Here is a 144,179-nt window from a genome sequence, read left to right on the forward strand (position 1 = left end):
TGCAAAGGGAGGAGAAGAAGAGTTGGTTTTTATACTTTGCTTTCCTTTACTGTAAGGAGTCTCAAAGCAACTTATAATTGACTGCCTTCCCCACTCCCTCAACAACAGGCACCTTGTGAGGTAGTTGGGGCTGAGAGAATTTGGAGAGAACAGTGACTGGCCCAAGGTCACCTAGCAAGCTTCATGTGGAGGAGCAGGGAATCAAACCTGGTTCTTCAGACTAGAGTCTGCCACTCTTAACCGCTACTATACCATGCTAGTTCTCAGTAACGACACAAGAAGGATTCCTCTTTCATGCACAAGATACCTTTTAGAAGAAGACACCTTCTTTGACATACAAGGACATTCCATAAAAACAAAGAAAGTGTTTTTATTGTTTATTATATTTTATATGGATTAATTCATCAAATTACTTGATTTAAATTCATATGGTTAGCTAATAATGGTTTATCTGATTAGATGTCAGCCCAGTTTAAAAATGTTCCAGTCTAGTGAAATTGACTACAGTAATGGGTAACTCTTCACAAAGGGTCTGAGTTTCCCTGTTTAAGGCCCTATAAAATTATTGCTAGGGTTTTATTAAAGGAATCACCTCGATCTTCATTTTTAGGTTCACCATAAACCTGTGATTTTTGTATCCTGTTTTAATTGGTGCCCATCAGCAACATAATTTTATGCCATATCTGAAATGTTCAAAAGCACACAAATTATCTTACAACAGTCCTATAATGCAAGCCAGTAAAAATATCCCAACATTGTATGTGTGCACGCGTGTGTGTGTGTGTGACTCCAGTGAAATTGGTTTGACTTTCCATCTGACAACTCATATTTTAGTGGTTACAGAATACAACCTCTACTCAGCTTGTTGCCTTTCCTAACTTTGCCAGCCCAAGCAGCTGGTGTGGTTAAGAGCAGCAGACATCTGGCAAACTAGATTTGCTTTCCCCACTCTTCCACATGAAGCCAGTTGGGCTAAGCACAGGTCTCTTCAAACTCTCAGCTTCACCTACCTCACAAGGTGTCTGTTGTGGGGAGGGGAAGGGAAGGTGAATGTGAGTTGCATTGAGACTCCTTCATGGTAGAGAAAAAGTGGGGTACGAAAACCAACTATTCTTCCTTTTCTTCAAATCTATTCATATGCAAATCTATTCAGTGGGGCTTACTCCCAGCATGGTGTAGTAGTTAAGAGCAGTGGACTCTAATCTGGAGAACTGGGTTTGATTCCCCATTCCTCCACATGAGCAATGGATTCTTATCTGGTGAAGGGGATTGTTTTCCCATTCCTACACATGAAGCGTGCTGGGTGACCTTGGGCTAGTCATAGTTCTCCCAGAACTCTCTGAGCCCCACCTACTTCACAAGGTGTCTGTTGTGGGGAGAGGAAGGGAAAGGAGTTTGTATGCTGCTTTGAGACTCCTTACAGGAGAGAAAGGTGGGGTATAAATCCAAACTCTTCTTGCTGATTGAAGTGGGGGCAGGGTGGGGTGGGAGCTACTTGCCTGTGACTAAGAACCCATTGACACATGCTTTATTTGTGGTACAAAATTTGACCACAGCCCTACTTTATTGATTATTGGCATAAGAAGCAAAGCCACAGCATAGGCGGCCTATACTCAGAATAAAGTTTTGCCTAATTCAACAGGCTGTACTCCCATCAGATTTACAGATTCAATTGCACTTCAGTCCTCTGGAAATCAGTGAGACAAGTTGGCAACAATGTATTTTCGAAAGCTTTCATGGCCAGAATCACTGGAGTCATGAAGAGGCCGAGCTGAGCCGGGCACCGGCTTATATAGCCTGCCCGGCTCCCTTGTCACATGATGGTTCCAACCATCACATGACCACCCTCTTAGGCATAAGGGGAAGGAGAGCAGCTACTCCATCCTCCCCTGCCGCAATGGCGCCCCGGGTGAGTCTGGGTGCGCTTTTTGTGGGGTTTCAAGGCTGTATGGCCATGTTCCAGTAGCATTTTCTCCTGACATTTTGCCTGCATCTGTGGCTGGCATTTTCAGATGATCCTCAAGAGAAAATGCTACTGGAACATGGCCATACAGCCCAGAAACCCCACAACACTCCAAGTTAGTAACAATGAGCATTCCCTGGACTGGGATAAGTGTGTTGAGCAGTGCAATCAGTGGTGGGATTTAGCAGGTTCGCACCACTTCGGCAGAACTGGTTGTTAAAATGTTGCTTGTAAACAACCAGTTAAATTATTTGAATCCCACCACTGGAACCGGTTGTTAAATTATTTGAATCCCACCACTGAGTGCAATGCATGCATGGCCTTTAGTATCTACATCTTAGTTCACACATGCCTTGCCATTATTGTAGTTCTGCGATATTGTTCATGTGGTCTCTTTCTTTTCCAAATACAAGGCCCAGACCTGATTACATTAGTGTAAGAATACTTAAATTCTATGAGTACACTTTAAAAAAATACTATTTTGGGGCCCATCAACAATATAAAAACTGAAAGTGCAAATCAGGACTTTTTAGATTGTTAGTCTATTTTGTCCAGTTGGATAGAAGCTGATAATAATCTCAGGCATGCCCTGGGAAATCTACGGTGAGGTGTAGCCAGTAGGAGCTATTTTCATAATGAGCTGGATACTGTGAGCAGAATTTCTATTTTGGAAATAGATGGATAGCACAATCCTGTTTAATTTTCTTTGCTAAATGGATATCATGATCCAGAAGCAATGTATGCCAGATCTTTAACAAAACTATTTTCAAAAACTATTAATGGAATGAATCCATAGTATGGGATAATGCTATGTGTCAACCCACTCTGACAATTATTTCTAATTTCATATACCGCTGAGCGTTTTTTTTACTAGTAAGGAACTGACAAGGTCTGCAGTTTTTGTTACTTTATCTCAAAAACGATGACATAAATAGCTCCCTGAACACAAAAACTTTGAAAAACTTACTTTTATTTTGGCCAAAAAAGTTATATGTTTTATTTCAACCTGGACTGCTGTTTATGCAGTTTTGCTGGTGAAGTGGAATGGTGTATTTGGTGGCTCTGGTGAGGAGAGGTGTTTCTTTCCCCCTTACTATTGTTAAGCTTTACTAGGAAGCAGCAGTGGCATAGTGGTTAAGAGCAGGTATAGTCTAATCTGGAGGAACCGGGTTTGATTCCCCACTCTGCCGCTTGAGCTGTGGAGGCTTATCTGGGGCATTCAGGTTACCCTGTGCACTCCCACACACATCATCTGGGTGACCTTGGGCTAGTCACAGCTTCTGAGCTCTCTCAGCCTCACCTACCTCACAGGTTGTGAGGGAAAGGAGATTGTAAGCCCCTTTGTGTCTCCTTACAGGAGAGAAAGGGGGGATATGAATCCAACTCCTCCTCCTCCTTCTTTCCCATCTCCAAACTGCAACCATTCTCTTTGATCCAGCTCTATCTTCTGTACTGAATCCTGTACTGATGTATGATTGCCTCCTCCCAATTGCTGTCCCAGATAGCTTTCTTTGCCAGCCCAACAACTGACTTACCAGCCTGATCAACTGCCTTGCCTCCCTGGAGGTGAGGGGCAATTGGTTCTCCTCGTTCCTTTAGGGAAGCTCTCAGACAATTGCTACCAGGAGGAGGGGTCTTCCTGACAAGACCTGAATTGTCCTACAGAGTTTGATCCTCTCTCCAGTATTATTTAACATAGATATGGGCCCTCTTGCTGAGGGGTTTGGTGTTGGGTGACATCAATGCACTGCTGACACTCAGTTCTTCCTCATGCTGGATAAACAGTGGGCAGCTGGCTGAAGGGAGAGCTGGCTGAAGTTGAATCTTCCCAAGACAGAGGAAAAGACTGAGATGCTAGCTGGAGAGTCACTTCCAAGACTTGAGGGTATCTAGCTGACAATTGTAGAATCTGTGGTCCATTACTCACAAGGCGTCTGCTGCATGGCAGGAGTGAATGTCCATTGCAGCAAGATTTCTTGTACGGATGTATTTCCCCAAGCCCTGTTTTCAATTTCCATTCTCCCTGCCCAAGTGACACCACTGAGTGCAACTTTAATTTTCTTCACCACCAGAGTGGAAGAGATTTGCGTTTGCCAATGAGCATAGCTTTTACCCTGGACATCCTCCCTCTGCCCCCCACCAGCCCCTTCCATTCCTGGGCATTCCTCCCCCCTTCCCCCTTTTCAGATTTGTTATTACCTTAATTTTTGTTATTTATTAGTGGTGCAAGCTATATATTTTAATAGTGTTACTTTAATGTTAATATTTTATATTAGTTAGCAGATTTTATATTTTTCAACATATTTGTATTATTGTAATGTTGTAAGTCACCATAATTCAACCACCATGATGTCACAAAGTCTGTCTGAAACTAGGGCTCTTTCTGCACAAATTGTTTATAATGTTTCCAGAACATTAATTAAATGTTTTGTCCTTAAACTTCTGTACTTTATTTCCCCCCAGTGGTGTCTGAATTGTTTCATGTACCTTTTAATCCATCATTTCTGAAAACCTTTTTAGCACAATGTTTTCCGCTGAAAAGTTTCCAAGCCAGCTTCCCTTGCAATGTTGTCATCTTTGAAATGTTTTATCCTTCCCGCCATTTTCAAAGTCCTGGTGTCATTACCCAACTCCTCCCCCTTAAGCATTGGGTCCGCCATTTTTTTACATCCCTCACCTTTCCCCTTTACCTTTGCATTTTCATCATTTCGTGTGTATGTGTTTTCCTTTTTGGGGTTAATCAATGATGTATCTATTAAACAGATCTACAACACATTGAATCAATGGATCAAGAAAGCATTGTTTCAATGAATAAGCAAAAAAAATTATGGCGCTCATGAAATGTTTGGAGGAGGTGAGTGTGGACAAACATTATGGTAATGGGGTGTGTGTGTGGGAGGGAATCAATAATGTTCTGGAAATGTTCTACATGACTTGTGTGGAAAAGGCCTATCTTATATTGAGTCAGGGTATTGTCCCATCTAATTCACTATTGCCTACTTTCACTGAGAGCAGCTTCAAGTAAGGGAAAATCTTTGCCAACATTTCTAACCAAGATTGTTTAACTGGAAATATGATGGATTGAACTTGAGACTTTCTGCATGTTTCTGTTGCACATGGTCTGGTCCCACGCAGACCCTTGTAGAAGCTGGGGTGTGTGTGTGTACTATTTCTATCTTTTGAGGCTCCTAGCTACTGTATATTAAAAATATGATGTATAAAATATATGAAAACAATCTGCCAAACTTATAAAATGGCAAAAATTTAATATGTTTCTAAATTTGAGGCCTCCTTTCAGCTTCAAGGCCAAGCCAAATAACCCACCTAATCCATGCTCCCTCAGCCCTGGTCCTATATTTTTTTAGTCAGTATGAACATGTGGAGGTGCCTTACTCGAAGCCAAGGTATTTGTTCATGTCGCTCAGTGTTGTTTGGGATGCAACTGGCAATCCCCAAGGACCTTTTGGCAGTGGAGACTAAAGATTTTTGCAACTCTTAGAGAGTCCCTGAACACTGTCATGACATCATTTCAAATTTTTGATGGAAGGGCACACTGCCATGATTCTGGCATGTACCAGTTTCCTCGTGCTGGTGCTTCAGTTGGCAATGGGCAACAGAATGCAGTGGTGTGAGATTTCCTGCTAATTGGGTTGCCAATTAAGGGGAGGAAATATCTAGAGATTTGGGGGTGGAACCTGGGCAGGGGGGAAGAACCTCAGCGGGGTATATTTGCCACAGAATCTACCCTCCAAAGCAATTATGTTCTCAGGAGAACTGATATCTACTGTCTGGAAATCAGTCGTAATACCAGGAGATCTCCAGTCCCACCTGGAAGTTGGCAACCCTACCTACTACCAGTTGGAAGCCAGAAAGCACAGTCTGACTAACAGGCACTAAACCTGTGTCTTCCTGCAAGCCAAACGTGTGTTCTAACAATGAGTTAACACCATTTGATACGTTCAGAACTCTTTCACCCCACGTTTAGATTTTCCCAGGAAAACTCCACTGGTTGGCTCGGAAATGGTCCTAGGGAACTGGAGCTTTCTTCCATAATTGTCATTGCCTTTGAGTTAGTCATTGACAGAGTTCTGATATGTGTCCACTCTGATTCACCTTCATTTCTTTCTTATACCAACATCATTTCCACCAACTGGGCTATCCAGTTACATGGGAGGAAACCAGTAAGGTCTTGAGGAGTACACCTCACTTCCCTCTGCATGGCATGACTCACTTCCCCTTACTCATGCTATTTCCTTGTTCCTGACAACTCCCATATCCTAATTTCTCTCCTTCCCACCCACCAACAAACCTACCTTTTATCTGTCACCCATCTTCAGTTAAATTATTTGGTTACGTCATTTATATCCCACCTTTCTCCATGATGGAGACCAAAAGGCGTGGCCTGCGGCTTGACCAGGCCTGCCTATTGTAGGCGGGTGGGCATGAACCATGCTGCTGCTGGAGGAAGGGCAGCTGTGTGGTTTCAGACATGCATGGGGGCTGAGCCCTGATTGGCCCTGCGTTTCCACGAGGCTGAGGAAGCCCCGTCTCATATGAGGGCACCAGCTGGCACCCGCATACAAAAGGGACCAGCCATGAGGGCGAGGCCATTTTCACCCGGACAACCGAAGACGGACCCCCCATCCCCCCTTTGCATGCTTTATGTGTTTGATGTGTTTGATTTATGTTATGTCATAGCCAGCTGGTGGGTTGCGCATGGGCAAAAGGGGAACTGTGGGAGCTCTCCAATTGGAATGCCCACTTAAGGGGCAGGGGTGGAGCGAGCCAGAGGTCAGGACGCCCAGCAGGGGCTGCCAGACTTGCACCCTAGTGCCAGATTGGAACAGGTGCCAGGAAGGGGTCCATCACTCACCTGGCGCTTCTGGTTCCAATCTGGCCCGTCATGGTAAATTCCTCCAGCAGACGGGTGGAGGAATTCGCTTACCTCTGGGATATAGCACTCGTGCTGCCTGGAGGGTTGGATGCTGCGCCATCTTGCTTCCTCATAACTCCTTGTCAATAAATACATCTGGCTATGGCCAAATATTTACCCACAAAAAGGAATGTGTAGTGTCATTATTCAACCAAGGAAGGGTGGCATAGAGGGCTTGGGCCAGCAGAGTCCCGCCTCAGTGCACAAGCAGCTCATATCATTCTTGTCTCTTTCATTTTAACCTCACAACAATGCTGTAAATTAGCCTGAGAATGTGTAACAACCCTAAGGTCGCCTGGTTAGCTTCCATGGCAGAGTGGTGATTTGAACGAGGCTCTCCCAGATCCTAGTCTGAAACTGCAACCTCTACACCACACTTGCTTTCATGTTGTATAGTAGCAAAAAGCCAATCCTGAGTGAGCTATGCAAATTGCATAGCAGCAAGTGGCCTGACAACCTGAGCAAGTGGTGCTGATGAGTCCTGCCTTAAAAATCATAACCCTGAACCTACCCCCTTGCCCATTTATTGATAGAAACCAATACTTTTCAGATTTTCCTACAAACAAGCATTTTTAAGGCTTTGGCCCTGTCGAGAAGTAGATATATTGATTTTGAAATCTTTGAATACGAATGTTTGCTGGAATAGAGTGGCATTTTTTCAATTGGTAAGCCACCTATGAATGATTTCTTACAAAAGATTATCTGATTTCTTATATAATGTTTTTTTGGGAACAGTTCATGCTTGACAGAGGCTCAGATATACCTTTTCTTCAAATAGGTGGGTTTTTTTTGTCAATTGATGACTATTTTAAGAGGTGTGATGGATTTGTTGTTGTGTCTGTATTCTACATTATATGACTTTACAACGTGGCTTGATTTCTAGTAATTTGATAAAGTATTTTAACCTGGTCCATACTTTGCCAGCAAGGATATTCATTTGTTCAATGAAGAAACTGAGAATATTATTTAGAGACGCAAAGAAGAGAAGAGTTTGGATTTATATCCCACTTTTCTCAGCCCTAAGGAATTTCAACACAGCTTACAAACTCCTTCCCTTCCTTGTATTGTCGAAGGCTTTCACGGCCTGATTCAACTGGTTGTGGTGGGTTTTGCGGGCTGTGTTCCACCAGGCAACGGCCACACAGGCCAGAAAACCTATCCTTCCCTTCCTCTCTGCATAACAGAAACCTTGTGAATTAGGTGGGGCTGAGAAAGTTCTGAATAACTGTGACTAGCCCAAGGTCACTCTGCAGGCTTCATACATGCAGGCTTCAAGAGAAGGAGCAGAGAAAAAAATCCAGTTCATTAGAAAAGAGTCCACCCGCTCATGTGGAGGAGTGGGGACTCAAACCCGGTTTTCCAGATTAGAGTCTGCTGCTCTTATCCACACTGGGTCACTTGGTTGAGAGAATGCTGAGTTGGAGTTAGATTCAGATTTTTGCCCAGTGATTAAGCTCCCTGGGATTATTTGTGAAAGTCACTGTCTCAACCTAAACATTCTAGCTGGGTAATCATGAGCATAAGTGGAGATACTGTAGCTGGGTGATCTTGAGCTAGTCACAGTTCTTTGGAACTCTCTCAGCCCCACCTACCTCACCAGGGCCGTTTCTGCACGGCCATGCTCAGGGAGTGCGTCGACATATACGAACAGTCCCAGTAGGGGCGGGGAAGATGGCGCAGCGCTGCGTCGTCATCCGAACGCCTTCCCTTCCCTCCGACCTTCCGGTGTGTCATCCAGGCCAGGGGACATGCCCCCTGCCCTGCGCGACAGCTCTGGAGTCGCAGGGCAAAGGAGGAGTTTCTCCAGGCCTGGACGACGCGTTGGAAGGTCGGAGGGAAGGGAAGGCATTTGGGAAAGGGGAGGATGGCGCCTTCCATCTGCTGACGTTTGCACGGCAGCGGCTGGAAGCCGCTGTTTTCGGAAAACCTCGCTCGGGGAGCGAGGTTGGGAAACAGCGACTTCGTGCTGCTGGGGGGGAGCAATGGCGGCCCTGCTGATTTGCAGCAGAGCCCCCCATGCAAACAGCTCCCTAGTGATGGCGTTTTGGCTATCCCTGGGGCGCTGTTTTTGCGGAAAGGGCCCAGGTGGCTGTTGTGGGGAGAGGAAAGGAAAGGACCTTGTAGTCTCCTTACAGGAGGGAAAGGTGGGGTATAAATCAAAACTCCTCCTCCTCCTCTTCTTCTTCTTGTTGTTTTGTTGTTATTTTGACCATGTGGTAGACACCCTAATAAATATCTATGAGATGTATTAATCAGCTTTGATCCAACAAGGTTAGACCTTTGCTCAGTTACCTCCACCACATGAAAAGTTTTCTGACAGGAACATCCATAAGCATAGCTGGGCAGGAGTGTGCCCAGGCTGCACTCCATGTTTTCTGCCCCCCTGTGGCCCCTCCTCTCCCCTCCCCCTTACCTTTTCCAGCCGGCAGAAAATGGACCAAGCTGGTGAGTGGGGCCCAGGTCAGGTGGGGCCAGGGGGGGAAAGGGGGCGGGGTGAATTTTGTGCCCCCAGGTGCACATCTGGTACAACGTGCACCCCCCGCCCCCTTGTAACTTTGCCACTGGGAACATCCCCCATGTACAGCAGACTTGCATGGATGCTGCCCAATCAAGACACCCCAAAACAACAGAACAATCAACATGCCAGCTATTGTATTTATATAATTCCATATGTGGTAGCAGGAATACAGCCAGATCACTCCTAGCCACCTTCTGCCAATTATGTCTTCAGAGGAAAAAATAGATAAGCATGTAACAGATGTATATCGTCTTATACAACACCTCACAGCCCATATGTATAGGATGTCCTGCTCCTACTTAGCCCAGGCTACTGCCACTGCAGATGGGATCAGTTCAGCAGCCTGCATGTTGCAGTGCACGGCACCGGCAATGACTACCTTCTCAGAATTCACCCTTATGTAGCACAGAATTGGGAAATCAGCTCCCTTGCAGAAGGAATCTTAGGTGACCATTTCTAGAGGAAGGGGTATAACAACTTAGTTTTCTCTTCACATCTTGCTTGAAGAGCTATTCATAGGAGGTGAAGAATAGGTCCTGTCCTTACTCCTGTCCTTGGGGACACATTAAAATGTTCCCAGAGTGCTCTTTCCCTGAGGTCACAATTGTAAACATACTTTCCTGGGACTTACTTCCAAGTAAGTATTGATAGCGTCATGCTGTGCTCCATGCTGTGCTCCAGTCCAGAAAAACAGAGCAGAAAGGAGGAGAAATCTTGCCTTGGAAGGTCATTCACTTGATATTTTTGTGCCTCCAAAGGGAAAGCCGTTCAAAATAACAAATTGAGGAGACACTGATGAAGGAAACAAATGTAACCAGTCCCTTGGCATCAGTGTTTAAAATAGCTTGTATGTTTTTGATATTTGGGAGCAACCAGTTTGTTGGTTTGCTGAATATCTTTCTTACCCACCTCTTGTCAGAAGAGGAGGATAAATAAAGAGCAGGGGGAGAGCAAGAGAGAGAGAAAGAGGGGCCTTTGCATAGCTTGTGCCTTTGTGCAGTGCATTCAGACTGATTTGTACCCTTTGTAGTCTTAATTATTTGTGAGAGTGGGATAACAGGAGTACGGAGCTCACCCATTATTTCCTGCATAAAAAAAGGCACACAGAAGCCGCTGATCATTTTTGAATTAGCAAACATGATACTAAAAAAGGGGGAGGGGGTTGTGTGTGTGAGAGAGAGAGAGCATAAAAAAATTCATTAATACCATCAGGGATTAGGAGGCTGATTAAAGTGTAGCTGTTAGCGTATGCAAATGAGCGATAGGCATTTATCGGCGCCTGTGCAAGCTGTCTTGGAGCTGTAAAGCCCACGTATGTTTTTCAGCTGATTAAAACAGTTTTAACTTCTAGAGGATTTTTGAGGGAATAAAAAAAAATTAAAAAGCCACCACCATCTATCCTTTTCCTTTTGGCTAAATTCCTCTAAGTGCACTCCAACCATTTCCACTTGAATGCGTTCTCTTTCGCTCTCTCTTCCCTTCTGAGAGTGAAAGCAAAAAAGAAAAGAATGCAAACCAAGTGTATGTGTGTGTTGTGGGGAGGGGGGTTAGCCTCTTCAAGAACTTGCTGCGGATGAGCCAGTCGGGTGGCTGGGTGGCTGCTTACTTAATACACCAGTAAAATAATACCCAGGCAGATGATGAGTACTAGGCTTTGAGCCATCGGGAGGAACATTGAAGAGGCTGAAGGCCAAGAGTGGCAGTCCTGCTCGGTCAGCAATCAAAAGACCTGAAACAAGTGCAGTGCATAGAAGCAGTGCTTGCAGTGGGCTCGCATGCAACTGTCTCATAAGCAAAACTGTTTCATGATTGTTGCCCACAGTAAACATGTTGGCCACAATTCAACATATTTAAGCATTCTAGGTTCGACCAGGGACTGTGGCTCAGTGATACAGGCCCATGATGCATTACCCACTTACCCCGCGGCTGTTGGCATTGGAGTGGGGTTTCCTTGTGGCTTTTTGTGTGAAGAATGCAGAGCAAAGCTGATCCACTATTTTGGCTGCCCCCTACTGCCTTGCTTTTCGTGAGCATGCCCCTTGCAAACCTGTCTGCTGAGAATCAGTCCCCCCTAGGATCCCATTTAAAGTCTTGTTTCACCCCTCCTTCCTTCCGGTGACGTTAGCTCTCGCCAGGCATGGCTCCCCTTCCCCTCTCACTTGGGCGGCATCTGCTGGTTTCACCTTCCCCCGCCCCAAGCAGCAACCACGGCCCGGAGTAATTCCCAGCCGTCTTTATTTGCAAGATATGTTGTTGAATCGATAGAACGCCAGTGTTAAAAGAAAGCCCTTTGATTGCTTTGAAGCATGTGGAACTCCAGGCAGGTGAAGATAGGGAGGAGTGAGAAAATCTGAATAGAGGATAATGCACCACCGCCTCTCCTTTCCCTTCAAAAATTCAAGGTTTGCCTGCTGTTCAGAACTGTGAGGCTTTTGGGATCTGCAGTGCTGTGACTGTAGGAGCAGGTAAACCTGCGCACAACTGGAAATCTGCCCTGAAGGAAATGTATGCTCACCGTGGAGTAGACCACATGGGCATAATAGGCCACAGAGTCTGATTCACATGGGGAAAGTCCCAAGAACAATTTCTGGCACCTCTAGTTAAACAGGTCAGGTAGTAGGAGATGACAAAAGACCTCTGTCTGAGACACAGGAGAGCTGCTGCCATTTAGAGTAGATAGTTCTGACCTTGACAGACCAATGGTTTGACTCAGCCTCGTGGGTTTGTGTGTTCTGCATTGGATCAGAATTGCAATGTGTAAAGGGGTTAACATAAAGTTCAGTGGTGTTAGAATACAGCTGAGTAGATTTCAGATCCTCACTCAGTCATGAAACCTTCTGGGTGACTTTGGACCAGTCACTCTTTTTCAAACTAAATTAAAAGTCCAATGGTGCCTTAAAGACTAACAACATTTATTTCGTGAGCCAGTCTGAATCAGCAGGGAAATAGGGGAAATCAGCTTATAGACTTGTGCTGGTGTGAACACAGCCATAAGGTCCTTGGAGAGCACAGCATAGGACTAGGGCTGTGATCCAGCGGTAATGGTCCACAAGACACTAAGCTGTTTCAGCACAAGTACCAAAGTCAGCTGTGAGGAAATAAGCCTTTACAGCTACACATTGTGTTGGACAATTGGGGAACAAAATATTAAACCCCTGAGAACTAAAATTGCTAAAATTAAACAAAGAAATTCCAAGAGTAGATATAGTCACTCAACCCAAGACTTATAGCAGAAATAGAAGATATAGTCACTTAACCCAAGATTTATATCAGAAATAGAAATATATCAGCTTTCAAACCCCAACTCTTAAAGCATGCGAGTATGTGAGTTTTGCAAATAATCATGAACTGCAATGTGAAAGCTGGCACATTATCAAGTTGAAAGTGACTTTTGGTCATGCAATTGATATATCTAGCTCAACATAGTTTACTTTGACAGACAGTGGTTCTCTGAGGCTTCAGATGTTAACTAGAAATACCAGGAACTGAATTTGGGACCTTCTGAATACACAACATGTTTCCTGCAAGTGATCCACAGTCCCTTCCAGGCAAATTTTAAGATGAAGCCTTCTTCCGCCATGACGCTCCACAGCTGTATGTAGGATAGGTTCTGGTACATCTGCAACACTGAATCTTACTATTGCATGAAGTTGTGTGTCATTTAATTCTTTTCAACTCTTCATAAAATTTCATTTCAATGCTTGTTTTATTATTTATGGTGTTCACCACTTTGCACCTCCTGGGCATATAGCCTATGAATGTAAAAGTCCAAAATGGGACTTGCCTTCTGTAAACAGTGGAAATGTATGCAGTGATCCCTGTAGTGGAAAGAATCATTCTTTGCTCCTCCACAAGTGAATCTGCCAAGAGCAATAATCTGCAGTTAATGAGACCAGTTCTTTTAGGAAAACATCCAATCAAATTTGAAATATTCAAGCAATAAGGAACTTATCTCTTCCTATGGGAAATTTCCCAATGGTTAATTACTCCCATTGTGCATTCTTTCTAATTTGGCATTCTGACTTCTAACTTCCAGCCATTAGACCTTGTGATGCTCTTGCAAAGATCTCCATAATATCAGAAGGCTTCTTCCAGTTCAGATCCTTGTATCAACCTACTTTTCATTTGACATGAAAGCTAGTAGCATCTGAATGAAATCTAAAGGTCTAGTAGAGGAGCTAGAGTAAATTAATCAATGAAAAGAGTAGAAAAGGCAGCGATAAGAGAGAGCTAATTATAGCCTTACAGATTTGAGAAGTTCCGATTCAGAGAAGGAGCCTGAAGGAGCATATGGCCCAAGACTCACAGAGGCATTACTGATGGATTATTTGGAGAAAGGGGTCACTTTTATGGATTTCTTCACTGAAGAAAAGGCTGAATCAACTTCATAGATTTTCCTTTATTCATCACCAACCAGTGGGTTTGCTTCTCTTTCAATATTTCTAGATACCAAAATGCAGAATTCCTCCTTCATGCTCAAAATTGGCTAAAGATGCAGGAAAAAAACCAATTACTAATATTGTCAAAGTGCACAAATCCAGGCCAGAATAGGGCTAATTAAAAGAGAGCTAAGTTTTGTTCAGAAGGTGGGACTTGGGTCACAACATTATTAGTAGGCTGCTGATTCAGACTGAAACCTTTTAAAGGCTGTTTGTTGCTACAAGTTGTTGGCCATTTAAGCCAAGGACTTGTAGCGTCCCCCATGGCTGTTTGCTTCACAGTGGGAGTTTTCCATGGTGTTTTGTGTTCACAGGGATTCTCCCTCTACAAAGTGTCCCTAGCCTAGTTGATCTGCCATTTTGCCCATCCACTGCTTCCTTGTTCTTTCTGTGCAACATCCATTTGGGGGGACTGCCAGCCCCCCTTTTTGGTTGCTGTCTTTGGTGTAGTGTTACTTAACTAGTCAATTTCATGTCAGTTTAACCGGGTCTATCACTGCAACAGAACTTCATAATTTTTTTTAAAACCTGTCTGATTTTTTGGAAATGGTGGCCCAAAGGGTGGGTGGAACTGGTGTTGTGTGGGTGGGAGAAGGTGGGAAGGAGCAAGACCCCACCCCCCAAGCCTAACACATATGGATCTCCTTTAGTTTCCCTGGGAAGGGAGAGAAAATGTCACACTTCGAGCTTTTTGGAAACTGGGGGGATTCTCTGATATGAGAGCGTGGTGAGTTCCAAAGAGGCAAAAATGCATGCATACCTGAGAATCCAACCTGAAGGGAATGTACGCTCAATGTGAAGAGACCGCAAGTGCATAAATGACCTTCCATTCAGTACCTATGGTCCTGACACACTGCTGTCACCCAGATTCCTGTTTGCTAACAGCTGGCCTGCTAATACTTGCATCTCTCTTGGTTGTCCTAGCCAAGGGCTCCCGATATTGAAGATGAACTAAGGAGAAAAGCTGCAGGGAAGTAAATAGTGAATGGATAGAAGGTTCTGTACTTCATAACGTTTTTCATTATATATTAAATATGTATGCCAATGAAAATATATGGAAGGTGGTTGGGCTGGGTTTGGGGAGAAAACAAGGGGAAAGAAACAAACTGGGGGAAAGCCATATTCTCTTGATGCAGCATGGATACTTACAGGAGAAACTACACACGCATCATCTCTTTTGGGTTTTAAAGGTCAGAACCAATGCCTTAATTGTGCTTGGAGGACAGGTGGAAGTCTACTGTATGTTAGAGTATTAATGAAAAGCCAGCAGGTATGATAGAGACCTGAAAAGTAGCAAATGCCGGTATTGAGGACAAGTAACACCAAGAAGGATTATTTTAGTATCAGTTAATTGAGGTGAAACAATAACTAAAAAGATTTTCAAATCATTTAGATAAACATAGTACCACAGGGACAAATCAAGACATCTTCCCTTCAAGATAATGATTCCACGGCAGCCTAGAAGACTTATTTAAGAGTGCAAAAATAATAAGCAAAGGAGAATGTGTTGATATAATTTATCTATGCTTTTCTTCAAGACTCCTTTGACAGATTCCCTCCCAAGAGGCTATTAAAGGAAACTAAGTAGTCATGGTGTGAGAAGCAAAGTGCTGCCATGGATTAAAAACTAGCTCAGAGTAAGAATAAATGGTTGATTTTCAGCATGCCAAATATTTAACAGTAGGGTGTCCCTAAGATTTAGAGTTGGGCCAATGCTCTTCAGCATATTTTTTTAATGAACTAGAGAAGGATATGAGCAGGCAAAAGTATTCTTATATGACACATTGGTTTACTTATTGGGGGGGTGGGGTTGTATCATTGGTCTTTAAGCTGAAACATGGCTATTAGTTTAAAATGTAAGAAGTCCATGCTTTTGGTATCAAAGTGGAGGGTGTCACGAAATGGATGTGTCTGTGGGTCAATCTTCAGTTTGATCTGCAAAAAAAGGAAAGAGAAGGTGGGGCTTAACAGGGGTTAACAGAGGTTACTCTTTGTCCTGGGCTGCTAAAGGTGGGGCTCCTGAGGTGAGTCATTCAGTCTTTAGTTCAGTCTCTGGAGTAGCAGTAGCATAGCGTGGCACTGTTCTTCTTTTAAAAAATAAATACAGTGGCTAATTAATAGGACATTTTTGAGGATAGTAGGTACAGATAGCTCAAAGGGGCACTGACTAAAGTTTAATATCTAAATATATAAACAAAGCAGATATGAAGGCAGAGCCAGCAGGGATGGGGGGCTTCCCAGTGTTTTGCACTGAGTGTCACATGCATGACTATCTGCCACTAGGCCAGAAGTCGTGGGTGTGCCCTTTCAGCTGCAATGAGCTCCTGGCATACAAGGAACGTGTCCGTTCTCTTGAAGCCAAGGTGAGACTCCTGAGAAGCTAGGGAGAGGCAGAGAGGGCAACAAACAAGGCTTTCAGGGACCCAGCAGCGGGTCCCCACCAAGGTGACATCTCTTCCAGATGTCATGGAGAATGAGAGTCTGGGTGACAGAGGGTGCCAGTCTGCGGTGGGGGAAAGATGTTCCCCTTAGATGGGACCCCTTCCTTAGTTGGTGGTCAGATATCCTCTGCACTGAGGATACCCCTCCCGGGGAGGTGGGGGGCCTTGTAGTGGGTGATTCGATCATCAGGAATATAGAGAGTTGGGTTTGTGACAGTGATGACCGCGATGGTGACTTACCTGCACCTGGTCGCGAAGGTTCGCGGATGTCCTTCGTCTAGATAGGACTGTTAGACAGTGCTACAGGGGTGGAGTCAGCAGTTGTGGTCCACATTGGTACCAATGACATTGGGAAATGTAGCCCGGGAGGTTCTGGAAGCCTAAATTTAGGCTGCTAGGAAAAGGTTAAAATCCAGGACCCCCAAGGTGGCATTCTCTGAAATGCTACCTGTTCCACGCATAGGCCGAGCTAGGCAAGCCGAGGAGATACAGGGTCTCAATGCGTGGATGAGAAGGTGGTGCAAGGCAGAGGGTTTCCAGATTTGTCAGGAACTGGGAACCTTTTGGGATAAGGCAGGCCTGGCAAAAGGGCCAGGCTGTCTTAACCAAAGAGGAACCAAGGCTGCTGGCTCAACATTAAAAGGTGGCAGAACAGCTTTTAAGCCTTTGATCCCTGGGGAGAAGCAGGCAGAACTGAGGTGACTTGGTTGAATACAGAAGTCCATGGGGATGCAGACAGAGAAGGAGGTTTTTTAAATCAACCACATACAAGTAGAAGAGCACAGCAATGTGATAAGTGATAGTGTCTACAAAGGCTAGGGGCAAAACACATAAATCCCAGGTTAGGGACAGAGACAGAGTATACAAGTGTCTCTATGCTAATAGTAAAGCATTAGAGCCTAAAAGATGGGGAGCTGGGTACAGAGTTTTGAAAGGAGGGACATTGATATAGTGGGCATCACAGAGACATGGTGGAATGAGGAGAGAACCAGTGGGATACTGTTATCCCAGGTTACAGGCTCTACAGGAAGGATAAGACCAGGCGTGGGGGTGGAGTGGCCCTCTACATCAAAGAGAGCATAGTGTCACATAAAATAGACAATGCAGGGAGCTGATTCCCCTACAGAAGCACTGTTGGATATCAATACCAGGGTGAAGCATAGTTTAACATTAGGAATATATTGAGTCCCCTGACCAAAGCTGAAGGATTCTGAGATGGAAAAAGAGAAATTAGAGAGGCCAACGAAAGCAAAAAAAATGTGGTAATGGGCGATTTTAACTATCCCCACATAACCTGGAACAATGCATGTTCACGTCACAGTCAGGAGAGAACATTCCTGGATATGCTAAATGACCGTGGCTTAGAGCAGATGGTTGTAGAACCAACCAGGGGAGATGTGATCCTAGATCTAATTCTATGGGGGACCCAGGACCTGGTGCGGGAAGTCAGTGTTGTTGAGCCGATAGGGAACAGCGACCACAATGCTGTCAGATTCAGTATCTCTGCATGCGAACAAGTGACAACTACTAAATGGTTACATTTTGCCTTCAGAAGGGAAATTTCAAAGATGAGGGGATAGTGCAGGAAGCTGAAAGGGAAAATCAAGAGAGTCAAAAATGTCCAAGATGCTTGGAGGGTTATTTAAAATCACAGTTACAAAAGCTCAGCTGGAATGTGTTCCATGAGTTAGAAGGCAGCCCAGTCCAAAAGAAAGCCACCATGGTTAACAAGGGGCGTTGAGGAAATTATTAGGAAAAAAAGATGTCTTTTAGAAAATGGAAGTCCAACTTAACTGATAAAAGAATACAGAGAGAACACAAATGGTGGCAAAGAGAAGCAAGTTAGCTGTAAGGGGAGGCAAAAAGGATTATGAGGAACACATGGCTGTGAACATCAAAACCAGCAACAAAACAGTTCTTCAAAGTACATCCCAAAGCAGGAAGCCAGCAAGAGGCGGTAGGCCAGTTAGACAAAGGAACAAAGGGGTGTGCTAAAGATGACAGGGAGATTGCAGAAAAGCTGAATGAATTCATCTGTCTTCACCCAAGGAGGTGAGGAGAAATTCCTGCACCTGAACCAAGCTTCTTAGGAAGATGAATCGAGGAACTAACAAAGATAGTGGTAGACAAGGAAGAAGTTCTGGCAGCCATTGATAAACTAAATGTTACCAAATCCCCTGGCCCAGATTGCATTCACCCAAGAGTTCTTAAAGAGCTCAAGCATGAAATTGCTGATCTTCTCACTTTAATATGCAACTTATCCTTGAAATCAGGCTCCATCCCTGAGACTGGAGAAGATGGCCAATGTCACACCAATCTTTAAGAAAGGATCTAGGGGGGACCAGGAAATTACAGAGCCAGTCAGTTTTGACATCTGTTCCTGGTAAATTAGTAGAATCTGTCATTAAAGATAAAATTATAAAACATGTAGAAAAGCAAGACCTGCTGAGAAAGAGTCAGCATGGCTTTGCAGAGAGCAAATCCTGTCTTACAAACTTACTAGAGGTTCTTTGAGGATGTAAACAGGCATGTGGATAAGGGAACCAGTGGACATTGTCTACTTGGATTTCAAAGGCTTTTGACAAAGTTCCCTCACCAGAGACTATTGAAAGAAAACTCAGCAATGAAGGAATAAGAGGGAAGTCCTCCTATGGATTAAAAAACTGGTTGTGAGAAACAGGAAGCAAAGAGTGGGTGTAAATGGGAAATTCTCACAATGGAGAGATGTAGGGAGTGTGGTGTCCCCCAAGGATCCGTGTGTGGGACTATTATACTTTTAACCTATTCATAAATGACCTGGAAGTAGGGGTGGGTAGCGTGGTGGCCAAGTTTGCAGATGATACCAAATTATGTAGGGTGGTGAGAACCACAGAAAGGTTACTTGAGGAGCTCAAAGCCGGACCTTGATAAATTAGGTGAGTGGAGCTAAGAAATGGCAAATGCAGTTCAATGTAGCAAAATGCAAAAGTGATGCACATAGGGGGCAAAAAAATCAAACTTCACATACATGCTACAGGGTCAGTGCTATCAGTCACAGACCAGGAAAGGGATTTAAGCCTTAGTTGAAGTAGTTCCATGGGAATGTCAACTCAATGTATGGCAGCTGTGAAAAGGCAAACTCTATGCTGGGGATAATTAGGAAAGGAATTGAGAATAAAACTGCAAGATTGTACCCTTATAAAGCTGTGGTGCGACCCCATACTTGGAGTGCTGTGTTCAGTTCTGGGTAAAAGCCACATCTCAAAAAGGATATTGAAGGAGATAGAAAAAGTGCAGAGAGTGACGAGGATGATTGAGGGACTGCAGCACCTTCCCTTATGAGGAGAGGCTGCAGCGCTTGGGACTCTTTAGTTTGGAGAGGAAGGCGCCTGAGGGGGATATGATTGAAGTCTATAGAGTATGCATGGGAGTAGAAAATGTTGACAGAGAAATTTTTCTCTCTTTTCTCCTAATACTAGAACAGGGGCATTCATTGAAAATGCTGGGGGAAGAATTAGAACTAATAAAACACTTCTTCACTTAACGTGTGATTGGTGTTTAGATATGCTGCCACAGGAGGTGGTGATGGCCACTAACCTGGATAGCTTTAAAGGGGCTTGGACAGATTTATGGAGGAGAAGTCGATTTGTGGCTACCAATCTTGAGTCCCTCTTTGATCTGAGATTACAGAATGCCTGTAACAGTCCAGGTGCTCGGGAGCAACAGCCACAGAAGGCCATTGCTTTCACATCCTACATGTGAACTCCCAAAGGCACCTGGTGGGCCACTGCGAGTAGCAGAGAGCTGGACTAGATGGACTCTGGTCTGATCCAGCTGGCTTGTTCTTATGTTCTTAGAAGCTATATTAGAATTTACAGATTTGTGCCCTCTTAGTTTTTCAGCGGTGACTGATGTAACTTTCTTCCTTTTCCACTGAAACTTCAGAGTAGCGGGCAGTTTGAGTACAAAGGCTGCACCGAAGCATCACAAGGAACAATTTAAATGACTGCTAAAATGTTTCCATGCAGTGGTGCTTCAATGGGTCATCCTCTGATTATGTGGATGGATCCCATTCCATGGAGAGACTCCTATGGTGTAGTGGTTGAGAGCGGTAGACTCAAATCTGAAGAACCAAGTTTTATTCCCCAGTCCTCAACATGAAGCCTGATGGGTGATCTTGGGCCAGTCACTGTTCTCACAGAACTCTCTCAGCCCCACCTACCTCACATGGTGTCAGTTATGGGGAGAGGAAGGGAAAGAGTTTGTAAGCCACTTTGAGACCCCTTAAGGTTGAGAAAAGCAGGGTATAAATCAAATTCCTCCTCTTCATGCTAGAAATTGACAGAAGAGCTATTTATATCTAGTTATATCACTATCCAAACTGAATTATGGAATTTGTTTACTGGTTTATGTATTGATTAAGCATATTTCTTTTATGCCTCTATAGGCATATGGATAGAAGCAGTTGGTGGATCTTAGAAAGGCATGTTGAAAATCTGAGACTGCCATCACAGTTTTAGCATATTAACACCAGTGATGTCATTGATTATTGTTGATTGATGCCACACTAAAGGCATCTCTGAACTGTGCTGGCAACTGATGGGGATGTCCCTAAGTAGTCCATGGCTTTGCTACATATTCATGAAGAACTCTTGTGTGCCATATCATGTTTGGGGGCTCCAGTCTCAAAAAGACAGCTCAGAGCCTTTCATTAATTGTGATCTACTGCACCAGAGGCAGTGTTAAATGCTCAGCAAGGTCTGTCCTGAGTTCTAGGGCCATAGGGAGTGATATTTAACCACAGATAAATCTTTTCCCCCCAGCAGTAATGGATGGTCCAAGTTTGATAGCAGTCTGGACCAAACTTTGGAGAACCATAGACCTGAAGCTGGAGGTAACAAGGGTTCTTCTTAATTTCTGTAATAAGATACTGACAGTGAAAAATATGATGGAATCAGCCTCAAGAAAGTCTATTTAGTGAAAGCCTTCTAAAGTGATATCCATTTAGTATGCCTTTTGTGTAGAGCTACGTCTCCAATATATTGGTCCTTTACCATCAGTCTTGTGAAATAAATGCCACTTGATCACTTGTTATGTTAGCTGAATTCAATGCTACTTCTGGTTCTTTGGAAGAAAGTATTTATATGCTTTAATGTGATAGAGATGGTTTGAAAGTATAGTGCTTTGTTCTAGTTTTACTCAAAGCTGAATAGCATGCAATGACAATAACCAGATGAGCCAGCAAAACTCTGGCTTGAAAATCCAGTAGGGTGGCCAAAAATATTCTGTAACAGCAAAGAAAATTTTTTTTTACCTATAAAAATCTCAAGCGCAGGCATTTAAAGTGGTGTTACCAACTGCTTCTCTTACTCAGCACCTTAAGATATCCAGGTCTATTCAAAGCTGAAGTGAAGTGGACTGAAGTGAATCAGTTTATCTAAAAAGATTTAAATGATGCTCAAAGCTGATACATTAAGGAAGGGAAATAAAAGGCCACAGCAGGAGGCAGGAGAGAGAGGAGAGACAGCTGGGAGAAAAAAGGCACAAGGACAGATAGCTGTTAAGGCCTGGAGTATCAGAGAGGACCAGGGAGGTGGTGTTCCTGGATAGAAGAGCATCAAGTTATTAGGCTAGCCTAATTCTGAGGTAAGGGTACACTGACTAGAGACCCTAATAAAGCAATCTTGGGCAGGAACCAGGCCAGGAAACAGGACCAGAGCCTTGATGAAGACAGGTAGACAAAATAAGGAGTAAGCAGGCATTCAGGCCATGAACAGGCATTTAAACATTGGACTCTGTTATTGTGGAATATATACTACCACCTCACCTGTTCCCCTGATGCCTGCCTATTATTGAAAAGACAGGATATGGACGGAATGTCCAGGCGGTGAAATAGCCCCTGGCTCTGGGATCTTTCCAAAATCACAAAAGGTCATCCAAGCTATAAATTGCATGAGGATTCTCAGTGATTCAATGTGCTTGTTTTCTGAGATCAAAGTTTATGAGGATTCAGCTCATTGTTTACGGAGCAGCAGTGCTGAAACGGGAGAGTATTTAGCAAAAGCAGTACACTTTCTAAAAAATAAAGAGGAAAATGACCCAAGCACACATCATTACCACACTGTATCACACTACTAACTCGATAGCTTCCTCTTTTGATGACTCTGGCATGGCTTGCTGGCACGGCTTCAGTGGGTTAGTGAGAAAGCCATCATTGCATTTCCACCCCCACCTCCTGCCTTCTCACCCATAATTATGTAGCAAGCTAGAGCCAGAGTGGGTGGAAGCCATATTCTTGGTTCAGCAAACAACTACAAACTGAACAGTCTCATTTTCCCCTAATGAGCACAATTGGGATGAGAGCTGGTGATCCTGCAGAAATCTGGAGTTTTTGAAACTGGATTCTGCTTCACTGTAATCTTGTTTGCTCTGTATTGGGGTGAGGTTTTTTGTCACATCTCACCACCGCCTCTTTGAATCTCTTGTATTCTATCAATTTTCTTGGGCATTTAATTAAAAAAATACAATTCAGATTGCATCAGTTCATTAAACCAAGACAAACCCCTCCCCCTTGATAAACATCAAGTAACAATTTAAGATTAGGCCCATGAAAATGTCCAGTATCAAGAAAATGGAAAGGTAATAAATTCTTGGAGGACAGCAGATTTCATATGAAAATGTGAGCATGTTCCTATTCAAACTAAACACATATTTGTCTGTTCTTACTGGCAGCAGATGTCCAAGAATTTAGGGAATTTCTTAGGCTCATTCCGCACATGCAGAATAATGCATTTTCAAACTGCTTTCAGTGCTCTTTGAAGCTGTGCGGAATGGCAAAATCCACTTGCAAACAGTTGTGAAAGTGGTTTGAAAACGCATTATTTTGCGTGTGCAGAAGGGGCCTTAGCTTTTTAAAAATCTGAGACATTTTTAACTGGAGATGCTGGGGACTGAACCTGGAAACATCTGCAGGCAAAGCATGGGATCACCACTGATATATATTCCTATAGGGAACATGTGGAAGGCAAGAAACACTGTTTCACAGAACAGAACACAGACAGGGCCTGAAAACTGTTACATAAGATAGGTACATCATTCATATCTCCTTCCTTTTCCAATGACTAGTGCTCAAGGAACAAAAACTTAAACAGCAACAATGCCCCATTAAAGATCGTTTAACAAGTTGAGTAATATTTCACCTCTTACTATATAATTGAGCAGTGTGTTCCCAACTACGAACCAAAAAAAGTGAAGGACCCTGGCAGATGTAGTCCAGAGAGTGCCATTTCTCATGAACAGAGGGGCCAACAGGACTGCAACTCCCAGACTCCTCCTCACTCAGCCGATAACACTTCTTAGAGCTCTGGGTCCTCATAGGAGTGTCCTGTTCCTTGTCTGAACCAATTTTTGAGTGAGCCTGGCATCAGTGGCCAGGACTGAACAAGTCACCCTGCCCCAGGCTGTTTGGGGGGAGGGGAGGGGAAGGTCTTGTGGCACCCAGAGCACCTCTGACTGAGGTGGTGAGAGAGGAGCTGTGGGGGAAAAGGCCTTACCACACCCACCCAGAGTACTCCAGGCAAGTTACCAAGAATTGGGCTGGTGGGAGAGAGAATTTGAGGAATTGAGTAGGGGTAGAAAGAGAGTTTGGGAGAGACAGAAAAAGAAAGAGAGAGCCATGGCAGGTGGCCAGAAAGAGAGAACAAAAGCTGGGTAAGGTGACAGAAACATAGAGAATAGAGAGTTGGGGTAGGAAGAGAAAAAGAGAGAGCTGGAATAAGGACGCAGATAGAGACAGATGGAATAAGTGAGCAGTCAGAGAGAGCTGGGTTGGAGGGCAGAACAGAGTTGGAAGCGGGGCAAAAATAGGGAAGATTAAGAGAGGGGTGGTAGAGAAGAAGTGAGAGAACAGAAGAAAAAAGGTGTGTGTGGGGGTTAATGTCCTTTCCAGTCCCCACCTGCTAGAGCTTGTTGTATTTTTTTCTCACAACCGGCTCATCATCTTTACAGCACCCTGCCAGCTCCTCCCCCTTTGCAAAACCACAATCCAGTTTTGCAAATGGGGTGGAGGAGGGTGGTGGCCTATGGAGATGGGGAGAACTCTCCCTATCTTCACAGGAACCCTGCTGGCTTCCCCCGCCCCTCCTCTGCAAAGCCGGCAGCCAGCTTTGCATATGGGGGGACCTCTTATGAAGATGGGAAGAACTCTCCTCATCTTCACAGGCACCCTGCTGCCCCTTCTTGGCAAAGCTGGGATTTTTTGGGGGTGGGGGAGCAATTTCAGTGTTTGCACTGGGTTCCATGTTCTGTAGATATGCTCTATCCATGTCCAAGGGGCTTATCCACAGAAAATAGCGCCGGGGCAGGCAGTGAAATTGTGCCCAGCGATTCCAAGACAAGGGAGTATTAACCAGATCTTCTTTTGCATCATGAAAGAGGTTTGGATTTGCTTCTGTAATCCAAATTTGCTCAACTCCTAACCCATGAAGAAAATAATATTACTTTTTCCACTGCATTTGAAAAGTGAGCTCTGACTTACAAAAGCTCATACTGGAATAAAATTTGCTAGTCTTTTGGGTGCCACTGGACTTCTGTTTTGCTTTGTTACTGTAGACTAAAATGACTATCCCTCTGGAATTCAATCTGTAAACTGACAATGAAAAAGCGAGTATGTCTGCACAAGTGCACTTCTATCAGTGGTGATTTCAACTTCCTGATGGTTAAAATTTTTTTATTTGTGAACCTGCTTCCATGTCCCATCAATCTCTGTGTGTGCTCCCCCAATATAATGTAATAATCTAAATGTCAACTTGCAAAATCATTCTCCCCCCCTACAAATATCACCCCCATCCCAATGAATACAATGACAAGGCAGTATTAACCAGATCTTCTTTTGCATGGAAGAGGTTTGGATAAGCTTCTGCAATTCTCATATTTTTAAGTTTGCAAAGCCAACAAAATTACAAAGTTGCAAAGGGCAATATTTCAATAGAACAAAAAGCAACTGTTCACTCTAAAGCTCCTTATCAAGCAGAAAAAGTAAAAACAAATAATCTGCCAAACTCATTCCAATAGTCATCACGACAGTGCAGTCCATATTAGGCCAAATATTTTTCTTGTGCTGGCTAGCACACCCTGCAGCCACCTACGATGGGCTGCCCTCCCTCCTCCATGCAAGCCCATGTGAACCCCTGCCCCCACAGTGCTGGCTCCACTGCTACTCAGTACTCACAGTCACCACAGGATCAAAGCAGTAGCAGAGGGAGCGAAATGCAGGAAGTTTGAAAAAACCACATCACTCAATGGTTGCAACCCAAGCAAGCTAGCCACTTTTCATTGGCTAGAGTCAATTCGTCTCCACAGAACAACATCAAAATGGTGGGAGGTGAATGAAGAGGTTCAAAAATGGTGTAGTGGTTAAGAGCAGGAACTGGGTTTTTATTCCCCGCTCTGCCGCTTGAGCTGTGGAGGCTTATCTGGGGAATTCAGATTAGCCTGTGCACTCCAACACACGCCAGATGGGTGACCTTGGGCTAGTCACAGTTCTTCTGAGCTCTCTCAGCCCCGCCTACCCCACAGGGTGTTTGTTGTGGGGGGGGGGGAAGGGAAAGGAGTTTGTAAGCCCCTTTGAGACTCCTTACAGGAGACTCTTCTTCTTAGTGGAGGCCTGAGGCTCATCTGATTTCGGGTGACAGAGAAGGGAAGAATTGGCTAGCTAGGGTGAGCTGATCCTTCTTTCTTGCCTGAACCAACATGCAGCTGAGGTGATCAGCCTTTGCTTATGCGAGGGGTGGGGGGCGGGGGGAGTGCAGGCTGCAAGCTACACCTCTGCAACTGGAGTAGGCTGCTTTCTGGTTGGGAAGACAGGAAGGAGGTGGAGGTGGGGGTTGGTTGCCTGCCTGCCTCCCTGCCTGTGCTGCCTGCCAACTCCTCTACATGGCCTGCCACTACCATGATTACATGGAGCCCCTCTCTTCACCCCACTCTGGGTGCACCATACTCTGTTCAAACCAGTAAACCCTAGCTGTGCTCCCACACTCTGTTCTGGTGCTGCTATCCCCCCCCCCCAGGCGCATCCTGCTACAGCTACCGTTCTCTGTTCCAAGTAGTGAACCATAGCCTCACTCTCACACTCTGTTCCAGTGCTGGTCTCTCTCCCCAGGCACACCCTGGTGCTACTCACATGCTCTGTTCTGAGTGGTGCACCCTGGGTACACCCTGGCCCGGCACTCTCTGTTCTAGCATGCTTAAAGCCTGGCCCTCCTCCCAAGTTCCAACAATCTGTTCTGGTGATGCTTCTGGGTCTAGGGGGAGGCAGCCAGGGCACCCAATGTCCCCAGTCAACTGGGGCCCAGGGCATGAGCCCTGGCTTGCACTACGTAAGATACACAGGTGTCCATGTCTCTTGCCCTGAGTGGATTAGTTTTCTAGAGCCTATTGTTTTTTTTTCACACAATGGGCTTTATTGCTAGTCCAGAATACCAGTTGGGGGCAGGCTATTCTTTGGGAATTGAGCCAGTGAGAAGAAAGCTTTTTAACATCCCTTCCTGCTGAGTATCCTGCCATATAAACTATAGTAATACCACAATGTTATTTTGTCTTCTGCTCTATAACATTTTAGAAAACATGCTGTCTCTCTTCTTTTCACAGTTAGAATTGTGACAGTTCTGACGATTAAGGCCATGTACATACTATCTGCATTTTTTAAAAATTGCAGCTACATTCTTGTGGAACCTCTGGCACTCAAAAGGTATCCAAAGGTGGTTTTTTTTAATTAAGAGCCAGTCAACTCATTTCTTCAGTCTCAGAGTGCAAACAGTTTCATTTGGATAATGTAGGTAACGGTCTGCATTTTAAATCTATTGATCCAGTTACTTCTTCTAACCCTCTCATTTTCTGCTTGTAATATTTTTCTGTGTTTAAATCAATTTTTTCAGCTCTTGATTGTCATTCCTCATTTGTGAATTTTGCTGCAAAGCATGCATTTGATCATACATTAGTAGTTCAACTTGCATTCTGCTCTTTCTTCAAAGAAAGTGCAAAGTGGTCTCCCATTCTGGAAACACTCAATGCCAGGTTTCATTGATTTTGTAACTGGTACTCCATTATGTCCTTTTGGACTGCTCTAATTATGGGGTCCAATCCAGCAAAAAGCAATTTTGACTGTGTCTCACTGAAACCAGTGGAACAAGTTAGTGACAACTTACTTATGGACCAAACTAGATGTGATAGTGTCCTCATGGCTGGCATGAGGACACTGCCACCATTTTAAAGTACTGTGAGGGGCCAGTCCTGATCAGGCCCACAGTGTGGCAGGCTGAGGCACTCTTGTTCCTCCCCCCACCCCCTCATGTCTTATCAAGTGGTAAAATAGTTCCATGACCCATGGCCATTTTACCACTTGAAAAAGTGTGTAAGGGTGGGGGAGTACAGGGGAACAAGTATGTTATCCAGTGGACCCAATTGGGATTTTAAAATGGCAGCAGCATCCTTGTGGCCTAGTTCTGTTGCATTGTTTATAGTCATATTAAGCTGGATCACAAGTGACAGAATGAAGTTGACTAGGCTTAGCTTTATTCATCATGTGCCCTGCATAATATGCCAAAATCTTGATATTAAAAAGCAAACAGGTATGGATAAGATGGGAAAAGACTGAGCAAATATTATGTGACTTCCTATGCGTGTTTGCATTATATGAAAATGTTTTGTTTATCTTTCATGATGTAGTGCCTTTCCTCCAGTAGTTATATATGAATTTCTCAAAGTTGTATTCAGCATTCACTGAAATCAACAGGAATTATGATCATGGTACAAAGGATCAAAATTCTAAACACTGTTTGTTTTGTGAAATATATCTATTTACTTGTACAATTGATTATGTATGAGAGTGAGTCTTTTCCTCAATGAAAATTCATTATTTGGATAGGTTACTTTCCTTAAAGAAACAATCATACCCACATATGTTAGCCATTTTTGAAAATCATTAATCAATGAGTGCCTAGTTTGTTGTCTTGGCAGGTGTGTTGGTTTCATCCAGGTAAATCAATAGGAGACAGAACCAGGGCTTGAATGTCAGGCTGGGGATGGGGGAGGGCTCTGCAGGCAGATACATTTTGACCTTTGTTGTGGAAACATTTTGATGAGGTTAAGCCTAAAATCTCTCTGATCGAAGAAGCAATGTCTGCTGTGCTCTGACATATCTGATTGGCTCACTGAATACATTATTTCTGCTGTGGAGGTGAGTATCGGAAGACCCTACTCATGGTCAATGGACTGTCAGGGGAAGGAGAAAGCACAGCAAAAGTTGCACAATGGGGGAGAGAAGCCATGAAATATAGGAAACAGTTCACCCCCCCCCACTTGTTCTGAGGTTTCCCTCAGCTTAATCTACACAGCTGCAGCTGGTGCAGGAGTCCAGCACTCTGTTAATTGAAGTGAAGCTGAATCAAGGCTTTGTCCATGTAAAGTACAGCTTTCCTTTATGCTTTTTTCCCCCTACTGAGGGGACTTTAAAAAAACTAGTGAGAAGAAACCTACAACCTTCTAAAGATTTTGGAATTTAGGTTCAGCACTCCTGTGGTTTTGTCTGAGTGCCTGATTTTCCCTTCAGGGGCACGACAGCCTCTTGTCTGTCACATGTTCCCTTTTTGGCACCTCATTGACCCATTATTCATGGAACACCTTCCCCAGGGCTCTTTGCTGCACAGTCAGGTTGTAGTGGGGTCTCCTCACTTTTTTCTGTTTACACACCAGGAGGCACACCACTGTCCGCTGCACGGCTTGACTGCTGAACCCTCCTGGGTCTCAGTTTTAACTGCCTTTCCTGATTCTCGCTCTTAAAGGCACACATCTCATCACAAGATTGAGTAGTCAGTAGTTGCGAGGTTGCTGGCTTTGTTATAGCCCTTTAAATTGCTGTTATATTGATATTGCTAGGTATATCTGTGCATCAGAGCCATACTGACCCAATTGTGCCCCCAGACCCATATTAGAAGCATCTGTAGTTACAATGAATGGTAGAGGAGTGCAATTTTTTTTTTATAAAATTCAGATTTGGGTTTAACTGACCTGAATCTGAATTTTACCCCAGTTCCCTCTCCCCATCTTCCCTCACTTACCTGGACTCCATTCCATTCATTTATTTAATGCTCATAGACCAACAAGTTGTGGACAAAAGAAAAAGGTTACCTTTATAAACAACATATCTAAAAATCCATATGTCCGGGCGCAGCCCTGTCCCCAGCGCCCGGACTCAGCACAGCAGGCAGGGCAAGGGCTGGCAAAGGGAGAGACAGCAGGATAACAGCAGACAGAGTAAAAGCCAGCAGAGTGAGTGTTGGCAGGGCGGGGCCTCTCACAGCTGAACCGGCTGTGAGAGAGAGTGATGAGCTGCAGCTGGGCCAAGAGGAGGAGTAGATAAAAGGAGAAGGGAAATGGGCCTCTGGAGCTGCCGCTGCAGCAGGGACTGGGGAGGGCATTGGCAGGGGAAGGGGAGGGTGGTAGAGAGCACAAGGAGCTTAGAAGGGAGTGGCTGCCCAGTGCTGTGGGGAAACAGGCTGGTGAGCCCCGGGCTTCACACTGGCTGCTCACCCCACCCCTGTGAAGCATAACAGGGTGGGGCAAGGAAGCCACGGAAGGGGAGAAGCAATCAGAGGGCTCTCTTCTGTGCGGCAACAGAGAGAGCGAGAGGGAGAGGGGTCAGGCAAGCCGGTTGCTCTGGCAAACAGCGCCGGGACCCCAGGCCAGGGTACGGGAGGAGGGTACAAAGCGTGGCAGCTCAACGCTAAAGGCACCTTGTGGGCAAGACTGTTCCTTGGCCCTCAGGGCCAGGCTAAGATAACATCGTCTGGGGAGTCCAACCCCCAGGTCAGGGAAGGTGGGTTGGTACAGCCACTTGCGGGGCTGGGGCAACTAGGGGAAACGTCACACCATACATACAACATTCAATAAAATTTACATTCGCAGGTTTGTAAAAACTAACATAAAGTTATAGTATACATATTTATTTAGCTAAAATTTAAGCGCCACTAAGGCCCCTTCCGCACACGCAGAATAGTGCATTTTCAAACCACTTTCACAACTGTTTGCAAGTGGATTTTGCTATTCCGCAAAGCTTCAAAGAGCACTGAAAGCAGTTTGAAAGTGCATTATTCTGCCTATGCAGAAGGAGCCTTAGTGCCATGAAAAGGATTTTTGCAACTGCTAAGGTCACATTAGGATCAATATCTGCTAGTAACTCAGCTGTGAGCTCCTGTTTTGTGACAGAGCTCCATTTCTGGATCTATCTGTTAAACCATCTTTAATGTGGCACATTATATTTCCTGTAGTTGGTTACCTGGACTCCAGTACTGACTCTGAGTGACACAGAGCTGTTTCTGAGTCCCCCTGAAGACAGTGGGCAGCTTGCAGCTCTGTCACCCACTGGAGCCTGGAGCCTGAGGGCAGCCTTCAAAGAACTGCATGTTGTGTCAGGTGGATTGAGCTCAGTTAGCAGCTCTGCACCACCCACCATCTCTGAGCCCCATATAGAGCCTGGACTGGCGGTGGCAGGGGAGTTTTGCACCATCCTTGCTGGCAGGTAAGTGAGTGAGACTGGTGAAGGGAGGGGAGATGGAGACGGAAGCAGGAGGGGGAGAGAGGATTTCTACAGTATTCTTAACTAAAATGGTGGCAGCCAAAGCAGCAGTTCAAATTATGCCAAAAAAATTCCGTGTAATTCAGGGATCTGCTGTTTGGCTCCTGTTACACTGCTGCCATTTTTTTCAGGACGAACCCTCCCTCCCAAATACCCATAAGATATTTTTTGGGGGTGGCTACTTTGACTTTGCACACCCCTAATGGTTTTAAAAAGTCAGGTGCCAATGCTACAGCTCCAGATGTTGTTAGCTCTTTTACCCTTTTGGAAAGCGGGAAACTATGAGGATCATGTGTAACAGTCTCACATTAGCAGCAAAGCAAACAGTAAATCCACATTTCAGTACCTTTTAAAATATTGTACCTGTATTAGCATTCCATTTAGCCCCACCATGCTAATAATTGCTAAAAACCACACATAGAAAAACAGTACATCCTGAGTTTTATTGCATGGAGAACCATAACCACCAATATGCAAGTTTTTAAACAAGCCAACTTGTGTTTCTCTAGTTTTATGACACTTCATTCCAACCACGTGTCTGAGTTTTTTACCTAGCAGCAATGCCACCTGACTTCCTCCCCTTCCCCTCTTTTTTGGTACATGGCAACATCTGGTTCAGGAATATCATCTTTTTTTTATACCTCGCTGATGATGTCAAAGTGTTCTCACATACACTGATCATACAAGAGTTCAAAGTGGCTGAACCCAATGCTCATCCATGGCCCTTCTCTGCATGCAATCAGCAGATATTATAAGTGCTTGTCCCAGTCGCTCGGGTGTGTTGCAATATAAGTTTGGATCATTCTCTCCAGCATCCTGTTGAATCTTTATGGATGACATGGAGTTAATGTAAGATGTTTTATACCACACACGGCCCAAAGCTGTTGCACTAGAGTGGACTTTGGGTAACACTTTCCAGGTAGATACTGTTCAGCTTTCACTAGTTCTGGCTTTATTAGGGTCACTTGAGCTCCCAAGCTTATTTCTTTTGATATCCTGAGGTAAAATACATTTATCAAAATCCTCTTTCAAAGAATCCATAATTTTTGCCACTCTATCTGTGTTCTCTGGCTTTTTGTACTGTGCAATCATCTATGCTCTCTGGGTATGACCCTGTAAAGCTGTTCCAATATAATTAATTAATTACAATTATTAAATTGACTACTGCATCTCTAGTTTTGGCCCCACTGCTAGTCAACACATGGATCAGTTGAAAATAGTTTTCATCTGATTTTTTTCTGAAGTCCCCTAAATTCTTTTCTGTTTTGCTCAGCAGTTAATCCAAATCTCAGCCTCACCCTTTCTTTAAAGGAATCATAGACTAGGGACTCTTCATTTGTCATTTCAGAGTTGATATCATTGATTCCACCCCCACATATTTGTGAATGGATATGAATCATACTTTTGTTTTCAGGCACTTGGACTTCTCTCTCTGTTAATTCTACATCCCTTTGTTTTACTTCTTTGGGCTTCTTTGTCTTCCCTTGTGTCATATCAGTCAACTATAACTCTCTGCTTTTGATTTCTCAAGTTGTATTTCTCACTTTATTGTCTAAATCTCTTCTTGGTCAGTATTCACCATGTCCTCAATTTCTGTGCTAAACCTTGGGTAACAGTTTGTGAAACTTTGTGTCTGAATCCACTGCTATGACTCCACCAATTTGTGACAAGCTTATTTTTTACTACTGAGAACACACACACAACCTCCTAAGATTTTTGGGATGTAGGTTCATTTTGAACTATAAACCCTCCCTCAGTTTCCAGGTTTTCTACAGATAATTAGTATATATAGGCTTTGGGTTCTCTGCTGTGAGGTAAGTTGTGTGGTGCACAAGAAGATTATTGAGATCACTGAGGCTGGATTAAAATACAAACAAATAGGAAGATTTATTTATTTAAAGGGTGGTTTTAAAAGAACAAACCAGAAGAACAGGTCTCCCAAAAAAGTAGAAACCTGGCACAAAAATTTGAACTGGTTGTGACTACAGAGCAGTGGTGTAGCACCAAGGGGATAGGTGTGCACGATGCACTGGGTGTATGTTGTGGCAGGGGCGTCCCAGGACATGGCAGGGGTGGGTGTGGTGTGGCAGAGGCGCACAGCGCACATGTGCCCCGAGTGTCTTTCCCTCTCGCTCTGGTCCTGCTTCAGAGAGTAGTTAGACTTTTCTACAATGCTTTCAGGCACAGCCTCTTATTGAGTAGCCACTAGGTTGGATCCTCTCTCACAAACAGGATCCCACCCACATCAGCCTACTCTTTCACTGAGGTCTGCTCAGAGACAGGCCTAACAATTGAGCACTGTCTTCTCTCCCGGAGATAGAGCTAAATCGCTCTGCCACACTACTGGGCACAACTACCCTTTACTCTGTCAGCTCCTTTTCCTGAGCTAGACCTGAGCTGTCACTGCTCTCTCCCTGAGGCAGAACTCCACTCTTCCTTCATCTATATTTCCCTCAACAGCTCATCCCCCTTCCTGAAGGCGACTGGATGCTGCAGCTGCAATACTATTGGTTCATCTGTGTGGCTGATTTTCCCTTCAGAGGTAGGACAGCCTCCTGTCCATCACAACCCTACTCATGGTCAATGGACTGTCAGGAGCAGCAAAAAGCACAGCAGAAGTTGTGCAATGGAGGCGAGGAGCCATGAAAGATAAGAAACAGCTAAACAACTCTCTTCCCCATCCTCTTACCTTGTTCTGAGGTTTCCCTCAGCTTAATCTACACAGCTGCAGCTGATGCAGGAGTCTTGCACTCTGTTAATTAAAGTGCAGCTGGATTAAGGCTTTGTCAGTGCAAAGTGCAGCTTTCCTTTATGAGGCACCATCTCAAATGCACCTAGTTTTGATGCCAGGGCTTGATAAAGATGCAGTGAAAAGAGAAGAATAGAAATATTATCAAGGTATGGTGCAGGGGTACAACACTCCCTTTAATTGCTTCTGGAACTCTTCACCTGGTCCTTATCAATAGGACTAATTCTTCAAGAAAGGAGAACACAGACAACTCTTGATTGAGCAAATGCATTTGATTCATTTCCCCACAAGAGATAATTAAGCTGTTTTTATTAAGACAGATAATAGAAAACAAGTAAAGCCCAGGCTTCCACTTGGCCATCTCTTCCATCTTTCAGCTAAGAGTAGGCCTGATAACAGTAATGTGCCTGAGGCCATCCTGTACTTGGAAAATGTGGGGCATTTCAGACAATTGCAACAGCTGAGACCCCCCTCTTGTGGATCCCTCTGTTGTTGTACTGCTGCACCCTCCCTGTGAGGATCCATGGTGCTGGATGGTAGAGAAAAATGCATCAAAAACAAATGTGGATTAATGACCTTGTTATATTTCTTGCCTAATTTTGACATACATTGCTAATAACTGAAATGATTAAAGGAACTGCCCTGTTTATAGAAGTGAACCAATGTTTCACCAAATACTGGGGAACATATCAGTTGTTCTAACTTTCACAAACGTCTACATGTAACAGTGTGTAATTTTGATGCTTTGTGTCCTGAAACGTATTTACACAAACAAGAGGTAGAGGTGCCCTATCCCCCAAAGTGGGTGCCCCATCCCCCATTGTTTCCAATGGGAGCTAACAGGAGATGGGGGCTATCCCTTTGAGGGTTCATAACTTTGGCCCTCCTGACCCAAACCTCACCAAACCCGGGTGCTATCATCCAGGCAGGCTCTGAATAAGACCCTGACATTTTGGTACATCTAGCTCTAAAAATATGCCCCTGACAGGCACCCCAAGAAATTGCCCAAGTTTCTCTGCTCTGCAGTGCCTTGGTACCATTGTACCCAATGGGGAATTTCTGTGCAGGCTGCACATTTTTGGATACAGGCACCAGTCTTTTAAGGTGGCTCCAGGAGCCCCTCCTGGTAATAGCCTGCAGGCTTGGTGAACTTTGCTTCTGGAGGTTCAATTTTATGGGCCCCCAAAAGGCTTATTTTGTTTCCCCACTCCAACACATGAAGCCTGCTGGCTGAGTTCTCTCAGAACTCTATCCACCCACTCCTCCCATTGCCCCCAGAAGCAAAGTTCACCAAGACTGGATGCTATTATCAGGAGGGCCTCCTGGACCCACCTTGAAAGTCTGGTGCCTCTATCTTCAAAAATGTGCAGATTGCACAGAAAATCCCCATTGGGTACAATGGAGCCACTGCAGAACACAGAATCTGCCAGGTTTTTCAGCAAGTTCTATGGTGGGAAAAATTAATTATTTTTTTCAACAGAGACTTCAATGGGCCTTGCTATTATGCCCAGCTGGCTCTGTGCTGGAGATTTGGGAAGGGCTCGGGGGGGGGGGGGCTGTTCTGGGTAGGGGCGTCTAATTTCCTGCAGGGCTGTTGGCGTGAGTCTCCTGAAAGGAACCAGCCAACTTTGCTAAAGTTTGCTTGGGAGGGGCAAATGCTGTGGGCACCCAGTTGAAGGTGAATCTGATGCCCAGCCATCCAAACTTTAGCAAAATTGGCTGGTTCCTTTCAGGAGACTCATGCTAACTTTAAAAATGTGCCCCCTGCAGGCCAAAACGCAAAAACCCAACAAAATAAAAAAAATCAGTCGGACCTGAATTTTTCGGGTATACTCGAATATTCGGGTATATCCGATTATGTTACTTGTCTGTTTGGGTATACAGATAGTTTTATGCCTGAATAAATCCGAATATGAATTTTACCATATTTCTAGAGTACGGACCAAGCCTACATGTCACCCCTTCACCTTTTCTTTTCCAGACATTTAACAATTTTGGCTGCCCTCCACTGCACCTGTTCCAACTTGTCAATATCCGTTTTGAATTGTTGTGCCCAGAACTGGACTCAGTATTCCAGGTGAGGTCTGATCAATGCAGAATAGAGTGGTATGATTATGTCTTTCGATCTAGACACTATGCTCCTATTAGTGCATCCCAGAATTGCATTTGCTTCCTTGGTTGCAGCATCACACTTCTGACTCATGTTCAGTTTGTGGTCTACTGCTGGCTGAGTTCTCTCAGATTCCTTTCACATGAACTGCAGTCCAGCCAGGTGTCACCCACCCTGTACCTGTGCATTTCATTTTTTTCTGCCTAAGTGAAGTATCTTACATTTATCCCTGCTGAAATTCATTTTGTTAGTTTTGGTCTAGCTCGCTAATCTTTCTAGGGTATTTTGAATTCTGACCCTGTCCTCTGGGGTATTACCCCTCCTAATTTGGTGTCATTTGCAAATTTGATTAGTATGCCCTGTATTCCATCATTCAGTCATTGATAAAAATATTGAATAGCACTGGACTCAGGACAAAAACCTGTGGCACCCCACTAGTCACTTCTCTCAAGAATGAAGATAAGTCATTGGTGAGCACTGTTTGGATTTGGTCAGTCAACAAATTACAAATCCATCTAACAGTAGCATTATCTAGCCCACCTTTTACTAGCTTACTTGCAAGAATGTCATGGGGTAACTTGTCAAAGGCCTTACTGAAATCAAAGTATGCTATATCCACAGCATTCCCTTCATCTACCAAGCTTGTCATCTATCAAAAAAAAGTGATAAGGTTAGTCTGATATAACTTGTTTGTGAGAAACCCATGTTGACTTTTAGTAATTTCAACAGTGATCTTTGTACAGCGGACAAAAATGATTCTATTCTATTCTTTGATTTATGCATCCTTTCTTGACAAGGACATCCAGGTCTAAAAGAAAAGTGGTTAAAAAATCTCTGGTGTTGCCAAGGTTTATATTTTGGGTACCATTCAAGAGACCTAAATTTCCAGTTATTTGGCTATTATTAGTATAGTATAGAGGGTTGAATTAGGACTGAGGAGACTTAGGTTCAAATCTCCACTTAGCCATGCAGCTCTTTACATCTGTTACACTTCCACACTCTCTCAGGCTAACCTACCTGCCAGGGTTATTGTGAGGATAAAATAGAGAACTACCATATATGTTGCCCTGAGCTCCTTGGATATAATGATTGTTGCATTATACACAAAAGTTTTGTTTGGGCTTAGTTTGTTTAGTTCATTTTTGTTGTTGTTCAGATTACTCAGTATCATTGCACAATGTATTGAGTTGTGTATCTGAGCAATGATGTTCATCTTGATTTTAATGGGGAAACAGTTCCACTTGTAATTTCCCCCTCAAAATGAACAGAATGGACTGTATGCAGGGGATTCCTCTTCCAAAATTTCAGGCAGATAGGAGAAAGTGTCACTCTTTTATAGCACAGTAAAATCCTTCCTTGCTGAACGGACTTTTGGAGAAGCAGTGATAGGGATCTCCCTTCCATTTTGTTTAGCTGCCAGGATCTTGACTTTGAAGGCAGCTACTTTTAAACAAATAGCAAGGGAAACTAAGTCCTGAACATACATGCACAGGTAATTTAGTAGCTCCATTGATTTCAGCATGTTTCTTCAAACCCCTGGCTAAATTAATCTACTTTCCAGTATTCACTGAGGAGCCTACAGGCTAGCTTGGAGAAAGATGCTGTTCTTTGCTTTATATGATTGATGTTTTCTGTGTTGTGATTAGGGTTGCCAGCACAAAGCACAAAGCTGGCAACTTGTGGGAAACTCACCCGGGGGAAGGGGCTTTCTGGCAACATAATGACATCAATGGCAATGCATTGACATTACTTTTAGTATGAATGGAAATGATATAAGCATGGCACCAACAGGACCCTAGCATTTAGCCAAAACTCTATTGTTAACTATGGAGTTATAATGCTAGACTGCTGCTGGTGATATGCTACTGTCACGCCAGAAGTGACATTAACATGTTGAGATGCTGATGATTTTCCCCTTCATTTTTCCTGCTACCCAGCTGAGTGGCTAAGGGCTGCTGAGGACTACTTTTTATCTGCCCTCCCATCTTCAGTTGCATTTGTTATTAACTTCATGTACACCAAACTTTCCCAACAATAGGGACCAAAAGTTGCTCACATCATTCCCGTCCTCCATTTTATCCTCACAGTAACCCTGTGACATATGTTAGGTGAGAGAATGTGACTGGCTTAAAGTCACCCAGTGAATTTCCAAGGTAGAATAAGTACTGGAAACTGGATCTCTCACATCCTAATTTGAACCACTATACCACACCTCTATACCATACTGGCTTTTGCCTGTTGTTAAACAGTAGTGAGCAGACATGCCTATGAGAGTCATGCAAGTTACATGGTAGAAACTTGTCAGTTGTGGAAACTTGCCCCTCAAAGTGTAAAATACACCTGGAAAAGACCTGCCTCCCCCTCTTCCTTTTACTGACAAAAACAAGGGCATGGAGGCTGACAACATTGTTCTGGTTGCCTTGCAACACTTACAATAGCCACTGCAGAGGGCATTCATTTCTTAAAGCTATAAGTGCTGTTTCTATTATTTGTGGGAAGTTAATCATCAATGTATTGTTTTAGCTTTTCCTGAAAATCCAGGGCTTTTCTGAGAATTGTAAAAAGAGCTTTCAATTAGCTACATGGATAAAAACACAGCAAGCTGTCATTCCCATCATGAACAGTGCAGGTTGTGTTATTTTATTTATTAAAATATTTGTTTGCTGCACTCGCCGTAAATTAAGTCTCAAGATGGCTGACCATTTTAAAAAAATAAATAAAACAATCCCAACAATAAATAGCAATGAAAAAAGAAATGAATCTTGAGAAGGATGTTGGTGTGATCCAGCAAGTCAGCTTGTTTGCCTTGGCCTTTGCCTGGCTGGATCAAATCAACACCTGTCTAATGGAGTGCCATGTTTCCGAGGAGGCCGACTAGATACCTAAAGGAAGCTCATTTAGCACTCCCTAGCTGCTAGCCCCTTACCTTCTTGCATAAACCAGAAAATAAGGTGCATGTCACTACAGAAGTGATCAAGTGGCATATAGCAATCATACTTTGATTATGTAATCTATGGTAATACCTCTTAAGCACTAGTTATCGCCTTCTTTTCTTGTTGACCTATCCCCTCCCAGTGCATGTACAATGATATGAGCAAATGTCATGGTGTTAATATACAGAAGTTGACGTGCCTTTTGCTTGCAAAAAGGTTTGAGTGCCAGCAGCTTGAAGTGCACCTGGCACCTACTTTACTGGGGTTTACGTGCTAGGCAAAATATTTCTTTTTCACTCAGATTTTTAGCTTAAAATATTTTCTGTCGTCTTTGTTACTATAATGATGGTACCCGACACTGTCATTTTATGGCATGTCTCTTTTGTGAAATATTTCAGACTGTCGGTTTTTACATGAATTGTTGCTTTACCCCTAGCTTAAGTGCAGAGAATTTTACCACTGAAATTTTGAATAATTTTAGACTGTTATAATAAAATTGGGGCTTAAGTGTGTATTGTTTCTATAATTCATGGAGAATAGGACCATCAATGGCTATTAGTCATGGTGAGCAAAAGAAATCTTCTTATACAGAGGAAGGAAAGCTTTGAAACCCAGGGCTGGGAGGCAACATGGGAGGTTGCCCTCCTTGTCCTATTGTAGGCCCTCCAAGGTGAGGCAAATCAGTGGGACTGCTAGTCTTATCCAGCAGGGCTCTTCTTATGCTATTAAGAACCTTTGTTCTTACTTACTTACTAATTCAAATTTATACCCTGCCCATTCCCAACCGGAGTTGGGCTCAGGGCAGCTTGCAAACAGCTTAAAACATTAGATAATATAATAAAAATTTGTAATAGAACTAAAAACAGCACTAAATCTTAAAAATTCCACAGATGGCAAGCAATAAACAACAATACCCAAGTCTACACTTTATACCTTCTCCCATCTCTTCATAGTCCTTCTACCAAGGCATTGTCAGAGAATGGGAAAAAAGAAAGGGAGAAAAGAAAGGAAGAGGGGAGGGTGCACAATTAAATATATGCTAGTGTTTGGGAGGTTGGCAAGATGGAATAAAGCAGACAGCAGATGGTCTCAACCGAAAGCCCGATGAATCATCTGTCTTGCAGGCCCTATGAAACTGTTAGAGGTCCCCCAGAGGCCTGGTATCAGCATCAAGAGAGTTCCATCAGACTGGAGCTAGGGCCAAAAAAACCCTTGTTCACTCACCTCAGGACTCTTGTTCGCTCACCTCAGGACTCTTCTCTGTGCAGTGGGCTTGCAGAGGGCTCTACTCCCATTTCTCTGTTTACACGCAAGGAGACAGCCCAGTGCGTGCCCTACAACTGCTTGCTGAAGTCTCAACTGGCCTCTACTTTTGCTGGTTCTCTTCATTCCAACCATCAACAGCCTTAAAGGCACAAATCTCACTGATATTCTCTTCTCCTCCTCCCTTCCTCCCCTCATACAAACACACACAGACTTTCTCTTTTCACTGCTGCTGCTGCAAGAGAGAGAGAGGCTTGTTTTTAAAATAGAAGCTTGTCTGAAAGAAAGTTTTAAAAATGCCCCCCCCCAGTCATTGGGGAGGGCAGAAGCAGAGCAGGGGAGGGGAGATGAGGTGGGGTGGGGTGGAGCCAGACAGAGACTCTGCTGTGCTGTTCCTTTGCAAAAGCCAACTCTCTGTTAGTACTATATTGAGGTATTGATACAAGCATTTAGAGGAGTGGAAAGGAGTTGGCAACGGGGGGAGGCAAGGGGGAAGTGTGCAAAGCAGCGGGAGGGAATGGAGTGTGTGTGTGTGAAACTAGGCAGGCTGGCTGTGGGCAGAGGGAACAGGAGAAGACCCAGCAGATTGAAGGAGGACTAGTACTGTTGTCCCCATTTTCAAAAAGGAGGAAAAAAGAGGACTCACACAACAACTGCCCAGTCAGCCTGACATCAATACCAGGAAAGATTCTACAGCAGATCATTAAACAGTCTGTAAGCACTTACAAGGAAATGCCATGATCATTAAAAGCAACATGGGTTTCTCAAAAATAAATCATGCCTGACTAATCTTATGTCTTTTTTGATAGAGTGACAAACTTGGTAGACAAAGGGGATACTATGGATGTAGCATACTTTGATTTAAGTAAGGCTTTTGACAAGAATGGTGAAAATGCCTACCAGAATACAAAATAAAGCATGAGGGATGTGGACGTGTAAATTTGCCCATTGCCTCTTTTCGAAACTCAGAACTAGCAAGCAGGAGTTTTCCCTTGCCACTCATAAGAGATCTTTACATTCCAAGTATGCATCCTTCACACTTGATAGAGCATGCACATTTTGAATTCGATTTCGATTTCGAATACCTTTAATGGCATATAGATTGTTTAAGATTAGCTTAGCAAGATAATAACAGCCTTTACAACTTTACAATTTCTGACGAGTTAAAATAACACCATTTAAAAATTTAGCCACCGCTTCCAACAGCTCGTAGTTGTGGCTGTTTAAAAGATATATAACCTTCTGTTTATCTGTAATGCCTTCACTTCCATGCAGGAAGGGGATTATGTGCTTCTTCCTACCTATCTCATAAAAGGGACAATCCAACAGCATATGAGATACTGTTTCCACAGAACCCATGCCACACGGGCATTTCCTTTCTTTATGTGGGATTCCAAGGTGGCGTCCAAGGCTAAAGGAAGAATTTTGAATTGATGTCTGCATACCTGACTTCCAGCAGCAAACAGGGTTCTGGCCCTGAACCTCTTGAGGGCAAAGTGTAGCAAAGAGACAACTGTGAGGGATTTTTACAGCAGGCATGGCTTTGATCCCAATACTGAGAGGGCTGTAGGCATTCCAGTTGGTATCTTCTCATTGAAAAGCACACATCACCATTTCACTGCTCAATCTAAGATGCTCCTGTGCAGGGCAGAAAGTGAAAACATTTGTAAAACCCAAATGGAACTGTTGCATTATTCCAGTCTTTCTTTCCCCCTCCCCCCTCCTCTGTGCTTGCCTGTGTAATGTTCTCTCCTTACAAATTTCATCTCACTGCACTGTGCATCCAAACGATTCTGTGATGGAGCGCACAGGGAAAAAAATTATAATGCCATTAAAAGTTATCATAAATTTCAGATCAGCATCACTTCTAATCCGATACACAATTTTACTGCCTCTATAAAGCTGGTGATTTGCAGTGGTCTGAGGCGTCTCCAGGAACGTTTTACTTCTTTTTAAATTAAACACACCAACTTTGTGCTGAATTCAGAGTGTGGACATAAAAAAGAGGGTAAAAAGGAGAGGGAAGGGACATCAGATGGGAATTGCAATTGAATCTTTATATATGCCATCTTGGCACTGTGGTACTAAATATAGTGCCAAGAAAATAGATATGCTGAAATATTCAGAATAAAAAAACAAATGTTCAAATAGCAGAAGAACTGAGACATAGAGATGCTTCTCCGTCAGTCGCTGCTTGAAAGAGCAAAATCCAGTTAAATGCAGTGGATGCTAGGGAGGTTGGGGGTGTGCTGGAATGTCTCTCACACATTTAATTACAATGCTGAACATAAGTGTGTCTTTTGGACAATGCGTTGGCTTTTAAAACAAATGCGCTAAACAATCCATTAACACAAAGTATCCTATGTCTAAAAACAATAATCGTTTAATATCTAATGTGGCATTTTTACAGTTGGGAGTATAAAAAAAATGAACCACCATTTATAAAATAAAGCGTGAAATTTACGTGAGTAGGACAGTGATTATGCAAATCATATTATTGCAAATAAATTCCAGTACAGGGTGTAGTTGCTCAGAGAGGTCAAAAAAGGGAAAGGAAAAAAAAAGAAAAGAAAACCTATTAGGAGCCTCTGAGCTAGCCACCTGCTTACCACACAGATTATATTTATATATATATAATTGTTAAGGTGCTCTTCATAAGTGAGACAGATGACAAGTCTTCTGCAATGGTGGTGCCATGCCTTTGAAATGACCTCTTATTGAGGCTTGTCTGGTGCCTGCCTTACTCTCTATTAGGTACCAGGCCAGAACCATTTCTCTTTATCCAACCCTTTAACTGAGGGGCAACATCTTTTAACTGTTTTTATGATCTGCTTCTAGCCTAAGGACAGTTTGATTAATATCATTTTAGGTTGTTGAATGTTGTTTCATGTAGTTTTATGCTTTGGCTTGTTCACAGATTGTCCCAGTCCCACCAATGTGATCCACATGAGGCAATTTGTCTCCCAGCACTCATTGTCTTTATTTACTCCATGTCCACAAAAGAATGTTGTACATGGAGAAAAAACCTGAGTTGCACGTGCGTGGGGCTTCTGTACTGCATGTGTAGTGCTGGTGATTATAAGAAGAAGGAGAGATTCAGTGAAAGCCCTTCAAAAGATCATCACTGTCAAAAGTTTTCTAGGAGACTGAGATCATTGTTTGCCAAAGCTTATACATAAACTGCTGCTGAGCATGGGAATCCCTGCATCGAATAACCTGTCTGGCCAAGCCATTTGCCAGCTAAAACTGTAAAATTTTCCTTGCTCTTAGTAGTTAGTAATCCTCATATATAATAAAACCTCCTCAAGTTTCTGCTCTTATTTCATTTTTTTTTAAAAACTTTCCAGATATTTGTTTTGTGTTATACCTTTGTTAGAGTAAAAGAACCTGACCGTATCAGATAGTTTTCCTGCGCAGATACTGATCAAAAGCAGCTAAGAGTTCTACCAAAGAAGAGATGGAAACAGAGGCCTTCAGATCTTCCTGTTAATGTGATACCACTGAGTTGCCGTAGTTGCTGCCATTAATTTTCATAATTTATTCAATTATAACTGAATTGTGGCTATTTTTGATCAATATAAGAGTATATCAGCCTGGCCTTGACTAGACTTGTTCCTAACAAATGTAATTAAAGGAAGAAACATAGTAATGACCTTTGGGCTGTCAGAATCCCATGGCTTAAATTCAGTATTGCTTGTGGGTGTGTAGCTGAATTGCTTAAGTGACCGTTGTAGCTGACTTAGAGCAACCCCACAGGGATTTCAAGGCAAATTACTAACAGAAGTGGGACAGTGTTATCTTCCTCTGCATATCACCCTGGAATTTCTTGGGGGTCTCCTGTCCAAGTATTAACCAGGATTTGCCCTGCTTTGCTTCTGAGATCTGATGAGGCCTGGGCCATCCAGGTCAGGGCCAGTATTGCTTACTGAAGAGTTTTTTGCTACCCTAATGTTGCTTTCACGCAGAGGCTGCTGCAGTTTGACATCCAGACAGGAGTGAGTTTTCTTTGAAGAAGAAGATGAGTTTGAATTAATACTCCCTTCTGTCCTGCAAAGAGACTCAAAGAGATTTACAATCTCCTTTCCCTTCCCACCCACAACAACCTGTGAGATGGGTGGGGCTGAGAGAGCTCTGAAGACCTGTGACTAGCCCAAGGTCACCCAGCTGGCACATGTTGGAGTGCACAAGCTAATCTGGTTCTCCAGAGAAGCCTCCACAGCTCAAGTGGCAGAGCAGGGAATCAAACCTGGTTCACCAGATTAGACTGCACCTGCTCTTAACCACTATACTGGCTTTTGGGGAATGATTGAGTTTCTGACATCCTAACCACCCACTTTCAGAGGCTTTCCCTTGCTTTGGTGGGATCTTCCCAAAACTTGGTTTTATGGAAAGACCACAGTCAAAGGACCTATGCATGTCACAGGCAAATGCACATTTTAATGTTCTGTCTATATTAGTGACTTGTCTCAGTAGGGCTTTGTGGGGGCTTTTTAGGGGGGGGAAAGGTAATTGATAGATCGTTATAATGATCCTCTACCACAATCTACCAATTCCTTTCAATTTCTAGTTTTCTTTTTTTAAGTAATTCTCCAGCCCCTTATAAGAGGTACACTCCCCTTATATCTCCACAGTGAAAAGGATTAGATCGTTACTTTCAAAAAAATGAAACCTGGGAATTCAGAGGGACTAAAAGATCATGTCAATAGATGTGCTCTATTTCTTGCTGAACTAGTGATATGAAAAAGGAATGCCCCGAGCCCTCACAGGGTACTGGGCTTTTTCCTTTTGGGAGTCTGGAAGTTTCCAGGCTTCTCCAAGTCAATGCTTGGCAATTTACCTATTTCCATCTATTGCTACATTAACCCTTTCTTAGTTCACTGCTTCCACTCACTCGATTTGTACAATATAACTGGTTGCATGTGGGGGTGGAGGGGAAGGGGAGTTCAGCCCTCTAAGCCTCTGTCCCCACCTCCTTACTGAGGCCATCACTTTGCTTGGCCAAGCTCCAATAAAGTCAAAGTCAAATTTATTGTTTCTGGCCATAGATTGTTACAATGACAACAGTATGAAACTGAATTCAAACACAGATGTTACAATCTCACAACATACATGCTACACTCTTTACAACTAATTTGGCCCTTATGTTTTTGGCCAGATCAAAAAGTGAGACACTGTGAGTAATAAAAGGATGATTACATATCAGTTTATCTACAAAACTACTGCCTAAAAACAATTTGTCCAAAACTTTTGCCCTAGGCCAAGCTCCAATAGAAATAACATCTTCAGGATGAAGTAGTCAGCTTGCCCCCTCCCCTTACTTTACCTTTGGTAACATAATTAAGAGTAGGATTTGATATTGGTGGAGTACAGAAGTCAGACTTCTACCATTCAGACCATAAAGGTTTAATAGAACATAACATCAGCAAGATCCTCTGGATCAAAAACCACAGATCAATGACCTATGTCATGTTCTGTAGCATAACCATTAGCTCACCTTATTCACTCCCCAAAGTCCAAACAAGAAGAGGAAAAAATCAGTAGCCTGGGCTGAAGTCAAGGATCTGAATTCAAACTGAAATATTGCCAATGGAGAAGCCCCGTTCTTGGCAAATTCACATCATTTTTTTAAAATAGATTTTTATTGTATAGAATATTTGTACATTTGTTACATTCAATATCTTCGTTTCATCTATACATTTTTCCATTTTCCCCCCTCCCCCTCTTTTCTGTTGATTGTTTTATGCAAGCAGCAGGAGATTCATTCTTCTTATTCTCTTATTCCATAGTTCTTTGTTAAATCCGGCTTCTTCCATCCATGTTTCATACACTGTCCATAATTTCATAATATCTTCCATCTTTTCATTCCATAGTTTATTTTTTGTCAGTCTTTCAAAGATCTCTAGCTGTATTTGTTCCCATATGTATTCCATCCATTTTGACACTGTCCATTTTTTATTATCTTTCCAGCCCAACGCCAACACTGCGTGTGCTGCTCTAATCATTATTTTATACATTGGTTCCAAGCTTCTATTCACTCTTTTATCGTCCATTATCCCCACAATTAATAATTCATTATTTATATCAATTTTTACTTTTACTAATTGTTCTACATATTTCAATATATTTTCCCAAAACTTTTTCACCATTTTACATTCCAGTACATATAGGAACAATATGCTCCCTTTTCTCCACAATGCCAACATTTTGGGCTTAAACCTTTTATCATATAGGCTAGTTGTATTGGGGTTCTGTACCATTTAAGTAAAATCTTTCTTTCTAGTTCCACATATTTTTCAATCTTTATCTTCTTCATACTCTCCATGATTCTTTCTATTTTTTCAGCATCTAAGATATTTTCTTTCTCCCATTTTTGATTTAAAGTTCTTACCAGAAATTCTTTATCCTCTACCATATACTTGTATACTGCTCCTATAATTTTCCCTTGTGATATTTCGTGGAGTTTTAACCATTGAGTTATTATACAATCATCTTTTATTCTAAATTTCCTTAGTTTTTCCCATAAGCCTCTTATCGCCAGCCAATTTTCTCTCCCTCCCAGTTCTATTAAGTTTTGTAATGGTATAATTTCTCCTTCACTAACTAAATCAGATACTTTATGTATTCCTTTTTCTTTCAAATTCTTTATGATTTTCCAAATTCACATCATTTTTCACTTCTCTAACCTTTTGGATTACTTGGATTATTTAGCAGCCTATAAATTTGGGACCCCGAATCTGAATTTGGTTCCCTGCCTGGAACCTGCTTACAGGGAGCTGCATGTATTATTTCCCTCAATAAATCTTGGTTTTTATTTCATTTTATCTGGGTTCTCAGTATTCCTGTATTCCAGTTCTGTGGAGGAGCGGAACCATTTTTTCAGCAAGCCCTTCTTTTGCCGTGTAACTGACCAGATTGGGAGTGCTTCTTTAGCTGGGCATAGAACTCAACATTTTCGTTCTCAGCAGTTATGCCTTCCTGTCAATTGAAATCATTGGCTTAGAAGGATGACACTTTGTTTGGATACTGCTTTGGCATAGGAGCGAGGGATGCTAGATGGTGGGTTCTCCTGCTAATGCCCAGGTTATTCTGTTGTGAAATTGGGTCAAGCTGGAAAGTGGACCACATTCACATTGATACATGCATGGATTAGGATATTTCTCCTATTACATTTGAAACAAATTTGCCATTAGCCTGGTTCTTCTTAAAAGTCCACTGCAAATTGTCATAGACATATGATACATCTGCCAAAATGAATCTTCTTCAAATATTTACTATTCAATATCAGCAGTTGACATCTAAAGACTTTAAAACAGCAGTCAGCATTTGCCAGTTTCTGACAGATGACAGTCAGCGTTTGAGAACATTTATGCAGAAAATGTATGTATTTATTTTTTAAAAATTTAGGCCATCTTTTCACACAATCGGGATCTACAAAATGTATACACTGCCTCACTAGACACCAGCTAAATGCAACTCAAAAAGAAAAATATGATAACAGCATAAAATCATTAAAATAAACATGCCCAGTAATTAAAAATACAGTCATTAAAAAGCACAAACTATTCAGCAGATTAAAATGATCCTCATAGACCAGTCCTTAGGCTGGTGACAGACTGCAAAAACAACTTCCACAAGCCAGCATGGTATAGTGGCTACAAGTGGTGGACTCTAATCTGGAGAACTCGGTTTGATTCCTCACTCTTCCACACGTGTGGCGGACTCTTATCTGGTGAGCCAGATTTGTTTCCCCACTCCTACACATGAAGTCTGCTGGGTAACCTCAGGCTATACACAATCCTCTGAGAACTTTCTCATCCCCAAAAGGTGTCTGTTGGGAGGAGAGGAAGGGAAAGGAGTTTGTAAGCTGCCTTGTGTCTCCTTACAAGAGAGAAAGATGGGGTATACATCCAAATTCTTTTTCTTCTCTTCTTCTTCAAAAGCTCAGGCCCCTTAGTTGAAAAGCTTTGCTTCAACATGACCAAATCTATGCATACTTAAACCCATAGATTGAAGCAATGAACAGATAAGATGGATCTTTTACAAAAACCCTTGGTTTGTAACATTTTTTTATATATACATAAAATAAAGTTTTTAAATGAGCATCCCCCGCCCCAAATAGAAGAAGCACCTGTGCATTTAAGAAATGAATGACCTCAGTTGTTGTTGCTAGGCTGTACTGCCAGCCTTTCAACTGCCAGTCTTTCAACATTTGGGGAGGGAGCTGGGCCCATTTCAGGACAGTTTTGGCCCTTGAGGACTATTGGGGTCAGGCCCAGCAACAATTCCAGCAACTAAAATGAAACTGGCATGGCTTACCTGGCTGCTTAGTAGTGTTCCACAGCAGCCATCCCACCAGATGAGGATCTGGTGAACTTAGATTTGAATCCCCATTCTGACATGGAAACTCCCTGGATGGCTGACCAATTATGGATTTTTAATCTGATCTACTTCACATGATTGTCGTGAGGATAAAGTGGAGGAAAGGAGAATATTTTAAGTGGTTTTGTGTCCCCATTGTGGGGAAGGGTGGGATATAAATGAACTAATTAATAAATATAGCTCATGATTGGAGGCATATAAAAGGTTGGTTGCTGGGTGGCTGGGAAGGAGAAAAGGAAGCATGAAAGTGTGAGAATAGGGGATCGCCAGGAGGAGGAAAAGAAGAAAGAGTGTGAGGAGGACACAGGGCAATGTGAAAGTTCCTGCAGGTTCTCCACTACAGCCCCAAACAACCAGGCTCAACCTGTCACAGCAGCTTATTAAACCATACAGAGTTTCCCCAAGAGAGGCTGCCAGGAGAAGGAAAGGAGAAAAACTGAAGAAGACAGAGTAAGGTAGGTTGGTGGGCAGAGGCGTTCCAGGGGTAAATGGTGCCCGGAGACAAATTGTCTCCAGGATGCCCCCCCAGCCTCTGCCCCCAGGCTCCACCCCCACTGCCCTCGACCCCGCCCACATCACCATGGACATGGGCAAGGTCTAGGGTGCCCACCTCCCCCCCAGACTCGCCCTGCCGGCTGGGCTCCCAGCCGGCAGCCTGCAGTCTCTTCTGACCTCCCCTCCAGGCAGGCCAGAAGAGACTGCAGTCCTGGCCTCGGAGACCTTTTATAAGCACTGAGGCCGGGGGGTGGGGCATGGGGATCAGGAAGGGGTTGGGGCATGCAAAATGGGTTGGGGCACACGAAAACGAGGAGACAGCAGGACTTCCTGGTCACGTGGGGGGCTGATTTTGCGCCCGTCACGTGACCAGAAGAGTGGCGCCCGGGGACAAGGGGTACCCCTTGTCCCTAGGTAGATACGCCACTGTTGGTGGGTAGAAAGGAGAAGGAAGAGTATACAGAGGCTTTCAGAAAAAGCAAAGAGCAAATAGTAGGGAAGGAGAAATTGAGATCCCCCCACAGGTCCTTGTGGGTCCCTGCTTACATTATCTGTTTATGACCTCTAAAATAGTAGAGGAGGCACCAGGTGAGCCTCAAAGAGGGAACATTCCACAACCAACATGCCATCACTGAAAAAGCCCTATCTCTGGTTGCCACCCACCCTACCTCTGCAAGTAGGGGCACAGAGAACAGAGTTTGTGAGAAATATCATAGCTGTGGGCTGCATATGCAGTAGATCTCAGCCAGGTGATGTCTGCCCAGGACCCTCTGAACTTTTCAGAAAGTGAATGGGCCCAATGTAAGGCAGTGCTTGTTCTGATCAAAAGTACTGATATGCGCCAGGACCTTCCTTTGTCAGTGTGTGGTTCCATTCACTCTTCAGGCTTTTCTGCTTTGTATTCCTATATCTTTTTCTCACTCCTTCTATTGGCTTTCCTTCATTTCCTTTTGTTATCTTTGCCTCCTATGCCTGCCAATTTGGGCTTGGCTCTACCTCCTGTGGGCAGCCTGCCAATTTGGGCTTGGCTCTACCTCCTGTTGGCAGCCAAAATGGCAGCCATTTTGGAATGTGCTCATCAGTACTTTACAACATTTCAGAGGTTCCCACAGGTTTAAAAAACTTGGGGATCCCATTCTAAGTATTTGGTAATATGAGACATGTAAGACTGAATAGTTGACAATATCTGACAGCTCGCAATACCAGTCAGATTTGACAGTGATATGTATAGGTGTTTGGCAGTATGTCCCCTGTAATGCAGTATATGTAAATATGTAACAGTGATAGAAATACAGCCACAGATTTGACATGATTTGACAGATAACATGCAGAGGCAAGCAGTATTTGACAATTTCTGATAGTTTTCTTGCAACAGAATTCAGTAAAATATGCATTTCTTTAGACAATCAAAACAAGCAAATTCGGATGATTTTGTATTTGATAGATAATTGTTGGACTTCAGGATCCAGTTTTGATATTGACTTTTTTTCAACTCTGCCCAGACTAGATTACAATAATTGGGTTGGAGATACCTCAATTTTTTTTCTCAACACCTTTTGCCTGTTCCACTTCTGGACTGTGACCCTTCCTCAGAAATTTCCTCTAATTACAGTTAGTTTTTCACACACCCCTCCACTTTGGCTGAAGATAGCGCCTCCCACATCCATTACTTCTCTTTCACCTGTGAACTTTCTCAGGTTTCTTTTAGCTGAAAACAAAAGGTCTTATTACCTATGCTCAGGAGATGCCAGTCAGTTAAGTGCAAGCCCATAGCAGTCAATGGAAATTAAAGTACAGGCCTACAGCAGTTAAGTGAAAGTAAAGTGCTGGTAAAGTGCAAGATCATCACAGAACCAAATATGTATTTAAACTCGAAGCCACTGCCATTTTGTGGCATTCCAGCCTGAATGAAAAATCAGTCCTGTTAAATCTAACTCCCATAGTAATACTAAATTCCTATAAGGTATATTTCTTTAAGGTATATTTTAAGTATGAATGAACTGATAATGTGGTTCCTAACAGTGCCATCTTCCTATTTGAAGTTTGAAATAATGCTTGTTGTTCCTGTCTGAATTAAAAATTAAGAACTTGCCTTTGTATTATAAATATCAGATTTAACATCAAATCCTTGTACAGTCATCAAATCACCAACATTGCATTCTGAATGTCTTTTAAAATCCTTTGTTTATACATAGAAGATATAGATCCCCTGAATCTTTTTTTAAAGCAGATTGAGGCGAGATGGCAATAGCCACTTTGGAACTTAATTGTAGAGATCCTGCATTTGATTCTTTCCTTTGACAACATGCTCTGGTCTGGCCTGTGCTTACTGACTAATATCAATCTTTTTAAAAAGACGATAAATGTCTTTATTGTTTAAAAAAAGTAATAGAAAATTACAGAAAGAAAAAAAAAGAATGAAAGTGTTCAGAGGTGTCATTCTGGTATTATAAATACAATGCAATATTGTTATCAATATCTGGATAGAAAGAGAAAATATCTTAATGTTTCCAAATTTGTAATTCAATATTGTCCAAAAGAAGAAAAAGAAGAAGGATAGGTCTTCTCCTTCAAACTCTAGTCTAAAAAAACACACATACAATATCAATCACTTTTGATTAGTGTGTGAGACAAGACAGCAAATCTGCCCCATTTTTATATCCTTGTTTCTTCCGGTTCTATCAATCCAGTTCATCAAGAGTACAATCATATCTCAGATTTATTTTGTGATTAACTGCAAAAGGCTCATGATGCAATAATTTGTTATATTCAAACAGCCATCAGTTTCGTTCATATCCTGTTTGCCAAGCTCAAGAAGGGAGCTGTTTGGTTGGTGAGCTGTTTAAATGTTTATGAGCAAATTTGCCTTCAGTTTTTAAAGGAACATAGTAAAAAAAACCCCAAATATTTTGGAGATGTTTTAAATTGAGACTTATTACCTAAGTCCTCTGTGGGCCTTTGGCACCTGCCCATGAAACAAGATAATCAGGTGATCAGTTCTTGCAATCACTTTCAACTAGATTTAGCTGACTGTCCAGGTACTAAGAGAGTATGAACTGCAAGTTACTCTGTGTTTTATAAAATAAACTGGGTCAATTGAATACCTAACTATGGTCAATTCCCCACGGTCAATTAATTGTGATACTCACGTGTAATATCAAGGATCCAGGAAGAACTCCCCACTGCCTGATCGACGAACAAGGATTCATCCTGGCTCTGGCGCTCATTCTCCCCCTTATCACATGTTTTTTCAGAACCTGCATGGAAGGGCACCTTTAAAAAAAACACGTATCCAATCCAGATTGGTGGGGAGGATCGGGGTTTGAATGTAGATTTGTTTTTCTTGTTGTAGGGAGTGACAGTGGGAAATCAGAGCGTGGTGGGCTGTGTGCGATGTGCATGCAGCCCCCCCTTTTTTGTTTTGTGCTGGCAGAGGCTATGTGGCATTGTTAGAACATGGGCACGATGAGCAGAAGCTGTTTAAACATAGGCACAAGGAGCAGAAATTGTTGAAACGTGGGCACAAGGAGCTAATCAAAAGAAAGTGGCATAGGCAGAGAGATTGTGCGAATGCACCTACATGCTTACATAACCATGTATTTTTGCGCCAATTTTTTTTAAAAAAGTTCCCGCCCCAACACAGCATGACAGCCAATCAGGATAGACCTGCCGAGCTGATCACGTGTTTGTGGGGAGCGTAACATTGTTTAAATCCGTGATAGATACCGATGTCTTCACTAGAAACATGCTGCAGTGGGGAGGTTAAAACCTTGATGAAAGGATGCCATTTCTTTTGAAACCTGGTTGTATCTAGATTTAATTTCTCAGTGGGGATTCAACCTATGTTCCTGAGTGAACACTGCTTGTCCTTTGGTAAAAAGACACAGCTGCAAAGTTCACTGATCAAGAAATTTTGCAAGAAATACAGACTATAAATGAAGTACATAAATACTGTATAAGAGCAAAGGCACTTAGCACAATGCTGTGCCTGAGATGCACTTTGCTAAGGACTATAGAGGCAATTCAATCAGGAGTGTGTCTCATGTATAATTAGGAGAGTTTAAACAAGGCAAGCTTTCCTGCCATTGTGAAGCTTCTTCGCCTGGAAGAGGACACTGCAAATTCTCCCACAATGCCTCTGGCTTTTATAAAGATATTGTACAAAATGATTTAGTAGTAGGGGCAGTGGACCATTGGTTTGATTGGGGACCTGGCAAATCTCCCTCCTTCTGTTGCACTTTGGAGCACTCACAGAACGTATAATGTACCAACACTACAGCAGTTTCGGAGAGTGAGAACAATGAGGAGAGGAAGAGTGGCCATGGTTCTAAATTGTATTTTTAGGCGGGATGGAAGGTTCAAATGAAATCCTTAAATGTTATTGGAGCACACATTTTAGGGTGGTTTACTTTCTTGCTTAACAGGAAAAATGATCAAAAAATAAGAAAACAATCACTGTTTGAAAGTGAAAGAAGGGCGCTTCCCCCTCCTTCCAGCCCCTTTTCCTACTTTGACATCTTAGTTTTTTTTTCTCTTTTAGCTGCGGTTTCTGGGATAGGTGATAACTGCCAGTAATAGGATTAGCATTGATTTCTTTAGCAAGAACAGAGATGTGGCAGTTCCAGCCATTTACTGAACTGCCAGCTTTGAAATATCAAAAAAAAATAGGAAAGAAAGAAAGAAAAGAATGAAAAAGAAATCTTTCAGGAAAAAAGCTTCTTGCAGTATTTTAAAGAAAGAAAAGCTTGTGTGAATTAAAATACATATCCACCCTCACTCATACAGAGCCTGTATAAATACTCACAAACACACACATATTATATGTATAGATGTATATGTATCTCATTTGGTGCTTTTTTGTTATGGCGAGATAAAGGATCAAAAGGACTGTCTGTGTTCTGAGCTTCAAGAAATCCTTTCTAAAATCATTTGGCTTTCTTTAGCTTTCACTTGCTAACATATTTTAGGAGCTAATCTTACATATTTACTATTGTATCCTGACTTTTTTTAACCTTGAAATGCAAGCAAAGGCAGAATGAGGAAAAGAGAAAAAAAATAAAGAGATTCATGGGAGACAGCACAAGAGGAGATGGTACCCACCAAGGCTGGCTGTATTGATGGCACAGCACACGTTGGCATAGAACACACAGTCCCTCAACTTTGATCTCATTCATTCCCCTGATTTCTTATTGTTTCGCTCCCAGAATACTGTTTTGTTTTCCTCAGAAAAAAAAAAAGCTATGTGAAAAGGTGCTCTGACAGTCACAAAACAACTTGGTGTTTCCTGAGGGGCAAAACCTTGTTCAGCTGCCATCAAAACCACAGTTCCCATTTTTAAAAAATGGAACTGGAATGCACCTTGAATTAACATGAAACCCACAAGGTTGCACATCACTTGTTGACAAACAATGGAACTACTTCAGGGACCTTGTTGTTTACCCTTCACTGCCAACATGGTGATGACTCTGAAGATACTGCTGGTGCTACTGTTATTGTGTCAGTCGTCACTGGATGCCTATGAATTCTTACCCTGGAGGAAATGTAAGAATTTCTTGCAGTTTTTTTTTTCAGAAACAAAGAATTCATACATTTGAGCAATCACACTCTCTGGATCTTGTGTTCTTTGCCTCACCATTCTTTCCTTTATGTGGGAGCTATTTAGTACTAGCTGGGCTTTGTGGAATAGTCAGCACAGAAAAGAAATGGAGACAAAAGTACTAATCTATTGACTATAGTGCAGAGACTCCCACACATTGCAGTGGGGCTCCAGCATTCATCTATGCAGGAATATCTGACAATGTCTAGCTGCTCAGCAGCTGTTGGGAAGGAGAGGAAAAGGAAGAGAAAGTCTGAATTCCTTCTTTACAACCGATCCAGCAGAGTACTGGGGATGTGAGCTGAAATATATACTGTCCAAGTATACCTCTGAAAAATATCTTACCAGTACTTATTGGGTATATTCGTGTACATTCAGGATTCATGTGTATTCAGGATTTATCAGGATACTTATTAGCTATGGTTGTTTCTGCACAGTGGTATAATTAATGCCCCTGGAGCCACAGGACCGTTTGCACGGTCTTGTGTGGGGCCCCCAGAAGCTACTGCAAACCGCAGAGGCAGTTTGCCTCTGGTCTGCATGTTTTGTGTAATTTGTCTTCCCTCTGAAGCTCCAGAGGGAGGAAGTGACAGGCACACGCCGCCCTCTGACCCACGGGGGTCGAAGGACAGCGTGGGCATGTCCCTTCTCCTGCCTCAGAGCAAAGACAAAGTAAACAAAAGATGCAAACAGGCAGTGCCTGAAAACTGTGCCCTCACTCCAGTGCCCTTCGCACGGCGCTGGCGGTAAGATGGCGCTTTAAAAAAAACTCGTTCATGGAGCCTGTTTTGAAAGCAGCATTTTTGCGCCATTTGAAGGGGGTGAGCATGGTGCCGCTGTGCTGCAGCAGCAGCAGCTGTGCAAACAGCTCCCCAGGGATCGTGTTTTTACCATTCCGAGGGTGCCTCAGTCTTGAAAAATCCAGAAATATTTGTGTATATCTGGGAATGTTCGGGGTAGACATTTTATGGTTCTAAGGGCTATTTTTCTGATTTTTTCTTAAGTTTACATGACTTTTTGGCAACCGATAGGGTTTTAAACACCAGCCACAAAGAAGCAGTAGCTGCTGTTTTATGCTTGGGCTTGGTGCTGTCTCTTCCCAGAGCAAACAGTGCAAATCGCCAGCCCAAGCATAAAACAGCAGCAATATGTCAAACCAGAGAATCACAGCCAAATGGTTTTGTTTGCATTTGGATGATTTTGGCCAATGGTTGATTGTGTGTAATAGGCTTCTTTAAATTTTTTTCTCCACAGGCAACAGTGGAGGCAATAGGATGTATGGGGATACCTTGTAAAGGGGCCTGTAGAACTGGACCTCTTGGTCTAACTCAGTGGAAATGTGGAAGGTCTTTATTGGACAGGCAGCACAAGGTCCCCAACAAATTTAGTGTTGTTGATTGAAAAACAGCCAATCCATCTTCACCCTCTGAAAAAGGGCCTCGTAGGGAATAATGGAATCCCAATAATTCTGGAATCCTTAAAAAAAACCCTGAACATGAACTCTAAAACAATGGCGGGGGTTCCAAATGCCCCCAAATTATACCTTTCTCAAAATCCAAATAAAAATAATAAACATTTTCTTTTACTTGCACATCCCAACAGTGATATTTAGGAAATTTCTTTGCCAGGCCTAAATTGTTCCAGGAGAGAATTCTAATCTGGATTTTTGGAGAAGTCTATTTTCAGGATGCAGTCATAACAACATATTCATATGCAGTAAACAATTCAGAGAACTGTGATAAGAACTCCCAATATTTTCTTAAATGTCAACAAGTAGCCTAGTTGGGCTGGGGGGCTGGGATTGGATTGTGTAGTGATACTGCAGGAAGACGGGGAGTGGTGCTTTTCAACTTGTTCATAAATGACCTGGAGTTAGGGGTAAGTAATGAGGTGGCCAAGCTTGTGGATGTCACCAAATTATTGAGAGTGGTCAAAACAACAGATGGCAAAAAGCTCCAAAATGATATTTCCTGACTGGAGGAGTGGGCATTAAAATGGCAAACAAGATCCTATGTGAGCAAAGGGAAAAAAATCGCTACTTCACAAATAACACTGATGGAAGCTGAGCTGGCAGTAACAGACCAAGAATGAGATCTTGGGCTGGCAGTGGATAGTAGTGCTGTTGCAGTAATTCAGCTTGTGGGCTTCATAGAGGCAACAGGTAGCCACTGTGTGAACAGAATGCTGATGGACTGTGGTCCAATCCAGCAAGGGAGTTAAATTCTTTTCCCTTGGTATGGCTGATCTGGCCACAGGGATCCATGCCACAATGACGTCAAACTAGACTACTGTAATGCACTGTACACTGATCTCTTCTCAAAATGAATCCAGAAACTCCAGTTGGTGCAGAATGTCACAACTCAGATATTATCAGAAGCTAGACAGAGCATGCATATTACTCCCATTCTCCTCAGCTTGCCCAGCAATTACAGCACTCAATTTTAAAGTATTGGCTATCACATACAAAGCTCTTCATGGCCTTGGGCCCTCAAATCTGTGAGTCTGTCTTTACCCTTATGCTCCACCTCCTCTCGTCCAACCAAAGCCTTCTGCAGGTGCCATTCAGCAAACCTGCAAAATCAACAATTGCCTGTGTGCATGCCTTCTCCATTGTGGCTCCCACCTTGTGGAATAGCCTGTCTGAGGTCGAGAAGGCTTCCACTCACCTGTTTTTCTGCAAACTATGAAAAACTGGGTACCACTGTACAAAAGGCATCACAAAGTTACTTGGATAAATTATCGGGGAGTGTGGTCTGTAATGCTATAGCTTACTGTGGGTTGGATACTGTTGTGTAATTTTGCATCATTTAGTGTGCCATGTTAACAGTTATGCATTGCTTCAGTTCTGTTTTTTTAGACCTCTGGTTGGTTCTACATCCCAAACCTTATTTTAACACTTATAGAATGTCCCATCATGTTGACTGTATAGACTTGCTCTGTGTAATCCGCCTTGAGTCCCAAAGAGAAAGGCAGACTATCAATAACAACTTTTTGAAAAATTTCTCTCTTGTGCTGTTTTCCCTGTGAAAATCACCACCATTAGCTGTGGCATGGGAAAAGACTGGTGCCGACCCTGGGCTTTGCTCACTTCAACTAATAAGGTATTCAGGGTGTGCTCTTTATCTGGGAAACAGCAAAGGGAAGAAAGGATTAATGCCTCTACCATTAGGGCAACAGACCTGATCTAAATCAGGAACTGTGTTTTGCATTAAACAGATTGTCAGGAAAAGAGAGGGTTTCCCATCACAGGTTTCCATGTTCAGGCCTAAAATTGCAAATTTGGGGGTGGGGCTGTCATTTTGCTTATTTTACTTTATGATGGTTCTTCTGCATTGGTGGTGTTTAATAGATAATAAACAATAATCTATGTTTTCTTCAAAATGACATCATATTAGTATGATTACAGTATGCCAATAATCATTACTATTTTGTTTTAAGCCTATATTAATATTTCCTTGGAATTCTAATCTTATTTGTTTTATGAAGCAAAGATACATTGTTTACATATGTTTGTAGTTGACATAATTGTTGGCATTGTAACTCACAAGATGCATCCGCTGAATATAAGCTTTGGGCATGCCCAGTCATTCAGTTTTTCTGGGAAGAAGTCACTAATATTTTTATTTATTTATTTATTTATTTCTTCGATTTATATACCGCCCGATCCCCGGAGGGGATTTTGTATTAAAATATTTTGTATTAAAATATAAAAAATTGTATCAATTTTGTATTAAAATATTTTTGAGATTGTGTATGTACTTTTAAACTTTTTACCTGTCTCTCAGAGGCTAACTGATGGCCAATTAAAATGGACCCCCTGTAGTCTTACTACAGCTAAAAGACTTGTATTACAATTCTGGAAAGATAAAAGCCCATGTTTAGTAAATCAATGGATCAAGGACCTTAGAACTCTGTTAGTGTTTGAATGCAGGGCATATAGATGGCAATTGCATATGGACTTATTTTTAGATATTTGGAAACTGTTTATGGAAACTTATGTGTAGATTCACCACCACTGTTGTTATACTTTTGTTATACAGCAGTGGTGTAGTGGTTAAGAGCAGGTGTACTCTAATCTGAAGGGATTGGGTTTGATTCCCAGCTCTGCCACTTGAACTGTGGAGGCTAATCTGGGGAATTCAGATTAGCCTGTGCACTCCAACACACGCCAGCTTGGGCTAGTCACAGTTCTTCTGAGCTCTCTCAGCCCCACCTCCTTCGCAGGGTGTTTATTGTGAGGGGGGAAGGGAAAGGAATTTGTAAGCCCCTTTGAGTCTCCTTACAGGAGAGAAAGGGGGGATATGAATCCAACTCTTCTTCTTCTTCTTCTTCTTCTTCTTCTTCTTCTTCTTCTTCTTCTTCTTCTTCTTCTTCTTCTTCTTCTTCTTCTTCTTCTTCTTCTTCTTCTTCTACATCCTTTTAAAAAAAGTTTTTTGACGGAAATAAGAAGTGTAAACAAACCAACAAGTAATGTTCATTTTTGAAACAACCGTGTGAGGGTGTGTGTGAAATCTGTTCACTTTATTTGGGAAACCAGCAATACTCCAATGTATGCTTCAGCACTGTTGCAGCAATATACACCACTGATCGCATGAGTCCTAGCAGACTGGTAGAATTAAAGAAAGGATGAAAGAAAAAAATTCTTAACATAAATATTCTTAATAGCAAAATGAACAAGCAAGGCTGAAGAATTTCTTACCTGGAGATTTTCAAGGAAAGTCTGGATACACATCTGCTAGAAACACCCACCTTTGGCAGCTGTTGTCATTGAAATGCTGTCTCTCCTTTTCAAAATCCATTCTTCTAGAGATGCAGCAAACCCCAAACAGATTATCAGGTATAAGTGGCATGAGGCTTCCTTATCTCTTGATTTGTGTAACACATAAATTTTAGATAATATTAAAAATACTTTTATATTATGATTGTCAATCTTAGTTCATGTTGGAATCAGAAACTTCGGCCCCTTCTGCACACGCAAAATAATGCATTTTCAAACCACTTTCACAACTGTTTGCAAGTGGATTTTGCTATTCCGCACAGCTTCAAAGAGCACTGAAAGCAGTTTGAAAGTGCATTATTCTGCATGTGCGGAATGAGCCTTTATTATTAGGCATGAGGGGCACTAATTTGAATTGGGGCTTCTCCTTCTGATATGAAATATTCTGGAGAGGTCCTGTTTGTCCCACTGGACAAAATTATGTGTAGCCCTACCACTCCTCCTGTGAGTTACATGTTCCTGTGAGTAACAGCTCCTCTGAGGCCTTGTCAATTTTAGAAAATGACATGAGGGAAAAACACTTTGAAAAAACAGCTGAGAGCTGCAGAAACCTTCACATCTGGTTATACCCATAGCCTCCAAATTCCAAGGTTGGGGAGAGATAGACAGTACATTGGAAATACTCCAGGGGATGTATCTCTAATACAAAATAGAATTTCCACCAGCCTCTTCCACTAGTAAAGAATGATTGACTTCCACAAACCCTAGGATGACATGTGTCACCAGAATTGGTATTCCTGCTTCACCACCCCAATGCAAAGCACGGCAGCTCCAAGATGCACACAGAACTTCACCATGTACTTCTTTCTCATTTACACAGTGAAATCTGCCCTGAGGCACAGTGGGCTGTAAATAAAATAAATAAATAGGATAATACAGTGTCAGAGGAACCACTGAGGGAGATATGCCCATGGTGAGATGCCCCACCACTAAAAGGAAATGCTGTGTGTGTTTGTGTGGGGGTGTACTGGGCCCGCATCATTGAAAAAGCGGTGAGAAAAATGTGATGGAAGGTAAGTAGGAAAAATGTATTTTGCAAGGCCAAAGGCCATAACAATATATCAAAAACAACTGTCCAAACAATAATAAGTATAACAATATATAAAAACGCACCAAGATTAAAAACAGTTTAAAAATTGTCAGGCCAGGGTACAACACAGATAGCATCAAGGCAAGAATTTAGCATGGATCTTTTCCGCAGTATGTGCAATGACATCATATAGGTGACATAGTGATCCGCATCAGATAAAACAAACAATTTTGTCTGCCACAGAATGGTGAGTTAGCGTAGCTAAAATGGCTGCCAGAAACTTTGCTCTGAGAATTGAATAATGGTCACAACACAGTGCATAGTAAGGAGCAGAGAGAGCAAGGTGATGTATTGTATTCCTTTCTTTATGAGATGGGAACCAATCAGTGACTTGCACAGATTTTCATTCAAATAGATGTCTATCGACTTTTGTTAATGAGTAAATCTGGATGGGAAAGTGCCAATGGAACTTGAAGTAAAGATAGAAAAGCCAGTTGTTTGAGAACTGAAGAGCAATACCATTGGGAACAAATCTTGCACTTCTTGGAGATGACCATGTAGGGCTGAAATAGAACAAGGAATTAATCTGATAGAATCAGAAGTCCTCCTACCTTTGCAAAGGTCTTTCCATTGGATGCCAAAAAAACAGAATTCCAAAAATCTCCTTACTGTGATTGAGTAATTTTCTAAAGCACACACAGTCTTCTGGAAGGGATTTCTAAATTTCACTGGCAATTTAAAAAACATTCTGCAAAAAGAAATAAAACAGAGGAGATGTGGAATAAGATGATATCGTTTATGTAGGTTTTTTCCTGTCTTGATGTTAATTGTTTTGATACAGCCAGTTTTAAATTGCTTGGTTTTTTTTTTGCAAACACTTTGGGCAATGAGAAGTAGTATAGAAATACAACAAAGAAAGAAAGAATATATTCACTAGATATAACCACAATGTTAGCCATTGTCATTGGGCATTCCAGCATTTGCTAATAATATTGTGTCTGCCTTTTCGCTCTTTCTTGATGCTACTCTTTGTGAATAATAGGCATTCTAAGATTGCTATAGTCAACTTATCTCCAAGGTCTGGGTTGATTATATTTGTACATTCAAGGACAGCAGTTCAATGCAAGAAGTTTTACTGACTGCTAGTAAATGTTGCTGGTGATTGGCAGGTAAAATCTCAGTTTTTTGAAAACAAGGATAGGCAGGATTGTCAGTTGCTACAGAGATGGAGATACTAATAAGAAACTCCCTACACTGAATGCACCAAAGGCTTGTCTGTGTATTGGCTAAGGTTACGCTAAATATTCTCCCATTTTGATAAGAAGTGCTTTCAGTATGCAAGAATATTCCCTTGGGGGGTAATTTCTGCAAAGGTTTTTACTGCTTCGTGCCGTTATTCTTCCTGCTTTTTTTGGCTAGCTAGAATAACACTAGCTGGAATAACGTCATGATACTATGTGGCAACCAGATTTATTTGTGTGACATTTCTAGAGCAAGTGTGATATGGTAGTAAATGTGCTAAACTAGGGTCTGTGAGTCCCAGGTTTGAATTCCCTGCTCTGCCATGGAAGCTTGCTGGGTAACCTTGAGCCAGATACACACTCTCAGCCTAGCCTACCTCACAGAGCTGTTGTGTAGATACAGTAGAGAAGAGTGATCTCAGCCACATTGTATGGAGAGGAGGGGGTATAAATTAAGCATATAAATAAATAAGCAGATTCAGTATTTTCACTTTTCAGAGTGATGACAAGAACCCTGTTCAGATGTAACGTTGTGCTTGCATCCAGCAACTTTCTTTGTGCCTCAGGGATGCTGTGTGGATGATGCAACGGTGCAAGTTTCATTGTACATATCCAGCTGCAATATTTATTTATTTATTTATTTATTTATTTATTTATTTATTGTTTCAGTTTCTATACCTCCCGATCCCCAAAGGGCTCTGGGCGGTGTGACAGGGTGAACCACAAAATTCGGAGACAAGCAGGAGCAAATCACACATACAATATAAATACATAGGCTCCATCTCATGTCAACAATAAAATAACTTGAAACCAGATTAATACATAAAGAAAGAAACAGGCGTCCAGCCCCAAATTTAAAACCTACCCCCAGAAAAGGGGGGGGGACAGTAGGCCCCTCAATATGAGGGGACCCTGATGTAACAGCCCTAAAAACGAGGGGCAATAGAGAGCAATATGCACAGTCTTTTACCCAGAAAATACCTGTGTATTTCCCAGCTTAATTAATTAATTGATTGATCGATCGATCGATTGATGTAATTGGATTTATATACTTAATTGGATGCCACCCTTCCCCTTTGTGGGTTATTCCCACATAAAAAGCATTTGGGTGAAAGAAATTACATGCATAGGCCACTCAGCTGATTAGCTCAATGGTGCTTCGTCCATTGGAGGCAGCAGCAAGACTGGTCACAATAGAAACTTTTCCTGGTTGGGCCTCTTGCTGATTGCCTCAGTCCCTGTGCCCCTATATGTGCACCTCAGTGTTTCCCAACTTTTTAAGAGCAAGTACGTTGTGATCTGGGCAATGGGGATTTTCAAATGTATATTTTACAGCTATTAGATAGAGATTATTCAGCTGTTATTTCATGAGGGAAGGCAGCATGGTATATCCTGATCTTGTCACATTCAGTAGCTAGGCAGGGTAGGTTCTTGGATGCAAAGCCTCCAAGGAAGACTCTACAGAAGAAGGCAATGGTAAACCACTTCTGTTTCTCCCTTGTCTTGAAAGCCCTAGCTGGGGTTGCCATAGGTCAGGTATGACTTGATGGCACTTATGTATGTAATTGCTATTTCAGAGAGATGCATCGCTCTAATCATCAGTCCAATGCAGAATCCAGTTTTCCCTCATGCCCTGGTACAGATTGTGGCTGGATATGGGGCATAGAGAAGATAAAGCTGTTTTCTGATTTGTGGGGGTCTACTGGGGCCCTTCATGCTACCTTCCAGCCTTCACCTAGCAGACAGAGTGGCTAACTGAGCATAGATTCCACTCATAATGTTCAGCTGTGCAGGACCCAGGCTCAGGGTCACGTGCTTATAAGGCTGAACAAGGGAACATCAGAAGCTGCCCATTGCAAAAGGCCCTTTTGAGTAGCTTTGTGATTTTGTGATTGTGAGCCAATTCCTCGGCTCTACTCCCACAACTGCACGATGACCACAGTGAGGCACACAAAGAAGCCAGGCACCTTTAAAAAGTGATAATGGGGTAGTTAAGAATCTGAACAATAAACATGGAGGGCACCTATCACTCCCATGATCTTTAGTAAAATTGCACATTCAAAAGTCATGCAGGACTGCTGATTTTGGTGGCTTTAAAATAATCATTGCCCAAGCAATTTTGCACACCAAAGAGATCCTCTAGCTCTTAGAGATACTGTGCCCTTGAGGACTGACTTTTCAGCCAGGGCACCCTATCAGTTTCGTCAGCATGGCCAATTGGCCATGCTGGTAGGGGCTGATGGGGAATTGTAGTTCCTGAACATCTGAGAGCCGGGCAGAGTTCCCTACCCTGACTGGGTCAGGGTAGGAACCTGCGGCTCTCAGATGTTCCAGGAACTACAATTCCCATCAGCCTCTGTCAGCATGGCCAATTGGCCGTAGCTGGTGAGAACTGATGGGAATTAGTTCCTAATTTGGAAAACGCAGGTGAGACTAGGTTCACATAGTGGATGGGCTTGTTCTGCAAACTGGAATTCTAAACTGTGTCTATGCAGTAGCACCATCAGGCTGTAAGAGACAAATGTGCATGCACAAAACAAATTGTTCTTGCATGCATGTGTGCTGTGCTTAGTGATCCCCTCTCCAACAAACTCCAATGCGTGGTTCGGTAAGATCTCTACATTTGCTGATAAACTGATGGGCAGATTATGAGTAGTGATAGACCCTGTTCAAGGTCACCATAAAATGATGCTTTGGTCTGTAATCACTACATTCTTGGCATTGTGTGTTTACCCACAGATTCCAAGATCAACCTGTTCAACTTCCATATATTACTATAGCAGTTCCTGTATGCAGTGCAGTTTTATCTTTGGCCAGTTCTGTATTCAGACATCATAACTTTCACAGTGCAACCATCCCTGGTTCCTAACATTTATAATATACAAGAGCTGAAAATGAGAAGATATTAGATTATTTGCACAGTCTTTTTTTTTCTGGAGCTGGATGCTTGCAATTTCAAATATTCCTTTTCTTTGTCACCCACCAATATGCAATGATTCTTAGGGGTTGTTTGGAGGTGATATATGCCACTGAATGTTTTGGAAATTACATACTACGAACAAAGGCAACACAACAAAGGGGAAAAAAGAGGCATAAGTTACATTTGGAAAAGTATGCTAATGCCTTTTGTCATGCTTTGTCTGACAAAAAAATAAATCCCAGAAAATTTTAAATGCCTGAAAGTGTTCAGTTTGGATATGATGAGAAGGGTAAAGAGGCAACATTTGTGAGAGCAAAAAATGAAGGCTCTGCAAAGTCAAAGGCTGCAAGCCTATGAGATGGAGAAGAACAACGTTTTTAAGGCTTTGTGCAAGAGGTATTTTGGGAAAGTACACTTGAAGATCCCCAAATCCCCAAGAAGCATTCCAGGCCGATTTGCCCTGACCACAGAGTAATGTGTAATAACTGTTTAAAAGTGTGATTGGGATTTCTTGTTGCAAAAACTACCTCTCTCTCTCTCTCTCTCTCTCTCTCTCTCTGTCTGTCTCTCTTTCCCTATTTTTAAACCTGTTATCTTTTGCAATGTTAGAAAGGTAGAATTAATATATTTAAAAGCAAAATAAAGAGATCTTGAACTGGGAAAGGAGAGATAAGTACAGTTGGGAGAATCCATTGCCTACAAATGCTCTTTGAGTCTGTTCCGCCGTCTTTCAAGTTTTGGAGTTGAAGGAAGGACAAAAATAAAATAAATTAAAAACCACATGGGGAATCTGACAGTAAGAATCAGCTGTTGGAACATGACACTTCCCTCTCCCACCACCTGTCCCCTGCAAATACTCCCTGGAAACAGCATTAAGCAATATGGGAATCCTGTGTGTCTTTCATATTACACTGTTCTTCCCAGAGTCTTACCATAGTTTTGGTGGAGTGCATATTTTTTTAAAAGATAGGTGAGCTCTCTTATATAGAGGAGTGGGAAAGTACTCACTGTTTTAGTGCCCTCTCCCATGGCCTAGGCAATGGTGCAGAAGAGTTGATCTTTCATCATTAATGGAGTTTAATTGGTGTTAGTAACAATTTCACAGGCATCTCTTCATCAACAGCAGCACTGGTTGCTGTAGAAGGAGGAAGGTAGGATTTGAGCTTGACAGCATTAAACCCAGGTCAGCTTGATCAGATATCTCTCACAGTCCCAGGGGTTATGCAGAAATACTACAATCATGCTACTGCCTTAGGAATTTCTTTTCTGCATCCATCCCTTGGTGCTTAGAGAACTGTGCATTCCAATGGTTCTGATGGGAGCCTGCATGGTACACTGGTTAAGAGCAGCGGACTCTAATCTGGAGAACTGGGTTTGATTCCCTGCTCCTCCATATGAAACCTACTGAGCAACCTTGGGCTTGTCACAGTTTTCTGAGAAATCTCTTAGTCCCAAAGGGCCTGTTGTAGGGAGAGCAAGGGAAGGTGGTTGTAAGCTGCTTTGAAACTCTTTGAAGTAGAGAAAAGTGGGGTATAAAAACCTTCTATTTTCTTCTGCTTCAGTTTCATACAAGTCACAAATGCTAAGAGACCCACTTAGCACATAAGCCTGGTCAGGTTATTAGTAAGAGGGAGAAGGAAGCAGAGGGTGTTTAATCCTGCCTGCCACTCACTTTTCTTACTTCCAAACAGTTGCTTGTCAGAACTGCTGATACTCTAATTGGGTCAGTATGTTTACAGCCCCATCTATGGAGCTGTACTTTTCCTCATTAGAAACTACGCATACATGGCAGAGGCCTGTACAATCCCTAACAGTAAGAGAAGTATAGAAGTGGAAAGTCTCATAGAAAGACACTGTATTCAGTCAGTGATATCAATGGAAAATCTTGGTGAAAGTGGAAGCAAATCTAATAGGCTGTTGGGTTAAAGCAGAAAAAATAAACATGGGTGTTGTCAAAATAAAGGGGATAAACAGAAGTAAAAATCAGATTACTTGGTTTGGGAGAAAAGGTTTAGAGCTCAGAGGAAAAAGAGGTGTCAAAAATCATCTTGGCAGGGGCTGTGGGTCAGTGGTTGAGTATTTTCTTTGCATGAAAAAGGTCCTAGTTTCAAACCTTAGTACCTGCAGTTAAAGGATCTCTGTGAAAGACCTCTAAGATCATGGACAATGGGAGCATAACATGTTTCACTGTATACCTTTTTGTTCCTTGTGGGTACTGCCAATTAGAGTAGACAAATCTGACCAATGGTCTGATTCAGTGTAAGGCAGCTTCATGCTTATCAAACAGCTACAGGAAGAAAAGGGGTTATAAAGTGATTGAACAAATGAAGAAGAAAACAGTGTCCTAGAAGCCAAAGCTACAGCCAAGATGGATAAGCAGAGGTAGTGTCAAAAGAAGGAGAAGTATTTGGAACAAGATCTAGAACAGAGATGAAGGCCTCTCAGTTCCAGCACCTCTGCAACCCCACTTCTGCCCTTCACTTCCAAATTCCTTGATCTCATGAAGATCTCATCTGTTTCTCTAAGGAAAACACTCTTACCTGGTAAAACTAAAGACATTGTGGAGGGTGTATGGGAAGGAAATTGAAAAATTGAAAAGAGACATTGGAATTTCTGAACTAAAGAATCCTTGACTGATGAAGCACAGTTACTTCACAAGGAAGATATCAGATCTAAGAACAACTAATTTACAGGGGACAAAGTTGTGGTGTTTCCCCAATGTGTCATTCTAATATAGGGTGTATCAAGGGTTTTCAGTGTTGTTCAGTTGCTTTTTGGCCTGCAGGGATCACTGTAGAACTTTCTACCATCTGTGAACAGGCACATCAAGGGAGAGGAGTGCTTTCAGAGTTCCTCATTTCTGGTAGCACTGAACTGTGGTGGCTTATTGAAAAAAGAGGCAGGACTATTCTTCCAGCTAAAGTCCTCTGTTGAATTCTCTCGCCACCCCATTTAATTCTCCAAAGAAAGCCCTTACTTGAGTAGTGTGTACTGAGGGATGAATTTCAGCCTTTGAGATTACTAGACAGCTCCGGGCTTTTATAGCCTTTGAGAAAGAATAGTCTGTAAGAGCATAATGAGTCGCTATTAAGGGAGGCTGCTATATATCTTATAGCAAGTTCTAATAACCTATTTTTCCAGTCTACTAAAACAGGGTAGCTGTTTCCTTTTTTTACACTGCTATGAAATTTGACACATAATATGATAAACACTAATGATGGGTGCACAGTAATATAGGGGGAACCTTGAATGAAATATCTGTGCCTCTGCTTGCTTGTGTCAATGAAGGGGGGGAGGCACCCTGTATTTCCTCTTTATTTGCTCCATTTGTTTATTTTGCTGGACCACCCTATGAACCTGCAAGAAACATGTGAAAGAAAAAAATTATAGCAACACCAACTATTCTGGGAGATACACGAGCCCCTCCATGTTTATCAGGTTGAGGGCACTGTATTTTGATGTCAATAAGCAATTTTTCCAGCCCGGTCTCCTGCCCGACCCTTTTAATCCATCAATATATTATTAGAGATAAAGTTGGTGGATGCCTGCTGCAGTTAGAAGATAAATGACATCTCTGAAGTCAGGCATTAAAGACTAGATTAAGGCCTTGTGACACCGTTTTCAGTGCTCATCTCTGCACTTCTGTTCAACCTATCACACTGAGTGACAAGAAAGAAAAATAATGAACTGGGCCAAGGAAAGAAGAAGGAAAAAAGGCAGAAAGAGAGAGAGAGAGATTTCACCACCCTCCCCAATAGACAAACTACATCAGTTCACACTCGGGATTAGGCTGTATTTAAAGAAAGAAAAAAGAAAGGGAACGGGAGGGGGCTGGAATGGATGGTGCAGTGAAGATTAAAATAGGGAAAGAAAGAATGAAATGGACAGTTTAGGGCTCATTTTGCTCCAGCTGATTTTATTGTCATGTACTTTATTTAAACTGAAAGACCAATTATGTTTTGGGACACTGATGAGGAATAATTTTTTAAATCAAATTCCATTTATATGTCAGATGGTAGATATAAATCGGTGAGACAAATTGTCCCTTGCAATTCATCTCAGTGAATTGTCCCTAATTCATCTCAGTGAATTAGTACTTCCTTGTCTTCATTCCCTACCTGGGAATGGGATTTGCCTTCCTTGTACCAAGGCACTTCACTTCTTTAAAGGTGTTCTACAGTGAATCAAAAGTCACTGGTTGCAGAAAGTATAAATGGCACACCTTGCCTCTCTTATTAAAAAAGATGTTGTGACCAGTGGTTTAGATCAGGATTTTACAGGACAGAGGTAATAATTCTACTATCCTTACATGTAACTCTGTGTGGCTCTTCAGGTGAAGTCAGTCACTTTAGCTCCTCTGTACAGACAAAGAATTCTCATTGTACACAAACTGGAAATAACTTTGCCATGGAAGACTGATGCTTGGAATGTTTGTTACATGTTTCCAGCCAGGTTCTTCTCAGGGATGCTGAGATGAATTCAATGTTTTTTGTTGCAAGTTCAGATTGAATACTATATTGAACAGCTTTGTTCCTTAGCAACAGACATGTCTATAGGCTTTCCTGCATGAGTTATTTCATATGCTGCATAACTCATGAGCACGTGAAGGCAGCCAATCAGAGCAGATCTTGTCAGGATGCAGGCCAAGAATCATACAACTGCCTAAGGAATCACACACACACACACACACACACACACACACACACACACACACACACACACACACACACACACACACACACACCCAATCCCATGTGAGAATGTGCATACCCAGAATATTCCCAATCTGAACAATTCACTTGCTTTTCATTTTTTAAAAAACAACAACAACAACAACATCGGACTATGCTGCCTGCCCTGATGGGTCAAAAACACAGCCCTGAGATACCCTTTCTGGTTAATGAATCAAAATTTTAAGAATAAAATTTTGGTGTATTGTCAGAAGGGCAGGACTACAGTTCCCATGGGGCAATGCAAGAACATGTATACATGAATTCATCCACATCAGAATAGTTTGCTTGTCTGAGGTATTAATAAATGCTGAGCTAGGCAGCCATAAGGGACGCAGAGAAATCTCACATTTGTTGTGAAAGAGGAGTCAATGGAGATGCAGCGGCTGTTGTGGGAAAACCTGGCAGGAAAGCCATATGTGCAGTTAACTTTTAAGCACTTGAACATGTTCAAATTGTTCAAACAGAGGCCAACAGTTTGTTGAACATTCAGCTGAACAATCACAACTGTCAAGCCAGTAGAATGTGAGCCAAATGGCGGGTGAATGAGTATACGTGCTCATCTTGGGGTGGCTGGCAGCTTGGTTTCTGGTTATCAATAGCGTCAGATACCCAGGACCCGTTAATTGCAAACTCATTGGGCACAAGAAGGTGAAAAAAAGCCAATTTACTTGATTTAGTTTTAAACATAGTCTTGAACCTTGCCTATGGCTGACATTGCATAGAAAAGATTCACAAACCTCCCATCAAAGGAGATTCCACAGAAGCTTCTGATTGGAACTGAAGAAGTTCCTTCTGGCCCACACAAACATGTGCCACCTTTGTCTCGTCTCCCACTCCTTCAGAGACTGGTGCATAGAAAAAGGTCAGTAGACTGGAGATCGATGGCAGAAGGCATAAAAATAATAATAAAGGCACAGAGAAATAACTTCCTAAGCCTACACTGAAGAATCAGGCACTTGAGCTAGGTTTCCTAGCATTCTAACCAACTGGTAAGCAGCCAGGCCAGAGAGCTGGAAGAGACTACAAGGGCCATCAAGTCCAATCCCCTGCCATGCAGGAACAGACAATCAAAGCACCCCTGACAGATGGTCATCCAGCCTCTGTTCGAAAACCTCCAAAGAAGGAGACTCCACTACATACCACTCTGCTTCATACCACCCATTTTATGAAATGTACACTCAACAGAGAGCTGTACCAGATTCTGGTTTTCTTGTAAATATACCTGCAAGAGGCATACATTTACAAGCATTTGTTTGCCTCACTCACATACCACAGTTCCAAATGCACGCTTTAAAATCTTTAGTATTTGCCTAAAATATTTTAGGCCGTGAGTGTGAAGTCTCAAATAGGCAGCAGATTTTCTGAAAAACTGAAGGCCGTGATAAAACACTATTAAGACTTGCTCAGCGCCTCATGTCTTGAACAGAATTCTCTCACTTTGCTTACGTCCTTGCTGTTTGTTCCTTCTGAAGATTTTTAAACTCTTTTTTAAAAAAATTACTTTGTCACAATAATTCAGCAGAGGGGTTCTGTGCCTGTAGAAAATATTAATAGACTATTATGAGATCCTACAACTAATTTTTCCACACATATCATCAGTCTTTGCATGGTTATTAAGTGCCAACAATATTTCATGCAATGCTTCCTTGCTAAATTAACTTGGTTTCTTCTTTTCCTGCTTCATTTTTTTCTCGTTCTGCAACCTTTAAAATTAAATTGAATCTTCATAATTATGGCTTTTTGTTGTTCCTCATATCTTTTGCTTTTCAATTTCCCTATCAAAGTGGCTATAGAGTTTAATAAAGATGTAAAGAAACAGCATTGCTGGGTAGAAGAGGCAGGAATGCTTTGGGGTTCAGAGTGTGCCTAGCATTGTGACTTCAAGGAAAAGGAGCATGCTAACAATCCCCTGCAATATCCACACACAGAGAACACATCTATGCCACAAGGTGTAGAAATTATTAAATAATTGATCCCAGGGGAACAAACAAACAAATTCTCAGGGGCTCTCACAATTTTTGGTAGCCCAGATGCAGAAACTTTCTCCAAATTTCAACTGGATTTAGAATCTAGATTTGAACCCAATGCTTGTTTTGAAAACTCTGAAGTCCTGAGGCTGCTTGGCTGGTACTGTTACAAGATGGACACAGTGATCCTTCAGTGTTCCTTATGCTGCTAACTCCTAGTAAATCTAAAGTATTTAACACTGTGATTCAAATTCTCTGATGCAAAATGTATAGGGCAATGAGGCAACTCTAACCAGAACCTTGAGTCCACAATGGTTGCCAATGCTGATTGCTTGTATCCAAAGGACTGACATCAGATGATCAGTGGCAATGGTGACTGATAGAAGGATGTGAGAGAGAAAGTGTTTGGCTACACCCCACTTTGCTGCAGCTGGTAGAAGCTAGTTTTTCTGCATCAGGGCTGAACAGGTTCTAGAACCACCCCTACCCCAAAGAATCCTGACATCATTGTATGGCAAAACCTTGGTTAGGAGTTGGTCTTTTGGGAGCTGATGAATTTTAGGCTATTCTTCAACACATGCTGGAATAAAAGCTGTTCAACTCCACTGGATGTCTGTTTTATTTTGCTAAAACAGACCAACCTGGCTGCCCCTCTGACATGGCATCCGTGTTCTTTGTATATGCACACATATTGAAGACTGCTGAGCTGCTGGAATCATTCACCTCCTGGATTTTCCTGTCTGTAGAGAAAAATCTAGCAAGTGAATGATTATGATAGCACAATATACACTGATGTGTTGATCCCTTTCTATTTTCAGCATTGTTCTTCCATTTTCAATGAATGAAAATTAAAGAATCACCTCAGTGCAATGGCAGTCCTAGAAAACTATATTGCTGTGGATGCATGATGTCTAGTGCAGAACAGGCAGTCGCGTATGCATTAGAGCATAGCTGCATGCAGTGGACAAGAGACTTCTGTGCAACCAGCATAAAAGACCTGCATGTGGAAATAGATTCAACTAAATGATTGAAAATCAAGTTATTCTCCAGAGAGCTGGATTTACAGTCACTGGCTGCACAGGACAGTCTATCAAGATTTTGGCAGGCTTCATGAAGAAGTCTGCTTTTCTTCCAAGAGAATATACCATGAGTCTGCTATCAACAGACAGATGCATTTCACAGTTCACCACAAAGTAAATGCCATATCATACCAGTTCAGGGGCAGTGTAGTGCAGAAGTTGACCCAGAATGTTGTCAAGTAATTTTAAACCATTTGATCGAGCCAAAGAGGATTGACCATATGTTTATTTTGAGGCTGTCTGTACAGAGGAGACCAACCAGTTATAGCAGACTAGCAGTAAATCCCATTGTGGGAGAAAATGCAATGGGCTGTAGAAAAGTGTGTGTGTGTGTGTGTGTGTGTGTGGGGTGGGTGGGTGGGTGAGTGAGCAAGCATGTTTCCCCAAAATGGACTCTACTGCTGCTTTATCTGCCCCTTGTCCCCACCAGCTCACTTTCCATCTATATGTTGATGATCCCTAGTAGGACACTATGGTAGGACACTACCACTGGCTTGCTGTTTGGGGCAATTTATTGAACAAACAAATAGCTATTATGATGAGAAGCTCATCAGATTGCAAAAAGTCAATGTGGTGTAACTGTGTGAATGTCATACTAAGACTGGGTTTAAATCTGTAGTCGTTAAAGCTCAATTGGTTACTTTGGAACAGTCACTTTGTTTCAGGCGAATCTACTTCAGTGGATTCTTGTGCAAATCCAGTGGGAGAAAGGAAAACTATCTACTCGGAAGGGCTGCATACAGACTGGGCCAGACTGACTTCTGGCTTTGAGCCTCTGGAGATGCACCTGTGGGCTCTGCTTTCTGAAGCTGCTGAGTATGATGACAACCCTAAAGTGCTGGTTATAGTTTAGATCCTAAACTTTGTGAGCGGATTTGCACTAGAGGAAGGCAACTTTACTGCTATGTACTGCCAGGGGACCTGAAGGAACAGAGTGGGGAACAAACTCGGAATCTGTAGCAGGAAGAAGGAATCTGCAAATGTCTTTCCCCCTTCTTCATAGACCAAAAAAGCTGTTCACTTGGAGGAACTGCTGCTGTACTCTAGGGTCCAGCAATAACTCTGAAATTGAGCATAGAGGTCCATTACTATTTGAAAGCCCTTGACCTCTGTTGCCCTTGATTATGGCTTGCTTGCACCACATGGCTCCATTGACAAAGACCATCATCCTAAAGTTACTCACTGCTGATTACAATAGAGTTTTTTTCATGAGTAATGTGTTTAGGATTGAGGGCTTTTATTGATTTGCAGTCTTGTAAATGAATGCTGATCCAGCCCTTCTAGACACTGGTGACTTACACAGTGTTAGCAGTCCTTTAGCTATGTAGTCAACCTGTCTCTCCCCCTCCCCCCCACCCCCCCACCCCCAACCATGGCAACACCACATCAGATATCTCTCCTCAGCTAAATAAATTTGTTTAGTGCATTTTAAAACTGCATCTGATGAAGTAGCTCATGTCAACTCATGCTACAATTAATTGGATTCTTTGTCTTTGTTTAACTTGGTGGCTTTCTTGTAGATGCCATTTGTAGACTTTACAGAACTTGAAATAGCTTTTACCTCTCCATTTAACAACATATGGTACAATTGCTGTGGTGAACTTACAAAAAAACTCAGTGAAGCAATGAGGCAGACAGAATAACAATGAGAACAATTTCAGTACTTACAGGCAAGGAAATGCAATGCATGCCATTCTTCCTTCAGTAACCAGTACTCTAGACTCTCCTGGTACTATCTATCTAGCACATTCTTTTTTAATCCTGCCCTTTGCCCCATGGAGCTCAGGGCACTTTGCTTTCTTCTCATTTTCCCATTTTATCCTCACAGCATACCTGTGAGGAAGGTTAGTTTAAGGAGAATGACTAGCCCAACGATGTCCAGCGAGCTTCATAGCAGAGCTGAGATTTGAACCTGAGTCTGCCAGATCTTAATCCAACTTGATAAACACACAGTGCAGTAGCACAACAACATCCTGGGCCACCTCTCCCATGATGACTGCACGCATCATTTGCTGCTACCACCTTCAAGAAGCTCCACTTAACCCTCAGCTGTGTCAACAAACAGCAGCAGGTTGTGCATTTATCATCTTTAAGGTCAATCATGCTAGGGCATCAAGGCTTGGCAGATGGATTTATGGGGAGTCTCGGATGGAGTTATATTTTATAATGCATGTCAAAGGTGCCTAGAACCATGGATAGGCATCTTTCAGATTTGATTGTATGCACTGGGATAAATAAATAAAGCAGTGGCTTCAGGGAGAATTTTGCAAGTGACAAGGCTGTCAATATGGGATTTGAAAGTCTGCCAGGCAAGACCAAAAGATTAGGTTTACCTTCCTCTGTTAAGCAGTTGCTTGATGCACAATTTCCTGTCCTGCTCTCCCTGCTGTTGAATAGGAGAATAACATGACTCTTTCACTTGATCTTAGCCAAAAGGCAGAGAAATAGCAGGATGGTAACATGGTTCAGGTGACTTTGTGCTTAATTCAGGGGAACGTTTAAAACCGTTAGGAACCTTGTGCCATAATTTCCATACTATATATCACTCTTGTCCCAGAAATCTGTATGATGCGTGTGAATGTCAGAGCACAGACAGCTGCTGTGTAGTGACAAAAAATATCTTTCAGCATCCCATATTCTTGTCAACTTGTGCAGCAGGAATGCATGTGTGGATCAGGGGTTCCTTGAAAGATCTTAAAGGCTGATCCAGTAAAATGACAAAATGAAAGAGATTCAGTGCCTTTTGTAAAAGTATCTACCTATAACTTATATGCTGGCCTTACCCATGGCAGGTCAGAGTGGCTCGCAGAACATCCAGTTAAAACCCAATTACACTGTTAATACTTTATAACCACCTAAAAATTCCACTCTAGCTAAGAAGATGAAGGGAAATGATAAGACAAAAAGGGGAAAGGAAAGAAGAATGGAGACTTGGACAGGAAGGCCAGCTCTGTTGGAAATGCTGTTGTTGTCCTCAACTACAGGCCTGGTGGAATTGCTCCATTTTACAGGCCCTGTTGAATTGCGATAAGTCCCGCAGGGCCCATGTCTCACTTGACAGAGCATTCCACCAAGCCAGCGCCAGAGCCAAGAATGCTCTGGCCCTGGTCAAGGACAGCTGGATATCTTTTGGACCAGGAATCACCAACAAGTTGCTATCCATGGAGCAAAGTGCTATGTATTATTGTGCACTGAAGGGAAAAAAACCCTGTGTGGACTCTCCTCACCCTTCTGCCTCTACTTCCAAAAGAGACATACTGAGTTTCCCACACCAAGCATAATTCATTATCATTCTCCTCCCATCTGGCTTTTTCTCCTCCCCACTATTACTTTTCTAAGTAAGGTAACCACAGCCTAACTGCAACATGATGCACCCTCACCCATTAACAAGCAATGCTGAACACAGTAGGGATGACTTGACAGTATACATTCCTATGATGCAGCAAACAGAGTTAACTTCTGGGTCATAAGGGAAACCCAGCTTCCCTTCTTGGGCGTCCAGTTCATCACATCCAGCTTATAACCAAGGGCAACCTGTAGTAGCCAGGAAAGCTCTTTTCCCTTATCCAATATTTTATTACTATTACATATGCCGACAGTCAATATTTGCAGAATATATATGTATAAATAACTTTAGAGAGAAGGATAAAAACCAAGGAACGTTCAAGCCAGAAAGTCTTTTATTCCAACTGGAAAATTGCCCTGCAAATGTACCCAACACAATGCCTCATATGTCATTTGGAAGTGACAGGTGCGGCTGTTAAAGCCGCTACGTTATCTCATCTTTGAAGACAAATTCCAGGCTGTATTTCACTGCTGCTCAGTAATATGTGCAGGTCTATGGCCTAACGACTGCTTTCCCTTACTATATAGATTTCAGGCATAGTTCTGCACTTTCTGGGGAGAGTAGGCAACTAACAAATACCTGTGTTGTGTGTAAAGTCAAGTCAAACCACAGGGTTGGGTGAAGGGGGGGGGCAGAGCAAGATTATAGTCACACACATTAATTGTTAGCTTTTCAGCAGGCCTGTATGGCTGGGTGATTTTTGCTCTGACATTTGTCTTGATTCAATAGTCTGCTTCAAAGCTATTTTAAGAAGATCATCACAACACCCTCATGCTTCTGTGAGAACTCTATGATACTTGTTCATGTAATATATTAGATATTCCCCTCTTGCAAATTTCCCTTGGTGGCTTGCTAGAAAAGACATTAAAACCAATGATACGATACAATTAATAAGGACTAGCAACAATAGCAAAAAAAAATCTCTTCTAAAAAGAGCAACAATTAAGACATGTCCATAAAAAAATAAAGACAATCTTAATCTACCTTTAACCAGATGCCTGGGAGTATAAAAATGTCTTCAGCTGCCAAATGAACTTCAATAGCGAAGCCACCAGGGGATCTGATGAAGTTAGAGAGTTTCTTACATGTAGCATCACAATTGAGAGAGTCCTGTCCCTGGTAGCAATCAAACTCGCTTCAGAAGGGCACCCAGAGCAGGACCTAGTTCTGAAGATATTTACAGGTTTGTATGGGAGCAGGAAGTCATTCATATAGCTGATTTGGAATATCTAGGCCTTTAAAGGTAAGAATTGGTTCACAGTTCTTCCAGAATTGGTGAAATGTATTCCCACTCATCTGCTTCAGTCAGATGCCTCACCAGGGCATTCTGGATCAATGGAAGGTTCTCAGCAGCCTTCATGGGCTGCCCTACACTGAACACATTGAAGTTCTAATTGAGATGTGATGAGTTCATAATTCTTGCAAATCATGGGTACTTTCAGTTGTAAAAATTGTTCACTGTGATAGTCATGGAGTTGTCCATAGCTATGCTGTGACCAGATAAAGCTTCTTTCTTAATAAAGCTGCAAAGGCAGGCACTTGCTGTGAGGTGATCAAAAACCTGTTGAGGAATGTCTAGTGTACTTCCCTGCAACTTGAGCAATTTGGCAATATAGTGAAAAGAAAAAATGGAACAGCATTCACAGTAATTTAAAATGATTGCCGTATGTACTAAATGATTAGTATGATCTTTGTTTCCAGTTTGCACAAAGAACTTGCATTTATTTATATTATGCTTATACTTAAATACCTGAGATCTAGACTCCCTTTATATGTTAGCCAGGTTCCATTGATACATGGTCTTATACACATTTATAGATGATAGCTATTTACTATGGTAGAGGGGCAACCTACCAGGCTCAGAGGGGGTATAAATCTGAATATTCTCTCTCTCTCTCTCTCTCTCTCTCTCTCTCTCTCTCTCTCTCTCTGTGTGTGTGTGTGTGTGTGTGTGTGAGAGAGAGAGAGAGAGGGAGAGAGAGAGAGAGAGAGAAAGAGAGGACAATTGGAGAGGGTTTTTGTTGTCAGATCCTCAATGCTTTTTTGTAGATACTGTGGAGAAAAGGATGCTCGAATACATGGATCTTGGTTGATCTGATCCTGCAGGACTGTTAGTATGAAGCAGGCCTTGCTGTTAAAATAGAGAAGGTGGAAACAGACAGTGGTTCACAAGCATGCTATCTAGTTGCTATAGCTGCAAGGAGGAGTGAATTCATGGAGCACTGACTCAGCCACCTGGCAAACTCAGCTTCCCCCTCCCTCCCATGATCTATTTATTTATTTATTTCATTTATTCCTTGACTGTCCCTCCAATGGGGACAAAAAGTGGTTTACATAATTCTCAAATTTTCCATTTTACACTCACAACAACCCTGCTTGGAAACTCAAAGAAGTAGACATGGTAATACTGGATTTATATATGGATTACAGATAGCCGTCTCTCCATGCAAATACAGTTGCATGATGTGAAAAGCTATTAAAAGGCTTTTGTGTATTTCCCAGTAGTTTGTTAGCTCCTCTAGGTGGCAATTAAAGTGACAATTCAAATTGGATTATTTGGATATGTGGGTTTAGTTTTGACTTTTTCAGTAATGTGATGGCACATATCTGGGGAAGCGCTTTTGTTGTGCACTGCTTTCAAGTTACATGCCCTCCACTTTTACTGAGGGCAGGAGAGGCTAGAAGAGGTAGGAGACCTGACCTTGGGTTACCACTAGGTGGAGAAGGAGGATTGCCTTGAAGATAACAATGATTGATACTTTTGAAGGCTGGTGGTGCACTGTAGAGATATACATGCTAATAAGTTTGAATTTGTTTAATTATTCTGTAACATTTTATTTATTACATTTACATATTTTGTCTTTCTTCCACCATGCAACTCTATGTGTGGTTCTTAGGAGTCCTCAAATCCAGGCACCTTAATCCAACCTGAAGTCAGTTTGATTGAACTCAGTTGTATCTCTTGGCAATTCTGTCTACGGTTGAGCTGAAAATTAGGTGCAAAGTTTTAATAGATGATGAAATTAACTACTAGAATTTGCAAGCAGATGTGGGGTCATCAGAATCTATAAATCAAGAAAGGGTGTTCCCTACCCATCCCTGAAACTGATGCTTTAATCAATGAGTAATTACATGCTAAATCCAGGAACAACTAAGCAAGATCCAAAAGAAAACGTCTGATCTGAAAATTCTACAAATGCCTAACCTGCCACTGGCTAAATGGCTAGAAGAACTCCTGTCACCCCTAATGATGCTGCTTTGCTGTCCCCTAAAACACAGATTCCTGAAGTGCAGATGGGATAAAACTTCAGGCAGACCTTTGAATAAAGTTATACAAAGCCAGAGCCCCATTTTTATCTGGCTAATCCCACTCCCCCGCCCGAGAATTAATTGTTTGAAAGAAAGAGAATAGAGCAACCTGCTGGAACTGGAAGGAAGAGAAACCTTGGACAGAATGCTTTGCCTCCCAGGCCCTGAAATTTAAGATCTTTATAAATGATCTGTTAAAACTATAGTGACGATAAGCTTATGAATCATGATCTATATTAATCAGGGCTGCTGATACAGAAAGATTAATTGAAACGTGCAGTTCTACACAAATGATAAAGTGGTAACAATTTAATATCAGACAAGAAGAGTGAAGAAATTACACTCCAAGCTTCATGCATCATTACTATGGATATTAATATTTTACGCAGCGCAACAGCATCGGGAATCATAATGAAAATCCATAACTAGTGCACAGACATGATTAAATACAACAGTCTTTAGGTGCTGTTTGGTGATGGGGGTTTAGCCATATTTCACTCCTGCTGTGGGTGATTCGAGTGATAGAGTCTAGACGAGAGTGATTAAAAAGTGTTCCTCCTAAAGGCTGTTAACCTTTTACTACTGAAATGAATTTCTTTGATTTTAAAATTATGCTGCTCGCTTGGTGTGTTTCCCCCCCCCCCAAGTCAAAATCTTGTACAGAATGTCGATAGAGTGGGCTCCCTATACTTTTCACAAAGCACAGGCAGTGCAGCATGTGACATCCCCCATAAAGACAATATATATAGGAGACAGACATGTTGTGACAGCATTCATTTCTACCTCAGTTCTCTGATATGGAAAACTGGTAGTACCTGTTCTGTTGTCATCAGGTCTTGCAACCTTATGGGACAGAGATACATCTGCTTAGTATATTAATTTTCAGATTCTTCTTGATCAAAGTACAGTGATTTTTTTCAGTCTGCTAGGACTCCTCTCCCATCTTGTATGTGTGTTGTATTGATTCCACATCCATTCAATGCCATTATTAAGTAGACATCTTCTCCAGACACTCCTTGATAGGGGTTAATCCCTGCATGGCATCTACCCTTCTTTTTTCCTCAGTTTGGCTTATCCTTAAGTCATTGTCTAATTTGACATATATTCAAAATATTTAGATTGGTTAAAACAACCAACCTGCTTCATGGGACAAGAAACATACATATCTGAACAGACCTTTCCATCTATAAAAGCAAAAGTGTGGTGATAACTTGCTCTGAATAGTAATAGCTGGGATACATATTTGGCCTGTGGAAGGAAGACTCCTGGCATTTCCTCCCTCCCACTGCAGACTGTTGCTTGGAGTCCACTGACCCACCGGAGGGACAGAGAGCTGAAGTGAGAGTGGGTGGCTCTGTGCTCAAACATCACATCAACACATGGAGGTCAGAGGAAGGCAGGGCTAGCAGAGTCTATCTCCATGGAGTGTTTGAAAAGGACTATTGGCATCCAACAGATTGATGGTAACTTCCTTAAGAAGTCTTGTGTCTCTTATGATCTTGCGATGACTGAAGGTCCTCTCAAGTTAGCTTAATATTTCAGTTAACAAGTCATGTTTGTGTTTATTTTTATACATCCATGATATATCATCATCACCATTTATCATCATCAGCATTCGTGGGTAAAGGATAGGGTTCCAACAACTGGATGGCAACTAATGGCAGAGGCATATCTGCCCGGTGACATGGGGTACCCAATGTCCCCGGGGGCATGGCATCTAATCACGTCAGGGCCACAAAATCGCCCCCCAAGCGATGAGTTATGGAGGCTCAGTGCACATGCGCCCCTCCACTTGCGCCTTTGCCGCCACCAGCTGCGGAACTCAGGAACTGCACAAGGGTTCTTGCAGATTCATGCTAATGTAGTGATGTCACTTCTGGGTTTTCACCTTTCTCCATTCTTCTCTTGCCATCCTACTGAGCCGTGGTGAGGACAGAAGACCTGGTAAACCTAACAAGGGAATAATAATGGCAGTGGAAAGTAACAACTGCCATGTTCTGCTTGCTTCCCAACCAGCTCCTTTGCCCTATTCCAAAATGAAAGATAGAAGATGAAGTTATCCAGCAGTTTCCAGCTGGCTTGGGAATTTCTTGGAGATTTGGTGTAGGACTCAGGGAAAAATAGAGTTTGGGGAGGGATCTCAGTGGGGATGTGATTCCAGATAGTTTCCCACCAAGGCTGCCCAGTGGCGTAACTAGGCAAACTGGAACCCTGGGCAAAACCTGAGTTTGATGCCCCCCCAGGCGCATGCCCAGTGCAACATGCACTGCCCCCGGCCCCCTTGTAGCTATGCCCAGTATCTAAGCAAACTGGAGTTTTCCGCCCCCCCATGGGCAGCCACCCTCCTCCACCATGACCAAGCAATGATTTTTTCACCAGGTCATTTCAAAGTCACCATCACATTATAGAACATGCCCCAACTCACAAATCTGAACACAGCAATAGGCCATGCCACACAGCAGAAATAATTTTTTTGGAAAACATTTTCAAAATGCTTTCAAAATGTTTTATGACTGCTATGAAAACATTTTATGGTGTTGCATCCAGTCCCCCAATTGGGGGAAACAGCATCACTTTCAATGTTATTTAACCTGGGAACCCCAGATTCTCCTTTTAGTTGGATTTAAAAGGAGAATCTGGGCTCCCTAGTTTAAACAAGTGATGCTGGAATCCACCCCAAAACAGCATCATTTTCAATGGTGTTTAAACTTGGGAGCCCAGATTTTCCTTTTAAATCCACCTTAAAGGGAGAATCTGGGGTTCCCAGTTTAAACAACATTGAAAGTGATTTGGGGAATCTGGGGGAATTTGGGGGGTGCCTCCTGTCAGGGGTGCAATTGTTAAGCTAGCAACACCAAACATTCAGGGTATCTTTAGGAGACTCTCCTAATTATACCACCCAGGTTTGGTGAAGTTTGGTTCAGGGGGTCCAAATTTATGGACCCTCAAAGGTGTAATCTTCTATTAGCTCCCATTGGAAACAATGGGTGATGGGGCACCCCCTTTGGGAGTCCATAGCTTTGGACCCCCTGGACCAAACTTCACAAAACATGGGTGGTATCATTAAGAGAGTCTTCTGATGATACCTCCCAGGTTTGGTGAAGTTTGATTCAGGGGGTCCAAAATTATCGACCCTCAAATGTGTAGCCCCATTAGCTCCCATTGGAAACAATGGGGGATGGGGCACCTACTTTGGGAGTCCATAGCTTTGGACTCCCTAAACCAAACCTCACCAAACCTGGGTGACAGCATCAGGAGAGTCTCCTGAAACATCCCTGAAATGTTGGTGCTGCTAGCCTAAAAACTGTGCCCCCTGCAGGCCAAAACCGGAAAACCCACTAAAATACCAAAAAAACCCACGAACGAACCATGCATTTTTGCCGTCCACCACAAGGGGGCGCCCTGGGGAACTGCCTACTTTGCCCAATGGGAATTACGCCCCTGAGGCTGCCATTTCCTCCAGGGGAACTGATCTCTGTTCTTTGGAAATCAGTTGTAACAAGATCAACTGGAGATTGGCAACAAGCAAAAAGTAGAAATAAATGCTCTTTCTCGCCATGATCACTGCTGACCACCTGTCTGAAGAGTACTACAGTTGCTCACTCACTGACTTGTTCTTGATTCCAAGAGAGATCCCAGACAGGTGAGAAATATGTGGTGGTGGCTGCTTCTCCTGACAGTTGCCTACATTAGGATTGGAGATTTGGGTGCACCAAATCCTGGATTCGGCCTGAATCTGGGTGCATTTGTCTGTATTCGGGCCAAAATAGGCTTGAATATGTCTTGCCTGAATATGAACGAATCCAAATGCAAGACATTCTGGATTTTTTTTTGTTTGGTATTTTTGGTGTTTTTGTGTTTTGGCCTGTAGGGGGCGCATTTTTAAAGCTAGTGGCACCAAAATATCAGGGTCTTATCTGGAGACTGTACTTATGATACCACCTGAGTTTAATGAAGTTTGGTTCGGGGGGGGCAAAGTTATGGATGCCATGGTCCCATTGTTTCCAGTGGGAGCTAACGGGAGATGGGGCTACCCCTTTGAGAGTCCATAACGTTGGACCTCTTAAGCCAAATTTCACCAAACTCAGGTGGTATCATAAGGACAGTCTCTGTATGAAACCCTGAAATTTTGGTGCCTCTAGCTTTAAAAATGTGCCCCCCTGCAGGCATAAATGAAAAAAACACCAAAAATACAAAATAAATCAGATGGACCTGAATTTTTCAGGTATACCCCGAAAATCTGAATATGTTATTTGTCTTATTCAGGCATACATATAATTTTATGCATGAATAAATCTGAATTTTACCAAATATCTAGGGCATTGACCAAACCTAGCCTCCACTTATTCTCTTGGCCAAAGAGAGAGAGAAGTGATGGCAGTGAGGAACAGGGAAAGCCACTGCAGAGTGCAGATTCATCTTACTGAATCCATCTGGGCATGCCATCCAGAGGCAGTGGTTTTGGCTGCTACTGCTGCTTTTTCGTGCCTCAGTTTTGTGCTTGCTTACTTGGAAACAGTGCGTGAACAAGCAATAATGACAAAGAGGACTATTCAGCACAATATAAAACATTTTAGGGCTGGAATATAAAATGTTTCCTACAGTGATTCTACACAGCTTTTTACTCAAGGTGTTTGGAAAACGTTTTATTTTCCCTCAAAATGGATGCTGAACTTTTTCTTTTTGACTTTTGACTTGACTTTTCTTGGAATGTTTTCAAAATGTTTCCTACTTGCTGTGTGTAGAGCAGGAAATGGCTTATTTTTCCCGCCAGATGTAAAGAGTTCTCACTTTGATTTTCACCACTCGTGCCTGCCATTTTCTGCCACTGCAGTTTGATTCTTCATGCTGCCCGCCATTTGCAGAGTTTTTCTAAGGAATGTTTCCTCTGCTGCCATCATGTTTTGGTGACATTTCAACGATTAAAGTGCATGAATCAACTCATCTTTGCTTGCCGATTTTGGCAACGTGTATTTTTCCCCTTTTTAATTTATATGCTGATTCTCATATCAAGTCTTTAAAGCTTTGAAGATACATCATTGAAAATAAAAAGGGGGGAAATGACACATTGCTGAAATTGACAGGCAAAGCTGAGATATTCATGAACTTTAATTGTTGAAATGTCACCTAGTTGCGATGGCAGCAGAAGAAACGTCTCTGGTAAAAACTCTGCAAATGGGTGGCACAAGAAACACAAAATGAAACTAAGAGCTACAGGTAGGCAGGTGGTGGGAAAAAAGAACTGTTTTCACCTGAAACATGTTGTTTTCCCACGCTGTGCGGGATAAAAAGCCCAAACGGTTCTTTTTAAAAATGTTTTCAAGATGTTTTAAATGTTCTGTGTGGAATGGACCAGAGAACAAGCACCAGTCAGGGAGGTTTCAAGGGTCACAACTAGGTTCCATGCTGTGATGCCCAACATTGATTTCAAATGTTGGCACATTAGACAGTGATTTATGAGGCAATTTGGAATCTTGAGCAGATAGAGACCTTACACTTCTTGTTTACCCTGCATTATTGTTCATGTGTTCATTTCTAGATCAATGTTTCATCTCAGATAGCCTGAATTTCCACTTATTCAGGAGTCTCACTCAGCATGGCCAATTGGCCATGCTGACAGAGGGGCATGATGGGAATTGTAGTCTCGGAACATCTGGAGAAGCCGCAGGTTCCTACCCCTTGTTCTAGATGCAGCGCTCATTCTCCCTCTCTATTACACTGGGGAGCTTTCTTGAGCTTTCTTGAGACAGTGCCTAAGGCCTGGTCAACAAATGCAGTAGAAGGAGGTGGTAGAATCTTGAGATCATGGAGTGGGCTTTGCAAGAGACTGCAGAAGGAGAGTGTTGCATTTATAATGCTTCCCTATATCAACACTCTCTGCAAATAAAAATGAGCACTTCAGAGACAGATAGAGAGAGAGAGTTTGATGCGGAGGAGATCGTAGACATCTTATGCTATGTAAATATCCTGCTTCCAGGGAATTATTAATACAGAGGAACTTTGAAAAAAATGTATATCCTTATTTGCAGTCTGAAGTGGTACAGTCCATTTTGAAGCATCTATTCAAATGCCACCTCATTCAACTCATGTTTAGACAAGGACCAAACAGCTATTCAGTGCTGGGGTAGGTCTGCCAACTCCACATTTGGAAATTTGGAAATTTATGGTGATCTGGGGGTACAGCATGGGGTTCGGGAGGGGAGAGACATCAATGGGATATAAATGCATTAGAGTCTACCATCCAAAGCAGCAATTTGATCCAGAATAACTGATTTCTGTCATCTGGAGATCAATTGTATTTATGAAAGATCTCCAGGCCACAGTAACTGGGGCTATGTCAGCATCCTGGATTAAATATTAAAATGAAACCTACATATGTCCCCCCGCCCCCCTGGTTAAATATTAACTGGCTGTTGTGGGTTTTCTGGGTTGTGATCTGGTAGTTTTAGCTGCTAAAATGTTTTGCCTGCATCTATGGTTAGCGTCTTAACTGTAAAGTATGGATCTGAGTGTACAAAACTTGTCTGTCTTTCCCCACAACCCCGCCCCACCAATATATTTGTGTGTGTGTGTGTGTGTGTGTGTGTGTGTGTGTGTGTGTGTGTGTTTAAAGGACTGCTTTCAACCGAAATGCTTTATTTTTCCTGACTATGTGGACAAAACCCACAACATTGATTCTTTTCAAAACATTTCCAAAACATTTCACAAATGTTTAAAATGCTCTGTGTGAAAGAAGCCATAGAGTTGTCAACTCTGTGGTGGGAAATTTCTGGAGAAATTTCTGGAGATTTGGGGTTGGAGACTGGGTAAGATGAAGTATGGGAATGGGAAGAAAAAATTGGCGATGAACAGAACTTAGCAGAGATTTAAAGTCATAGACTCTGTTTTCATCTACCATTTCCTCCAGGGGTACTGATCTGTGTAGTCTGGGTATCAGTTGTAATTCTGAAGAAACAGCAGGCCCCACCTAGAGGATGGCAACCCCATAATTCATATAACAGGTTTTCCTGTCAACATATTTGTTGTAGCACGTTTCTACTCCCTAAGAATATGGCAGCCCAAATATACATACTGTTCCAGAACAGCAAACTGTCAATCATTTAATCAAATCATTTATTGTTAAGCCCAACCCTACTGCTATGCAATTAAAACAACAAGCAGAATGAAAAACTCATATAACAAAGATCACCTTCCAAGGATCCATAAAATCAGTGTTTCACCTGGCAATTTACTTGGGAAAAAGCATCTAACAGGTTATTTGCATAGCTACTAGGAACCTAGCCACTTTATAGGCAACTTATTTATCATAATTGTTCTGCAGAAATTCCATTTTGTTCTGATCATTTGGATCCATCTGCCTGACCGATTGTTCACCCAGAACTTTTTGATAAGCTGCGTATTGACTGGGCAGTAGAGGGATTGCAATGCAATTCCTTCATAAACATGGCCCTCTGCAATCCTATGCAGAGTTCACTGAAATAGGCTGGAGTAACTCTGCTCAGGATTGCACTGTTAGACTACCAAAGACATAATTTGAAGAAACAGCAGCCAGTGTAAAGGCCTTGTGTCATGTGCGGAAAGTTAAGCCTTGTAAATAACCTTCAAGCCCATGTGCTCTTTTATATATCAGCAACTAGGCAGTGTGCTGAGGCTTTTATGTTGGAGAGGAGTGTCATTGTGTCAATCCCTCTTTGTCCTTTCAATCATTATGTTGGATCTTTCTCTCTTTGTCTGCATTATATGGTATGTGTGTATGTGTGCTGGTGCATCTGTCTGTCTGCCTATTTTGTTGTGTGTATATATATAGATATCTGTCTCTATGTGTGACACACAGACACTTTAATTATAGTACTGAACAATAAAGAAGATTTGGGGGATATATTACACTACAAAGTAATGATTACCAATTGTAATACAGACTCTGGCTTTCTATAGTATAAGTTTACAAGTAGCAATTATGGAGCAAATCAGGTTCCCTGCAGTTGCTGTTATTTTCCCTTCCTGAAGTCCAAGGCCTGCCCATATAGCTTTCCATTCACAAGAAAAAAAATTAGCATGCTGGCCCCTAAATGCCAGGTGCTGTTATAGTTAATAGTGATGCAAAAGCAGCATAAAGCTTCAGTCCTGCCTGTGGGCCAGAAGACAGCCTCCACATAGGATAACCAAAAGGTGTGCAGATGTGAAGACATCACCTTCTCCAGCGTGGATCAGAATTCATGCACATTATTAGAAGGGAATAGTTAACAACCCATTCAGTTAATTGATGGAGAACCCCAGAGAGATTTGAGTGTCACCTCAGTGATGAACAGTGGAAACCATCCAGGGAAACCAACAAAGCTGTAGCAATTTCTTCTGTTTTACTCTTGAGATCTGGCTCTAGATTCAAAGGATAAAGAGGTGGGGAGGAAAGCTGGCACGAGGAAGAAAGGAAGGGAGGAGGAGTTGGCTCATATTCTACTGTGACCCAATTCCATACAAAGCATTTTGAAACAAAACATGTCTCTATCTCCAAAGTACAAGCAATTTGTTTTCTGTACAATACTTATCTGCATTTAGGCCAACAACACTAGTGGGTTGGCATATTTTCATGGATCCTGTTAGCCTTTTATCCCTTCGTCTCTTGTCTCTGTGTCTGTTCTTTCTCTCATCATTCCCCCTTTCTTTACGTTTAAACAAAGCCTGGACAATAGCAGGTACAGAAGATTACTGAGTAAGAGATGGCTAGACTAAGAATACTGAAAGAAAGAGGAACGTACACTGATATATTTGAAGGACAAGGTGGCTGGAAGGTTTATGTAAACACACTTTGCAGCACATATACAGTTGATAACAAGAGACCTGTGGTTAGGGTTATGTTGAGAAGAGCTCTTTTCCTACAATCTCTGCCAACAAAACAAGTATTCCTGTCCCCAAGCTTTGTGCCTCCTCACTAGCCTGGGTCTTGTGCATGTTGGAATCTGCCCCCTTTCCTGTGACCCTACTGCAATTGCTTGCTGGAACTAAAGTATAGATGACTGGGAAAGGCAATGGCTGCTCTGATGCTGGACTCTATGGCATTATTTCCTGATGAGGCCTGTCCTGTCCCTATACCTGCCCCTCCCTGACCTTCATCAGCCTCCACTAGCCAATCTCCAGGAATTTCCCAACTGGTAGCTGGAAACATTATAATGTGGGTTATCCTTGTTAACCTAATGTCCCCTGCATGAAATTCATACAATTAAAGAAAGAAAACTGTTGCAAATTTCAGGGCAAGAATAGCTTTGTTCCCACCTGCTCCTCAAATACTTAGAAAAACCATTATGTGATGCCAGGTTGTCTCTGTGGCCATCTGCACCCAGTTCTTCAAAGGGTGGGGGGCAGGGATATATCTACAGAAAATGGTGCCAGGGGAAAACGCTCAAACTGTGCCATCCAACTTCTTGCAAAAGAGAAAGAACGCCCTTCCTAGCATTCCCAGTCTCCCATTCCCCCAGTCTCCTCCTCCCAACCACAGCACCTAGAAGCAAATTAAGCTTAATTTTAAAGCAACCACAGTTTTTGTTGTTGTGGTGGTGGTGGGGCGGCAGCCAGAGTGCCCTCAGGTAACTGGCACCCTGGACAAGAGCCCTCCCTTGCCCCATCCTCAATACCCCCTGGTGTATGTGGGGGAAATCACTGTTGTTAAATGCCTGAAAAGAAACCAATATCCCCCCCCCCATCCCAAGCATTAACAGAAACATCCATTTGAATGCTACAGGTTAGGAAATGGATTAAATAAATAACACAGCACAAAAAACTGAAGAAAAAGCAGAGGACCCTTCATTCTATATTTTTTTTTAAAAACCAGGGCAATTGAACAGATGCTATTTAAATTATGAGTTTCAACGCCAATGAGAATTCTATGAGAATTTTTTGGTATTTTTACCTGTGTATTGAATAGTTCAGAGCATTATTACCCCCATTGCCACATTAGCTGCTCCAAACATGTCCCCTTTTACTGTAGGCAAAGCAGCTTTGACACACCATTAGTGATGGTATTTTCCAATACTCTTCCTCTTGCATCCCGGGGTAGTGAAGAAATTTTTCCATCATGCCTTGAAATATCAAACTTGAACTCTGAGGATCTTGCAAGTCTGATTGCAGTTCTGTGATAGTTTGGTTGGTCCTGAAACAAGGAATGACACTGATGTTGTTTAGTGCAGAGCAACAGTCTTTCCTTGGCCCAACCACTTTCTGTGATGTTTGTGCAAGGGATGCAATATGCTACCAGGGTACCTCCATTCTCCATACAGTCTGGACATGAGCTTCAAGGTGAAAGCCGATCTTCTGCCTTTTAACAACATTAGCTTCGCACACATGCAACAGTGAACACATTCAGAATCCATGCACAGTATACATTGTTTTTCTTTATATATCTGTTAAGTAATGTTCATATTACACTCAACATATCTACAGCTAAATGTGTGATTTATACTTATACTGGCCCCTAGTTTTATTTTCAGAGTGAATGTTAGGGTTACCAGTTCTGTACACAAGTGAATGCATATACAGTTTATACTGATTTTTCTTCATATGTGTTAAGTAATTCTCATGTTAGAGTCAACGTATGTACAGCTAAATATGTTATTTATGCATGTACTGGTCCACAGTTCTATTTTTAGTGTTAATGCTTCAATTGCCTACTGGTAACCAGAGGGACGTTTAGCGGACAAGGATAAGTAGATGGGAGGAGGGGGGAACATGCAAACCCAGAAGTGATATCATTGTATTGGTGTGACACTTTATGATCTCACCAAATCTTTATTGTAAAAACTATCCCGCCTTTTCCTCCTACCACTTAAGATGGCAGACACTCAAGTGGGTCAGGGTAGGAGACCTATAGCAGGAGACGTGGTCCCTAGTTCAGGCTTCCAGATAAACAGGATATCCAGCTACTCCCATCAGTTTTCACTACCAGCATGGCCAATTGGCCATGCTGACAGAGGCTGATGGGAATTGTAGTTCCTGAACATCTGGAGAGCCGCAGGTTCCCTACCCCTGCCCTAGTCAAACAACCACAGTGGTGCTTTCTTACAAACAGTTGCATGCATGTACAGGCAAGATGTATATGCATTCACTATGACAAGTGAAGATGTCTGCAAACAGTTTGGAAGATGTAGTTGTATTGACTACTGTGGTACATTTTAGTTTGTTTTAATTTTAATAGACATCAATGGTGGGAAATTAATACTATCTGCACAACCAAAAAGACCTAATCAACATTTTATGTGCTATTATTAAGTTACTGAACAACTTGAGCTGCAATCCAATGCACAGTTTTCTGGGAGTAAGGCCCTCTGAATGCTGTTGGACTTTCAAGTAAACATGCATAGGACCAGACTGCTCGGCTCCTTTAGTACCAGCAAATTTGATACCAAAAAAGTTGGATACTGAAAACCTCTGAGATTATGTCTCCCTTGAAATCTCCTACAGAACAAGGAAATTAGAAATAATCTCTTTGATTTTTTTATTGTCAGATTTTAAAGTCAGGCCACTGTCCTAAGAGTTTTTGTTAGGATTTTACAAGGCCCTGCTTCATTCAGTCAAACAAGAGCAAACTGCTGAAGTCACATGCCTAGTATCACATGAGGTTCTGGAAAGATCTCTCCTTTCTTCTTCCAGCAAAAGAGGACATACGGACACACGGGTACAGATAGACTACACAGATACCCATACTGAGCACTCACGTAGATAGAATGTACTGTTCCTATATTTAGTGCAAATTCATTTATCTAGTAAAGTTCTACAACACAACTCAGTTGCATTGCTGCCCTATTATTTGCTCTGCTAATTCACTGCAACACAACAATTGTTTATTATGATAAGTCTTGTGTGTACTTACTGCTATTTCCACTATGGTGCACTGTGTGCCAAGAAATGTGGTAACTTCCTAAAATCTACTGATGGATCATCCTAATTTGGAGGTGGAACATTCAAATCACTTTAAGGGTCTATTTAATGTTTTATTAACAACACAGGGGTTTATTACCATGCTGAGGGGAGGGGGGAATTCCATTACAATTTTGAATGTAGTGTTTTCTTTTTGCTCCATTTGCTGCTACCCCTTTTCATCTGCCTTAGAGGGCACACTCTCTTATCTCTCTGCACTTCCACAAGGAGTCCCCACAAGGAGACTATGGCGCTCTCTCCTTTTCTGTCTCTATAGTGTTTCCGTTTCACACAAATGGAAGTTACTATCAGAACAAGCCCCTTTGGTAGGAAGGCACTTCCCCTACAGTCCTGTCTGACTAGAGATTGTTACCCCTGCAGTACCATCTTCTTTTTACTCAGAGACATTGCTATGTTCCAACAGTATCTCTGTGGTGAATACATTGCGCATATCAACCCTAAGAAATGGAAGTTACTATCAGAACTTCTGAAATCTTTGAACGTGCCCCAAGATCATAGAATGTGAGAAACTAGTAGATTTCTTTCCCTCTTCATGAGTACTTTGGCATCGGTAATTTCTGCACAGCAGAAATAAAACATCTTGAGAACATTTTAAAAACTATTTGGGGGAGAAGTTTGCACAGCTCTCTCCCCAAAAACATCTTCAAAATATTTTATTTCTCTCAACCTGGGTTTTTTCAAAAATTGCTGAGCTCATTTCCTGCATGCTGAGTGAACAAAAACAGGCAAGAAATGCCTTATTTCTCCTGTCCAAACTTCTTACTTTCACTTTAACTGCTCGTGCCCACCATTTTGTGTACTGCAGCAGAGATTCTCTGTGAAGATTCCCCATTGAAGCTTTCTCTGCTTGCAGCTCATCTGCACATAATTTTTGTGTAAAAAGTAGATGAATAACGTTTGTTTTTCTAAAAGAGAAAATATTTCATTGGAGTTTCTTTTTCGTCTTCCCCTCAATGTTTTAATTTTTTTGTTGGAAAAGTTTAAAAATAGCTGCCATGGGGGGGGGGTAGGGAGTAGAGATGGGGGGATACTCCCCACTGAATTCCCCTGTGTTTTTCTTATTCTATCTCTCACATCTCTACTGGACAGAATTTAGCTGTCCAGGAAGGACATGGAATGGGCTCGGATCAATGTAGATATTGATTCCAAGCTCCTAAATATTGCTGTGGTGCCTGAGGTGAGATCTAGTGCTACCCCGATCTGATATCTTGCAATCCTGCACACTTGCACTTTGGTGACACACTCACTTCCTGGTGTTTTTCCCACTGCCTCAGGCCCAGGGCTCTTTGGACTGAAGTGATCTTGAGTGGTTGGTAAGAGGAATGTCAACATCATTAAACCCTTGCTCCAGGCTCCGGTGATCAGTCTTTATCTTGTGTAGTCAAATTGTTCTCTCTCAAGCATAGCTGTGGGGTGGTGACAAGATTTAAAGGGATGTTGAAACTGGAATAATTGATCAAGGTAATCAGAACTTGTTAACAATACTATCTGGGGAAATGTACAGCATTTCCAGTGTAAATAAACTTGGTGATTTGATTTCTCCAATTTCCTTGTGATAGAAGTGCATCCCTAAAGCCTGCATGCAGTAAAAAAAAATAGCAACTCTGCCTCTACTCCCCCACCCTTGCCACAAGGACGATCCTATGGAGAAGCCCTTTGTTGGCATGTTATTTTAGTTCTTTCTGTAAAGCTATTCAATATATGATACTCCTTTTAAAAATTAGCTTAATACCAAAGCCAGTTGTGCAGTGTACCTGGAAATGTAATACTGAACATGTTCTAGAATGTGTTTTTTAAAACACATTACAAGTAGGCTGGATTGACATCAAGACATGTTTGTTTTTGATGTGAAATTCAACAAAACCTGGGTTATGGAATCCACGTGATGCTTCTGTTTAGCTGAGTGGGAACATCTGAAATAAGAGGTAAGAAGAACAGTTGAGCTAGCTGGCTGAATACTGGCTGAGGATGTTTTGTATTCTTCTGCTTGATTACTACAAATACAAATGCATGACAATTATTTATTTATTTATGGATTATTAAGCTGCCCTTCCCCATGGCAGGCTCAGAGAGCCTTATAACAAATATATATACATTTTAAAAACACAATTTAGTCCTGCTGTGCCACATGATAGCACTAAAACGAAATCTAACAGGGTCAGGGACAGGGAAGGGGGGTAGGGATAAGAACAGAGAGGCAGGATATTTATTACCATTGCTCCCCTCAACCATAGGGCTGATAAAACAGCTCTGTTTTGCAGGTCCTGCAGAACTGTGCCAGGTCTCATTCGACAGGGCATTTCATCAGGCTGGGGGCAGAGCTGAAACTGCTCTGACCCTGGTCAAGGACAGCAGGACACTTTTGGGCCAGAGACTACCAATAAGTTGTTGTCCATAGAGGAAAAAGTGTTCTCTTGGGGGATGTATATGGAGTGGCAGTCCTGAAGATACAAAGGCCCCAGACCACTCGAGGCTTTAAAAGTTAGAACCAAAACTTTGACCCTGACTCAGCACTCCACTAGTAACCAATGCAACTGACAAAACACTGGATGTCAGAAGAGCCTTGTTGGATCAGCCCTATCTAGTATGGCATCCTGTTTCATACAGTTACCAGTTACCCCAGAACGGTAACAACAAATGGAAAAGAGACCAAGGCCTTCCTCCAATGCTGCCTTCTAGCACTACAATTCAGAGGTTTGCCACCTCAATATAGGAAAGTTCCCTTTACTCACCATGGCTAGTAGCTATTGATAGATCTATCCTTCATGAATTTGTCTAACACCCTTTTAAAGTTATATGTGCTCATGGCCATCACTTTATCCACTGGCAGCAGTGGCATAGCGCCAATGGAGCATGGGGGTGCGATGCCCCATGCGGGCGCCACAGTGGGGGCTTGGCGGGGCCATGGAGGGTACATTCCAGGGCATTCCAGGGGTGTTCCAGGGTGGGGCAAGGGTGGGCGCCGCCGCAGCCCGTGCCCTGGGCGTTGTTTCCCCTCACTCCGCCCCTGACTGGCAGTATTAATTACTCATTGACTAAAGAAGTATTTCTTTTTGTTTGTTCTGAACCTGTTTGCTAACAATCTCATTGAATATCCCTTTTCTCCACCCCATGCATGATTCTGTAAACCTCTATCATGTTTTCCCTTGCTATCTTTTTTCTAGACTGAAAAGTCACAGACTCTCCATCCTTTCCTCATTGGAAAGCTGCCCCAGTCCCTTAATCATCTTGGTTGCCTTCTACTGTACTTTTTCCATCTCTGCAAGATGCCTTTTGAGACATTCTAACAAGAACTGCCCAAAACATTCCAAATGAGGTCACACTATAGGTTTATACAAAGACATTACAATAGTGGATATTGTATTTTCAGTCCGTTTCCTAATTGCCACCCCACCTGCTGATGCCGATAGTGGGTGTGGCCACCACCTGCATTCCGCCCTTCTAAGGGGAGGCATGGCGGGGCCTCTTTGCAGTGCCCATCCCGGGCAGCAATGTCGGGCCCTGCTGATTCAGGGGCCGCTCTTTATTCCTAGCACAGTTTCACTTTTTCACCACTGTTGCACACTTAGCCGACCCTTTCATTTGTCCATCCAAGGTCAAACACTATCAGCATATATTTAAATGTAGGATCTTCTGTTTCAATGCACATCACCTTTCACTTACCAGCAATGAACTCCATTTGCCTTGTTGTTGCTCACCCAACCACTATAAAGAGTTCCTTCTGTAGCTCTTCACAATCTGCCTGGGACAGTTTGTTTGGACAATTATGATGCCCAAACCAAAGCCTCCAAATGGTTTTCAAATGATGGTTGTACAATGCATTGAAGTTTCCTAAGTACAGTATGATTTATGATGGGTACCAAGCTCTTGCTGGTACAACAATACCAGGTCTACACACTCCTCTTCTTTGATTATTGCGTATATGTATATCCTAAACAGACAACCTATTTTAAAATCCATACTATGAGTTTATTCCTTTAGTGGGCTTCATTTTCACTAAACCCAAGTGAAAAAATGAGCTCTTTCTTCAAAACCCCCCCCCCCCCCGCCCCCGAATTAAATTACAATGAAGCTGAAGTGGCTTGCAAGTGGCATTTCTAGCAGCTAAGCATGAGCTTAGAATAGAGCCGCCAACTACGCATTCAGAAACATTTGGAGATTTGATGGTGCAGCCTGGGAGGGTGGGCTTTAGGAAGGGGAGGAACCTCAGTAGGGTATAATGCCATACAGTGTACCTTCTAGAGCAGTCATTTCTCCAGGAGATAAATGTTTTAAATAAAGAAAATAATAATTCCACAGGTATATATACTCCATTTGCTTTACTACCATCAGATCCTCTGAAGATGCCAGCCACAGGTGCAAGCGAAACGTCAGGAGAAAATGCTACTGGAACACAGCCATAACCCGGAAAACCCACAACTCTCTAGTGATTCCAGCCATGAAAGCCTTCAACAATACAAAATAATACACGTTATCTATGCAGTCTGCAGATCAGCTGTAATTTCTGGGAGATCTCTAGTCCCCACCTGGAGGTTAGCAACTCTTGCTTAGTAATTCATAATTACAAATAAACTACATCACAATGAGCATCACTATTCTCAGCATAAAAGGCAAAACTACCACTTTTGACTTTATCTTCTCCCTGGGTGTAAATACAAGTTGTACATACTATTCGGACTACATATTCTTCTGGCTGGAAATAAAAGATAATTTAAAAGACAAATATGTTAGTATTTGCACCCCTGTTTATAGATACTCGTGTGTGGGAGGGGGGGTGTCTCTTAGTGAGCTTTGTATAAAAGGAATGTTAAAAATATTCAGTTTTTAATTATACAATTGTGTTTACAGGAATTGTTCGTATTTCTGTCTCTATTATGTGGGTCTGTATACAAGGCACCAGCGGTTGCTATGCTATTTAGTACCACCAGTTTGGGTTTAGACTGTAAGGATTATCACAGAGCTTTGGAATTCTGGGAATAAACAGATCTACCACTTTTCCAAGGGGACAGAGAAAGAAAGAGAAAGAGAGAGAGAGAGAGAGAGAAGGAGAGAGAGAGAGAGAGAGAGAGAGAGAGAGAGGAGGGGTTGGAGAGAGAAAGAGGGAGCAGGGAGGAGGGGAAATGAAAGGATATTATTTTTTTGTATCTGTCATTTCCCTGCTATCTCCCATATGACTTCTTAATCCATCAGAATGCTGGGAAGATAATGTTTTGGGCGAAATAACATGAGAGAGAGGATAGACTCCCAAGGACCAATATCTTTATTGCTCGGAGGATAAACGGATTATGTCAGCCATTTTCTGTTGCTGACAGCTTTTCTTATTAACCGATTTTATTTTTTAATCTTCCGGGGAAGAAATATGGTTTTATGTCACAATAAAACGCCGGTCACATCTAATTCTGCCCTCAAACAAACAGATTTCTGAAAGCCTTGCAGAGAAATTTGAAATAACTTTAAAGAGGGTTTTTTTTGGATAAAGTCTTTATCCAGAGGCTTGTTCAACTGCAGTGTAAAAGGTTTAGAGTGGGGGGGGGGGGATAGAGAGAAGAGAGAGAGAGAGAGAGAAAGAGAGAGAGAGAGAGAAGTCCTCACAGTTGTTTTTCCCCCATTTATCCCCATTAAAAGAAACTCTTCATTGTGATGTACTCAAGGAAACACAGCTCAGACGAAAGAGTCATATGAATGTTAACAAATATAGCTATTTGTGTGGCTTATGCTCTCCATTGGGCTTAGAGATGTTGTGTGTGACACCCAAAGAATGAAGGAAGCAATCATTAGAATCCCAGCAACCTGCTTAACCGCCTTCTTTCAAACTCCCCCTGTTTGATCTGACACTTCCTCTCCCCCCCTCTTCAGTTTTGCTGGGATTACTGAGGAAGATGCTAATAAAGTATTGCATACATTGTGTAGTCAGAGAGATAAGAAAGTCTCTTTGGAAGAAACTTTGAAGTTTCAAGCTATCCAGGCAAAAACTTGTTGCTCACCCACTTTCTACTATGAAAGATCCTAATGTTTCATTTCTGATATAGCTTCTTTCCAAATCCCACAACAGAACCACTCATGCGCTGGTCTTCTCAGGAACTCTATGAGTCACCAATAAGCTAATCATACACACATTCAGGCAGATGTTGCTCTCGACTAGCCCTCATTTACAAGGAACTGCTCAGCTATAAGACCCAAATTTTCTTCCGTTCCACAATATAGGATGCTACCTTGCCTATTATGATGGTAAATTTTATATATGGGGGAAAATGCTGAAATGTGAAATGTGGGTTATGGAAAGCTTTTCTGCATTGAAAAACAGCCTATTCCTACCTTCAGTTTCCTAATCTACTGCAGCACAGTTTTCAGCTAGCAAACTCTGTTTGAATGCAACTTTCAGATGTTAAGATGTAGTCAAATTATTATTTTATGAAATAGCTGTTGTCTGGAGACACACTGGTTGCATGATTCTGGCTAGATCTGGATGGACAAATTAAAATCACCAAAACTGAGTTGGCACCCCACAAACAATACTTAAGTTGTACTGTTTGTAATAATATATCTGGATTGCCAAATATTCCTAGCCCTGTTAGTTTGAAAAGTCAGTCACTTGATGAATGATCCAGCCATGGTATATTATATTCAGTATGCACTGACTTCACTAGAATACTGACATTGCAACTCTGAGCAGAGTTAACCCTTCTAAGTCACTGACACCAATGGGTTTAGAAGGATATAAACTGTGCTTACAATTGCATTATAAAGGCACAATCCAGCAGAAAGTTCACTTGCCACAGCCCCACTGAAATGAGTAAGAACTCTTATTTCCCACTGACATTAATGGCATTATAAGAGACTTCAGAGATTAGCTGAACTGCCCCCACTGATTTTTCAAAATGAAACATTCAGGCTGAGGATTTAGATGCCACTGACTTATTCTTGCAAAAAAGAGACAAACCAATGAAAGTTATTTTTAATGACTCATTATAGTACACGAATCACACAATATTTGATAACTGAAGTAAATAGGAGATATGGTGGGATCCAAAAAATTTAGTAACAGGTTCCCATGGTGGTGGGATTCAAACAGTGGTGTAGTGCCAATGGGACTGGGCGGGGCACGACAGGGGTGTGTCCGGGCATTCCGGGGGTGGGGCATTGCTGGGCAGGGCTGTGGCAAGGATGCAGCCGCTGCGCCGGTCCTTGGGCGGGAAACGAATGCACGCAGGCTGCCACGCATGCCGGTGCACCTCCTGCTAGACTGCTTCAAGTTCTGCGTGCTACTGCTGAGGAGTGGAGGAGGGGCGTAATTAAGGCAAAAATCACGTGGCAAAATCACCAATTAGTAACCCCCTCTTGGCACACACAAATAATTAGTAACCTACTCTCGGGAACCTGTGAGAACCTGCTGGATCCCACCTCTAGAGATATCCACAAGATTACAGGCTGACTGCAGTTTTAAACAGCTTTATATAAGAGGAAATCTACAAATGTATAGCTATGAAGCATTCTGGATCTTGCCAGAGTTGCACAGAAGAACTCTGCTGTCCACAATAAATACGCTTGCGAGGCCATTTCTTCAGGAAAGAAAGTAGACAGGGGTTGGTCCCACAATTCACAAAAGGCTTGAAAACATTTTGAATGTCATGTAGGGAAGTCATCTATTTTAAATGGGGAATGTCAGGACCTTTACCCTATGAAACAGCAAGCGTGTTCATGGGTAGGTGCACTCACGTGCCCCTTGAAATAAGAGACTGTCATGTTTAATTCATGGGTAAAAGTAGTCATGAGTATTGCCTTGAAGCTCAGGAACAGAAATGCCAGGTGGGGCTTGAGGATCTCCCTGAATTGCAGCTCATCTCCAGACTACAGAGGTAGAGTGTATGACAAGCATAGATGAGGACCTCTTCATGGTGACACCTCTATGACTTCCTCCTGCTATTGAAATTACTTCATGTGCTATAAATAAAAGAAAGCAGTTTTCATAAAAAGTGGCAGAGCCCTGCAACGCCAACAGGATGCAAGCGGATTTGTCTGAACAGGTAAAAAAACGTCATTAACAGCCAGGAGCAAAAACAGTTGTGTCGGAATTGACACAAAAAATCTGTTAGCAACATGTTGGTCAACCGGATTATAAGTGCAATTTGAAAGGGGTCTAAGTATGCAACCAAACATTGTCTTCCCAAGCGCTATAAATATGAGCCAGGGCACCCATAGATCAGAAGATAAGGCACATGGTATGGGGCTATATCTCTTTGGTTTCATATCAAGCCAACTTAGAACACACACAGTTTGGTCATGGGAAGCCTACAGAAAGGACACAACAAGGGGCAACTGAGTGTAAACAAGGCAGAGAACAAACATTGCTGTTGCCTGAACAGAGTAGCACTGGAACACGCAACAACAATGTTTGTTCTCTGCCTTGTTTGTGCTCAGTTGCCCCTTGTTGTGTCCTTTCTGTAATACTCCATCTACAGAGACTGCAGACTCAACTCTCCTACTAGGAGTGCAAGGACAATGGGCCCCTACACAAGTAAACAAGGGAGGGAATCCCTGCCTCAAACTACAACTGCTTTTCCTTGTCTTCTGCACTGACCTACCCTCAATAACCCTGTCTCCCACAATGGTTTTTAGCAGTATGAACAGTACAGAAAGGGAGAGGGCAAACATGTTGTCACTACATCATTGTGCTGTCAGCATGATACCATACAGGTATAATCCCCTTCCTTGCACAGGAAGCACAAATGAACTCTTGGGTTGCCTTATAGCCTGACCAAACATATATGACATACATTGGCTGTATCATTCTCAGAGTTGAGGATGTTGGAGACTTTGCAATCCTAAGCAGGCACCAAAAGCCAATGATGGGACACAGGGCTTAAAGCGACCTGAAGGGCTTAAAGAGACCTGTCCTGAGAAAGACCGAATGATGGAGCGCATGCTCCCACCAGTGTTGATGCAAAAGGAAAAATGAAGCAGAAAGCCCCTCTGTATCCATTCTGCTATCATTGTAAACACAGAAAATAAATTAATATTTCTTTTCCAATGTGGAAAAGAAAAATCAATAGGGAAAGAAATATTATTTTTAATCTTCTAAGTGATTTTTTTACAAGCAGGGAGAAAAAGAAAACCAAGAAAAAAGACTTGCCAGTGTCCTTTTAACCTTTATTTATTATCACTCAATCCACATCAACTCATGACTGCATGATAATTTGGAATTTCGTTTTAATTTCAGTGCATCATATAATTCAACACAGCTTTTCACAATTTTTTTACTGTAAACTTTAAAAATCTCTTTAAAGGAAATGCATCAAGGAGAAAACCTCCATAGCCCTTCTGTTGTAGTGACTTAATTTATAACATGAAAAGAGTTTGTGCTAAAATATGATAAAAATAAAATCAACACATTTCAAAAAGAGAATATTCTGTAATGAAGTGTTTAAATTTGAAGGGTGGCTGCTTCTGCGCTGCTCTGAGGGTTTGCCTGCACCAGGCATTAGCACGAGTCCTTTTGGAGACTGTTCCCTTGATCCTGCAAACACAACCCACATGCGTTCACAGATTACGGAGCACTGATTGGTGTGTGGTTTTGTCTTTACACAAACAGAAGTTCCTGTGCTAACAGACAGTTATTGGGGTTTTATTTTGAGGGTTTCAAATCGAAGTGTTTTAATTGTGGGTTTCAAAGTGAAGTGTTTTAATGGTGACTCGTAGCTGCCTTTAGCCACAAGAAAAGATGGAACAGAAATATTTTCATAAATAAAAATAAATACGGAGGCAAAAAAAACCCAGGCCCAGACCTTGGTGGCCCAAGCTGGTCAGACCTCAGAAGTTCAGTAGGGTTGGCCCTAGTTAGTAACTGGATGGGACACCATTAAAGAATTCTGGGACTGCTATGCATAGGAAGGTAAAGACAAAACACCTCTGTTAGCCTCTTGTCTTGAAAATCCTCTGGGGTTGCCATAAGTCAGTTGTGACTTGGTGGCACTTAACTTGATGGCACTTAAGTGGGAGCTTGGAAGGAGCCTGCCCTGGGCCAGAGGCTCCCTGGACTCCAAAAACTGCACAGCAACATAAGAGACCAGAAAGGCAGGCCAAGCCAAGGCCTGACATGGTCCAATACTGCACCAGAAGCCCAGACTCTCAGCAAGTAGCCAGGAACTGGCCGAGAAGCCCAGCTGAGAACTCTATCCTGTTGGAGGAGTAACAGGGAAAGGGTGGGACCCAGCCTGGCTAGAAAGGAAGAGGAGGAGCAAACAGGCTTTATGAGGGCCCTCTGAGGGAAGAGCCTGGGGGAAGGGCAGGGGGCGGGACCAATGGTGGGATTCAAATAATTTAACAACCGATTCTGGTGATGGGATTCAAATAATTTAACAACTGGTTGTTTACAAGCACCATTTTAACAAGTGGTTCTGCCGAAGTGGTGCGAACCTGCTGAATCCCACCACTGGGCGGGACCCAGAGTGAGAAAAGAGAATAAAAAGGGTGAAGACCTGGGTGACCAGGGAGGATGCTCCCATGTAATGATGGCTCGACTCATGACCTGTTAGCCTTGGAAAAGAGCCACTGAAATGCAGCTGCACCCAGACACTCTGTCCGAGGCTGGAGGAAGGGCTCCTCAGACCCTGGGAAGGAGCACCCTGGGCGGTGCTGGGACTCAGGGGCTTGGCATCCAGAGGCCAGCATGCATTACTTCCCCTTTGTTGAGTAAAAGATCAAAAGCCATCACTGATTTCCACAGAAAGGAATGGGACAGGTAAATCCAGGTATACCGAATCCTCAATACATAATTGATTTTATCATAACACTAACTCTCTATTTAGTGGTGGAAGAAATACATTCTCATGTGCAACACTGGGCAAACAACTCAGCATTCAGGATGTCTGATTGGGACTTGCCTTTAAAAACAATTTGCAAGTTGTTTAGCAATGTTTGGCTGAACAGAACAGATGGTAGTTTCAAATGTTTGTGGGAAATCACTGCTTAGGCACACTAGCTTGAGAGATAGGCACTGTTTAACTGGATAGAACAGGAGATCAGGGATCAGGTTGTTCTTCTTATGAAGTCCAGTATGTGATTCCAGCATATGTCATAAGACCATGATGTTTCATCTGACATTCTGTGCATTAAATGTTCCCTCAAGTTCTTATTGATCTCCAACAAATTTAATGCTAAGCAAGGCTGTAGTAATTATTATATTGTAGTAAACAAAATTTGAGAAATCTCTGTAGTCTTCTCAGGAACTATTTATTTAAAATCCACTTGGAAATCCCAAGCAAAACATACTTTAATGCAATTACATGACTAAAACACTGCAGTTTCAGCAAGTGGATGACAAGCATGCTGTCTCATGGTGCTGAAGGATGCTATAAAGAACATCTAATATCTGCTGCTTTCTTTCTCCCAGAGTGGAGATTATCAGCAGAGTTTCAAGCGGAGCTACTCTGGTAAGATGAGAAGGTCTAGTAGTCTTCTTGCACTCACTGCAGCCTCCCACCACTCTTGGAAAAGAATATTCTCCACGCAAGATGTTCTTTCCATAGGAAGGTTTTACTTTAGCAGTTGCAAGGTTACACAAGTCTATTCTATACAAGACTATAACGCTATACAGAACTCTTCAGGAAGAACACAGTGGACACACACTGAACTAAACACTCTCAGAACTTAGACTCAATCCAGAACTTAGCATATACAATGAAATGGTTCTTATACATCCAACAAGGATACTTTCCCCCCACCTCTGCAACAGCCTCTCATTGGTCACAGTTGAACTCACCAATCATGTTAAAGGTTAACTGTTGTTACTTCTTGTCCCTAGATTGTCTCTGACCTTTGAGTTGGGCAAACCTCTGCTGACTAGAAAATGACCTTTTTGTGAACCTTACTTTTTTATATATCATGACAGAGATGGGGTCGTGATAATTGTGACTGCTTTATAAGGACAGGGAGCTGCAGGTCCCATGATGAACCATTCATTTCTAGGAGCTTCTTTCCCCACTTAACTCTTATTGGTTAGTCCTTGGCACGAATGTGTTGATTGTAGCATTTGTACAATAGAATGGGAGAAAGCATATTGCTGGGACCTAGGAATCTGAAAGTTGCTGAGATGACAGGTCATTTTAAGCAATTCTCGTCTTAGGCATATCTCAGAAGAGGGTTCATTCTAGGGGTTGCTAGGGTCTCCAATAAGCAGGAAAAGAGTTGACAGAGGCAAGGAAAGTTTACAGGAAAGTAGTAAATAACTATAAGAAGTCTCAGGCCAACATACTTTGGCTACTGTTGTACTTTCCTCTAGACAAAGGGAATGGGATTCAATCAAGCCTTAAGCCTCTACTCACAAACAGCAGCATCTCACTCAATGCACACTGTTTTTAAAGCAGAAATGGGGAGAGAGGAAACTTACTGATACAAATGGCCTAGGTGATATATGGGTGGGACTCCAGCTGATTGCCGCCATTTTTCTTGCCAATCTGCACTGAATGGAAAATGGATTCCTTGTTTATTTTCCACTATAATTATTTACAAAAAAATTCCACAACATTAATTTGCTTAATAGCTCCCTGCTGCAGATGGCACATTTTGCCTAGCGTGTTGGCACTGGCTGTAGACATAAGGAGCCTCATCTATTTACGTCAGCATTCATCAGCGGCCCAGTTTATCAGAGGGGTCCTTAAGTAACCAGCACAAAAGGGATGTTTATTTTGAATTACCAGTCATTACAGAGAACTGTATAGATCCTTTCTGCCATCAAGCACTGGGAGTTTTGCATAGATGAAAACAAAAGTGGCATAAGCCATGGTGGGATGGGGGGGGGGGGATAGAGAGAGGTTCATTCTGGTTTCCAGACCATCATGTTTAAAAGAGATCTGCCCTCCCTTCTCCACACAGAAAGTTCACTAAGACTAAGATTTGTGGACAAATTAGCCATTGCAATAGAGTATCATAATGCATAAAGTGTAATTATGCATAATGTCTGCCCTTTACATAGATTAAATAAATAATTTCAGTAATATCACCTTCTAAACATACCCAATGATTCTTGGATCACTGCAGCTCCCTAACTATGCTGCAGGTTGGGTGTGGTAGCCATATTAGAGAGCCACTTGCTTAGACAGGAGGTGGGTGGAAAGTGGCAAGGAACATAAGAATTGGCCTTGCGTCATGGGAATGGTTTAAGCTGTTGCTAAAATTTCCATTTGTTAATGCAGCTGCTGTGAAAATTATTCAGATGATTATTGGACACAATAATATGCCATGGCCTGCCCCATTCTTGCTTGTGTTAGGTTAATCCTGCTAACATTAAGCCAACTGTTGGCTGACGGCACAAATGTTGTACGCAACATGCCACTGCTTAGTCTATCATATAGACAAAATGGTACTCTGAAATTCAGAAAACTTCTTGGTTATCCATAGACAGACCCTACTGTTGATTTGGAGGGACATCATCTCCAATACAACTGGACTGGCATGGATTTGGTTGGATACACTTGGGATACAAAATAATTACCTGCTCAAGAAGCTTGGACTGAAAGGGGAGATAGAAATGGTGCCCAGCTGGGGAATCATTGTCAAAAGACAGTTTCTAAAACAGTGCAGTAGAAAATAAATTCTTTTTTAAGTGACCAGAGATCTCAGACCCTGTATGCCCACAAAATGATGTGCCAGTCTTCATAATGACAATTGCTTAAGGGTCATGCACACTGACACTGTTAAACTGAAGTGATTCTTTTAATTTGCATTCAGCTTCCACTTGCTTGATTTCACTCCTTACAGTAACTTATTTATTAGGTTTTGATAACTCAATTTGCACTGTGTGAGAGAGAATGACTTGAATCCAAACAGGTATTGTGCTGATGGAAAAAGGGTTATGGAACAAATGCCTTTACTGGACCACCTAATTTTTTAGAAAACATTTCAAGCTCTCGAACAATGAGAGATTCTTCTGCATGCATGGTTTTCCACAATAAAAATGAAATATAAGATTGATCATAAAGATGGGAGACACTCTCATCTGCATTTTGGTCTGTTGATCACTTAGGGTGCACTAAGTACAAAACAAGCTGTGGTGGATGCCATGCAAATTAATTTGACATAGTCTAGTGAATAAGCCAAGTGACACAAATAGTATTGCAAGTCCCAATAAAAGCTGAAATGGCAATAGAAGAAATAGATTTTTAAAAATTAAATGTTATCAGTTTCTGCACAAGCGGAGTATGTCAAAAACTACAAGACAAAGTAAACATATATTAACCAATCCCAATGAATCAGGGAAATTATGAACAATATATACCATATCTCATCTAAATTCAATGAGATAAGCAGTCTATTGAGAAACCATTCATAAACTGGAGGGAGGTGGGGACTAAACCAGGTTCAGTATTTCAACTTTTACTGATTCTTTTGGTTAAACTTTGTTCCGATATTCAACAAAGGGGGGGGGGGGCAAACTTTAGAAAATTATATTGTGATTCTCTTTCTCCTTTCCAAAACGTCTTGTACACAGATTTTTTTCTTATAAACATTGAATAGAAGAAACAGATTTGTTTCTTGTTCCATTCTGGTTACATAGTTTCAGGCTCAAAACATAGTCAAAAGACAAATTATCATTGTTGTAGGGTCTCTACAATGCATACCACCACCACCACACCCCCCAAAAAATCTGAACTTGAGTGGTGGTAGTGCTATGTTAGTTGCACAGTATAAAAAAATACAAATAGGTGAAATAAAATAAGATGGACTATATATTTACACAGCAAGGTTTGGCTATTGATGGTGAAATGACTTGTTGATAAACTTTCTATTGTCTGTCAAATGTGATTATTCTTGTTTAGAAGCAGTGTGTATAGTGTGTAGAAGGGGCCATTGGCTAACCTTGGGAGCACGGACAAGTCTTCTCTGCACAAGGAATGGACACAGTAGGTCAACAGACATACCTGTTGTACACACAAAGGCAAAGTCATTTAATGATTATGATGATGAAGACAACCATGATTATGAAAATCATTTTCAAATATTTTCCTGAATTTTCAAACTACTTCACATAACATCTCAGTAATTTAAACAAAAACCGTGAAAGGCAGGCCAGTGTTATTACAATGAATAGAACTGACTTTGAGCACAACCTCTCCCTCTTTCAGAGCTGAACTGGGCCCACAAGAGCAGGAATCTGCCATCTGACAAATTTTTATCTTGCCTTTTCTCCAAGGAGCTTAGGGCAATGAACATGATTGTCTTCTCTTCCATTTTATCCACATAACGATACTGTGAAGTATATAATAGTGAGAGAGACAAGTCATAGAACTATTTTTTAAAAGCCATGGCTGAGTAGAGATTTGAACCCAAGTCTCCCAGAGGTTGACCTCACATTCTAACCAGTGGTAGGCAACCTTTTTGACCAGACTGCCCATTTCCCTTTTCTCCATGTGAAGATGTCAGTGTGCTGTCAAAAAAAGGGGGTGGAGAGGCAAGGAAGATGTGAAGGTTGCACTTGACCAAACACATTAAGATCAAGATGACCCCAATATCACCCATCATTTTTTCCCCATGCTACCTGCCCCAGTGGCACTGCCAGCACCTCAGGAGCTTTCCTAGGTTGCCTCAGTGGAGAAATAATCCTTTTCCTCAAGCAAAACAGTCTGGCATGCCTTGCCAGAGTTTTTCTACTCCTCCTTCAGCCACTCCCTGAAACACCAGTTATAGGAACTATGTGTATGGATTAACAGGTGCCAGAAGTGCACATGTGAAAATATAGCACATGGAAGTAAATGCATGGTGAGCATTTTTAAAAAGGTCAAATTCAGTTGGGTTTCCCTTGGAAAAAAGTCTGAAAGAGATTAGGGATATGGTAGCATTGAGCATATGGCTCCATCTAATCAAACTGATAATCATGGGATCCTGTAACAGATCTTTACTAATGGAAGGCATTTTCATTAGTGGAACTGGTCTTTGTCACCTTCCTATGCCTGCTGCAACCTGAAATGCTCCCCGAAATGCAGCTTCTGGGGATACAGAACCCACAGAAATCGTGTGAGGGGTGAGTCAGAGGTCTGCAGCAAGAGAAAGGGAACAACAAAAACCCTTTCATTAGTGAATGGTGGATTCCACACAGCATAATAACAGGTTACATCCATTATTTTTTAATTGAGTCTATTTTATTCCTTTTTTGTCCTTTGCATGAGCGCCTGTTTTCCATGAAGGAAACAATCCATTTTATTTCTGCGTCTTCTCACAAACTTACTTTTTTTTTACATGCGAACGTGCAGGTGCAAACATCCCGTTTTTCCTACCATTGGTTGCAATGGCCCCGTTTGTTGCGAATCCATTGCTGTACACATTTGGGTGAAATGGCGCTCACTGTTGCTGCCACAGGGAGAAAATATGCTTTGGGGACGTTTCTGAAATGGTGGGCTATCACACCGGTCGGCAGTTCAGCAGAAACTAAACTGACATGATGTAAGGCTGGAGAACAGGCGGTGGGGCAGAAAAAATAAAGTGGTTGGGCACTTGTGCCATTCCCATGCAGGTGGCTTCAACCCAGGATTTTTCAAAAAGATCACGATTTTACCCAGGTTGAGGGATATATAACTGGTCAATCCTGCTTTGGGGGAGGGATCCATGTGAAGTTCTTCCCCAAATCAGGATATTTCCCTTCGTCAACCCATTATATTTCTAACGAGCAGAATCCACCAATATTTACCACAGAATCTAAGTCATGGCAATTTGGATAGAAAAACAAAGTATGCTCTTTCCTTACAAGAAAAAAATATATCATTCCCACATAATGCTGATATTAATAAGAGGTTCATTTCCTAATACTTGACACTATTGCACCTTCTGCTAGAACACAGTGGCAAATTTCCTCCCTTGAAACCTATATTATAGGAGAAAATACTGTGCTTCTCCAAGCTTATCTCGCTAAGAATAACTACTTTCTCTTCTTTTGTTCTGACCTTTTGCTCTTTGAAAAAAATGGTTTCAGATTATGAATTTGAAACATAAATATCAAGTTAAAACGTTTTTAAAACACCTAAGCTGAATAAGAGATAGTAGGGGCAGATTCCTAGCTAACTGAAACCTATACTTGGTTAGTGTCTCTAGATACATACTTTCGAATGGCTGCTTTTGGAATATATTTAGCTGACTGTGTGGTAACAATAGAAATCCGCCTTTGAAGGTAGAAGATCTGCCACTGTGACTTCTCCTCATCACAGATCTTTAATGGACAGCCGCATTCCTTTACTTTTGGTCATGACTGCAGGCTCTGTTGTGTGTGATTGCATATGCATGTCACAAGAGGGGGCAAATGGAGGGGGGTGCTACATGGTGGTGGATTTGATAGAAGAGCTTTATGTCAAATGAATAGGGCGGTTACATTATATATATTCCTGTGCTCCAAGCTCCAGATGATAGAAATCCTATAATCCCACCCTGCTTTAATAGTGGATTAATGTGGATTTGTTAATGAAAATGCTAGTGAGATTGAGAATAAGTTGTAATTAACTCAAACTTCTACTCCTCTCATCATTTTTGAACGTTTCTAAGCAGAAAGGAAGGATGGCTTGAAATGCTGCCCAGGCCTGCTACAAGCACAGAGATGAGACTGTCGGGATCGACGTCTGTTCAGCTGAGCTGGCTGTAGCAACAGCTCCACAAGGATAGCAAAGGAATCATGACCGCGCTGCCTTTTAGGGGCTTTGAGGAGTGCTCTTTGATATTAGCAGAGCATAATCCCAAATGGATATGGCAGTTTATTTCAAAGAGCATGTACCAACAGGCAAAGCATTGTCACAGGCAAATAGAATGAGAACAATATGAAAACTACTTATCGTACCCACTACAGTAGGTTTAGAATTACAGCATTAATGTTGCTACCTGCTCAACGGCATTAAGGGATCATGCTTTGCATACATGGGATTTCTTCTAAGATGTTCCTCTGATCTAAAGTCTTTTATAGGCACAGAGACATGCGGAGCACAATACCGAGCATCCTGCTTAATCCTTATGCCACCCCATGGAACTCTCACTAGAATGAGGGGAAGGCAGAACAACACAAGCAATCGCAGTGTGTGAATGAGATCATTCAGGAGGTATGTACACAAAAGCATCCCTCCCTCCCATCCAGCACTCTGTCTCCAACAGCGGCCAGCCAAATACACTCCCCAACAGCATATGAGAGATGGCTGTGCCCTGAAGTCCTCTTCTAGCATCTAGTAATCCATAATATACTTTCTTGGAACATGGAAGATCCATTATTTAGACTGATATAGTTAATACCCCTCGATTGACCATTCTTGCATTTGACCCTTCATTTTAAAGCGACCTATGATGGTAACCACTGAAACTACTTATAGTAATGAATTCTGGGTCAGTTGCGTGTTGCATGAAAATGTATTTCCTTTTCGTTGACCCAAAGCTATTGCTAGACATTTTCACAGCTAATCCTGAAATGTACCGTTTTAGGGAGTTAACTTGTTTCTGAGATGGAATGATCAGAATTATATCAAGTGTTCCAAAAGTAGGGCTAGTGTACCATAAATGTATCATGATACTATGTTGGTCAGGCCATCCAGAGCCCTGGGGTGGGCAGAGATGGCGCAGGGAGGCAAACCCCCCCCCCCCATCAAAAAGTTCTCTATTGGGTTCAATAGTTGATGGCTTCCCAGGAGGCAAATCTGGGATGGAAACTGACAAATGTCAGCTCCACCCCCCCCCCCGCTGCACCTCTGGAATTCCTCCGCTATGCAGACAGACAGAGCCAGCAGGAGCTTAGGAGTGCTGATGTGGTGCTTTGCGCTGTGTCTGGCTGTTGTGGAGGCCCGCAATGGCATCCTGCTGATGGATTTTCCCCTCTGCTGGGTAGGGGGAATCAGCCAAATACCAGGTAAATAGGCTGATCTCCGCCAGGTGCCGAAAGAGTAGGCACCCAGCAGGCCTCTGGTGGGAGGGTGTTCCACAGCGCAGGGGTCACTCACTGGGAAAGCCCTCTGGGGCAGGACAGCCAGGCAGGCCTCTCCCTCCAACCTCAATGTCTGGGCAGAAATAAGCCATTTAGGACTTTATAGGCTAATACCATCACTTTGAATTGGGCCCTGTAGTGCACTGGAAGCCAGTGTGGACTGCTCAGAATTTGGGTTTTGTGATCTCGGTACAGAGTGCTGGTCATATTCAAAGATGATCTGCCATATTTTGCAGTAGCTTGAGCTTCTATACTGTCCTCAACTATATATAGTACATTACAACAATCCAATCTGGTGGTACTGGTTACCAGAATACAGATAAATGTGGACAGGTCATTCTGCTCCAAGAAAAAGCAGAGCTGGTGTGGATGGACCTTCCTAGTTGTCACTGCCACCGGGGCTTCCAGAGAGAGAGAGCCATCCAGGAGAATCCCCAGATCCTGAACCTGGTCCTTTTGGGGTAAAACCAGCCCTTCCTGAACTGGGTGTCCCCTGATTCCCTGGACTTGGGAGGTTGGCACATGGAACACCTATGTCTTGTTGGAATTCAATTTCAGTTTATTGACCCTCATCCAGTCCATGACAACTGCCAGGCAGTGATCCAGCACTTTGGCTGCCTCACCTGATGCAGATGGAATGGAGAGGAACAGCTGGGTGTCATCCACATATTGATGAAAAAGCACAGCATATCTTCTGATGACCTCCCCCCAGTGGCTTTATGGAGATATTAAATAAGGTTGAAGACAAGCCCAAGCCCTGGGGAACACCATAAGAGTGCTCCCAGGAAAAGTACCTGCTGGAGCCTCCCACTGAGGTAGGACAAGATCCATTGTATTACAGTGGATCCCAGTTCCAACTTCCACAGCAGCTCTAGGAGGATGCCATAATTGATGGTATCAAAGGCCACTGAAAGACTGAGGAGTACCAACAGGTCTTTGTGCAGCTTGCCTCTGTCCCCCTCTCTGAGAAGGTCATCCATCAGACTGACCAAGGCTGTCTTTGTCCCAAACCCCCACCTGAATCCTTACTGACATGGATCTAGAAAATCAGTGTTCCTGCAGTTGCGCCACTACCACTTATAGTGACTCTGAAGTATTTCAAAGGCTCATAATTAAGCAGAGGTGGTTTGCCATTGCCTTCCTCAGCAGAGTCTATCTTGATTCACTCCCTTCCAAGAACTGACTCTGCCTAGCTTTTGAGATCTGATGTTTCTGAGATCTGGCAATAGAGGAAGTGATAATAGACATCAGTTGAAAGATTGGAGCTGCCACCAAGAAACATACAGTGAGAGACGGTCCTTCAAGTGTGTAAGCCACAGGCAATGAACAGTTTTAGAGCTTTATGGATGAAAAGGAACACTGAATTTGCTCAGGAGGTATCTGGCTCAAATGTTAACTAGTATTAACAGTGGCAATGAGAACCTGTTTCACATTAACACCAATAGGTTGCTAGGTATCCTCAGCAAAGTGTGAATTGCCTTCTCTGCCTATGTATTGGGAGTCCTACTCTTAATGGTATTAACACTAAACCTGTAATGGAGAAAAGGACAACCCTAATCAGTGACTTGACAACAACTTAATCAAATCCACCTGAAGGAAATGCCACAGTTTACTTTAGCAACATAGATTTCTATGGGGCAAAAAAACTGTTTGACAGGAAGCCCAACTAATCCATCCATCCTGAGTGACAGATATCTATAACGTCCCCAAAAAAGTCATACAGTTTAGAGTAAGACAGAAAAAAAAATCCCACTAACCTGACAAAAATTAATCAGCCGTGTCACATCTCTATCTCTGGGCCAACCTCCTCTCATTCTTCATTTCCATCTCTTTGAATATCTTTTGTTGACATCGCTGCATACTCTTAGCCTCTGTTTGGGTGCCTTTAACACACCTGTACCACCTACCTAGTGCACTCTCCAGCTGTGTTTTACACAGGCGTTGCTGCCTTTCAAAGCCCAAGTGATTACATCTAGCAATCTCCATTCTATTCCAAGCTTGCTTTGGAGGCAGATGGGTGCTGATGCAAGGTACACATACAAAGAGAGGGGGACTGTAAACTTATTCCTGTCAAGGCAGAAAAGGGAAAGTGCAGCTTCCTCAGCTGCAGTTCCTATTCTGGCAAAAAATAAGTTCAGTACCCGGGGCTTAGAGACTGTTTGCCAATTGCAGGTGCTGAGCAATGAAGCATTTGGTCCTATCGAAAAATATCATGAAGCTTGAAGCCGGCTTGTCTTTGCTTTCCACATTCTTCTTCCCTCTCAAAGGGATAACATTCTGTCTCCTGAAGATTGGAAGGAAGTATTGATCTGAAAGGAGCAGTAATTGAAAGCATCACATATAGTTACACTACAGAAGGAGCCGCCAAGGACAATCCTGTCTTAGCTCCAAGGATATTTATTTTATTTTATTAGGGGCCTACTATTGTACTAAGTACTGTCCAGATTAAAACAAAAACCAGCTGACTTCAATCATCTCCAACATCCCGTTTAACTGTTTATTCCTCATTGGAATAGAGATATCTGTTGTCACTTGCACATAATGTAACTTAGAACACATAGCACTGTTATTCCAAGAACTGTTAAACCAGAGGTCCAGCCACACAGAAATGTGCACGTATGCTTTAGTGCCACCTAGCTTACTGTCCTTGTAATTAACATCACTATATAGCTGCCATCTATTATATATCCAAAAGCTCCTCTTTCGATGGAACTCCCACCCATTCCTCTGAACACCCTTCATTCAGAAATATCTCTCAGTAACTTACAATAGTGCAAACATGACATTAAAAAAATACAAATAATCGTGAACTGAATCGTGGCTTAATACAAGCATTCAGCCTTGATTTCATGAGTATTTAATTTCTAACTTACAATAACACATTCATCTTTGCTCATTGAATCCTTTTGGAACAAATATTTCAGTCATTTTGAAACATTCTGGAGTGGGTATGCTTTTAGGGGTCAGAATGTTATTAATTAGGATAGGTTCTTTGTGGTTACTGCATTTTGTGCATTTAGTTACATGTTAACTCTGTGTGTAGATATATATGTATGTGTATGTGTGTAATTTTATATCCAGTGCGCATAAACACATTTAACATAAATGAACCTCTTTTTTAACTTCAGAAATGTGATGCTAGTGGAGATTGGCATGCATGCAAATGTGTTGACAAGAGAGTAAATGGTTTTGTGCAGCTTGCAGTCCATAGACACACAAACAACATTTATCTTACATCGCTCCATTTTTGGAAAGACTTTAATCATGGACCATGTGTAGCGGTGTTAAGAATATCAGAGGAAAGGATGCTGCTGTCCTGGTCTGGTGCTATTTGAAGAAGTACATAACTTCATTTGGAGTACAAAAAGACCACAGTGTAATATTAATTTAAGCTTACTGATTCCAATGGTATTAAGTATGTAAACCTCTATGCTGGATTTCAGCCTGGCCCTGAAAATCATAAATACAAAATAGAAAATTGCTGAACACCTAGATTCACATCCAATAGCACCTATTCAACAGAATTTCTGGGATATCTATAGCTGGTCACTTTTCTAGCTTACAGAACCTTGGACAGCGATTTTTGGTTTTTTGTCTCTCATTGAAAAAGAAGAAGAGTTTGGATTTATACACCACCTTTCTCTCCTGTAAGGAGACTCAAGGTGGCTTGCAAACTCCTTTCCCTTCCTCTCCCCACAACAGACACCTTGTCGTGAGGTAGGTGGGGCTGAGAGAGTTCCAAAGAACTGTGACTAGTCCTAGGTCACCCAGCAGAAATGTAGGAATGCGGAACCACATCTGGTGAAGACAAACCTCCACCACTCAGAACCACTACACCATGCTGGTTCTCTTGGATCGCAATTAAAATATTAATAGCATTGTCACCTGGCATACATGTGGTCTGCAAGCTTTTGTGCTTGTGACCACTAAACACCTACTACACAAATGTGGAAGTCTCATTTGCAGTGCATTCCTGAACAGAGCTGCACATTTCTAAGCCCATTGACTTTCATGGATTGGAACAGATCCTACAGCTACCTTACCACTCCACTAAGAAAAGTTTGAAGCCTTTTCCTTCTACCTAAGGACCCTTCCTACAATTTAACTGTCTCTTCTATTGGAAGAAGCCAGTGTGGTGTAGTGAATAGTGTCTGACTAGGATCTGGGAAACCCAGTTTGAATCCCCATTTCTACCACAGAAGCTCACTGGGTGACCTAGGGCCTGGCCTACTTTACAGGGTGGTTATTGTAGGAAAATGGAAGAGGGCAGAATGATGTTCTGAGCCACTTTGAGCCCCAACTGGGGAGGAAAATAGGACATAAATAAATAAATGCAAATGTATGCACGCACTTAAATTGGAAGATGTTTCCATCCCAGTAGAAGGGTATAGCTCTGTTTAGGATTGCACAGCTAGTTACTTAGATGCAAGGCCTGATGTTTTTAAAAATAGGTAGAATGGTTTGGCTACAGGATTACCTTAAGTAGGGCAAAGCTGTAGAAAATCCCTATTCAGCAGCCCCTATCTTTAACTTTTCAAATTGTGGCTTGGAGAAAACAGTGACATGACAAAACAGCCAAGCAGTAACCACTTCGCGTTTGTGGCAGAAAACTGGTATGAATTTTTTATAATGCATTTTTAAACAAATGAAACCTAAAGCTGCCTTGTTGACCTTCTCCGTCTCTGCTCAGCAATGCAACCAGGTATTTGAAGTGATCTTTCATTCTGTTATTATTTTCTGTGTTTTCACTTGTTAAACATTTCGTGAAACAAAAGAACTTGCCAGTTAAAGAAACAGCTTGGATTGCTTGGCATCACATTTGTTGAAAAGGATTTTCTGCCCAGACTAGCCAAAATGAATTTGAAACTCAGGCTGAGACATAGAGCAAGGACTTTTGAATCTCCAAAAAGTCTACAAGCAAATATGCCGATAGGAACAGAAGAAGGCTAGGCTGATCAATCTTGAAGATTGCGGGCTGATTCCCACAACAATCATGCAGTATGTGGTCTTCTGTTGTGTTGTGTGGTCTTACGGTTTGCTTTGGGTTGGCTTCCTCTAAGGACAACTCTGCTAATAACAACCTGCTGGAGGTCCCTGGCCCAAAAAATGTCTGGCTGTGCTCAACTAGGCCCAGAGCTTTTTCAGTGCTGGCCCCAGCCTGGTGGAATTCTCTGTTGAATGAGACCAGGGCTCTGCAGGGGTGTGACCTATGTTTTCCTAATTCCACAGGCCTATAAGACAGAGCTATTCTGCCAGGCCTATAGTTGAGGGCAGCAATGGTGTGGAGATGTCTAGCTGGCTAGCCACGCTCACTCTTGCTACTTCCCTTTTTCCATCTTTAAATCAAGGGTGATGGTTTATTCTCCTACCTTCATTTGTTTTCTGAGCTATTTTTATGAGTTTTATAACTTGTATTTTATGATTTTTATAAATTGTATTTTATTATATTGTTAGCTGCCCTGAGCCCATTTTGGTGGGAAGAGCAGATATTAAATTGAATGATGATGATAATATGTCATCTGATGTGTGCTCTGCAAACAAAAGCTGCCCGCAAACTACACTGACATAGGTTGGCAAGCTAGCAGTTTCTGCTCAAATAGCTCACCTGTTTCCCATGAACAGGGAGTGATCATGTTAGATTTGTGAATCACCTTGTGCCTGACAGAAAGAAGAGTCGCTCAAAACCTTCTCTTTTTTTTCAAATAACAGGTTCAATATTATCAGATGGGCCAGTTTTGGTGAGCCAATTTCACTAGGGGTGTGACCAATTTTTTCCAGATTTTTTGTTGGGGAGGGGGGAGGTTTGGATTTAAAAGACACAGCTTTTTTGAATTTTGGGGGGGACTATTAAATTGAACCCCCCAAAAATTTTGAGCTGCAGAGCTGAATGCCAGACTTGGTTCAACCAATTCAGCTTTGCTGCCTCCCCTGAAATTGCTTTTTGAGGAGGGGGTTGTTTTTGGTTCAGCTTTTTCCAGATGCACAGTGCTAAATTCCACATCGCCTCAAAGCTGAATTATGCTGATGTCATCTGCTAGAAACTAAGCAATAAGCTTAGACATTCCCAATCTTTTCATTTAAAAAAATGAAAAAAACATAACCAAGATCATGGCTTTTTGGACCTCATGGGGCTACCTGAATGAAAAGAACTTCATCCTATTTAATTATGCATGATGTTTGCAACATTTCCAGGTAGAGTACTGTGTGAATTGTTGGTGAATGTGGGGATAGTATAGCTAAGCCCTGACCTGGATGGTCCAGGCTAGTCTGATATCATCAGAAACTAAGCAGGGTCAGCTCTGGTTTGAATGGGAGACCACCAAGGAATACCAGGGTTGCTATGTAGAGCTAGGCCAGGGTCTGCAACCGGCGGTTCTCCAGATGTTCATGAACTACAAATCCCATCGGGGCTGATGGGATTTGTAGTTCATGAACATCTGGAGAGCCACAGGTTGCAAACTCCTGACCTAGGCTATGGCAAACCATCTCTGAACATCTCTTGCCTTGAAAACCCCATGGAATCATCAATAATTTGGCTGTGATTTAATGGCAAAAAAGCTAAGTTCTAACATTTTTAAAATTCACAAACAGTATTCTGAAATGCTGTGTTCATAAAATGAAATGTTGTCATCGGAATACTGTGTGATCTAGGTACATTTTAATGTACTTTAATTTTCAAGTTTTCTTTAGAAATAGTAATAGTGCAGCTAAGGAGAGAGGTGGGTCAGGGCCCACTCTCACATCACAAAGTTCTTTTCTCTGCAGTTCTGTCCCACTGGAGGAAGTTGAGTGCAGCCAACAGTACAGGTTGGGTTACATTATACAGGCTAATAAGGGCTCTCCAGAGCCATTGCAGATCAGGAAAAAAGTGTGCGGGAAAAGCTTAAGCCCATTCTTTGCCACTGTCCTGATCCACATCAGGATGGTGTATAGATGGAAATTAAGTTCACAGTATAGAGCTCCCATAACACATCTATCAAAAGGCCACCTGTGGAATATGTGGATTCTATAGCATGAGAATTGACCCTTAATTTCCTGGGCTTTAGACTATGAAGAGTAGTTGCCAGAGCTGATAATACTGAGCTAGATGAGCCAATAGAATAATCCAACAACATAAGGTAGCTTCATAAAATCTATCAAATTTCTTGACCAATGTTAATTTTGAGCACCTCCGATAAACTGTCTAAATGGTCAGTTTATCCCAGCAAATTCAGGTGCAAACAACAAATTGCAAATAACAAATCCCTCCATTGCGCATTTATTTGAGCCAGTCGTATCATCCCCTCCAGTCCTCTCACTTGAAAGTAAAGCTGCCTAACATTAGATGGGTATTAATTTAAATGAAGAATGACTTAATACTTAGTTAATCTAAGGAAATATCCAGCCTTCAGAAAATGGTTATACAGGTTTCGTATCAACTACTACTACTCTTCTTTTTGCACTGCAAAGGAGAACTTAAAAATCCAAGCACAGTGAGATGTGGCTAGAGCATAAAGGGTTTCCGTGGTCACATTTCAAAATGCAGTGCATCTTTTCCCATCAGCACACAGGCACATGGAGGCACTAATGCACATGTGCCCTTGCTGACGCAGCTACATAACACACTTCACTCACAGCAACCTCAAAAAGCAATTTTTCCTCAGCATCAAGAAAGTTCCCCTTTCCACTTAAATGCTTTTCTGATTCATTTTACTTTATTTTTTTATTTCTTTCTTTCTCTGTTGTATCCTTTTCAATCTAGAAAAGTGACTTGGCCTCTTCTCCCGCCATCTATTTTCCTCCTGCCACTATTCAGTTTAGGCATGAAACACAGAACTAGATTGAAAGCATTCAATGGCCATTCAATCGGAGAAGAAAAGAGCCCCTCAGAGCTTTATTAGATATGAAGATCCACAATAAAAATCAATTTCTGCCTCTTTATGCAGTTTAAATGACAAAGCACCCACCCATTCTGCAGCCATTGTGCCTCGGAAATGTAATTCAGTGGTGGAGCCGGGACCAGAGCACCACAGACTCCCTGACCTGCACTGACAGATTCCAATATGATACAGACCTTCTCAGATAATGACAGCCACTTCATCTCGCAATAGGGAAAAAAAGTTATCTGATATCTTTGAGGGTTAAAAGGCTATGTGGGCAGCATTTTTAATAGTCCTCTAAATCAGCATCCTAAAAAATACCACCTTTTCCTTCTTCAATTTAGTTTGCTCTGCCAAACCTTTCTTATTGCTTTCACTAGTGCATTCTCTGGCCTGTTTTTGTCTCCTATACTCAGGCAGCATAAAACCCTTCCCAACAGGCACTTGGTTGGAAGTGGGTGTGGGTGTGGATGTGTGTGTGTGTGTGTGGGGGGGGGGAGAGTAGATACACCTCAGAGTGGATTCGCATCCTTTTCTATTCACCACATGAACTGGAAAATGCCCATAAGTTTGGGGTTTAGGTCACAAAGGGATTCTTCACTGATTTATTTATACCCTGCCCTCACCTATGGGCTCAAAACAGCAGACAGCACATGTTATGCCTAGAGGTCTCACAATCTAAACATCAAGTTTGGATAGTTTGACAGGAAAAGGATGGCAAACTAAAGAGTATGTCACAACTTACTAACATTTTATTGGCATTTTTATCCACATTGTCCCATAAGTAAAGAGTTCTTACAATGCATGCTTGCCTAAACCATTCAACCAAATTAGATTCTTTCACCACCAAGCCCCTGTATATTTATCATTACAGAGAAAAACTGCTGGGGCAATGCCCATCACCTATAGATGGCTCAGTTCTATTGTTATGGAACCTGGAGTCCACCTGGATTAGTCTGCATTGCATGTGCTGATCTAGTTGGATACACCATTTTTTGTACTGACCACCAGTGCTCAAGATTGTCAAGGCACAACGGACCCTGTGGTAAGCTGTCAGTTTTGTGTTCTTTTTTTGATAGCACAAAGGCTGAACTGCACATTAAGCACAGTGAGGTGATAAAAAAGGACTGTATCATTTCAGAGTGCAAGATGGGAGAGAGTGTGTGTTCATGTTCCTCCATGTAAAAATGTTTTGCAATATACAATATCAGCGTAATATGCACATTGCATATGGTGGTCAATGAAATGGTGTGAGAGCATTGAACTACTATGTGTAATGTCATGTGCCTGGTTCAACTATACGTTACTAGTTGATGCAGAGAAAAAAATGTAGTTCCATGGCAGCCATGGTTTTAGATTGTCTGGTTTGTCGACATCTGGTATATCACTACATCCTAGGTGTATTGTAAGCAGTATTGAAGGTATGTGAAGTGTGCTACATCTATAACAATGTAGCTGGAGAAATCCAAGTTTAAATCTCCATTCAGTTTAAGGTTCACTTATAAAATGAGAAGGTGCATGTTTCCGAACACATGTAGAAGAGCTCTCCCGTGTAGTGTATATTTATTTATTTAATGACTTCTTACCCCACTTTATACAGAGGTCTCTAAGTAGTTCACAATAAAATCAGAATAATAAAACATACCAATAATGTATGTTGAATGAATATTCATTAACACCAAACCTCTCTTTTGTGCACATTGTATGCCTGCAAACTCCATTGAATACTGTGAATCAGCCTCCTCAGCTTTATGTGTAGCTTAAGGACTGCTTTCAAATGTACAGATAAATAATGTAATCACATGTAGCCTAGGGAATGAACTGCACTCAGCCAGGAGTACCCATATTCCTCCTGCAAGTAAATGCTAGTCTCAGGACTGATAGGTGCCAGCCTACCTTGAAGGGCAAACTTACCCAGTACTGAAGTGTTCTGTGAAAGTGAAGACTGTTTAGGTCCTCAGATCCTGCCAACACATAAGATACAACAGCACAGAGGGAACAGGAATAAGAAATAGACATGGCCCCAAGGCATGACAGGAACTAGTCACTAAGCATCCCAAACACCGGGTTGGATCCAGCGATGCAAAGCAGAACCATAAAAAAACCTGTTTCAGTTCTACTGACACTTCATCTTGTGCAACATCTAGTACTTTCCTGGCTATATATTTTAGTGCCTAAAACTGCAGTGCACAAGAGCTTGTGCAAGTGGCAATGGAAGTAGGGATACAATGCCTGATTTAGCCCAACAACTGTTGTGGTCCATTTCTTGCATGCTTGCTTGTACAAGAGCTCTAGCACAAGCTGAAATTTCGTACTAGATCCAACCCACCGAAATAGTGCAAAATCTATATATTTATTAAAAATCTTAATAATATTTTCTACAAGGAGTTCATTCATATTTTTGTCTCACTTCTCTGCCTTGTTCTTTTGCACTATGCAGTTTTGTATGATACAAAATGCATGTCTCTATAGGTTTTACATATTACAGTACAAAAGAGAGACAAACCTTTATGCTTTTTGTTTGTCCCCTTCATCCCACCAGTTTCTTATATCATTATGCAAAAGTGAACACACACACACACACAAAACATATTTTCTCTTGCATTTGGGTATACCCTGAATTAAACAACAGCAACAAAAACACCTGAAATGTGTTTGCATTAAATTGTGAGACAAGCCCATAAGTATAGCTCCTGTTCGAAGCTTAGCTTGGCAGGGAAGGGGAAATGCAGATATTTCACCAACTCAAATACGTACATACGGAGAATTCCATGGCCAGATCTCTGCATCAGGCTTAAATCAAACCTACATGATATACTTTGGCTGAATATTTATTCCTAGGTTTGCAGCACATGAATATTTGGATAGTTTTCCTTGTGCTGGAAATAAAACAAAAAACATTTTACGTGGTACTGCAAAGAAAACACTTTCGTTTAAGGGGGGAAATCTTTGGTTTAACTTTATGGCCAGAACCTATGACTTGATATCTTGTAAGTCAGTGTGTCTCATACTGAATACCACTGTCAGGCTCTGAGAAGGATATATGCATTGCAAAATAAAGCCACCCTGTTGGATGCATCCATTACTCTATGCCCAACGGAGCAGGGACATCCCTCAGTGATACCCTCTATCTGAGGAAATGATAGAAACCCACGAGATAAAGGAGGAATCAGAATTTCTTGACGCAGCGAATCCTACAACTGACACACAAAGAAGAACCTCAGAAATATCACTATTGTCCAGAAAGCACATTCCTGACCCACTGGGCAAATGGCAGGGTAAAATGTCAGGAGGCAATATCAACCAGGCCTATTCCACAGCTACAAGAGGAAAACCTGACTATGTTCTGGGTGCTGACTGAGAAAATAAACTTTTCTTTTGGCAAATCAAGTGATGCAAGCTTCTCATTTTAATCTAGAAAAACTCTGTGCTTCAAGTATCAAACATTTAGGAAACATTAAGAGGTACCCCAGTCTATCAGATTCAATACACTATTGTATCATTACAGCATCATGCTAATACTACCAATTCAGAGTGACTGTTGATGTGGTGGCTATTATATAATTAGGATAAGGGTATTCATATGGTTTAAGTTCAAGAGTGCAATTAGAAAAGATGCTAAGAGATCCATGAATGAATCTCTTATTATCTTTAATTTTATGAAAGCGGATGCCTCCCTTGCCCGCTGGAGTAAGGCTACATTTAAATAAAATGAAAAAGATCGGGAGATCTGATTATGAATTTCCCATGTCTCCTTTCATTGTGACCTAAATCAAAATGGAAGCCTGATCCCCAAGAATGGGCAACCACCTTCTTTTGAATCGACGACTCACAAATTCTAGGTGTTGCTAATCATTGCAAAGCTTTCAGTCAGACTATCCAACATGCAGATCTGTTGTTTGCTCTGTCCTTGTAAATGAGTTTTCTAATATCCTTTGCTCTCCCTACCCCCTGCTTCTCAGCCCCCTGGAGAGAGGAAGTGGGGTGTCTTTATTTATTTAGACTGCTTTGCTGCCTGATCAGAATTACCTGTCTGGAACGTGGATTTGAATAGCACCTTATCTGGGGTCTCTTTCTAGTGCAAGACACTGGGGGCTCCATATGTTGCTTTAATTAGATTGGGAAAAAATGAGAATGGATTGAGCAGAAAGTTAAATTATTTTTAAAAAACTTTAAAAACTACAATGTGAATGAAGAGGAAAATGATGGTTTTACTCTTTTTGCCTTAAAGTAAAATAGCTTTTATCTTCCTCCCCCTCCCTTACAACAGCCTCCTCTACCTAGATAATGCATTTGCTTAGATTTATTTGCTCAGCCCAGAAAACTTGACACTAAGGGGATTATTTAGTTTTAGATTCGCTGTAGTCCATAGTAATAGCCAACAGGGAAAGGAATGAAGCAGCGATATTAGCAGGGAGATGGGAGGGGAGGGTGGATGAGGGAGGGGGTGGCAAAGACTGCAGCTAAGCAAAACTGCTTGCATAAACACCATTAAGAAGATTTAGACATTGCTTTCCTTATCATCAGCACTCCTGGAAGAAATAAAAAAGAGAGAGAGAGAGAGAGAGAAAGCGCAAAGCAAGGGGGACAGGGCCCGACTTGCTGTGTATGCGTTTCCATCAAGATTCAATAGAAAATAAAACTAGCCCAGGGTCCAACTGCAGCATTTCCACCAAGCTTTGTTGAGTTGCCTCATCATGGTCCAAAGAAGATATTTGTTCCACGTGTTAGAGGAAGAAGTCAGACCAAGAGAAGAAAGGCCCTGGTTTCAGAGCATACACTGGATAAGATAAAATTAGGTCACTTCAGAATAGCCAAAGGGCAAGCTTGCATTTAAGTCTAGTGCAGACGTTATTCTTAAACACGGGGGTTTCCTTTGACTCCTTTAATTAATTTTCTGTGGGAATAAGGAGATGGACCTCCCAGTGGTTGCATAAGTAGCAAGCCAACTTTGAGCAGAGATGGCCCTGATCCAGGTCCCTCTGATATTGCAAGACAGATTCTGGAAAACTGTTTAATAAATGCCTAGAAACAACAAATGTTAAAAAGAGATGGGAAACCAGTTGCCAGGAATGTAAGAATGAAACTGGGGAATGAAATACAAAATCTGCCCATGCACAGGGCAGCATCATTGTTTATCCTGCTTCATCCAGAGATGCTTTGTCTGATTTAAGCAACTCATATAATAAAAATAAGCTAGTGAAGATTCTAATAGTTTAAGATATGTAACCCATCTTTTGAGGGAGAGAGAACATAGGATCTTTTAAGGGAGAGAGAACATAGATGAATAAATGTGAAGATTCGATCAGGAATCTTTTTCTGTTCTTTTCACCTTACAGTCTTAATGCATTTTTCATTTATTAATATGAAGTCCATTGTATGACCATTGTCCACACCTGCTTCCTCCTCTCAGGAGTAGCAAACTGTTCATTAGTGAGTTCAGCATGTACGCACTGGCGGTTGTGAATCTATCATTCTTTTTATGAGGTTACCCCCAAAAGTGTATGGTGGGAGTGGGGGAGTCTGTGAGCCTGGGGAAAATCCAAAGGGGTTGACTTTATTTCCCTCCGCAGTATTGTCCACCTCATCTTTGTTCTGCGCATGCATAAATTCTGACATTCTGTATATTATTCTTGTTTCTATTACAGTGCATGATTTGAACAAACAAATCCTGTTCAATGGAAATGAGGGTGGGATTAAAAAAACAGGAAAGAGGTAATAAGTGGTCATATACAACTTCATTAGAATAGGTAAGAAGAAAACCTCAGTAAATGTATAAGAAAGATAAAGGTGGCTGGAGGAAATCATTGTAAAATGTTTGTCTAAATGTTTCTACATATGGCAAAGGACAGCACAACAAGGTAAGGGACATATGTACCAACTCTACTGTAAACAGCTAACCTCCATACCCCCCACCCCACCCCAAGATGCCCAAAACAGATGACATGTCAAACCTATGCCAAACCAGAGTTTGGTAATGGGGATCCTTCAATCACTTTCCCACATAATTTTCTTTCCAACCCCCATACTCACAAATTTTCTCCTCCCTTCCCACGTTAAATGATAATCATGGTTTAGCACTAAATAGAATAGAATAGAATAGAATCTTTATTGGCCAAGTGTGATTGGACACACAAGGAATTTGTCTCCGGTGCATATGCTCTCAGTGTACATAAAAGAAAAAAGAAACAAAAAAAAGAAAAATTTAGCATTATAACGTGGTCAGTGACATAACCTTCATTTCAGCATCCACAATTAGTCTTTAAACCACAGGTGAAAACTTGCTTCTAGCCTTGATTAGCTTCACAATGTTAAAACTAGTAGTTCCTAACCTTTAAGCCACTATTGTCCACTAATTATGCAACCTTATCATCTATTGTCCCCCAAGTCACATGTAATAGTTAGGACATAAAAACTGCACTGCAGACAAGGCAATTTTATTTAAATAGAGATATTATGATATCATGATTTCATGATGTCAGGTATACCTTTGTGCCCCAGGGTCATCAGTCAACTCCTTAATGTTAGGTTTGATTTGATTTGCTGAGTGCGACTTTTTAGGGGCCTGAGGAGAAATCTAGCAACTGGTATTTCAGTCATTAGGAAAGCGGAATCTAAGCAGTATAAAACAGTTCTCCACCACTGGCTGTCAGAGACTACCACAAGTGAGTAGTGGAGACTATCCAATATCCTTATTGCCCTGAGTTCTGAGTAGACTTTGGAGGAGGTAGAGGAGAGCAGAACGCTCGGCCCAGCAGGGTTGAGTGCAGCGTTCAACTCTCTGCCACCTCCTAGCCCACATGTACTTTGGAAGCAGTGTTCAGCAGGTAAGTGAAGGGGAGAGGGAGTGGGGAGAAGGGTTACCCCCATTTTTTAAAGGTGGAGGGGCTGAAGCAGCCCGATAAATCCTGCAAAAAATCAGCATTTTTCAGGATCCACTCCCTTAAATTAATGCCATTTTTTGGCCAAAAATAAATCCGAAAAAAAATGCTGAAATGACCTTTTGTGGGTTTATTTTCTATTCAGCTTTATCCAGATGCATGACCCTACTTGTAAGTTCTTGATTCTTCATGAAGGGGTTTTCCTATTCTGCTCATGTTTTGCTCCCTCTAGTGGTCTATTCGATATTACATAGGTTTATGTCCAGCAAAAAATCCTGCCGCTTAGGAGTGTTCATGTGAGCCTGAAGTGGTATGGGAAGGGGAGGAGTGGCTAAATGCTCCTGATCAGGTAAAATATGACATGGAGATTTGCTGCCATGGTCTACATGGAAGTTTGCTGCCAAGGTCTTTCTGGAAAAGGGCATTTTATTTTAAAATTGTATTTATTGTTTACTTCATTTGTATCCTGCCTGTAACCCCAGGAAGAACCCAAAGTGGCCTACACCACTCTCCTTTCCTCCATTTTATCCTCACAACAACCCTGTGGGCAGGTTAGGCTGACTGTGTGTGACCTGCCCAAGGTCATTCAACAAATATCCAAGGCAGAGTGAGGATTAGGTTGTGAGCATTTTTGTCAATATGTACTACACTAATTTGCAGTAAGAACTACATAGTAAAGGCATAACCTGAAACATAATATTCTAGCTGCAGTTTCCTCAAATATGTATGGAAGGACTGTAAAGGATGAATTCTTATGATTTCAATTACATCAGTATAGTGAAGCCAAGAAATACTGAAAGCCAATCAGGAACTAACCTTATTAAGTTATGTTCTTCCCTCAGAACAATCTATTGCTAATTGCCCAATTTCACTTTGTTGGTAACCCATCAGGTCTACCTCTGACCTATCAGCTTGTCTGTGAGGTACAGAGTAGCAGTGGAAACCTAAAAGAGGATCAGATAGAGTTTCAGACAACCTGAGATGAACAAGATGAACATCTTTTTTAGACCATATTTCATGACTGTGTCTGACTGGGATTTCAATCACCCACTAAGGTCCAAGAGAAAAGTTCCAGCTTATACCACAAACTCCCTGTTGGTCTTTGGACAAGTCATTGATATATGTTGTATGCAACTCTTTCTGGTATGTTAGAAATCGAGATTCTGTGTTTATGTGTTTAGGATCACTAGTAGCAAATTAACAGAGTAAAGCAGTTTTAGATATATATATTGGTCCATCAGTCTCTCTGGAGGACAGATGCTCATCTAAAAAATGAGGTCCATAGAATGTTGCTTGTCTTATTCTACTGTTCCTGCTGTGTTTATGTTGCCCTTTAAGCATAAGAAAACTATGCTTTTGGAGTGTGATTTAGTACTATTTTCTTTCATCAATGCAGTCTCTGGATCAGAGACTCTTAGTTGGGGGTCTGGAAATATATAACCCTGCAAAAAACCCAAGGTTACGATGGGATCTGCCCTTTCCCTTCAACTGTGTGCAACCGCTGCTTTGTCAACAGTCCTGCACAATTGTTACATGGATGTTATTAATAATTGGAGGAAACAAATGTCCCAAAACTTCCCAATTTGTTTGCCCAGGCAAGAGTGAAGCTCGGATTGATTGCCTGAGATCCAAGAATAAGGCCAAGTCAAAAAGCAAAGGGAAAGGCAAAGAAATCAAAGCAGACCATTAGGAAGAATGGTTATCTAGGAAGCATGCCTTAGGCAAAGTGGTAATCCAGGCCTGGGAAGACAGCATTGCTAGTTAAAGGCCTTTAATGGCCTAAGCCCTATGATAATTAGTCCTGCCCTGGAGGTAGCTCATAGTGAGCCACTCCATTTTGAAATGGAGCTTGATCCACTGCTGCGGCCCTAATCCGCTGCACACAATGGAAGCTGAACTAATTCACTGAGTAAACACTTTCTCCTGTTACTTACAAGCTGTCTTCTTTCAGCCCTGTACCAAATAGATTCACTTTCAAAGCTTGAGGGAAAAATCCACATTTTTTTTAAAGCTACTGATCTTGGTTAAAATGAATTTGGACTCTTGAGTTGAATCTTTTAGACATACACAGTAAACTTTATCCACTGCAGCTGCCAACAGCCTGTTATTTTAATTTGTTTTATTGCGATTTTCACTCCAGACTTTTCTCATTTCTTTGAGGAAGCATGTGTTCAGGGATACTGGTTAGGAACAAGATCCACCAGACCATGGCCACATAGCCCAGAAAACCCACCAGAACCATACTGGTATTTGTTGGTATGAATCATTCAAAAATATGCTTTACAGATTATTTATTTAAAATAATTGTTAACCGCCTTTCTCCCTTGCAGAACTCAAAGTGGCTTACAGTAAAAAGAAGACATTATGAAAAAATAAAAACAACAGTTATAAAACCCTTTAAAATCACTGTTTAAGAACTCCAATTAGAATTGCCAATAATAAAAGCTAAATCAATGAAAAAGCAACCCTTAAAACTATTTTCAACTGCCTCCTGAAGATTGACAATGAGGGAGGCAGGTACACCTCTATGGGGAGGTTGTTCCATAATTGTGAGGATGCCATGAAAAAGGCCGTCTCTTGTGTACTCACCAGACCAGTGTCTTTAACTGGTGGGACAGTCAGGAAGGCTTCTCGCTATGACTTAATTCCTGAGAGATAATTCTTCAGATATCCTGGTCCCAAGCCATGAAGGGCTTCAAAGGACAAAACTAACACATTGAACTGTGCTCAGAAGCAGAACAGTAGCCAGAGGTGTACGGCCTTTAGGGACAAGGGATCACTCATGTCCCTGGGCGCACACCTTTTGGTCACGTGGGAGCCGTCGCATACCACCGAGCCCCACACGCCACCGACCTGGCGGGGGGGTAGAGTTCAGTGGTGGGCAGTTGTGGTGCCCACCTGGGCTGCCCACCACTGAGCCCCGCCCCCTGGCCTCCGTGCAGGCTGGCTTTTGACCTCCCCAGGTCCTGGGGATGCCAGGAGCTAACCTGCATGGAGTACAGGGGCAGGACTTGACAGCAGGTGGCCCCGCTCTTGTGCCCCATCCCCCGGCCTCCATGCAGGCTTGTTCCTGATGTCCCCAGGCTCTGGGAATGCCAGGAGGCAGCCTGCACGGAGGCTGGGGGTGGGGCTCGGTGCCCCCGAGCCCCACCCCTGAGCCAGGCCCCTGAGCTCAGGGGGTGGGGGGCACAGGTGTGGGAGGGCACCTGGAGAAGGTATTGTTTCCGGGTGCCATTTCCACACAGTACGCTTCTGACAGAAGCCAGTGTAATTGCTGTAGTATTGGGGACATATGTTCCCAATAGCTGGTCCTGACAAGCAGTCTAGTCAGAGGATTCTACATTAATTGCAGCTTCCAAACACTCTTCAGTGGTAGCCCCAAGTACAGCGCATTGCAGTAGTTCAGCTTAGATGCAACTAAGGCATGTATCACTGTTAACTAGAACTCACTGACCCAGAAACAGATGCAGTTGATGCACCAGCTACAGCTGTGCAAATACACTTTGACTCACAGTAACCTAAGTCTAAGGTGACTGCTGTGTACAGTAGTACCCACAAGCTATGAATCTGGATTTACAAGAGCAATATAACCTTATCCAAGATGGGGGAAATCTGAAGTCCCTGATTAGTCTTTCCACTAATCCAGAGAACCTCTGACCTGTCACAGTTAGGTTTCAGTTTGTTCACCCTCATCTAGCTCATTACTGACTCCAAGCATCAGTTCAGAACAACAGCATCTTTGGAATGAAGTGGTAAAGAAATATAGAGCTGGGTAGCATCTGATGCCTCCTGATGACCTCTCCCAGTGGCTTCATATAGATGTTAAATAGCATGGGGGATAAGATGGAACCTTGCAACACCCCACAGGTCAACCTCCAAGAGGCAGAGCAGAAATCCCCCGACACTACTGTCTGAGGCCAATCCCCTAAGATAGGTCTCAAACCACATGATACAGGCCCTTTCCCCACTCACCTTTGCCCGAGGTTTGCTGCGGGCAATTCCCGGCGCGCGCAATTCCTGGCGCGCGCCCTGGCTTCCCCACGACCCCGCGCTTTGTGCGGGGTCGTCAAAAGGTGCCAGGAATTCCGCGCGTCGAGGGGGTGGGAGAGAGGCAGCGTCGGGGCAGCTGCATTCTCGCCGCCCCTGAAGTGGGGAAGGGAGCTGGACCCCGCGCTACTTGAGGAGAGTAGCGCGGGGCTTAAGGAAAGTGGGGAAAGGGCCACAGTGTCCCTTATCCCAGTGTTGAGAAGTAGCTCAGTAGGATACCATGGTCAATAGTATCAAAGGCTGATGAGAGATTCATTGGAACTAGTATGGTAACATACCTCCTGTTTTGTTCTCAGTCGAAGTCATCAACCAAAACGACCAATACAGTTGTTGCTCCAAAACCTGGCCTGAAGCCAGGTTGAAATGAGTCCAGAAAACCAGTCTCTTTCAAGGACCTCTGGAGCTGAAAAGCAAAAAAGAAATCACTCTAGTGCCCTACCCAAGAAGACTGGAGACTAGCTGAGAAATTTCTAACATAGTTGGGCTCAGGGATTCCCCCCCCCCCAACCAGATCTAATCATTGCCTCCTTGAACAAGGGCAGCACAACTCCCTCTCTCAAGGAAACATTTACTACCCTCCTTACCCAGTCGACAGCTTTCTTCTGGCAGCTTTTGTCAACCAGGAGGGCAAGGCAGTAGATCTCACCTGTCCAAGAATCTTGTTCACAAGCTGAAAGGTATCCGTATAAGTCAGACAAACAGATGCAAAAGGTATATAATCTGGGCATGCATCTGTGTTGGTATCTAAACCAGAGCAGATCTGAGCCATTTTCAGCCCAATTCAGAGCCCTGGGGTGGCCAGGGACAGTGCCTCTGTGGTGGTGCCCTGCCACCTCCAGAGGGCTGTTCAGTGGTGCACAACTCCCTCCCCCCTGGATTGGGCCATTTTTCTGCAAAGTGGAAAATTGATAACATTACACCTTTGTGTCAGAGTCCAAATCCTTGGGGCTATGATGTAAAAGTTGAACAAAAATTGCCTTTTCACCATCATCACTGCCACAGAATAGGCTGTAATATGGGCCCTCTGCTGTGTTTGATCCATCTTGCTCCAAGTTTTCTGCCAGCAACACTCTAGCCACTGTCCCTCCTGTTTCATTGCCATCAGGTCCCCATCGGCTTGGCTTTGTCTGGGGAAAGCAGTGCTTAAGAGTGATTGTGTCAGCACATTTGACCCTTTCCCTATTCCAGAGAGCATTTGGAGCCTCAACAGAATAAGATGTTCTCTGCTCACCCACTCAGTTCAAGCAACAAAACCACCATGGTACGAAATATTAGTGATCCTGAACCACGAAGGGCCCACTGAGTGTGTGTCCCCTGGAATGCAATGCATATAATCAGGGTTGTCAGATCCCTCCTCATGGATAGAGGTCATACCTTTATATGGTCTGAGGGAAAATACAACCACCCTATGTTTGACTGTTCATCCACTGGTTGTCTTGGTTACCATTCTCTTCTTCTTGCAGTGGACATTTTGCCCCAGTATAAATGATGAGGTGGGTGAGTGGAAAAAACTGAAAGGCAGAAAGTACAGTGATTGGAGTTTTTAAAACTCTGTATGAACACCTGGCAACCATTTAAAAAATATACATCTCAATACTATCTTTTGTCATTGGGATTTATTCATATGTTGCAAAGAAATAACATAACGAAGTTCTAATGTAGAGGAGTTGTAATAAAAAGTCAGCCTTGTGGAAGGAAGAATTTGTTTTTGACGGGGAGGCAGTGTGCTATCACAACCAGGCTTTGGGAGTTGAAGTCCTGGTCTCCAGGCGTGGCAGAAAGACCTCATACGCAGACTGTAGCTGTGCATCTAAGCTATACATTAGCATTTCTGGGGAAGGGGGAGAAGAGGGAGGGCATAAGACCACCGTTTAAAAATACATAAATGTACCCTTGAGTGAAGGAATATTGGCAGAAAAGTAGGTGTTTAATCCTTTCTGTGCCAACTGTTTTTGCACTCCAAATCTCCCCTCAAAACTGCTGTTCCCCTCATGCATTGTCTGGTGCAGGTTTACTGTAAAATCCTCCATGTAGAACTTTGGGTCTGAGCCTCAGCCACAGCTAATTTGGGCAAAAACTCCTCTGCACACTTTTTGCCTTAGGTTCCCACTTGTACCATATAATTCTTTTCTGAAATTTTAAAATGATAATAATAATAATAATAATAATAATAATAATAATAATAATAATAATAATACGATGGGAAGGAAGGAAGGAAAAAGGGTCTGTTATCCACCTGTTTGGAGAGTGCTAAGGGAGGGACGGTCCTGAAGGCACTCGCCTGCTATCAAACTTGTTTGCAAGCACTATTACTACCATAGCTTGGAGCTAGGAAAAGAATAATTTTTTTTGAAGCGTACATGTAGATATATATTTTTTCTTATGCAAGGAAAATGGAAAAGAAGTGGGAGCAGGAAAAAAAAATCCCAGCTTGCATTAGCAGCTGCTTCTGTCTCCAGGCGCTATGGCAATGATACCTCATCCCATCCATTCAGCAGCCCATTATCATTTTCCCTCCTTCCCATTATTCCCCTTCAACCTTATCAGATGCAAGCATACCCTCAGACACTCCAACTAGAGCCTTGTAATTGTCCCCTAGTTAGAGCTCCATAGCACCTGAACCGCCATAGCAATCTCTGCTTAAAAAATAGGCTTCCGAAAGGAGGCAAGCAGAGAGTTTGCCTGTGGCTATGTGGGATCCTTAATAGCTTATTCTCTCTCTCTCTCTCTCTCTCTCTCTCTCTCTCTCTCACACACACACACACACACACACACACACACACACACAGAGAGAGAGAGAGAGAGAGAGAGAGAGAGAGAGAGAGAGAGATGGGAAGGGCTTTTATTTACCAAGAGCCTTTTTGGATAGTGAGCTGATTTCCATTTGTGTTGGAGACCAATTTTTTACTACAATTCCTGTGTTATATTTTAGATTTACAGTGTATACTTAAGATATGTTTGCAGTTCAGTCTTTATTCATCTGCATTAATTGATCCTCAGTTTAGGCTCTTGTTTAAGAACACAAGCAGTGTCTTGGTTCACCTGTGTGAAGTCCACTTAGCATCAAGTAGGTATTAGGTGGTTCACCAGAGCATAGGAATCTATCCTCTGCAAACCCTTCCTTAAAGTCCCTGTCCTTCAACACCACCACCACCATCATGAATTGTACATTTAAAATTTCTATATCACCTCTCCAGATATCTTCTTCAGGAAGCTCACAAACTCACACACAAACTATAATAAAAAACATAAAACAATCAAACAAAAAAGCCATTCAAACAGGCCAAGGGCACAACAACAGTAGTTATGTATTACCACAGTCATTAATTCCCAGGGCTACATATAACATTAAGGCTTTCGGTAAAAAATGTACTGAGGTTCAACAGTTGGCTTTGAGCCTCTGAGGCCTAGGTTCAACAGCTGTCATTATGTGATCTTAAAAAATCATGTTCACTTCACTTTAACTCCCCATTTTAACAGTGAGAATAATATTAATGTACCTGACCATTGTAAGTTCAAACCAAGAAAATACTTTCGAAGTTCTAGTGCTATATATATATACTAAATAATATTAACAAAGGCTGACTTTGCACACCAAAATTGCCCTTTTGTTGGCACAGGGAATGCCCTGATGCAGTCAGGAGTTTTGCACAGCCCCAGGTGCTGCAGCATGGCTGCCACGTTTCTGCCCCAGAACCGCCCCACAGCAATGACTTTGTTCCGTGAATTTCCTGAACCGCAAAGGTTGAGGTCCTTTTGAAATGCTTCTTTGTTGTTCAGGAGGCTTCCACCGGCATAACTCCTCCGTAGCATAAACAGGGCCAGTTTTCCCGCCTTGCCGCTCTGACCCACCCCACCAATGGGCAGGCGCTGAGAAGCAGTGCCCTCCCCCCACTTTGTAGTGAAAAAAAGTAGAGAGAGAAACCTTGATTTTTATAAAGGAGGGAGAAACCTCGGGGGGAACAGGAGGGCGGTGATTTGCTTGCACACGCAAGGATTTTAGATTTACATTTTAGATGGAGGGGTGGAGGATGGTGATCCCGTCACAGATGCAAGAATTTTGGATTTACATTTTAAACATAGGGGAGGGACAGTGATCCCATCGCACATGCAAGGATTTTAGACGGGGGAGGGGTGAGGGCACCGATTCTCAGCGCCTGTTTTGTGTTCAGAGTCAGGTAAAACTGAAATAGTGAAAATGAGTGGGGGGAATGGGGCGAGATTCAGCCACTCCAAATGCAGAAAACAGAGGCTACCCATGCTTGCGTAATTCCCAGGGCTTTGGAAAAGGCAGAGATAATTCCACAACTACAAGATGGAGTCATTTGGACAATGTAATACTGGAAGAGGCTAAGCAAGTGAGGGACTCTCTGGAGATACCTGGTCCAAGGGTATAACTGGAGAGCATATTAAGACAATAACCCTGCTCAAACTAGACGTCAGATCAACGCACAGTTGAGAGAGCTTCTGAGAATCCTATGTCAACTGCCTTGGGTTCCTTGATGGCATAAAGGGAGCTATAAATGCAATGTTATTATTAGCATAGTACTTACAAGGGGAAAAGAAACAGGTCCATTCGATTTCCTCAATACCTTCTGTCCGGTACTGTTAAGCGGATTCCGCATGGGCCAAAAACAGGGGTGTGAAAATGGTTTAAAATGGTGTAAAAGACTGTTTCCACACCATTTTCACACTGCTGTTTTGGGCCCATGCGGAATCCGCCTAAACAAGGCAGGGTCCCTGCCTTAGAAATAAATGCTACCAAGCAGAAAGTGGTGAACCACATGGTCAGATTTTCCATATGTGCCATGTTACGAATTACAGTGATGTTAAGAATAGACCTGGGTGTGTGGTACCACGTCACCATGCTGCGGTGGTTAGAGAGTCAGATTAGGAACTGGAAGAACCAGGTTTCAATCCCCATTCAGCCATGAATGCTTTCTGGGCGACCTTGGGCCAGTCATACATGCTCAGCCTAACCTACTTTGCGGGGTTATTGTGAGGATAAAATGGAGGTGAGAAGAACAGTGTAACCTTCTTTAGGCTCCCTTTGGAGAGAAAGGCAGGGTGTAAATGAAATGAAATGAAATAAATAAATAAATAATCAAAAGGAACTCTCCTCGTTCAACAATTAAAGGCTCCTCAGCTACATTCTGATGCATTATTGCTGCAGACCAACAGTCCTAAGAACACTTGGCTACATGGAAAATCTGCACTTTGGATTAGTAACAAAGTGTCTCCCATATATACTTCTTGGAAAAAAGCAGATTAGCATAATCCTTCTGAGGGTGTCATTTCTTGATTCTAAATGTGTGTATTTTATATCCCAAAATCTAAATTCTGTACCCAAATAAATTATGCAATATAAATAGGTTTATGTCTGTTTGCTTTGCATAATTTATCCTACTTCTTATGTTAAAATTTGCAAAGCTTTTGTTGTGTGTGTGTGGGGGGGGGGGAACCAATGCTGGGTTTTTTTGGTTAAGGCAAGAAGGATCTACAGAATGACCCAGAGACTGATGTCCAGTAGAGGCAGAAGTAGAGAGCGTAGACAAGGGGCGAGGAAGAAACTGCCCAAAGTTCCACTTAATTCAATTGCCTTTCTGAACATTTGTACACATTTCCAGCTCCCCCAGATGTATGGTTCAGGAAGGATCTGAACCTTAAAGCTTTCTTTAAACAAAAACAATGAGAGGCAAGATTCTCTAGTGTCAAAATTGAAACCAGGGATAAGCAGGGCTTAGTGGTCATGTGTGTTATTTTATGTGGTACCTGTTTACTAAATATTGAAAATATTAAACATACATTATCCAATAACTAACCTGCAATTAAGAATTTTGCTGCTGCCTTTCATCTCAAGCTCCCCAGGCAGGTATAGAAATTAAATGAAAATTGGAAACTACCAATTAAAGCAACATGATTAAGTAGAACCACAATAAAACTGCAAAATCATCACTGGACCAATAGGTACAAGCAGAAAGAAAGCAACAAGATGTATCAAAATATTAAAGATGTATCAAAGTATTAAAAATCTGGGAGATTAAAATTGCTTCCCTTGCTGCTTATAAACTTTCCAACAAGGTCGTAACTAAATATCACTGGAGAGTTGTAATCCAAAAACAGGGTGCTACAATACAGAAGGCCCTGTCTCTGCTGCCCTCTCACCCAGCTTTTGAAGACACTGGTGGGAGGACTTTTCATATAGGAATATGTTGTAATGATCTGTCAGTGTAAGATTTCTACCATCACAATGAAAAAGAAACTGACAAGGTAAACTCTACAGTAATTCAAACGCAAATGAAAAAATAAATACAAATGAATAGAGCCAGCATGGTGTAGTGGTTAAGAGCAGGTGGATTCTAATCTGGAGAACTGGGTTTGATTCCACACTCCTCCACATGAGTGGCAGAGGCTTATCTGGTGAACTAGATGTGTTTCCACACCCCTACATTCCTGCTGGGTGATCTTGGGCTAGTCACAGTTCTCTCTGAACTCTCTCAGCCCCAGCTACCTCACAAGGTGTCTGTTGTGGGGAGCGGAAGGGAAAGAAGCTTGTAAGTCACCTTGAGTCTCCTTATAGGAGAAGAAGGTGGGGTATAAATCCAAACTTTTCTTCTTATTTTTATTTCCATGGCAGGAGGGCCAAAATATTGTCATCTGTAGGGCACTGATCAGTTTTCTCGGTGGGAAGGAACTTTCATTAGGGTCTGTATCTCCCAGGTGACTGGCCCTGATTTCTACTATATTACCAGTCCCACTGAGGTACAATTTTTGGCAAACAAAGAAATAGTTTCAGCAAACTGGGTGAGTCACAAAGAACATCTACAGAGCTCATTGGTAAATCAGAACATTAGCGAAAAATCAGATACAGAAAAGCCGATCAAGATTTATAGATCAGAATTTGGCATTAAAATGTGAGTGCTGGATCTATAAAAGCCAGTCATAACAGTGACAGGGCCTCAGACGTTCCTGTGTGTAAATCAGTTTGTTGTATTCCAAATGCAAAGAAGAGATTTGTAAATGAACACCTTTTTATTTATTTATTTTTACTTAGAACTTATTGGCATGACTTGCGATTATGTTGCAGGATTTGTAAATCTATTTCTTGACTCATAAGCCAATCGAATGTTTCAGAAGTCAGTCAGGTAGTTAAATCTGATACTAAAAGTCATGGCTGATAAATCAAAATGCAGTTCTTAGCTGCCTTAAAAAAAGGATTTATGAATCTAAACAGAGATATCTAAATCTGGTTTATTAAAAGGACTGATTTATAAATAAAGCTCCCCAAAGGACAGCTTGGCTCACAGCAGATGATGAGTCAGAACAGGCAAAATAGCCACAACATGGAGGTCCGCTGCTGACTATTAAAAAGCCAAAAATGATGTGTGTGTGTGTGCGCACACGGGAAGGGGGGGAGGGGGTTGGTGCAATTTTGCTTCAGTCCCTTGCAACAGCTTGCGCCTCCATTAAAAGGGGAAAGCTTCTTGGCTGCTGGAGAGGGATGCTGAACTGATGTAGCTGTCCAAGGAGACACAAGAGCAACCTCCCCCCCCCCCCGCCCCTTGTACAAACAGATGCCCATTAAAACTCATTGATAACCTCTTGGCTTCAAACTTCCCATCCAGACACTGGATGAGCATTCTTGTAACACTCACGGCTTCTCAAGTTTAACATTATAAATGTGCCTCTTATGTAAAAAGAGAGAGAGAGAGAGAAAGAGAAAATCAAATTTCCACAGTTCTAAAACTTTTTTTTTCAAAAAAAGCATTTGAATTTTAAGCCAGGGATTTATAAATGGGCTATTAAAGTTTAAGAGTTTCATTATGGTTTTTTTTTAAAAAAAATATCATAATTACTTGAGGTAGAGGAGGAGGGTTAGGCATACTTTACTCCTAGAGGAAACTATACATATATATGAAGTATCTATATAAAAGCTGGAACTGAGCTTATATTAATACAGTTTAACTGATATTCAATAACTTCACCCTCCCCTTTTCCTATTGTCCATATTTAAATACTTCAAAAAGAATTCTAATCAAGTGGAAATTAATAGGGGAGGAAATACTGGGGCTAGCAGGAGAGGGCTCTAATCCTACTATCTCTTAATATTTCAAAGTCTCTTTTCTTTTCCTAATAAAAAAGAGAGAGAGGAAGGAAGGAAGTAGAATTAATCCAGTGCTCTGAACTGTCCTCTCGTCTTACTGCTTTAAATAAATTCTAAGAACATATTGAGGATGAGAAGGCCATTCCTGGCCTGTGGCCAAGTTGGACTGTCAGTTCCCAACTTTTCTTTTTTTTCGGCTAAGAGTGAGGAAGAAGAGGTAGCAGGACACTGAGGCTACTTGCTGTCTCCTTAAGATAAATGTCCCATACCATGCATGAAGCTCCTTGGATATGCTGAAGCCTGAAGGACCATATGTAGAGTTCCATCATATGCTCAGCTTTCCCTGATCAGTGCAATATTGAAAACTACACCATACACAGATGCACATGTATGTACACGGATGCACATGTATGTACATGGATGCTCATGTATGTATGGTATGCACATACATGCATAAGTTTCATCTTTGCCGTGCAGGAGGTTCTGACCCTGACTTTGTCGTGAACAAGGAAGCCTTCGGGAATGTGGAAGTGCCTACACAGCTTTACGAAGGCCCCAAGCTTTGCTTTGTAGCATGCAAACTGAGTGTTGCTGCCAGAAGATTTGCCACACAAGAGACTAACTAGATAAAATATTGTACTGATTGTTCATCCTGTCCACATATGTATATGTTTCTGTCCTTTTGTTGGGCTTGATGCGAAGTGTGAGGTTTCTGCTGCCTTTTTGCCCCTGACATTTTCAGTACTGGATTTTCATGGGATTTATAGCAATTTGCCCAAATCTAAAACCTTCTTCACAGAAATACAACCAGTGTGACTGTGATAGAAGTATGTATGCTGCCTGTATGTATTAAAGCCCTAAATGGTCTGGGACCAAGGTACCAAAATGACTGCTTGTCTCATGTGAGCCTGCCCAAAAGGTAAGATTTTCTCAGATGCCCTTACCATAGGACACCAGAACATCAGTCTTCAAACAACTTTGAACCTGATGACAAATAACTTTAAACAACGTTGGGCGCCTTTTTTTCAGTTGTCCAAGAATCAAACTGTAATTTGAGCAAAGGAACAATTGCACACCAATATTTGCAGGAGAAGTGTTTAGTAGTTACTATACTTTTATGTACTCGGTTGATTTTTGACTCAACACAGTACACAATTAAGCTATTTCAATACACAACAAGTAGGGTTTATAATAGTTCAAGATAAGTGATGCCATTTTAAAACTAGAAAAATAGGTAGATGGCACATAGTGACTGGAAATAAGCATATAGGTGCAAAATAAAATCTTTTTAAAAACCCAGGATCTGCAACACATTTCTTGGAACCATTTGAGACCAAGCTTTTTAAGGCTTTAAGAATTTGGTTCTGTCTGCTGAACAGAATATACTTGAAATTCATTAAGATGCCGGTTTGTTGAATAAATTCTATTTTGCACCTACTAATTCTGCCCCTTTAGCTGAAAAATAACTAAGGCCAAGGCGCACACCTAATTACATTAAAACTATTTGTTCATTGTAAATGGTAATAAGTTGTTAGATGCTGTGAGAGCTGAGAGGCAACAGAGTCAGAAAAAAACAAAACACAACCTATGCAAATGTGTATTATTATTGTTATTGTTATTATTATTAATATAAAATGCTCACTCACAGCAAATCAACAATTATCAGCCTCTGTCACCAAGGGCAGCACCAGTCAAGAGCGATAAATCATCCACGAGGAATAGAAAAGATTAGAAGCGGAAACAAAATCAAATGAGATTTTGCTTAGGAAAAAACACTACTTAAAACAGAAGGAAATAATCACAAAACACATATATTTAGTGTTGGTGGAAACTAATGGAAAAGGAGACCCATGGGTGATGTTGGCAAATGAATTTACCATGTGACGTGGCTCCAATATAAACCCAGTCACCTATTCAAACAGTTTAAATGGGAATTCAAGTCTGTGGCATATTTGTGATGCAAGCAGAAGCAAAGAACACACTTTCTATTACATTTTAGGATTTCCGTCAACTCTTACTGAAGATTCTAAAAAGAGGGACTTCATATTAGCAGGACAAAGGGACTGATGCAATTTCTCACATTCTTTCACAAGAGTATTTTTCAAGGGTTTCCCCCCCAGTCTTGACTAAAAATGTTCACAAATGTATCAGAACAGCAATGCATACTTTTACCTCACAGGAAACGCTTTTACATGGCTGAGCAAATGCTAATCATTCTTCCAAATAACAAAAACTGCATGTATTGCTAATGTTACCTCAGACATACAATGATCTTTAAAAACCGTTACAAATCGGACAACTATGTCCAGATGTTTAAAATATTGCATAAAAAAGTATAGCCACATGTTAAAAATCAGTGCTTTGTACTCAGTAAAAGGGTAACATTTGGATCTGATACCCAGGTTGTTGTTTTCTTAAAAAAAATGTGTGATATAAGTGCTTGAAAAAAGATTTGTGTCTTCTGTATCTATCTTGTTCATTTTTATCTAGCTTTTCTTCCAAAGAGCGCTGGGTGGTTCTCTCATCATTTTATTTCCATTTTAGAATTTACAGTTTGCACTTCCCTATAGACACTAAATTTTTGAGAGGGGGTATTGTAAAGGCAAACCAAGAATGTAGACTTTCCTGCTTAATAGAAATTAGTTGAGGGCCAGTCAGGAGTATGCATCTCTCTGGCCTGGCACTAGGTTTCTCTGGCAGTGTGATGATAGCAGGGATGGGACGAAGCATCCTGGGAGTTCACTCCACCTCACCTTGCAGTAGGCAGCAGGCAATACTGCTTACATTTAAATAGATGTTTTATTTATTTATTTATTTATTTATTTATTTATTTATTTATTAAATTTGTAGACTGCCCCATCCCCGGGGGGCTCTGGGCGGTGCACAACAATATTCATTACAATCAGTAAAATTATTATTATGTTCTAATTATATATAATTATATTATATATATATAAATTATATAATATGTTTTAAACTTCTACTTCTTCCTTTGCATCTCAACCCTGGTCTACATATGTAGAAAAATAAAGTTGTAATGAAGTGGCAACATGGAATGGACCCCATTAATCTGCAGATGAGAATGTATGTTTTTCAAAGTTCCCTTACATTCAGTGTTCTCTGTAAGAGGAAAACGAGGAAAACGAGGACAGCATGCAAAGGGCAGGTCCCCAACCTTTTTGAGTTTGCAGGAACCCCTGGAATTCAGACACAGGGTGGGGGGGTATGGCTGCTGTAGGGTGTGAAACAGGGTTACCTGCTTCCAGGTGAGACCCAGAAATCTCATGAAATTACAACTGACATCCAGATTACAGAGATCAGTTGCCCTAAACAAAAAGGCTGCCTTGGAGGGTAGACCTGGTGGCATTATACCCACACTGATGTCCTCCCCTCCCCACAGCCCACCCTCCTCAGGTTCCACCCCCAAATCTACAAGAATTTCCCAGCTTAGAGTTGGCAACCCTAAATGGGAGCCAACCACAAAGTGGATGGTACAGGAGGCAGAGCTTACCACAATATTTCAGGGAGTAAAGTTATATTTAAATCTAATAGCAACACATTATATTTAAATCTAATAGTAACACATTAAACACATTAAACAATAGTAATTAAACATTTCAGGCAGAAGCTCTGCTGAACAAGATGGCTTTTAAAATGAACATACTGGGTGGGAATATTTTCTTGCCTGCACACTAATGACGAGGCAATTTTTAAAAATCCGCATAGCCAATAAGATTTGCAATGGCCAATCAAAAGCACTTCCTGGCCCTACCCACTCTATAAAAGCACTTGGTAGGTGCCAAGAATGGTGCCACCTCCCACCACGTTGGAGAGCCCTCAATAGCTGAGCCCCGAGCCACTGGGCAGTAATGGAAAGAAAGAGATATGACTGCTCAATAAGGAAATACCTCATTCCATATTTTTTTTGGAGATTAAGATAGGAAAAGAAGTAGAGAAATCTGAAGACAAGTCTCCATATCTGTAAATGAAATGCATACTCACACAATGTATTGTTGAAGGCTTTCACAACTGGAATCACTAGGATGCTGTGGGTTTTCTGGGTTGTATGGCTGTGTTCCAGTAGTATGCCAGCTACAGATGCAGGTGAAATGTCAGGAGAAAATACTCCTGGAACATGGCCATACAACCCAGAAAACCCACAACATCCATACTCACACATTTTTATTTGCAAATAATCTCAACTCCAATAATGTCTGGGGGGGGGGAGGGGGCACTAAAGCAAGCCTTGGAAATATTCATTATTATTTTTTCAAAATAATTGACCATGGCTTTTTAAACTTTTCAAAACAAAAATCAGAAAATGGGTTGGAAAATAATCAGCTATACAGATATGTCAACAATACTGTAGTACACCTGGCTTTTTAATTTCAAAATGTAAGGTAATTTGGGGTGAGTATTGTGTTTTTCTGCTGGTGCTGCTTCTGAAATGATTTTTAGGCAGGATGCAACCAAACTGATTTTTTCCTCTTGCACATTTCCCATTAAATTCCATGAGGCTTACACAGTCCCACATCCCAGAAAATTGTACCCACAATCTTTAAACAATGCCCATGGGCTGATTTTATCTTGGAGCAAAGAGATTCATGCTATTGGCTTACCAGGTAAACTCACAGCTTTAGATACCTCTCATGCCTATTGATAAAATGGGGAAAGTATTAGGGTTAGAAGAATGAAGATTGCAGAGCACACTACATATTAAAAGCTTATATATTATAAATGGTAAATAATAATACATATATAGAATGTAACTGGGGGACCACCACATAATTAGCTGAGATGGATTTCTGTGTGGGCTACAGAGGGCTACTTTTCTGTCTCAGAATTTCCTTTTCCATGCATTACATATGTACTGTACAGTGCACATCTATATATACCTAGCCCCAAATCCTTCCATTTTGTATGAACATATTCCTGGTCATAGAAATATTTACACATAAAGAGACCCATTTGCACAGAAATTGATTCAAAACCGAGAGAGAAGGCTAACTATGTTACTGAACAAGAAAGAGATAAAGCAGAGGGAATACAATAACCTACAAAAGTCAGCAAATCATCCAGTTTGAATATAATTTTTGCTGGACAGAGGTGGGGGGGGGGAAGCCTTTCTTCCCAAGAAATAGTGGTTTAAAATTAAAATTCATTAAAGAAGTCTAGCAGACACATTTTTGTATTCTTTGAGGAAGTATATCTGTTTAATTTAATGCACTGTCCAATTAAAAGGAAGTGGTCCCTTATTACAGATATGATTTATTCTCTGATAAACTGCTGATTTATGATTCACTGGGGTATATATTTAATACTGTCAAGAAAAAAAAATGAAAGGACACCCAAAACTATCTGCTTTGCCACAGCGACTGAGTCTGAAAAGGATCTGAGGCAGCAGCGGCCCCTGGGAGTGAAATGTAATCTTTGCCTGGGATAAAAGCGCACAGAACTGCTGATCTTTACAAAAGGATCCATCTCCTACCCCCCTCCGTCCACACCTCCCTTCCTGGCATAGCACAGCTGGCTGCTGCAGAGTAAAGAGTTGCACTTTAAATATTAGCATGGATATTGCTGTAAATAGTATGTTTATTTAAGGAAACGAAAGAATCCAAGCATAGAGGCAACAGCTTATGAGACTGTTAAGCATTTTAATATTAGCACCCAGATCCAGACAGACAGAAGTAAACTCATTCAAACAAATGAAAATTATGGCCACAGAATGCAGACAGGATTGGGTACAACCGTGGCTTGTGATTTTTTTTCTTTTTGAGTTAGTGGGGCTGTAATTTTAAGCCCCCTCCCTTCCCCCACACTAGGGTTAACCCAATATAGAAGAAGAGGAGGAGGAGGAGGAGGAGGAGGAGAAGGAGGAGTTTGGATTTATATCCCCTCTTTCTCTCCTGTGAGGAGACTCAAAGGGGCTGACAATCTCCTTTCCCTCCCCCTCCCACCCTAACAAACACCCTGTGAGGTGGGTGGGGCTTAGAGAACTCTGAAGAACTGTAACTAGCCCAAGGTCACCCAGCTGCCATGTTTTGGAGTGCACAAGCTAATCTGAATTCACCAGATAAACCTCCACAGTGGCAGAGCAGGGAATCAAACCCGGTTCTCTAGATTAGAGTGTACCTGCTCTTAACCACTGCGCCACTGCTGCTCTCTTTAGTTGCAAAAGTGAGAGTGCTTTTGAATATATACCAATTGCCATGGTCTGAGAAACATCAACTGCTGTCCACATACTCATGGATAAGTGCAATGGTAAGAAGGCATGAACATGGCTTCTGAGATATGAGCTGTAATACTAATTTTAACACTAAGCTATATCATACGTTCTTGAATGTATGTATTTTTAGATTTCATTGCCCCAAACCAGTAGCGTAGTGCCAACGGGGCAGGGGACGCAACGCCCCGGGCATGCGCCACAGCAGGAGCATAGTGGGGGCGTTCTGGGGTATGTGCGGGCAGTGCCATGGCAGGGGCGCAGGGCATGCACATGCTCCAGGCACAGTTCCCCCTCACTCTGTCCCTGCCCCAAACTAAACCAACAGATAAATAAAGTTTTTACAATGTTAGCAAACGTTTATTTCTAGCTGTATGCTTTGTAAAACAAAGCAAAACATTAAAAGCCAAACTACATCCTTCCATAAAACTGAAAGAAATTATTTCATACACATGGACAAAGATGAGGGCTTAATTTGAGCTAGGGCCCACCAGAATTTGGAATCTTGGCTCAGCCCCAGATATGTAGTGGACTGTATGCCACTGAATGCCTCTTGCCTCTGAGTAATTACCACCAGGCTCCAACATCTTCCAGCTTTGGGGAGGGAGGCAATAAGGTGTGATATCAAAGAAAAGTGCAATCAGATCCAATGGCTTTAGAAAGGTATAATTCTGTTTAGGATTGCACTGTTACTGTCCATGTAATAGACCCACAGGAACACCAGGTAACACAAGCAGCAACTCTAGCACCTCACTTGTTACCACCATGCAATTAAGCCTAATCTCTGTTGTATGGGGGAGAGGGAATCTGAGCAAACCAACCAAGTAACTCCAATGGCCTCTTCTCCCTTTGGACTAGTCACAGAACAAGTTCCTCCCACACTGTTTTTCCCCCTTTGCATAGACCAGAGGTGTCCAACTTTGGCCCTCCAGATGTTCATGGACTATGATTCCCTTCAGTCCCTCCCAGCTATGTTGGCAGGGGCTGATTGGAATTGTAGTACATGAACATCTGGAGGGTCAGAGTTAGACACCCCCGTTAAATAGACCACTCATTTTCAGTTCAGGAGGCAGCTACTGTTCATGATTGTAGAAGTGGTGAGGACAAGAGCTGCTAGACAAATGGGATCCCAGCTTCAAATATTGGGCTGGAATGAAACAGCCCAACTCTGTGGGAAGGACTTGTCTGGCCACATGAGAAGATACATAGAGCACCTTTGCTTCTTTCTCCTGGTCTGGTTTCCATTTGTAAATTAAACTTTACTTTGGAGAGACTTGCTCCTTTTGGTTATGAAGGGCTCATAATACTACAGCTGCTATTGTAAATTAGAGGGTAAGGACACTCCCAGTCAATCCGACTAGATGTGCT

The sequence above is a fragment of the Sphaerodactylus townsendi genome, linkage group LG08 (assembly GCF_021028975.2).
Source record: "Sphaerodactylus townsendi isolate TG3544 linkage group LG08, MPM_Stown_v2.3, whole genome shotgun sequence".
NCBI classification, from domain to species: domain Eukaryota; kingdom Metazoa; phylum Chordata; class Lepidosauria; order Squamata; family Sphaerodactylidae; genus Sphaerodactylus; species Sphaerodactylus townsendi.